At 42.4% G+C, this 110,720-nt stretch overlaps 12 protein-coding genes across 19 annotated transcripts; all 12 read right to left on the bottom strand.

The window, feature by feature from the left end:
• Positions 1-33,103: 33,103 nt before the first annotated feature.
• LOC148973690 (uncharacterized) lies at positions 33,104-35,867 on the bottom strand. 2 transcript variants are annotated; one of them, XM_089119431.1, is made up of 3 exons: positions 35,569-35,867; positions 34,609-34,734; positions 33,104-34,518 (listed from the first exon to the last, which is right to left on the bottom strand). In XM_089119431.1, the coding sequence occupies exons 1-3, from the start codon at positions 35,657-35,659 to the stop codon at positions 33,236-33,238; spliced, it is 1,500 nt and encodes a 499-aa protein (XP_088975557.1). In that variant the 5' UTR covers positions 35,660-35,867; the 3' UTR covers positions 33,104-33,235. The 2 variants fall into 2 exon arrangements, with proteins under 2 accessions (XP_088975557.1, XP_088975556.1); XM_089119430.1 differs by having other exon boundaries at positions 34,609-34,743; positions 35,569-35,865.
• Positions 35,868-38,980: 3,113 nt separating this feature from the next.
• LOC120463877 (uncharacterized) lies at positions 38,981-41,541 on the bottom strand. The gene is made up of 3 exons (XM_039653516.2): positions 41,308-41,541; positions 40,336-40,470; positions 38,981-40,245 (listed from the first exon to the last, which is right to left on the bottom strand). Exons 1-3 carry the CDS (start codon positions 41,396-41,398, stop codon positions 39,113-39,115), a joined length of 1,359 nt encoding a protein of 452 aa, XP_039509450.2. The 5' UTR covers positions 41,399-41,541; the 3' UTR covers positions 38,981-39,112.
• Positions 41,542-44,727: 3,186 nt separating this feature from the next.
• LOC120486471 (uncharacterized) lies at positions 44,728-47,518 on the bottom strand. 2 transcript variants are annotated; one of them, XM_089119427.1, is made up of 3 exons: positions 47,225-47,518; positions 46,248-46,373; positions 44,728-46,157 (listed from the first exon to the last, which is right to left on the bottom strand). In XM_089119427.1, the coding sequence occupies exons 1-3, from the start codon at positions 47,313-47,315 to the stop codon at positions 44,860-44,862; spliced, it is 1,515 nt and encodes a 504-aa protein (XP_088975553.1). In that variant the 5' UTR covers positions 47,316-47,518; the 3' UTR covers positions 44,728-44,859. The 2 variants fall into 2 exon arrangements, with proteins under 2 accessions (XP_088975553.1, XP_039538468.2); XM_039682534.2 differs by having other exon boundaries at positions 46,248-46,382; positions 47,225-47,516.
• Positions 47,519-50,645: 3,127 nt separating this feature from the next.
• On the bottom strand, positions 50,646-53,308 carry LOC148973689 (uncharacterized). Its single transcript, XM_089119428.1, has 3 exons — positions 53,039-53,308; positions 52,067-52,201; positions 50,646-51,976 (listed from the first exon to the last, which is right to left on the bottom strand). The coding sequence occupies exons 1-3, from the start codon at positions 53,127-53,129 to the stop codon at positions 50,778-50,780; spliced, it is 1,425 nt and encodes a 474-aa protein (XP_088975554.1). The 5' UTR covers positions 53,130-53,308; the 3' UTR covers positions 50,646-50,777.
• Positions 53,309-56,451: 3,143 nt separating this feature from the next.
• LOC148973688 (uncharacterized) lies at positions 56,452-59,116 on the bottom strand. Of its 2 annotated transcripts, none has more exons than XM_089119426.1 (3): positions 58,845-59,116; positions 57,873-57,998; positions 56,452-57,782 (listed from the first exon to the last, which is right to left on the bottom strand). In XM_089119426.1, the coding sequence occupies exons 1-3, from the start codon at positions 58,933-58,935 to the stop codon at positions 56,584-56,586; spliced, it is 1,416 nt and encodes a 471-aa protein (XP_088975552.1). In that variant the 5' UTR covers positions 58,936-59,116; the 3' UTR covers positions 56,452-56,583. The 2 variants fall into 2 exon arrangements, with proteins under 2 accessions (XP_088975552.1, XP_088975551.1); XM_089119425.1 differs by having other exon boundaries at positions 57,873-58,007; positions 58,845-59,114.
• A 3,141-nt stretch (positions 59,117-62,257) lies between these two features.
• Positions 62,258-64,906, bottom strand: LOC148973687 (uncharacterized). 2 transcript variants are annotated; one of them, XM_089119423.1, is made up of 3 exons: positions 64,618-64,906; positions 63,646-63,780; positions 62,258-63,555 (listed from the first exon to the last, which is right to left on the bottom strand). In XM_089119423.1, exons 1-3 carry the CDS (start codon positions 64,706-64,708, stop codon positions 62,390-62,392), a joined length of 1,392 nt encoding a protein of 463 aa, XP_088975549.1. In that variant the 5' UTR covers positions 64,709-64,906; the 3' UTR covers positions 62,258-62,389. The 2 variants fall into 2 exon arrangements, with proteins under 2 accessions (XP_088975549.1, XP_088975550.1); XM_089119424.1 differs by having other exon boundaries at positions 63,646-63,771.
• Positions 64,907-68,030: 3,124 nt separating this feature from the next.
• LOC148973686 (uncharacterized) lies at positions 68,031-70,661 on the bottom strand. Its single transcript, XM_089119422.1, has 3 exons — positions 70,400-70,661; positions 69,428-69,562; positions 68,031-69,337 (listed from the first exon to the last, which is right to left on the bottom strand). Exons 1-3 carry the CDS (start codon positions 70,488-70,490, stop codon positions 68,163-68,165), a joined length of 1,401 nt encoding a protein of 466 aa, XP_088975548.1. The 5' UTR covers positions 70,491-70,661; the 3' UTR covers positions 68,031-68,162.
• Positions 70,662-73,812: 3,151 nt separating this feature from the next.
• Positions 73,813-76,451, bottom strand: LOC148973685 (uncharacterized). The gene is made up of 3 exons (XM_089119419.1): positions 76,193-76,451; positions 75,216-75,350; positions 73,813-75,125 (listed from the first exon to the last, which is right to left on the bottom strand). The coding sequence occupies exons 1-3, from the start codon at positions 76,281-76,283 to the stop codon at positions 73,945-73,947; spliced, it is 1,407 nt and encodes a 468-aa protein (XP_088975545.1). The 5' UTR covers positions 76,284-76,451; the 3' UTR covers positions 73,813-73,944.
• Positions 76,452-79,604: 3,153 nt separating this feature from the next.
• Positions 79,605-82,241, bottom strand: LOC120463138 (uncharacterized). The gene is made up of 3 exons (XM_039652401.2): positions 82,018-82,241; positions 81,041-81,175; positions 79,605-80,950 (listed from the first exon to the last, which is right to left on the bottom strand). Exons 1-3 carry the CDS (start codon positions 82,106-82,108, stop codon positions 79,737-79,739), a joined length of 1,440 nt encoding a protein of 479 aa, XP_039508335.2. The 5' UTR covers positions 82,109-82,241; the 3' UTR covers positions 79,605-79,736.
• Positions 82,242-85,437: 3,196 nt separating this feature from the next.
• LOC120486489 (uncharacterized) lies at positions 85,438-87,962 on the bottom strand. 2 transcript variants are annotated; one of them, XM_089119421.1, is made up of 3 exons: positions 87,675-87,962; positions 86,703-86,828; positions 85,438-86,612 (listed from the first exon to the last, which is right to left on the bottom strand). In XM_089119421.1, exons 1-3 carry the CDS (start codon positions 87,763-87,765, stop codon positions 85,570-85,572), a joined length of 1,260 nt encoding a protein of 419 aa, XP_088975547.1. In that variant the 5' UTR covers positions 87,766-87,962; the 3' UTR covers positions 85,438-85,569. The 2 variants fall into 2 exon arrangements, with proteins under 2 accessions (XP_088975547.1, XP_088975546.1); XM_089119420.1 differs by having other exon boundaries at positions 86,703-86,837; positions 87,675-87,960.
• Positions 87,963-91,096: 3,134 nt separating this feature from the next.
• On the bottom strand, positions 91,097-93,619 carry LOC148973684 (uncharacterized). Its single transcript, XM_089119417.1, has 3 exons — positions 93,339-93,619; positions 92,362-92,496; positions 91,097-92,271 (listed from the first exon to the last, which is right to left on the bottom strand). Exons 1-3 carry the CDS (start codon positions 93,427-93,429, stop codon positions 91,229-91,231), a joined length of 1,269 nt encoding a protein of 422 aa, XP_088975543.1. The 5' UTR covers positions 93,430-93,619; the 3' UTR covers positions 91,097-91,228.
• A 3,151-nt stretch (positions 93,620-96,770) lies between these two features.
• On the bottom strand, positions 96,771-99,200 carry LOC148973683 (uncharacterized). 3 transcript variants are annotated; one of them, XM_089119416.1, is made up of 4 exons: positions 98,945-99,200; positions 97,982-98,116; positions 97,400-97,892; positions 96,771-97,366 (listed from the first exon to the last, which is right to left on the bottom strand). In XM_089119416.1, the coding sequence occupies exons 3-4, from the start codon at positions 97,791-97,793 to the stop codon at positions 96,903-96,905; spliced, it is 858 nt and encodes a 285-aa protein (XP_088975542.1). In that variant the 5' UTR covers positions 97,794-97,892; positions 97,982-98,116; positions 98,945-99,200; the 3' UTR covers positions 96,771-96,902. The 3 variants fall into 3 exon arrangements, with proteins under 3 accessions (XP_088975542.1, XP_088975540.1, XP_088975541.1); XM_089119414.1 differs by having other exon boundaries at positions 96,771-97,892; XM_089119415.1 differs by having other exon boundaries at positions 96,771-97,892; positions 97,982-98,107.
• Between the last annotated feature and the right edge of the window lie 11,520 nt (positions 99,201-110,720).

Here is a 110,720-nt window from a genome sequence, read left to right as displayed (position 1 = left end):
GTATATTCTTTTGTCACACAGCTTTGGAGTGACCTGAGAGTGAGTAAATAGTGAAAGAATTTTCATTATTGGGTGATTTAACCATTTAACTGAGAGCTCATACTGTTCTGATATTAACACCCACAGTTCTTATATGCTAGACATCATGGCAGGCATCATATTTGGTTCCTCCTTGTCGGCAGGAATGTAAAGGGTTAACAGACCTTACATTACAATTTAATGAACATTGCCACCACTGGCATTTCCTTTTATTATTACTGGGTGATAAAAGTGAGTAGTCCATTTTATACTTTTTCATTTTATATATAATAAAAAATTCATCCAAGGCAAAAAAAAAAAAATGATAAGAATGATCTTGAATGATAATCATGCACAATGTGCACAGCGTACAAACAACTAGTTACCATATTTCTTATTATTGTTCTTTGGGGAAAGAAAACTACAACCCAGTAAAGCTGTTCCAGATGCTATAGATAATCGTGACAGACCAAGATATTGTGTCCTTCCACAATATAACCAATAAACAATCTTATTGTGCAAGACAAAACTTCAATGAAGACAGATTTGATCAAAGCAATTCCTACAGGAACAAACACAACTTTCCTTACAGTAAGAGGTTTCAAAACATTTAACATTTATCAGATCAAATTACCTTTGTAATTTGAACTAAATGTTTTTAAGAAATCAATATGCCTGTTACATCAATTAGTCGGGTCTAACAGTCTTCTTCCTTTGATAGTCTTGCACGGTCGTGCTACACTGATAATTTACTGCCTTCTTTGTAGTGACAGTAGGGACAGCAGCATGTCGCCTACACAGAGACGGTTCAATACCGTACAAATACATATGGTGAAGACAAAGCTATTGCTCTGACAGCTATTTCCTCCACATTAGTTTAACTTCATTGGATGATGACTCACGGCTCCTGGCAAATCTATTTCTGGTTAACCATGACTTGCACACATAATACAGTGTGAGAATCATAAATGTTTTGGTTTTCAGGATCAAAAATCGTTTTGCTCCACTATTTACATTATACAGTTTATTCCAATCCAATTGGCTGTGTTCCAAGAGTTTTCACATTTGATGTTTTATTAACAAGGTTTGGGTGGAACACGTTCGAATGATCAAGAATCAAGTCAATACAACCAGCTGTCAGCAATCAGTAAGGTCCACTCAATCAGCATGGGTAAAGCCTATATACACAGTCGACTCACCCATAGTTCTCGACAGTTTTCAGCATTTGGTTTACCGTTTTTCAACGATGTCTCAAATGCAACTCTCACCGTCCGATGACAAGCTCAACCATGTTCCGGTTCCTCCGCCACCATCAGCTGGCCCCAGGACCATTTCTTCTCCGCCTGAGACTGCCACCGAGCCCCACGTTTCATCTTGCGGGCGCCGGTCAGTGCAAGCAACCCCTCAGACGCAGAGGTTTACCCTCACCTCCACCGGCGAGGCCTCACGCTTTCTAACCGGCGTCCTCCTATCGTTCGACCATACCGACAATTCAGTATTGGAAAGATAGTCTTGAGTCTGAGACAAGTGCTGATAAATTCCGAAATTCAGCCCTCGCGCAGGATGACCAAAGCACAATTATACAACTTGTACTTACCTTGCAATCATCCAATCTCTCTCCCAAGTCTACCCCAGTTTCCAAGGCTGCCAGTAGGCCGGGCAAAACTCGGAAGGCCCCGATTTCGCCTCGCCCGACTCCGACACCTTCTTGTTCAAGATCAGGTTTTCCACGCACATCAGCCCCAGATTCCTTTCTCACCTCATGCTTCAGCTTAGCTTTTCAGCACGGCACTTCCTGCCGTAGTGCCATACACAGCTGGGCCTGCCAGCCCACCCTTTGCCTCTCAGCTTTTTCCTCCTGCTGTATTTAACCCATTTCCTCATTCCATCATCTTCCTGCGACTACCGCAAACCCCTCCCCTTTTCAGTTGCCTGCAGTACAGGTAAGCGCAAGACTACCTTTGCTTGAAACACAGGCTCATAGATCTCATTCATTTCCTCCTTTCCCACCTTATGCTTCTCTCAATTTCCCTCCTCAAGCCCAGCAGGGCGACCTAAACATGAGGCTGCCTCCATCAATAGGCACCACTTTACACCTATCACAAACTTGGGTCCCGCCATATCCATCAAGTTCCATGGCATTAGCTTAGATTAAGTTAAAGGGACTATGTGAAGAGTTCAGATGCAAAAGCCTCTAAATGCCATTTGAAATTTTCTTCTTTAATGATGATTTTTATCAAACTTGTATATTTAAGTTCAGTAATTTCACTTAAATAACAATTAATAGGTAATTATCATTGCCATTTAAGTGAAATCACTGAACTTAAATATACAAGTTTGATAAAAATCATCATTAAAGAAGAAAATTTCAAATGGCATTTAGAGGCTTTTGCATCTGAACTCTTCATGTGTAACTTTTTTATGTAATTTATTATTTAAAATCAATATTTTTATTCATAAATATGTCCTCAATGGTGTACAAATACCTCTGCCAATTGGCTTTATGCCCAGCTGCACTACTTCCTGAACCTCAGCCAGCTCCTTGTTCCCTGTCAGCCATTATTGGACAAACTGATTAATTCAGGTGTGCCTGACCTCAGTAGTCACAGCAACAATCAGGCACACCTGAATTAATCAGTTTTTTCCAATAATGGCAGACAGGAAACAAGGAGCTGGCTTAAGTTCAGGAAGTAGTGCAGCTGTGCATAAAGCCAAATATCTGACTTATCCTTGTAAATGAAGAATTTATTATCTTTATATACATGGGACGGGTAAGTCCACGGATGCTTTCATGTAGTTCCGCCATCTTGAAAAACTATAATAGCAGAGAGGGACATAAAGTACTAGGCCAACGCGTTTCCACAACACTTTTTCATTCAGAGCCGGCGTGACATGACTGAAAGCAGCAGAAACGGAGGAGCAGAGCAGTGAGAGGGCTTCAAGACCCTGGCAAGTTTGAAAGGCTGCATTGGAAATCCTCGTCGCCAGAAAAGTCCAAAAATAGATTGTAAAAGGAAACGTGACCGGGATAATGTGGGGATAGCTTATTCTAGGTGGATAGAGCTAACGCAGGAGAAAGAGTTCAAAAGGGACGCTGAAATCCTGATTTCTTCTCGACAGGTAAGGCAATGTTACAGTCTTAATTACAAGGTTTTTTTAATTGTTTGGTTGTGTACTTTATTATATAGACAGATTAACATTTTATAGTTAAAAGTTGATGATGATATCTAATGCATGTAAGCTACTTTAGAAAATATAACGAATAAAGAAGGCTTAAAGGAGTAGTTCACTTTAAAAAAAAAAAACTTTTGCTGATAATTTACTCATCCCCATGTCATCCAAGATGTCCATGTCTTTCTTTCTTCAGTCGAAAAGAAATTAAGGTTTGTGATGAAAACATTCCAGGAATTTTCTCCATAGGCTATAATGCACTTTACTGGTAACCAAACGGTTCAAGGTCCAAGAGACAGTGCAAACTGTTCAAAGGACTTTAAACGATTCCAGACGATGAATAAGGGTCTTATCAAGCGAAAAACGATCGCTCATTTAAAAATAAATAAATAAATAAATAAATTAAAGGGATAGTTCACTTTGAAATTAATTTTTGATATGTTTTAGCTTACCTCAAGGGCATCCAAGATGTAGGTGTCTTTGTTTCCACAGTATTTTCAATTTTGACATTTTCCAGTCAAACTAAGGGGGTCCACCAAAAAGCATGCACAGAGAAGTCAAAATTAAACATGATTTAATGACTCATAAATGTAAGTACACATTGATGGCCTAAGACACGAAACGAGCGGTTTGTTAATGATTCGGTAAGTATTTCATTATGCACTTTATTTACTAAGACATAAACTAAAAAACAAATCATAATTACATTAAGAACTAAAACTTCATTTTTGTTATGATGACAAAGGCTGCTATAAAGAAAAATCATGAACATGGGCATACTGTGCTCTTCTGCTGACCCTTGTTAGTTTTGTTGTTTTTCCCTCACCTATAACAAGTTTGAAATGATTAAATGAACCATGTCACATGACACAAATTGGATGGATATTAAATCGACAAGATGGTTAACAAAATGAAAGTGATAGGGGAAAAACAGTGTAGGGACACTACCTTTACCTTGAGCAGAAAGTACTCAGGCATGACAATCATTTCTCTCCAGGCTGAGATAGGACTTCACAGTTCACAGCGACACTTACAAGATCACAGAAACACGCCATCATGGAAGAGTGCTCTTTGAAAACCAGCCAACTAGAAATATCAGAAGATTTCAACCTTTCCACGAATCACAGAGGAAAGCAGAGAGGTAATGTGCTCTTGTCATGAGTGGTTTATATATAAAGACACAATGTGTAATTTTCATGTTTCAGGTGAAGCCTAGCGGATTTTTGTAACACTTTGATGGCACAAAAGTCGATGCTGCTCTGAACTTTGTGTTCTCGGATGAGTGTTGCTAGCTCAGAATTGGATGTGTTTCATCAATGACATGTCACTGATCTGTCAAGATGTTCCAGGTATTGTAAAGGGCATGCTAGCTACAATTCTGAAAACGCATTGATTATTCATTTAAATTATGAGTGTAGTCTGCAAACATTCACCTCATAAGATGATACATCAGCAAGAAAATCTCTGTCCGTAGAACCTTTCATTGGAATAGCAGTAACAGTTTATACAAAAAATACTGTCATTATACTTGACCTCATCTGTCAAATCTGTATGACTTATTTAATATATAAATAAAATATATAAGAAATAAAGTCATACAGGTTTGATACAGATTTAAAAGGTTTATAATATTATATATTATAAAATATTAGTCATACAGGTTTAAAATATTATATATTTTATAATATATAATATTCAAAATTAGATATTTTGAATATTGTGCTAATTGCTTTTTGCCACACAATTATGAAAAAGACACAAAAGCACCATAAAATAAATGGAGTCCGTATGACGATATGTAATATTTCATGTCTTCTGAACCCATGTGATAGCTTTGTTTGAGAAACAGATTGTACATACAGTCCAGTTCACTACAGTTCAAAAGTTTGAGGTCAGTGAGATTTTTCACTGTTTTTCAAATGAAGTCTCTTATGCTCACCAATGCTGCATTTATTTGATTGAAAATACAGTTAAAGCAGTATTATAGTTAAATATTATTACAATTTAAAATAGTTGTATTCTATTTTAATGTATTATATAAAATATATTCCTGTGATTGCAAAGCTGAATTTTCCTGTCTTCAGTGTCACATGATCCTTCAAAAATCATATAATATGCTGATTTGTTGCTCAAGCAAGATTTCTTCTTATTATCAATTTTGAAAACAGTTGTGTTGATTTATATTTTTGTGGGAATTGTGATATTGTAGGAACTATTATAGTCTACTTGTGAAAACTGATTGACCAAAATAAGATATTCAAAAATGACATGACAGCTATCTTGTGATTCGTGATTACACTAAGTTACAGGACATTTAGTGGCAAAGAGAGGGTCGCTTATTCTTGAGACTAGACTCTCTGAACAGAGTATCCTGTTTGTGGTTGTAAACAAAGCTATTTTACAGTGAGACGAAACACGTTTGGGACTGTGTTTGGGATGCATGTACCATAAATGTGTCACCTGAGCCATAAATGTGACTAATCACTGTGGTGCCGCACTAAAATTACATAATGACAACGCTGATTGGCAGATGGCACTAGAACATACAAAGTCACAAATCCCATAGTGACTATCCTGAGCTGTGATGTCAAAGACAGCAGACAAAGGAAGATAAGAATCCATTTCATACTGTAATGCCGTAAATTATAACCAAATACAATTTTTAATGTAAATCTGCACAAATGTATTCCATCAGAAAATGCTTTTTATATAATAATCTTCAAGTCAGCGGAAAAAGATGCTTCCATTTTTCAATGTTTTTTAAAGGCCAACATGAACATACAGTAGAACAAACTGGTGTGATGGTAATTTTAAACAAAATCAGGTCAGAAAGTAGTCCGTTTCAGTTCATTTGTAGTTCGTTTCAGGAGCTTGAATAAGCTTGCTAAAGAAACTTAATGGAAAAGTTTGCACTGGCTGGTAAACTATATTGGTGGTCCGTAATATGTAAAGCATGCCTTCTTTGACGTGTCTCATTTCTTCTGTTCAGTTCTTCGCGGCCAGATTCAAGTAAAAACATAAACACGCTGGAGAGCTGTTTTATACTTGAAGTTGTAATTCTAACTGAATTTCATGTTTAATACTGTAAAGTTGCTTGCATTAAAAGGGAACTGCATTTTTATTCTTTTAGTGTTTCCTTGTATGTACTTATAATGTTAGTTTGATTTTTACATCAGAAATTGTCAATTTAGAAATAAAAAGTAATTTCTAACCTGATTTTAGTCCTCTGATTTGAACGTAATTTTTTTTCAGGGGCATGTCTGCTGTTAGACTACAGGGTAAACGCCCACTGCTATTGGCTACATCTATGAACATCTTGCATATGAAACCAGTATTACATGTGAAACTCTCTCTAAATTTGTTTTACTACATTTTTACTGTTGATTATAGCATTATATTTAGGTCTACTCCTGTCGCATAAAAGGCTGCAGCAATGAGCATGTCTTGAGTGTATGAATGCAGTGATCTCAGCCATTGATAAACTCATGTGATGTGATTGACAGTTCTAACGATTATAACAATCAATGATCACAGATTAGGAATTAGAATTAACACCAAGTTGTTGCATAACTATCGGGCCTATATTTACAGTGATAGACTGTTTGCAAAGCCTGTGCTGAAATGCGACTGGTTTCCCAAATAATCTGCAGTGCTTCAGAGGGAATGCTGCTTCCATCAGTGTGAATGGCACTGGGATGTTCACTACTGTACCAGTATTCAGGTGTTTCAAATGTATTTTTACCCCTAAACGAGGAACGAAAATTAACTTTAGTATATTGGCTTATTTTGTCATTAAGTAAAGTTATGCATATCAGGGCCTTAAAATCACCATGAAATCAAAATTGACTTGTTTTTTAGAACATTGCCGTATTTATGAATAATTTATCTATGCATATAAATGAAAAATAAATTGAAATGAAATAGTGTAATATTTAATACAAATAACTCTCTAACATCTCTTCTCTGATGATGTGTTTACTGGTGCGAATGTTATGATCTTGCAGATGAACCCAAGCGCAGACTGGAAACTTAACACATAGTTAATTAATGGACAAAAAAAAAAAAAAACTTAAAATAGTTCAAACTGAGTTACCCTGGAAACTTATGCTGGGAAACTAGCCTGGTCCGGGGCAGGCTAACTGTCAGGCTAAGTCTGAGTTCAGGCTTAACGAGCATACAATTTATACTCACCTGCTGGTATTTCGATGTCATTTTATTTTACTTAACCACTATTAATACAATTTTTTTTTAAATAAATAAGGAAATGTACTTTACTAATAAATGTAAGAAATTATAAGGTATAAATACACTAAGAAATGTTCAAAACTTGTGTATTTAATTGGTGAGTTTGTTTAATGAGTTTGGTAATAATGAAGTATATAAATAGGGAGCTGAACTCGTTTCCAAACTTAACCATGGCGTGTCCTTTCATAGATGAGGTGGTGGATGACCAGAGGTGGAAGTAACGAATTACAACTACTCAGATTACTGTAATTAAGTAGTTTTTTTGTGTACTTGTACTTTTATGAGTACATTTTTCTTGTACTTGAGTACAAATTAAGTTAAGTAATGTACTTCACTACTTTAAAAATCCCATTAATTACAAAGTACTTGTACAATTTGAATTCAACAAATATTCAAATCTTTGACCAGCATTTGGGTATCCAAAGGAAATAACTGATCGTGGGCGGGCCAATAAAAACTCTTGTATTTGGAGCGGGAAAAAAGCCCGGTTCCTGGAGAGCTATATTCGTCCTCACACGTCCTTCAGTTTGTATTTTAGTGTTATCAAAGAACTTTGTCGTAATGGACATGGACATTAGAGACACTGAATTCATTGAAAATTCCGAAGAAATACCAGATGACGAGTGCCCATGACCCCACATGGAGGAGTTGTTCTTATACAAAGGAAGGAAAGGAGACTTTTTATAGAAACTTTGTTTCTGCAGTGATATGTGATAGTTCAGTTGTTTTTGTTTTTAAAGTTGGGTAGACCTCACGATAATTTGACTAAAAACATCACTTGAAACATGAGCTTCAGCGTTAGGCGACAAGCACATATACCGTAATAAAGATTTAGCATTGTAAACTTAGATTAAAAAGTTACATTGTATGTCATTGTCAACACATTGTTATATTAATATTGAATCCGTGTTTTAAGCTTAGAATGAAGAGTTTAATAATGACTCTTTCATAAAAACAGTATCTTGCCGGCCATGACCCACTGGCATAACAGTGTAACTGCACTGATTGTCAGTCTGTCTAGATGCCACATTTGTGTGCTAAATGCTGATAACTTTTGAAACTTTTGAAATATTAGTAGGGTACTTTTGGAAATCTTTATTGTAAAAAAAAAAAGAAAAAAAAAAGATGTTTTTTAAATAAAATAACCCAATAAGCTTATTTATTTTGCATTATAATTAATTAATAATAATAATCATATTAGACCATTTTTATAACTTGGTTTCCATAAAAGTAAATAAATATTATAGGCTAAAAGTAATTAGTAATTAGTACTTGAGTAGTTTTTGAGAGGGGTACTTTGTACTTTTACTTAAGTACATTTTTAACACCAGTACTTTTGCTTGTAATCGAGTATTATTTTAGCAACTACTTGTACTTGTACTTGAGTACAAATTTTCAGTACTCTTTCCACCTCTGTGGATGACGGAGCTATAGTCTTGCGGAGGGCATTTCAAAGAGAGAGAACTTTCAGAGACAGGCCAGATCCATTAAATGACAGCTACCTGTATGAACGATATAGGTCCTCTAGAGACGGGATTGCATATATCTGTAGATTACCAAGCCCACACATATGCAAATAATTATTTTGTTTAATATGGTCTAAACCATGACTGTGTAGCCTTTAAAATGTTCCACTGGCCCCTCAACTTTCTCTTTAGTTGAACAAACACACAGAAGTCAAAGTATTTAATGTGATTTGTCTTTATTCAGAGTGCATCTGCCTGTTAGGGGTGAAAACACACAAATAAATGTTGTGAATGATCAAAAATATATTTTTTTTTCTTTTCCTTTTTAAAAAAAAAAAAAGGTAGTTCTACTTGCATTTTTCTGTAGCTGTTGAATTTCCAGCTCCAACTTCCTCATCCTCAGTTTTTTATACTGGATGTCGATATCAATTGCTTCCATTTGTTTAAGGCAGTATCGTTTATACTCTCCTTTTATGTTTTCTGGGTTATGTAGCAACATTTAAGTTATTTCATTACTCTTGTCACGTTGTTTTCATTTCTTAATACTCACTTTGTCACATGTGGTCCCAGACTGAAAGGGCTCTAGGACAGTGTCAGCATCCTGAAAACGCATTATAAACATTTTATCACACAAGTACACTTTTTTACTATTCAATACAGTATAGCATGGATGGAACCTGTGAGTACCCCCTCCTTGAACATACAGACACAGTCTCCTCATCCTCCTCAACTGATGGGCCTTCTCCCTGTGACCACTGATTAAACTCAGTTAAACTCATTAGCTTACATAACTGATTTAAAAGGTCTCATACTCACAGGCAACATGATGTCTTGTGGATCCATAAAGCATACAGAATCTTGATAGGAAAAAAAAAATATTTATTTATTTGTTTTTACCAAAATGCACCAGTACAATAGCACAAGTACCTCTACATGACATTACTGCTATGATTAGGCCTAAAATCCCTAGGAGAAGGAGGAAATCAGTTAGTCATGAAGGAATAATGATAATAAAACACACACACACACACCTTTTATATACTCACTCCTTATACTACGTGATATAATTTTAGATGATGTCCCCCTCCTCTTTTCCCTCAAGGACGGGCCTGCATTTATTAATTTCCAAAGCCAGGCAGCTCCTGTGCAGGAGTAAAGCTGACTGGTTGTGGCCTTCCCCCAGTGCCAGCAAACTCGCTTCAATAAAGAAAATAATAATAATAAAAAAACCTGAATAGTTGTAACTTCAAGCTGGCATTGATTACATATCTACATACCATTAGATTTACTTACAATTCTGAACTATATTTTTGTATTTTATTTTCACCTGCTGCCAGGTTCTTTTTCCTTCACTTAAGTTGCTGCTGCGTGAAAGCAATTAACGTTACTAACGTTCACACAAAATTTTGCAATGTATTGTGACGCATATTAAATGTTGAAGTATTTTAAATAGTTTACACCGCTACTTACGCATTGGCTTTTATGGAACAGCCCCCAGGTGAAGCTGACTATGACAAGATGATGATAACAAGGGGGCGGGGTTATGTAACGAGACAACACAAGCACATGGCCCAAACAAAAGGCCATGTGCTTGCACACAAAACATGGTTTGGTCATGATCCTGCCTCAAGACTAGAGAAAATCGAGGACACAAGGGCAGAATAATGACAGCGAAGGGAAGGCACGACACTTACAAGAGATGTCACTCACATGAAAAAGTTTTCTTTCTTGAAATTTGGTCGTGCTTAAAGGAGTAGTTCACTTTTTATAAAAAAAAAATTAAACTTTTGCTGATAGTTTACTCACTCCCATGTCATCCAAGATATCCATGTCATTCTTTGGTCTCAAATGGACGCCTTGCTCTGTTCTGTGATGCGCGTTTGTGATTCTCCTGTTCGATCAAATTGCACAAATCTTTTTTCGTGTCTTTTGGTTCATTCAACGAACGAAATGAACGAATTGACTCGGGAAAAGATTCGTTCATTTTGATGTGAGTTCAAATAGGAGATTCATGAACACTCGTCACTGAACAGAGCAAGGCGACCATTTGAGCTTATACAACTTTCTTATTTTTTTTTAAATGAGCGATCGTTGTTATGCTTGATAAGACCCTTATTCATCATCTGGAATCGTTTAAAGCCCTTTGAACAGTTTGTAGTTTGCACTGAAACTGTCTTTTGGACCTTGAACCATTTGGTTAGCAGTAAAGTGCATTATATGGAATGTTTTCATCAAAAACCTTAATTTTGACTGAAGAAAAAAGAAAGACATGGACATCTTGGATGACATGGGGGTGAGTAAATTATCAGCAAAAGTTTTTTTTTTTTTTTTTTTTAAGTGAACTACTCCTTTAACTCAAGGAGATCAGTGAAGTTGGCAATAAATTCACATAGGCAATTCGAACTTCCCGGATCAGTATTCTTGAGCTAAATATAGTTAAAAAAACAAATTACACCTATTTAATACATTCAATATCGCATTAATGCAATTATCTAAACAACCAATCACATGGCAGTTGCTTTAATGCATTTAGGTGTGTGGTCCTGGTCAAGACAATCTCCTGAACTCCAAACTGAATGTCAGAATGGGAAAGAAATGTAATTTAAGCAATTTTGAGCATGGCATGGTTGCTGGTGCCAGATGTGCTGAGTATTTCACAATCTGCACAGTTACTGGGATTTTCACACACAACCATTTCTAGGGTTTACAAAGAGTGGAGTGAAAAGGGGAAAAAAAAAAATCCAGTATGCGGCAGTCATGTGACTGATTCAAGCTGATAGAAGAGAAACTTTGACTGAAATAACCACTCGTTACAACCGAGGTATGCAGTAAAGCATTTGTGAAGCCACAACACACACAACCTTGAGGCAGATGGGCTACAACAGCTGAAGACCCCACCGGGTACCACTCATCTCCACCAAAAATAGGAAAATGAGGCTACAATTTGCAAGAGCTCACCAAAATTGGACAGTTTGAAGACTGGAAAAAATGTTGCCTGGTCTGATGAGTCTTGATTTCTGTTGAGACATTCAGATGGTAGAGTCAGAATTTGGTGTTGACAGACATGATTGAGAACATGGATCCATCATGCCTTATTACCACTGTGCAGGCTGGTGGTGGTGGCATAATGGTATGGGGGATGTTTTCTTGGCACACTTTAGGCCCCTTAGTGCCAATGAGGCATTGTTTAAATGCCACGCCCTACCTGAGCATTATTTCTGACCATATCCATCCCTTTATGGTCACCATGTACCCATCCTCTGATGGCTACTTCCAGCAGGATAATGCACCATGTCACAAAGTTCGAATCATTTTAAATTGGTTTCTTGAACATGACAATGAGTTCACTGTCCAAATGTACCCACAGTCATCAGATCTCAACCCAATAGAGCATCTTTAGGATGTGGTGGAACAGGAGCTTCGTGCCCTGGATGTGCATCCCACAAATCTCCATCAACTGCAAGATGCTATCCTATCAACACGAGCCAACATTTCTAAAGAATGGCAACCTTGTTTAATCAATTCCACGTAGAATTAAGGCAGTTCTGAAGGCGAAATGGGGTCAAACAAAGTTTTAGTATGGAGTTCCTAATAATGTTTTAGGTGAGTGTATATATGAAGAGTTCAGATGCAAAAGCCTCTAAATGCCATTTGAAATTTTCTTCTAAAATGACCATTTTTATCAAGCTTGTTAAGTTCAGTAATTTCACTTAAATGACAATTAATAGGTAATCTTTATTGCCATTTAAGTGAAATTACTAAACTTAAATATACAAGCTTGATAAAAATGGTCATTTTAGAAGAAAATTTCAAATGGCATTTAGAGGCTTTTGCATCTGAACTCTTCATATATATATATATATATATATATTTATACATATATACTGTACACTGGCACTCCCAACAATCTCCAATACGCCTTATTCATGCCAGCACCATCTTTGATTTTTAATGAAAATGAAAGCGAGGCTGTGAGGGATAGACATGCATCTCTTCAATGGGCTGTACTGTTATTTAAGATGTTTTTGGATTGTTCTGCTCATGAAACATTGGAAAAATATCTTTCCCAGAAATTTCAGTTGACAAAAAACTCAAGAAGAAAAAACTCAAGACAATGTAAGCTGTGGGAAATTGTAAGTAGCAGCTTTATTCAGCTTTTTACAGCGGATCCCATTGGAAACATGGCGAGTCTGTCCCTCACAGCCTCACTTTCAAACCTGTCATGGCGCTGCTCTGAATAAGGTCTATGGAGCAGAAATTATGACTTCCATCATAAAGCACAGACACATGTTACTGTCCTGAGACCTATCCGGAAACTGGCAATTGCACAACTACAGCTATACTTTTAGCCACTATTGCAAGCATCATAATTTCCTCAATCTTTCTCTGGTTCGATTTTACTGATGCACAATCCAAAAGTTCTGTTAAGAAATTACTGGCTGCAATCTTCCATTCTGAGCATTATAATTTTAAAGCAGTGAACATGGCTCTTAAATTTATTCAGACATCTCCCTCCCTGGTTGTTATTTATTCCAAAAAGCTACAATCCAGAAAATGCAATCCTAAATGAAGGTCTTGGGTACAATCTCTATGAGGATAAATGTATCTTCTTATTTCCCCATGAAGTACTATTACAACTCCAGACAATTGGATTTTTTAAAGGGATAGTTCACTTTGAAATTAATTTTTGATATGTTTTAGCTTACCTCAAGGGCATCCAATACAGATATTTCGGAAGTTTTACCTTACACTGTGAAGATCTAAACATATTTAGATATATCGAAATCTGTATGTTTAGATCTTCACAGTGAAAGGTAAAACTTCCGAAATATCTGTATTGGATGCCCTTGAGGTAAGCTAAAACATATCAATGAGTGACATACACGCGCAAGAGATCACTTCTGGCGCATGCGCAGACCGAAATGTGCCCGTGCCTTCAGATCACTTGACAAGGCTGTGGTTACAAGAGGTAAAAACGCTATAAATACTGTCCGTTTTCTTACACAAACCACTCGTTTCGTGTCTTACGCCATACGTGTACTTACATTTACGAGTCATTAAAATCATGTTTAATTTGGACTTCTCTGTGCATGCTCTTTTAAGAGATTGCCATAGACTTCTATTATATGACTGACAGACAACAACGGTTTGACCTAAAAATATCAAAATTGAAAATACTGTGGAAACAGACACCTACAGTACATCTTGGATGCCCTTGAGGTAAGCTAAAACAAATCAAAAATTTATTTCAAAGAGAACTATCACTTTAACGTGATCTCTTTTTGCTCTGTTTAACAGTTGTTGATTTTTAAATTGAAATTTTGGCTAAAATTGATATCTATTGGTAATTTGCAGGCTATAACTATCTACAATATCTAGGATTTTGAGCAGATAACTTAGTCATTAATCATTGGTCATGAAAAAAAAAAAAAAAATTTTTTACTGATTGTTGATCTGAATATTGAGAAGAATATCATCCCCCAAATGTCTTATGACTCCGGTCTATGGTACTTTTGGCTTGAGGCAAAAAAAATATGATTTTATGTAAAGTTCAACACCAATCTTTTTTTAATAAAATAATAACTACAACAACAAAACTTAATGAGCATAAATGGTGTAGTGTCCTGAGAATAAAATGAATATATGCAATTTCCCTTTCTATCTTTCTTTCTTATCTACTGAGTGTTGAAAATGATTTATTCTTCAATGATTTCAGATGAATCCGGTCATCTAAATGATGCAAGTCATGAGTCATAATAGCTTCTGATTTTCCTGTCTCACCCATGTTCGCTCTCTCTTTCCTGTAATTAGAGGTGCACTAGCAATGCTGTATATCTGATAAAACAGGCTGAGAGGGGATGTATTATGCTCCCGTGCTTCCATTTCACAGGTGCTCATTCACAGGGTTAACAATGAAATAAAATAATGACTGTTAGTGAAAACCCATTAGAGATTTGCCCCAGCTCAACCCTTCACCTCCAGGTACACAAAAACACAGACAGAATACGCCAGAATATTAGCCATGAGTGCATCTCGCTTGTGCTGTAACCCATCATATCTTTCTATAGTAACTAGATCAAATGTAATGTAGGAGAACAAAAATGTAAGCGGAACAAAAAACCACCCTCAAGCCATTGTCAAATTGCCTGTTAGCCCCGCTTTTGAAAATACTAAGAAATGGAATATCCAAACTTAAACAGATTAAGTTCATGAACCCTTTGCACTAAAAGCACAAGTATGGTGTAGAACTTTCCAGTAGGTGGAACTAGTGATATATATAAAATATATAATAAGAGATGGATGTTAATATTATGTTATAGTGTATTTGAGAAAATAAGTGTGTACATTTACTAACATATTCCAAATGGGGTATATTTATGTTATATTTAGTGTAATGTGTTATATCCATACGAGGCAAGTTATCCTTTCTATTTGTCTGTGTAACTTTAATTAGTTCAAGTGCGCAGGCGTTTCGCCTTTAAGTGTAATTTTCGTTTAGTTGATGTTCAGTGAGATTGATTTTTAATGAGAATGAAAGCGAGGCTGTGAGGGATAGACATGTATCTCTTCAATGGGCTGTACTGTTATTTAATGTGTTTTCGGATTGTTCTGCTCATGAAACACTGGAAAAATATCTTTCCAAGAAATTTCAGTTGACAAAAAACTCAAGACAATGTAAGCTGTGGGAAATTGTAAGTAATCTAGGAGCTGTATTCTACGGAAGCCCTGAACCGCAACCTAAAAAAAAAAAAAAAGTCAGTAAAAAAAAAAAATCTGTAAAAAAAAAAAAAAAAAAAAAATCTAGCATTTCGAGATTAAAGTCGAAATGTTTCGAGATTAAAGTCGAAATGTTTCGAGATTAAAGTCGAAATGTTTCGAGATTAAAGTCGAAATGTTTCGAGATTAAAGTCGAAATGTTTCGAGATTAAAGTCGAAACATTGTGCATTCAGTGCGCGTCCACTGGCTCAGAGCGCGCGCGTGTGCGTGTGAAGTCGAACTGCCATGGATAAACACAAAATAGTAGCTTTTTACTTTTATCTGAATTACTTATCTTACTTTATCGTTATAAAATATAATGCGCCGGAATAGACTTTAGCCTATAGGAAAACCAACACGGAAAACACTTTTCAGACTGGATGGAGAAATCCAGCTTTATGAATGAATGAATGAATGAATGAATAGGGCATTTATATAGCGCTTTCATATATGCCTACACTCAAAGTGCTTTACAATCATATCAGAGAATCTCTCCTCAACCATAAGTGGTTATTAAATCTTAGGAAATCACAGGATCCGGCCAAATGATTGGATACAGAATGATGCACTTAAAATGTATCCAGAGCGTATTTACGTTGAAGAGGGAGACCGCCCAGATAGCAAACTGACATTAAATCAACGTGGAAATATGACATCGAAACAACGTTGATCTGACATTGTTTTGCTCATCGAATTAACGTTGAACCAACGTCAGACGCGTCATTCTTTCAAAACTAACGGAAAATCAACTTGAAATCAACGCGTTGTTTCAACGTTATGAAAGCAAACCAATTTTCGATTTCATTTAGCTTTGAAGAATGCCGCGTCTGACGTTGGTTCAACGTTAATTCGATGAGCAAATCAACGTTGTTTCAATGTCATGAGAGACGTCGTTTCCACGTTGATTCAATGTCAGTTTGCTGTCTGGGCGAACAGTATGTTGTGTTCTCGACCCAGATAGTGTTGACTAGACGAGCACGAAAACACCTCAGAAACACTGCCACTAGCACGTGTGACGTGTGTAGAATTTTGTTGAAAGCCCAGATAAAAGTAAAAAGCTACTATTTTGGGTTTATCCATGGCAGTTCGACTTCACACACACACACACACACACACACACACGCGCGCGCGCGCTCTGAGCCAGTGGACGCGCACTGTTATGAATGCACAATGTTTCGACTTTAATCTCCAAACATTTCGACTTTAATCTCGAAATGCTAGATTTTTTTTTTTTTTACTGATTTTTTTTTTTTTTTTAGGTTGCGGTTCAGGGCTTCCGTATTATTCAGCTTTTTACAGCGGATGCCATTGGAAAAACTGTAAGTCTATCCCTCACAACCTCACTTTCATACCTCTCATGGCGCTGCTCTGAATAAGGTCTATAGTGACTTTGTAACGCCGATTTAAGCCATAACAGCTGACGAAGACGTCTGTGTTGTTCGCAGATGAACAATTCTTTTGAACGAGTCATTTTGCTAAAAGGTGATTTTTGATATTCGGTTCGCAAAAAGAAAAAGATTAGATAAATAAATAAAAAAAGTGAACAAAATGGCAGATGATAAGCCAGATCTGGAGAGCTTAAAACAGAAACGCTCAAATGCGCAACGAAACTTTATAACATGAATAAACCGCCTTAACGTTTGTGCTGGCCGTTTACGTGAAGTTGACTTGTCAGAAGAGTTAGTGAAATTGAAGGATGATTATGACAAACTCCTCGATGTCAGTAATAAATATGTTGATGCACAGACCCAAATAGACCCTACGGGTGATGACAGTGAGTTGCGGGATGCCCTGGCAAAGAGAGATACCAGTGAGCAGGTTCTTTGAAACTGAAAGCAAGATCATGTAAATCCTATGGTCCAAGTATGCAGCGCCGGACATAGATGCTCTTGTAACACAGTTCAAGTCTGCTCTTGATCAGTCTGAGGTGCTCGGGAAAAGTAATGTAGTGCCATGGGCGCAGCAAGGGGTCGAGAGTGGTAAGCTGGATAGGAAACTCCATGAACTCAAGGAGGCTGTGTACACTTGAAGAGACTATCGGCCACTTGGAAAGGAGAAATGGATGCTCTTTTTATCGTTAAGAGAGGACAAGTGGATATGCCGACGTGAGAGTGAGGTCATGAAGAGGAACAGTACAGAACTAAAAGATGACGTAGATGGAGGTGAGGAGGAAGAAGATGAAGATGTGGGAGGTGATGATGTGGTTGGTGGACCTGTCACAACAAATATCGACAGCCTTACAGCTGCAGATAACATTACCTTTTCTCAACCAGTAAGCCTTGCTATTGCTACTCCACCTGTTAAAGGGGGTGGGGGGGGGGTGGGGGGGGGTGGTTGATTGCGATTTCACTTTTTGGATTTTAAATAGTGTGTAATGTTGCTGTTGGTGCATGAACAGTATCTGCAAAGTTGCAGCGCTGAAAGTTTAGTGTAAGCAGAGATATCGTCTTTTAAAAATCAGGAAGTATATTCCCTACAAAAACGACTCAATTGGGACTACAGCTGGGTTTTAGACGTCACTAACCCACACATTTGCATCAACCCTCCCTCCGGAATATGCAAAAAAGGGCATGCGCATATTTCTGCGGCTGGTCGAGTGTTTTGTGTTCACCCAGCTGTCAGGTCTTCTGTGTTCGGATCCCCACGGACGCTGTCCTTCGTCAACAATGGATACAATTTATGTTTGATTATGTTCCTGAAAATGAAGATCGTAATTTAGCTCTCTGTGCTGCGCTTTACGGAAGACAGCTTCCAGAATCTCCACGAGTTCAATGCCAGATTCAACAAGAAACTGTTACTAAAACATGAAGCAGTTCCAACTTTAAAACCAGAGGCAGCAGTTGTTGGGCCACAACTTAGTAGGCTAAGACTTAATCATTTTAAATGTATTTGCATGTATAATTCCAGACGTAACCTTGTGTTTTTTTGTGTTTTTTTTTCAAATGCCAGCGCTGGCTTAGTAGCCACTAGGCTACTAGTTATGCTATTTTGTGTCTACGACAAACGTGTACAAACATTATGGACCTGAATTTTGTATAAGTACTAATGTTGTAAATCTATTTTTCATGTATATATGATTTATGACGTTATTTTCGATTTGATCAAGAACGTAAACTAATGCCGACTCTGTTTGTGTTTAACATTAGTAGCCAGTCAGTTGCTATTGTTGACAGTCAGATGCTATTGTGTAAAACAAACGTGTATAAAGTTAAAAAATGTAGCAAATTATCATTCAGAAACGTTTAGTAAGAGCCGTGTGTGGTGAGGTTCTGTTTGCCTCTCTTCATAGCGGCTTTCTCGGTCTGATTCTGGCTCACACTGATACTGCAGTTTGACATCATTATTTACATCTGGACCGGAGCTCATGACATGCACGTTTCGCCCGTAAAGGTAATGGGCGTTAACCTTCCGGACAACGTTAGCGACAGTTTAGCCAATCACAACACACCGGCTCAAACTAACCAATCGGAGCCCACTGCCTGTTTCTGAGGGAGTGGTTTCATAGACTCAGGAAGTCAACCGCTCGTTCGAGGACAGAGGAGAGCGCGGCTGACAATAAAGGTGAAGTTTATGAAAAATAAGACTTTTTAAATAAAGAAAAACCATGAATACATGTTATATTGCACCCCATAAACACAATCATGCAAAGAAAAAAAGCAGTCACCCCCCCCCCCCCATTTTAACACCCAGCATGCTTTCATCAATCCGCCCACTGACTACCAAAGAACTACATATGTTACGGGTGCTCCTTCATCCATGTTCTCTCAGAGCAAGCATCTCTACACGTGCTGCTCAAGTTGCTACTGTCACTAGTCCACCTCAGAGCAGGTAGGTAGCATCTACCACAAACAGAACCCCCCCAAGGAACGTTACAATCCAACCTGCAGTCAAGGCGGCCTGATAGTGGACTTGGTGTCAGTTTCGCCCAACCTCCGACACATGCTAGCACACCACAGCTGATGAATGATCGTACTTACTCCGCCCGTCTATCTCAGCATGGAACAAGGTAGCAGACATCCCAAGTCTCCCGGAAGATCCGGGAGTCTCCCGCATATCGATAGCGTCTCCCTGATGCCCGCAAATTAGTTAAAATCTCCCGGAATCAAGAGCGAGACATACTGCGCGCATAACATACATAGCATCGGTATAGCATCGGTGCTGCCTGTGACTCTACCTGTGGAGGGTGTCGCTGTGGAAAGTGCCCACCAGGGGGAAAGGAGATGTCCTTGGCTGATGAGAAAGAGCTGGAGATAATAAAGGCAGGTCTAACCTTCAGGGAGGGAGACTCTCACAGCAACCAGCCATACTGGGATGCGAAGTACCTCTGGAAGGAAACCCAGCCTCTTTTCCCAACAACCGAAAAGCTGTGGAAGCAACTTTCCTGAGGGCTGAGAAGTGGCTTGAGAGAGACCCCATGTGGAAAGAGGCTTACAAAAGGCAAGTCCGTGAGATGGTGGGGAGAGGAGCTGCTGTTAAGCTCACTAAAGATGTGATGGACAGCTGGAAAGGTGCAGTGTGGTGGGTGAGCCACTTAACCGCTCCAAATCCCCACTCAGTGACTACGCCGGTGTGCCTCGTCTGGAACAGCAGCAGGGAGTTTAGAGGAGTACACATAAATAGCATTTTGGTCAAAAGCCCAGACGTCCTAAATCCCATCAGAGCAGTGCTCCTCAGATTCCGAGAAGGAAAACATGCCTCCATTGGAGACGTCACAAAGATGTACAATTTGGTTTGGCTGGAGGAACAAGAGGTCCATGTGCATCAGTTTCTATGGAGAGACTCACCAGAAGTGAACATGGGAGACAAACCAGCGGGGTGCATTGCACAGGTTGCAATGTGGAAGACCGCAAAGTTACCCCAGTTCTCTGAGATGAAGGAGGAAAGAAGAGTCATCGAGGAAGACTCCTACGTCGATGACCTCCTGACGTCCCACAATGACCCACACTGTCTAGACAAGATCCAAGGGGGAGTAGAGAAAATACTGAAAGCAGGAGGCTTTTACCTCAAACCTTGGGTCCGGTCTGGTCAAAGTGGGAGGAGGGATGGGACGGAGTCCAAGCAAATGACTCTGATATTGCCCAACCAGCTAAGCGAGGAAGATAACAAAGCTCTGGGGGTTGGTTATCTCGTGCAGGAGGACAAACTCTTTGTAATGGTCTCCATCAACTTCTCCAGAAGGAAGAAGAAAATGAGGACTGAAACTGACCTCACTGAAGAAGAAGTGGAAGTATAGAGACTGAACCCACTGACTCGTTGCATCCTACTAAGCCAGATTGCTGAGTTGTATGACCCGATCAGTCTAGTTACACCTGTGAAGCAGACCTGTGAAGATCCTTGTGAGAAGAGCCTTCCATGAAGCTGGCAAGCTTACTAAAGACACCTGGGATGAACCTCTGTCTGACGAGCTCAGGGGAAAGGCAATTGAACTGTTCAAGGAGTACACTCGTTTGGGAAGCATTAAGTTTCACAGGAGCCTCACACCCTCTGACTGGAGGGGTACACCCTGGGGAATCACGTTTTCTGATGGGAGCTGTCAGTCTTATGTCTCTGTACTATACTTGTTATGGGAGACGTCAAATGGTGTGGTCACCCGGCTGGTGGAGTCGAAAGCCAAGTTAACCCCCCTCAACCAAAAAGGTGACGCTGTCAAAGCTGAGGTATGCGGAGCTGTCTTCGCTACACGTCTAAAGGGATACATATTGAAGCATGGACGGTTAGACGTGGGAAGTTGGTACCACTTCATTGACAGTCAGACGGTGCTGGGGGCTATCCAGAGAGAGAGAGCTACGGATTCCAGACATTTTTTGCGAATCGAGTCGGAGAGATTCAGAAGGCTGGACCCGTAACTGACTGGTGGTGGATCCCTGGCGAGGTCAACATCGCTGATTTAGTCACGAGGGGGTGCTCTCCTGAATTTCTTGGTGAGAACTCTGTGTGGCAGGAAGGTCCAAAGTTCCTGGCTCCTAAAATGCTTTGGTAGAGTCCAGACCATTACCCAGGGAGACGCCGGTGTGCCCCTGATCCCCTACAAGGCGTGTATTAGCACCCTTCTCACACAAGAGGCCCATAAGGTTAACCACGAAGGTGTTGCTGGAACAATCCTCCAGGTGAGGTCTAAAGCATGGGTGGTGATGGGACCAAGGATTGCCAGAAATGGACCTGTCACTGACTGGTAAGGCCATGTTAAAATGCAATATAGCTCAAAAATGTAACTGCCATATGTGACCTGCTCTTTTCTTTTCTTTTATGTGTGATGATTGTTTTTTTTTGTTTTTTTTTTTGACTGTTGTATTTTGTATTTAAATTGAATCTGGTGTGCCGTCTTGGCCAGGTCTCCCTCGGAAAAGAGACTCAGTCTCAAGGGACTTCCTGGTTAAATAAAGGTTAAATAAAAAAATTAAAAAAAATGTCATTGACTCCTGTATGCACTGTCGAAGGACCAAAGCGAGAATGTGTGTGTGTATATATATATATATATATATATATATTTTTTTTTTTTGTTGTTTTTTTGTTTTTTGGATTAGATGAGATAGCATTTTGAGCTGTCATATATGGTGATGTTACAGTGTATCCCTCACATGTTACAATGTACCCCACCTATGGGGCATGTTGTCACATTTCACTTCCATCCTTTCAGGGTAAATCAAGAAAAAAGTATACACTGTATTAATAAAACAAATCCACATATTTGTACTAGACATTTGGTAAATTAATGTGGGAAAAAAATAAACACTCTAAATAGATTTACACAAACTGAGAAAGTCAAAAAGCGTCTCATTGTGCCTCGCTCATGTGAGATTCAACACATTCTTTCTGTTGTGTGACTGTGTGGAATTTCTTTGAATTGCCATGAATTTAATTCCACTTCCTGTCATTCCAATTCAAATTCAACTTCATGGGGGGCGAAATTCCAATTCATGAATTGAATTGAGGCCAATTCTGAAATTCTGAATTTTGCACAAGCCTGGTGTGTACATTTACTGACATATTCCAAATGGGGTTTACTTATGTTATATTTAGAGTAATATGTTATATCCTTACGAGGCAGTTACCCTTTCTATTTGTCTGTGTAACTTTAATTAGTTCAAGTGCGCAGGCGTTTCGCCTTTAAGTTTCATTTTCGTTTAGTTGATGTTACGGACTGCACGCCTTGTCGGTGAGTGACTGTAATCTAGCATCGCTAGTAATTCGGAGAAAAACAACTTTATATATTATGATTGTGTAGATTTATCATTTAATTCTGGTGATTCTGTTTCACTTCAGGTTTACAACCTTACTATAATGTCACTAATCCAACAAACAGGCTAGCGTAGCTTTCAGACTAGTTTGTGGATGAGTATTGTGTGTACGTGGAAAAATAAAAGCTCAAAGTGACTCAAGTTGTATCCGCCGTATTTGTCCTAAAACCCTTTCAGTGGGGACTTTATTGAGCTATAGTAGGTAGCTTAGAAGAGAACTGGACATACTGTATGGTCTAATTTGAAGAACTTGGCAGTTTACTGGAAATTCAGAAATAATTATGGTATGATAAATAAAATTGTAATTATTTAATAATTAATAGCTTTTGTGTTTAAATATAAATAACTTTATAATTAAAACCTGAAGCTAACAGGCCCTATTTTAACGATCTAAGCACATGGTCTAAAGCGCATGGTGCAAGATATTTTTACACATCTGAACTTGACTAGGTTCTAAAAAAAAGTTCCAAATTCGGTCCGGTCAGACCCGGACATCTTTAAAACCATTTAAACATGTGTACATCAACACATTAGTTCTGTACTAAAGCAAAAGAGTTATAATTTTGAATGATATTTTATTCAGTATATTACATTTGAAATGTCTTCCAGTTGTCAAACTGCTAAACAGATAATAAAAAATAGTACAATGACACTAAGACCCCAATTACACCTGGTATTAAAATGCGATCTGTATCCAGATAAGTTATCCGGATAATAAAAAATGCATGTTAATGCAAGGTGTAAATGCGTTGTGATCGGATCGCGATCGGATCTGCCTGATCTGGAGGTAGTCTGGCTCGCATTGTGTCCGGATCTTTACTAGGTGTAAACGCAATCTGGTTGTTGAAACCACATATGTATATTTTACTCCTCCCAAAAAGGCAAAAAATAAACGAGTGAGCTTGTTATATAGGCTATATGTCATGTTATAGTCAGATATGATGGCGCTACTGCGACACGCATCACCGCTAGGGGTGTAACGATTAACTCGTTTTCTCGATGCATCGATTATAAATCCTGGCGATGCATATGCATCGATCCTGAAACATGTATTTTGAAACGTGAATCGTTTATTTACGTGAATAATCGATTTAAAAGGCTAAGAATCGAATTAATCAAGATTTTATAGCGATTCAGTGGTTTAAAATATATAAACACAACCTTAAAGTATTCCTGGTACAAGCTGCCTCACGCATTGCTGTCATACGACATCCGCATTTGATTGGTTTCAGGCGCTCACACACCCCTGATTTCTCACGCTGAAGCCCGGTCGGTCAAATGCCTGAAAGATGAGTTTATCTTTCTACCTGTTGAGCTACTCATGTCGTAATCAGCTTGTATTACCGCAAATTAGTTAAAATCTCCCGGAATCTAGAACGAGCGTGCATACGAGACAGAGGTTGTGCTCCAAACCTCGTATCGCGCGTTCACACACGGCTGCACGCACTCGGCAGAGAGGGAAAGCGAGCGAGAGACCACCTTGCGTATACGGAGAGTCCATGTAATAAATGAATGAAAGCGTTTTATTTCATAGTGCCCATGCAATGGCATGGCAGCTTTATCAATGGCTTGAGCGGTTTGCCTCAAAACTATTGCCTTCTCGACAGAGAGCTCAGCTGGAGAGCTCAAACATGGACTGCTCAAAAATCTGTAGTTAACGTTATGAAAGCATGAGAGCTATGGGACCGAGCGCGAGCAAAATCCAGTGAAAAGATGATAACGAGTGCACTGAGAGGACGCAAAATGAAACTAATGAAAACGTCTCCATTAATTTGTGCATGTAGTCATTTAATGCAATACTTTAAAAGCCTTTTTCAAAAATATTTGCAAATGCTAATTTGTAGGCCATTGAATTTTTTTTAATAATAATATATTCATTAAAATTAAAAACAAACATGAACTAACATTAACGAAGGACAAAATCCCCACTATCTGATCCCCGAAGGCCGCTGTAGGCTAATTCAAACCCAGACAAAGATGGGTGAAGCATTGAAATACTATAATGCATATAAAAAAAAATTAAGAATCGAATCGCATCGAATCGTTCTGAATTTGCACAAATCGTTCATGAATCAAAAACCTATGAATCGTGAATCAAATCGATTCGCTGTCTACCCAAAGATTCACGGCCCTAATCACCGCAGATGAGCGTCTATTCATCGAGCCAACGTGCAAACATCGCAAATAAAAGTGAATAAAACTTGACATTTCTCCTCACATTAGCATCACCCTACATTTAATTTCTGATAACCTAGTTCAAAGCTTGACCATCTCGGTCGCTTTTTGCTGACAAATTTTCAAATTGTTTGAAACTTTTGCTGCCTAACTCCCTGCAAGATAATATAGTAATCTCTTCAATAAAGCACTTTCACGGAAAAAAATAATAATAATATTACCCACACAGAAAGGAGTCTTAAACATTTATTTTGTGAAACCATGCAATTTGAATAAAGCACTGAATTGATCAGAACTCCAGTTGGCTATGCGTTACGCAAAATTGGCATGGGCAGTTTGCTGGAAACCTGTGAGGGGTTTCCAATTTACCCCTGGAGGCTTGGGCGGCAGGCTTCACTGGAGGTAAACTTCACTTGAGGCTTGAACAGTTGGGCGGAAAACTTCACTGGAGCCTTAGGCCATTCAGCAGTAAGCTTCATTGGAGGCTTGGGCGGTTCTGCAGCAAGCTTCACTGGAGGCTTGGGGGCAGGCTTCATTGGAGGCATAAACAGTTTGGCAGAAAGCTTCACTGGATTCCTGGGCAGTTCGGCAGAAATCTTCACTTCAGGCTTGGGCGGGTAGATGGCAGGCTTCCTTGGAGGCGCAAGCGGTTCAGCAGCAGGATTCACTGGTTGCTTGGAGGGATCTGAAACTAGCCTCGCTGGAGGCACGGGCAGTTTAGCGGCAGGGCTCACCGGAGGCTCGGGCAGTCCGGGCGCAGGGTTGACCAGAGGCTCGGGCAGTTCGGGCGCAGGGTTGACCGGAAAGTCAGGCAGTTCGGGCGCAGGGTTGACCGGAGGCTCGGGCAGTTCGGGCGCAGGGTTGACCGGAGGCTCGGGCAGTTCGGGCGCAGGGTTGACCGGAGGCTCGGGCAGTTCGGGCGCAGGGTTGACCGGAGGCTCGGGCAAAAAAGGGCATGCGCATATTTCTGCGGCTGGTCGAGTGTTTTGTGTTCACCCAGCTGTCAGGTCTTCTGTGTTCGGATCCCCACGGACGCTGTCCTTCGTCAACAATGGATACAATTTATGTTTGATTATGTTCCTGAAAATGAAGATCGTAATTTAGCTCTCTGTGCTGCGCTTTACGGAAGACAGCTTCCAGAATCTCCACGAGTTCAATGCCAGATTCAACAAGAAACTGTTACTAAAACATGAAGCAGTTCCAACTTTAAAACCAGAGGCAGCAGTTGTTGGGCCACAACTTAGTAGGCTAAGACTTAATCATTTTAAATGTATTTGCATGTATAATTCCAGACGTAACCTTGTGTTTTTTTGTGTTTTTTTTTCAAATGCCAGCGCTGGCTTAGTAGCCACTAGGCTACTAGTTATGCTATTTTGTGTCTACGACAAACGTGTACAAACATTATGGACCTGAATTTTGTATAAGTACTAATGTTGTAAATCTATTTTTCATGTATATATGATTTATGACGTTATTTTCGATTTGATCAAGAACGTAAACTAATGCCGACTCTGTTTGTGTTTAACATTAGTAGCCAGTCAGTTGCTATTGTTGACAGTCAGATGCTATTGTGTAAAACAAACGTGTATAAAGTTAAAAAATGTAGCAAATTATCATTCAGAAACGTTTAGTAAGAGCCGTGTGTGGTGAGGTTCTGTTTGCCTCTCTTCATAGCGGCTTTCTCGGTCTGATTCTGGCTCACACTGATACTGCAGTTTGACATCATTATTTACATCTGGACCGGAGCTCATGACATGCACGTTTCGCCCGTAAAGGTAATGGGCGTTAACCTTCCGGACAACGTTAGCGACAGTTTAGCCAATCACAACACACCGGCTCAAACTAACCAATCGGAGCCCACTGCCTGTTTCTGAGGGAGTGGTTTCATAGACTCAGGAAGTCAACCGCTCGTTCGAGGACAGAGGAGAGCGCGGCTGACAATAAAGGTGAAGTTTATGAAAAATAAGACTTTTTAAATAAAGAAAAACCATGAATACATGTTATATTGCACCCCATAAACACAATCATGCAAAGAAAAAAAGCAGTCACCCCCCCCCCCCCATTTTAACACCCAGCATGCTTTCATCAATCCGCCCACTGACTACCAAAGAACTACATATGTTACGGGTGCTCCTTCATCCATGTTCTCTCAGAGCAAGCATCTCTACACGTGCTGCTCAAGTTGCTACTGTCACTAGTCCACCTCAGAGCAGGTAGGTAGCATCTACCACAAACAGAACCCCCCCAAGGAACGTTACAATCCAACCTGCAGTCAAGGCGGCCTGATAGTGGACTTGGTGTCAGTTTCGCCCAACCTCCGACACATGCTAGCACACCACAGCTGATGAATGATCGTACTTACTCCGCCCGTCTATCTCAGCATGGAACAAGGTAGCAGACATCCCAAGTCTCCCGGAAGATCCGGGAGTCTCCCGCATATCGATAGCGTCTCCCTGATGCCCGCAAATTAGTTAAAATCTCCCGGAATCAAGAGCGAGACATACTGCGCGCATAACATACATAGCATCGGTATAGCATCGGTGCTGCCTGTGACTCTACCTGTGGAGGGTGTCGCTGTGGAAAGTGCCCACCAGGGGGAAAGGAGATGTCCTTGGCTGATGAGAAAGAGCTGGAGATAATAAAGGCAGGTCTAACCTTCAGGGAGGGAGACTCTCACAGCAACCAGCCATACTGGGATGCGAAGTACCTCTGGAAGGAAACCCAGCCTCTTTTCCCAACAACCGAAAAGCTGTGGAAGCAACTTTCCTGAGGGCTGAGAAGTGGCTTGAGAGAGACCCCATGTGGAAAGAGGCTTACAAAAGGCAAGTCCGTGAGATGGTGGGGAGAGGAGCTGCTGTTAAGCTCACTAAAGATGTGATGGACAGCTGGAAAGGTGCAGTGTGGTGGGTGAGCCACTTAACCGCTCCAAATCCCCACTCAGTGACTACGCCGGTGTGCCTCGTCTGGAACAGCAGCAGGGAGTTTAGAGGAGTACACATAAATAGCATTTTGGTCAAAAGCCCAGACGTCCTAAATCCCATCAGAGCAGTGCTCCTCAGATTCCGAGAAGGAAAACATGCCTCCATTGGAGACGTCACAAAGATGTACAATTTGGTTTGGCTGGAGGAACAAGAGGTCCATGTGCATCAGTTTCTATGGAGAGACTCACCAGAAGTGAACATGGGAGACAAACCAGCGGGGTGCATTGCACAGGTTGCAATGTGGAAGACCGCAAAGTTACCCCAGTTCTCTGAGATGAAGGAGGAAAGAAGAGTCATCGAGGAAGACTCCTACGTCGATGACCTCCTGACGTCCCACAATGACCCACACTGTCTAGACAAGATCCAAGGGGGAGTAGAGAAAATACTGAAAGCAGGAGGCTTTTACCTCAAACCTTGGGTCCGGTCTGGTCAAAGTGGGAGGAGGGATGGGACGGAGTCCAAGCAAATGACTCTGATATTGCCCAACCAGCTAAGCGAGGAAGATAACAAAGCTCTGGGGGTTGGTTATCTCGTGCAGGAGGACAAACTCTTTGTAATGGTCTCCATCAACTTCTCCAGAAGGAAGAAGAAAATGAGGACTGAAACTGACCTCACTGAAGAAGAAGTGGAAGTATAGAGACTGAACCCACTGACTCGTTGCATCCTACTAAGCCAGATTGCTGAGTTGTATGACCCGATCAGTCTAGTTACACCTGTGAAGCAGACCTGTGAAGATCCTTGTGAGAAGAGCCTTCCATGAAGCTGGCAAGCTTACTAAAGACACCTGGGATGAACCTCTGTCTGACGAGCTCAGGGGAAAGGCAATTGAACTGTTCAAGGAGTACACTCGTTTGGGAAGCATTAAGTTTCACAGGAGCCTCACACCCTCTGACTGGAGGGGTACACCCTGGGGAATCACGTTTTCTGATGGGAGCTGTCAGTCTTATGTCTCTGTACTATACTTGTTATGGGAGACGTCAAATGGTGTGGTCACCCGGCTGGTGGAGTCGAAAGCCAAGTTAACCCCCCTCAACCAAAAAGGTGACGCTGTCAAAGCTGAGGTATGCGGAGCTGTCTTCGCTACACGTCTAAAGGGATACATATTGAAGCATGGACGGTTAGACGTGGGAAGTTGGTACCACTTCATTGACAGTCAGACGGTGCTGGGGGCTATCCAGAGAGAGAGAGCTACGGATTCCAGACATTTTTTGCGAATCGAGTCGGAGAGATTCAGAAGGCTGGACCCGTAACTGACTGGTGGTGGATCCCTGGCGAGGTCAACATCGCTGATTTAGTCACGAGGGGGTGCTCTCCTGAATTTCTTGGTGAGAACTCTGTGTGGCAGGAAGGTCCAAAGTTCCTGGCTCCTAAAATGCTTTGGTAGAGTCCAGACCATTACCCAGGGAGACGCCGGTGTGCCCCTGATCCCCTACAAGGCGTGTATTAGCACCCTTCTCACACAAGAGGCCCATAAGGTTAACCACGAAGGTGTTGCTGGAACAATCCTCCAGGTGAGGTCTAAAGCATGGGTGGTGATGGGACCAAGGATTGCCAGAAATGGACCTGTCACTGACTGGTAAGGCCATGTTAAAATGCAATATAGCTCAAAAATGTAACTGCCATATGTGACCTGCTCTTTTCTTTTCTTTTATGTGTGATGATTGTTTTTTTTTGTTTTTTTTTTTGACTGTTGTATTTTGTATTTAAATTGAATCTGGTGTGCCGTCTTGGCCAGGTCTCCCTCGGAAAAGAGACTCAGTCTCAAGGGACTTCCTGGTTAAATAAAGGTTAAATAAAAAAATTAAAAAAAATGTCATTGACTCCTGTATGCACTGTCGAAGGACCAAAGCGAGAATGTGTGTGTGTATATATATATATATATATATATATATATATTTTTTTTTTGTTGTTTTTTTGTTTTTTGGATTAGATGAGATAGCATTTTGAGCTGTCATATATGGTGATGTTACAGTGTATCCCTCACATGTTACAATGTACCCCACCTATGGGGCATGTTGTCACATTTCACTTCCATCCTTTCAGGGTAAATCAAGAAAAAAGTATACACTGTATTAATAAAACAAATCCACATATTTGTACTAGACATTTGGTAAATTAATGTGGGAAAAAAATAAACACTCTAAATAGATTTACACAAACTGAGAAAGTCAAAAAGCGTCTCATTGTGCCTCGCTCATGTGAGATTCAACACATTCTTTCTGTTGTGTGACTGTGTGGAATTTCTTTGAATTGCCATGAATTTAATTCCACTTCCTGTCATTCCAATTCAAATTCAACTTCATGGGGGGCGAAATTCCAATTCATGAATTGAATTGAGGCCAATTCTGAAATTCTGAATTTTGCACAAGCCTGGTGTGTACATTTACTGACATATTCCAAATGGGGTTTACTTATGTTATATTTAGAGTAATATGTTATATCCTTACGAGGCAGTTACCCTTTCTATTTGTCTGTGTAACTTTAATTAGTTCAAGTGCGCAGGCGTTTCGCCTTTAAGTTTCATTTTCGTTTAGTTGATGTTACGGACTGCACGCCTTGTCGGTGAGTGACTGTAATCTAGCATCGCTAGTAATTCGGAGAAAAACAACTTTATATATTATGATTGTGTAGATTTATCATTTAATTCTGGTGATTCTGTTTCACTTCAGGTTTACAACCTTACTATAATGTCACTAATCCAACAAACAGGCTAGCGTAGCTTTCAGACTAGTTTGTGGATGAGTATTGTGTGTACGTGGAAAAATAAAAGCTCAAAGTGACTCAAGTTGTATCCGCCGTATTTGTCCTAAAACCCTTTCAGTGGGGACTTTATTGAGCTATAGTAGGTAGCTTAGAAGAGAACTGGACATACTGTATGGTCTAATTTGAAGAACTTGGCAGTTTACTGGAAATTCAGAAATAATTATGGTATGATAAATAAAATTGTAATTATTTAATAATTAATAGCTTTTGTGTTTAAATATAAATAACTTTATAATTAAAACCTGAAGCTAACAGGCCCTATTTTAACGATCTAAGCACATGGTCTAAAGCGCATGGTGCAAGATATTTTTACACATCTGAACTTGACTAGGTTCTAAAAAAAAGTTCCAAATTCGGTCCGGTCAGACCCGGACATCTTTAAAACCATTTAAACATGTGTACATCAACACATTAGTTCTGTACTAAAGCAAAAGAGTTATAATTTTGAATGATATTTTATTCAGTATATTACATTTGAAATGTCTTCCAGTTGTCAAACTGCTAAACAGATAATAAAAAATAGTACAATGACACTAAGACCCCAATTACACCTGGTATTAAAATGCGATCTGTATCCAGATAAGTTATCCGGATAATAAAAAATGCATGTTAATGCAAGGTGTAAATGCGTTGTGATCGGATCGCGATCGGATCTGCCTGATCTGGAGGTAGTCTGGCTCGCATTGTGTCCGGATCTTTACTAGGTGTAAACGCAATCTGGTTGTTGAAACCACATATGTATATTTTACTCCTCCCAAAAAGGCAAAAAATAAACGAGTGAGCTTGTTATATAGGCTATATGTCATGTTATAGTCAGATATGATGGCGCTACTGCGACACGCATCACCGCTAGGGGTGTAACGATTAACTCGTTTTCTCGATGCATCGATTATAAATCCTGGCGATGCATATGCATCGATCCTGAAACATGTATTTTGAAACGTGAATCGTTTATTTACGTGAATAATCGATTTAAAAGGCTAAGAATCGAATTAATCAAGATTTTATAGCGATTCAGTGGTTTAAAATATATAAACACAACCTTAAAGTATTCCTGGTACAAGCTGCCTCACGCATTGCTGTCATACGACATCCGCATTTGATTGGTTTCAGGCGCTCACACACCCCTGATTTCTCACGCTGAAGCCCGGTCGGTCAAATGCCTGAAAGATGAGTTTATCTTTCTACCTGTTGAGCTACTCATGTCGTAATCAGCTTGTATTACCGCAAATTAGTTAAAATCTCCCGGAATCTAGAACGAGCGTGCATACGAGACAGAGGTTGTGCTCCAAACCTCGTATCGCGCGTTCACACACGGCTGCACGCACTCGGCAGAGAGGGAAAGCGAGCGAGAGACCACCTTGCGTATACGGAGAGTCCATGTAATAAATGAATGAAAGCGTTTTATTTCATAGTGCCCATGCAATGGCATGGCAGCTTTATCAATGGCTTGAGCGGTTTGCCTCAAAACTATTGCCTTCTCGACAGAGAGCTCAGCTGGAGAGCTCAAACATGGACTGCTCAAAAATCTGTAGTTAACGTTATGAAAGCATGAGAGCTATGGGACCGAGCGCGAGCAAAATCCAGTGAAAAGATGATAACGAGTGCACTGAGAGGACGCAAAATGAAACTAATGAAAACGTCTCCATTAATTTGTGCATGTAGTCATTTAATGCAATACTTTAAAAGCCTTTTTCAAAAATATTTGCAAATGCTAATTTGTAGGCCATTGAATTTTTTTTAATAATAATATATTCATTAAAATTAAAAACAAACATGAACTAACATTAACGAAGGACAAAATCCCCACTATCTGATCCCCGAAGGCCGCTGTAGGCTAATTCAAACCCAGACAAAGATGGGTGAAGCATTGAAATACTATAATGCATATAAAAAAAAATTAAGAATCGAATCGCATCGAATCGTTCTGAATTTGCACAAATCGTTCATGAATCAAAAACCTATGAATCGTGAATCAAATCGATTCGCTGTCTACCCAAAGATTCACGGCCCTAATCACCGCAGATGAGCGTCTATTCATCGAGCCAACGTGCAAACATCGCAAATAAAAGTGAATAAAACTTGACATTTCTCCTCACATTAGCATCACCCTACATTTAATTTCTGATAACCTAGTTCAAAGCTTGACCATCTCGGTCGCTTTTTGCTGACAAATTTTCAAATTGTTTGAAACTTTTGCTGCCTAACTCCCTGCAAGATAATATAGTAATCTCTTCAATAAAGCACTTTCACGGAAAAAAATAATAATAATATTACCCACACAGAAAGGAGTCTTAAACATTTATTTTGTGAAACCATGCAATTTGAATAAAGCACTGAATTGATCAGAACTCCAGTTGGCTATGCGTTACGCAAAATTGGCATGGGCAGTTTGCTGGAAACCTGTGAGGGGTTTCCAATTTACCCCTGGAGGCTTGGGCGGCAGGCTTCACTGGAGGTAAACTTCACTTGAGGCTTGAACAGTTGGGCGGAAAACTTCACTGGAGCCTTAGGCCATTCAGCAGTAAGCTTCATTGGAGGCTTGGGCGGTTCTGCAGCAAGCTTCACTGGAGGCTTGGGGGCAGGCTTCATTGGAGGCATAAACAGTTTGGCAGAAAGCTTCACTGGATTCCTGGGCAGTTCGGCAGAAATCTTCACTTCAGGCTTGGGCGGGTAGATGGCAGGCTTCCTTGGAGGCGCAAGCGGTTCAGCAGCAGGATTCACTGGTTGCTTGGAGGGATCTGAAACTAGCCTCGCTGGAGGCACGGGCAGTTTAGCGGCAGGGCTCACCGGAGGCTCGGGCAGTCCGGGCGCAGGGTTGACCAGAGGCTCGGGCAGTTCGGGCGCAGGGTTGACCGGAAAGTCAGGCAGTTCGGGCGCAGGGTTGACCGGAGGCTCGGGCAGTTCGGGCGCAGGGTTGACCGGAGGCTCGGGCAGTTCGGGCGCAGGGTTGACCGGAGGCTCGGGCAGTTCGGGCGCAGGGTTGACCGGAGGCTCGGGCAGTTCGGGCGCAGGGTTGACCGGAGGCTCAGGCAGTTCGGGCGCAGGGTTCACCGGAGGCTCGGGCAGTTCGGCCGCAGGGTTGACCGGAGGCTCGGGCAGTTCGGGCGCAGGGTTGACCGGAGGCTCGGGCAGTTCGGGCGCAGGGTTGACCGGAGGCTCGGGCAGTTCGGGCGCAGGGTTGACCGGAGGCTCGGGCAGTTCGGGCGCAGGGTTGACCGGAGGCCCGGGCAGTTCGGGAGCAGGTTTCACCGGAGGCCCGGCCAGTTCGGGGGCAGGCTTGACCGGAGGCCCGGCCAGTTCGGGGGCAGGCTTGACCGGAGGCCCGGCCAGTTCGCAGGATGGCTTGACCGGAGGCCCGGCCAGTTCGCAGGCAGGCTTGACCGGAGGCCCGGCCAGTTCGCAGGCAGGCTTGACCGGAGGCCCGGCCAGTTCGCAGGCAGGCTTGACCGGAGGCCCGGCCAGTTCGCAGGCAGGCTTGACCGGAGGCCCGGCCAGTTCGCAGGCAGGCTTGACTGGAGGCCCGGCCAGTTCGCAGGCAGGCTTGACTGGAGGCCCGGCCAGTTCGCAGGCAGGCTTGACTGGAGGCCCGGCCAGTTCGACATCAGGTTTTACTGGAAGCATGGACAGTTCAGCAGCGGGCTTCATTGGAGGCTTGAATAGTTTGGCGGCAAGCATCACTGGAGGCTTGGGCACAGACTTAACTGGAGTGATAAAATTATAAAAGACAAACTGAAGAAAAAACTAGAAAGCTGACCCCAAACACTACGACAATACTAGGAGATAACACATACCTGTATTTGGAGCCATACACTGACGTCCACGTTCATTGCTGTAGCATTTCTCATTGTTCGGACAGTCACTGTCATAGGCACACAGAACGGCACACTTACCTGCACCAGATTTTTCACTTCGGCACTCTGACTTTGCTGTTATATACAGATAGGAGACAAAGAAAACCTCACTGAATACAGAAGGTGTAATCCACACAAAAAACCTGATAACATTTAAAAACCATTTTGCTTATGGAAGCTTGTTTCCACTTCCAAAAAAAAAGAAAAATTGACTAATTGACTCAATTTACCAGTTGTTCTTAAAATTATGAGATAAGGCACAACTACCCCTCTTTTTATTCTTCATGGCATAAACAAGCTTCCATAAGAGTTCAAACAGCACTGTGATCACAAGATTCAGTGCATCACGCTATCAACTGCAAATTTCAAAGCTGCATTCAGGCTCGGGGTGGGACTCAGCCAGATGCGCTAAATGCTCAGACATGTGGTTAAACACAGAAGAGTTCTGGTATGTTTTATATCTTAACAAAAATACAAAGAACTAGCAAAAACCCATGTAGTCTACTTTGTAAAATACACAGACTATCAAAATGCCAACTTCATCCAAGTCCTTAAGTCAACTTGACAATATTTTTGACACAATTTTCTACACATTGCATCATAATTAGGTTTAATCTAATCTTAAAACATTGTCCAAAATGAATGTCCCAAGTTGCTCATACAAAGTTTTAAAATAAATATTTATTTTGGATAGTTTCTCTACATAAAACATTCATCTGTCATAAATATTAAAAAGCTATAATTAGCTTACCGCTAAATCATGTCAAATCAGATTCAAACACATGCTGTAATAATCTCACTGTGAAGGCTACGTGTCAAGTGTAGGAAACGCGTCATACTTAGGAACTTGGAACAAAGCATTTCTTCGAACTTTATAATTAAGTTAAAAGATAGTCTCACCTGCGACTGCAAGTCCAGTGTCTGTTGTGCTCAAACATGCACACAAACACAATAAAACAGAAATCAACGAGCAGTAACTGTGAGTTGGCATCCTCTTGACCTGCAATCTCACAAACTCAAATTAAATAAGCGTTAGCACACACAACTACAATAAAAAATGGCGTTACTGCATCAAAACATCTGCTGAATCCCACTAAAAACGCAGTGAAATGGTTTAAAGTGCACGCATTTTTTTAAGGTCCAATGATGTCTAGTCTAGTCAACTCTAACCCAAATGAAACTCACCTGCAGCTTTCTTGACTAATCTTGAAGACCTTGATTAGCTTGTTCAGGTGTTTTTGATCAGGGTTGGAGGAGGGGGTCATTGCATTCGCATATGATAATAATTAGACGATTGTTATTTTCCATGGCAACACTATCAAAGCCTAGGATGATTCAACAGTGGTTCAGCATTCACGTGGTACAAGTCGAAGCTCTCAGAAAATCCCAAGTCCAAGTTGTAATGATTAAACTCCAAGACACACCTAAAGGGTAACCCTGGTCAGAGCCTGACTCCACCCACTGGCAATATTTGAAAAATGCTGGAAAAGTGGGCAGTGCCCAGCGGAGGGGGGCGTGCACCTGAGACGCATCTCTTTGTATGGAACTTGCCTAAGGCCCTGTCCACACTACTGCGTTTTCGTTTAAAAACGGAGAATTAAAACGAAAACGATCTCCGTCCACATTAGTGTTTTACCTGCGTATTAGAATTTATTTCCGTCCACACTAAAACGACTGAAAACATGGATCACGTGACCATTCACCAACACTGAGCATGCGCGCGCCGGTGTAAACAGTGGTTGGCGAATCAGGGAAAGATACGTCATGACTGATGACACCCAATCATAGAGCCGAGCGTGAGCCTCTGCGTCATCGTTTGTAAACTCCTCCGTTTTGTCTCGTCCACACTAAAACGCCCTCCGGAGATTCAAAACGCAAAACGCAGTTGCAGCGTTTCTAAACTTCTCCGTTTTAGGTCTTCGTTTTTCCCGTTTTAGTGTGGACGGGAGGTGCAAACGTAGCAAAAGGTCTCCGTTTTTAAACGAAAACGCAGTAGTGTGGACTGAGTCACCAACAACCGCTGTGTCACGTACCACTGCAAATATCCAATAGGAAAATTCAACTGCAGTAGCCACCGTTCAACCTGAAGAGGGCAGCACTAAGACGTTTTTACACCATATATTGTAGAAATAGAACACTTTATAAACAAATGGCAAAACTCAAATCAACGACTGGTATTAATAAAGATCCATTCTTACAGATCATTAACTAAAAAAAGTAGGTTAAGTGTTTAGTTACTCTTTAAGGACCTCAACAAGACACTTTTGGCATAAATCTGCAGAGTATAAAGAGAACGCATAAAATAATCAATAATCCAAAAACAGACAATAATTCACGAACAGACAATAATCCACATGGACATTGTGCTATGGATGTGGATCGAATACATTGCCAAATATTCACAGGATATGTATGCCATTTGCTATTATTTAATGTGAAATAGTGCTTCTCTCGTCTGTTGTCTAGAAGCAAAAGTGAAGTGAAGGGGGTGGGGGGGGGGCTGTTTTCCTCTGGCCAACGAAGGAACAGTGATTACAAAACAAATTGGATCAAAACATTAAGAGTATTTGTCCATTTCCATCTATTTGGAAGTCGAAGTATTCACACCGGTTTGGAGACGAGATGTTGAGGATCAGATCCGATGGCTGTCTTGTCGATGAGGCCAGCACTTAAGGATGAGTCGGGATGGGTCCAGGCGCAGGTCAATAGCGTAGACGCCATCCTTCTTTTGATGTACCAAGTACATCAGGATTTACGGGACGTGTTCCCGGTTCTGGCTGATCTAAACTATGTAGCCTAATTTTGAATTAAGGAAGTCTATTGTGTGTAATGTGAATGCTAGGCCAAAGTGATGTGTTTTTAGTCTAGATTTGAACTGACAGAGTGTGTCTGCTTCCCGGACAATGTTAGTAAGATTGTTCCAGAGTTTTGGTGCTAAATAGGAAAAGGATCTACCGCCAGCAGTCGATTTCAATATTCTTGGTATTATCAACTGGCAGGAGTTTTGAGATCGGTAATAGGCGTGAAGGACTATAATGCATTTAGAGCTCACTCAAGTACTGGGGATCTAAACAATTTAGTGCTTTGTAAGTAATCAGCAATATTTTAAAATGTATACGATGTTTAATAGGCAGCCAATGCAGGGTCGACAGAACCAGGCTTAAATGGTCATGTGGTTGGATATTCCAACAGGACAATGATCCAAAAATTTGCCATGGCCATCCCGTCCCCTGACCTTAAACAAACAATAAAAATAAATAAATAAATAAAATCAAGGATTGTTGAAATGTTCTCTTGTATCTTGCCTGGTGTTCTCCAACCTTATCAGACATAATAGGAGAATACTCAGGCTTGCAAAAGGTTTATTCAAAAATTACACTTGTTTTAATGTCTTGACTAACATACTAACGCACATGTAAAGTACTTGATTTTACTATAAATGTAATATTAAATAACAGTTAAAAGTGAATATTTTTTTAAACGCACTAAATTTAAATGTACTGAACACACACACTGTACTTTTAACAAACCATGCTAATAATTTTCAATTAAAATGCATTATTCTTTTACGTGCTCTGCTGTAGGTTCTATACAGGTGAAACATTCTCACTTTTCCACTTAGCATGTGATTCCAGACTGAAAAGGCTGAGCGTTACAATTTGACATTAAATGTAACCCGGGAAATACATTCAACAAAACTGAGGATTTTCGATTTTTAAAACACCGAGACAAATAGCAGTCCCAAACTTTTAGGAAATACAATTAATATGAGCCACCAGTCATTTACGAATAAATATAACAAAGTGAAAAATTGGCCATTAGAGGTTATGAAAACCACAATGTTAAAGCTCCAGTCCATAACTTATTTGGGATAAATTAAACTTCAAGTTTGAGAAAGTACGTACATAACCAGTATTAAAAACGATCTGCTTGCCTTGACTGAATTCAAAACTGCGAGCTAATAATGTTTTTAAATCCCAATCGTAGATATTTGTTATCTGCTCATATTCGATTTCACCAGTGAACACCCAAATACCTGCGTGAAAATCCTGAATTACTACAAATGAAAATTAGTGGTATTTTTTGTTTTCTTCATGACAACTTGACATTTCTCCTCACATTAGCATCACCCTACATTTAATTTCTGATAACCTAGTTCAAAGCTTGACCATCTCGGTCACTTTTTGCTGACAAATTTTCAAATTGTTTGAAACTTTTGCTGCCTAACTCCCTGCAAGATAATATAGTAATCTCTTCAATAAAGCACTTTCACGGAAAAAAATAATAATAATAATATTACCCACACAGAAAGGAGTCTTAAACATTTATTTTGTGAAACCATGCAATTTGAATAAAGCACTGAATTGATCAGAACTCCAGTTGGCTATGCGTTACGCAAAATTGGCATGGGCAGTTTGCTGGAAACCTGTGAGGGGTTTCCAATTTACCCCTGGAGGCTTGGGCGGCAGGCTTCACTGGAGGTAAACTTCACTTGAGGCTTGAACAGTTGGGCGGAAAACTTCACTGGAGGCTTGGGGGCAGGCTTCATTGGAGGCATGAACAGTTTGGCAGAAAGCTTCACTGGATTCCTGGGCAGTTCGGCAGAAATCTTCACTTCAGGCTTGGGCGGGTAGATGGCAGGCTTCCTTGGAGGCGCAAGCGGTTCAGCAGCAGGATTCACTGGTTGCTTGGAGGGATCTGAAACTAGCCTCGCTGGAGGCACGGGCAGTTTAGCGGCAGGGCTCACCAGAGGCTCGGGCAGTCCGGGCGCAGGGTTGACCAGAGGCTCGGGCAGTTCGGGCACAGGGTTGACCGGCAGTTCGGGCGCAGGGTTGACCGGAGGCTCGGGCAGTTCGGGCGCAGGGTTGACCGGAGGCTCGGGCAGTTCGGGCGCAGGGTTGACCGGAGGCTCGGGCAGTTCGGGCGCAGGGTTCACCGGAGGCTCGGGCAGTTCGGGCGCAGGGTTCACCGGAGGCTCGGGCAGTTCGGGCGCAGGGTTCACCGGAGGCTCGGGCAGTTCGGGCGCAGGGTTGACCGGAGGCTCGGGCGCAGGGTTCACCGGAGGCTCGGGCAGTTCGGGCGCAGGGTTCACCGGAGGCTCGGGCAGTTCGGGCGCAGGGTTCACTGGAGGCTCGGGCAGTTCGGGCGCAGGGTTCACCGGAGGCTCGGGCAGTTCGGGCGCAGGGTTCACCGGAGGCTCGGCCAGTTCGGGCGCAGGGTTCACCGGAGGCTCGGGCAGTTCGGGCGCAGGGTTCACCGGAGGCTCGGCCAGTTCAGGGGCAGGCTTCACTGGAGGCCCTGCCAGTTCGCAGGCAGGCTTGACTGGAGGCCCGGCCAGTTCGCAGGCAGGCTTGACTGGAGGCCCGGCCAGTTCGCAGGCAGGCTTGACTGGAGGCCCGGCCAGTTCGCAGGCAGGCTTGACTGGAGGCCCGGCCAGTTCGCAGGCAGGCTTGACTGGAGGCCCGGCCAGTTCGCAGGCAGGCTTGACTGGAAGCATGGACAGTTCAGCAGCGGGCTTCATTGGAGGCTTGAATAGTTTGGCGGCAAGCATCACTGGAGGCTTGGGCACAGACTTAACTGGAGTGATAAAATTATAAAAGACAAACTGAAGAAAAAACTAGAAAGCTGACCCCAAACACTACGACAATACTAGAAGATAACACATACCTGTATTTGGAGCCATACACTGACGTCCACGTCCATTACTGTAGCATTTCTCATTGTTCGGACAGTCACTGTCATAGGCACACAGAACGGCACACTTACCTGCACCAGATTTTTCACTTCGGCACTCTGACTTTGCTGTTATATACAGATAGGAGACAAAGAAACCTCACTGAATACAGAAGGTGTAATCCACACAAAAAAACTGACAACATTTAAAAACCATTTTGCTTATGGAAGCTTGTTTCCACTTCCAAAAAAAGAAAAGAAAAAGAAAAAAAGTTGACTAATTGACTCAATTTACCAGTTTTTCTTAGAATTATGAGATAAGGCACAACTACCCCTCTTTTTATTCTTCATGGCATAAACAAGCTTCCATAAGAGTTCAAACAGCACTGTGATCACAAGATTCAGTGCATCACGCTATCAACTGCAAATTTCAAAGCTGCATTCAGGCTCGGGGTGGGACTCAGCCAGATGTGCTAAATGCTCAGACATGTGGTTAAACACAGAAGAGTTCTGGAATGTTTTATATCTTAACAAGAATACAAAGAACAAGCAAAAACCCATGTAGTCTACTTTGTAAAATACACAGACTATCAAAATGCCAACTTCATCCAAGTCCTTAAGTCAACTTGACAATATTTTTGACACAATTTTCTACACATTGCATCATAATTAGGTTTAATCTAATCTTAAAACATTGTCCAAAATGAATGTCCCAAGTTGCTCATACAAAGTTTTAAAATAAATATTTATTTTGGATAGTTTCTCTACATAAAACATTCATCTGTCATAAATCTTACAAAGCTATAATTAGCTTACCGCTAAATCATGTCAAATCAGATTCAAACACTGTACAATGCTGTAATAATCTCACTGTGAAGGCTACGTGTCAAGTGTAGGAAACGCGTCATACTTAGGAACTTGGAACAAAGCATTTCTTCGAACTTTATAGTTAAAAGATCGTCTCACCTGCGACTGCAAGTCCAGTGTCTTTTGTGCTCAAACATGCACACAAACACAATAAAACAGAAATCAACGAGCAGTAACTGTGAGTTGGCATCCTCTTGACCTGCAATCTCACAAACTCAAATTAAATAAGCGTTAGCACACACAACTACAATAAAAAATGGCGTTACTGCATCAAAACATCTGCTGAATCCCACTAAAAACGCAGTGAAATGGTTTAAAGTGCACGCATTTTTTTAAGGTCCAATGACGTCTAGTCTAGTCAACTCTAACCCAAATGAAACTCACCTGCAGCTTTCTTGACTAATCTTGAAGACCTTGATTAGCTTGTTCAGGTGTTTTTGATCAGGGTTGGAGGAGGGCGTCATTGCATTCGCATATGATAATAATTAGACGATTGTTATTTTCCATGGCAACACTATCAAAGCCTAGGATGATGCAACAGTGGTTCAGCATTCACGTGGTACAAGTCGGAGCTCTCAGAAAATCCCAAGTCCAAGTTGTAATGATTAAACTCCAAGACACATCTAAAGGGTAACCCTGGTCAGAGCCTGACTCCACCCACTGGCAATATTTGAAAAATGCTGGAAAAGTGGGCAGTGCCCAGCGGAGGGGGGCGTGCACCTGAGACGCATCTCTTTGTATGGAACTTGCTTAAGGCCCCGTCCACACTACTGCGTTTTCGTTTAAAAACGGAGAATTAAAACGAAAACGATCTCCGTCCACACTAGCGTTTTACCTGCGTATTAGAATTTATCTCTGTCCACACTAAAACGACTGAAAAAGTGGATCACGTGACCATTCACCAACACTGGGCATGCGCGCGCCGGTGTAAACAGTGGTTGGCGAATCAGGGAAAGATACGTCATGACTGATGACACCCAATCATAGAGCCGAGCGTGAGCCTCTGCGTCATCGTTTGTAAACTCCTCCGTTTTGTCTCGTCCACACTAAAACGCCCTCCGGAGATTCAAAACGCAAAACGCAGCTGCAGCGTTTCTAAACTTCTCCGTTTTAGGTCTTCGTTTTTCCCGTTTTAGTGTGGACGGGAGGTGCAAACGTAGCAAAAGGTCTCCGTTTTTAAACGAAAACGCAGTAGTGTGGACTGAGTCACCAACAACCGCTGTATCACGTACCACCGCAAATATCCAATAGGAAAATTCAACTGCAGTAGCCACCGTTCAACCTGAAGAGGGCAGCACTAAGACGTTTTTACACCATATATTGTAGAAATAGAACACTTTATAAACAAATGGCAAAACTCAAATCAACGACTGGTATTAATAAAGATCCATTCTTACAGATCATTAACTAAAAAAAGTAGGTTAAGTGTTTAGTTACTCTTTAAGGACCTCAACAAGACACTTTTGGCATAAATCTGCAGAGTATAAAGAGAACGCATAAAATAATCAATAATCCAAAAACAGACAATAATTCACGAACAGACAATAATCCACATGGACATTGTGCTATGGATGTGGATCGAATACATTGCCAAATATTCACAGGATATGTATGCCATTTGCTATTATTTAATGTGAAATAGTGCTTCTCTCGTCTGTTGTCTAGAAGCAAAAGTGAAGTGAAGGGGGTGGGGGGGGGGCTGTTTTCCTCTGGCCAACGAAGGAACAGTGATTACAAAACAAATTGGATCAAAACATTAAGAGTATTTGTCCATTTCCATCTATTTGGAAGTCGAAGTATTCACACCGGTTTGGAGACGAGATGTTGAGGATCAGATCCGATGGCTGTCTTGTCGATGAGGCCAGCACTTAAGGATGAGTCGGGATGGGTCCAGGCGCAGGTCAATAGCGTAGACGCTATCCTTCTTTTGATGTACCAAGTACATCAGGATTTACGGGACGTGTTCCCGGTTCTGGCTGATCTAAACTATGTAGCCTAATTTTGAATTAAAGAAGTCTATTGTGTGTAATGTGAATGCTAGGCCAAAGTGATGTGTTTTTAGTCTAGATTTGAACTGACAGAGTGTGTCTGCTTCCCGGACAATGTTAGTAAGATTGTTCCAGAGTTTTGGTGCTAAATAGGAAAAGGATCTACCGCCAGCAGTCGATTTCAATATTCTTGGTATTATCAACTGGCAGGAGTTTTGAGATCAGTAATAGGCGTGAAGGACTATAATGCATTTAGAGCTCACTCAAGTACTGGGGATCTAAACAATTTAGTGCTTTGTAAGTAATCAGCAATATTTTAAAATGTATACGATGTTTAATAGGCAGCCAATGCAGGGTCGACAGAACCAGGCTTAAATGGTCATGTGGTTGGATATTCCAACAGGACAATGATCCAAAAATTTGCCATGGCCATCCCGTCCCCTGACCTTAAACAAACAATAAAAATAAATAAATAAATAAATAAATAAAATCAAGGATTGTTGAAATGTTCTCTTGTATCTTGCCTGGTGTTCTCCAACCTTAACAGACATAATAGGAGAATACTCAGGCTTGCAAAAGGTTTATTCAAAAATTACACTTGTTTTAATGTCTTGACTAACATACTAACGCACATGTAAAGTACTTGATTTTACTATAAATGTAATATTAAATAACAGTTAAAAGTGAATATTTTTTTAAACGCACTAAATTTAAATGTACTGAACACACACACTGTACTTTTAACAAACCATGCTAATAATTTTCAATTAAAATGCATTATTCCTTTACATGCTCTGCTGTAGGTTCTATACAGGTGAAACATTCTCACTTTTCCACTTAGCATGTGATTCCAGACTGAAAAGGCTGAGCGTTACAATTTGACATTAAATGTAACCCGGGAAATACATTCAACAAAACTGAGGATTTTCGATTTTTAAAACACCGAGACAAATAGCAGTCCCAAACTTTTAGGAAATACAATTAATATGAGCCACCAGTCATTTACGAATAAATATAACAAAGTGAAAAATTGGCCATTAGAGGTTATGAAAACCACAATGTTAAAGCTCCAGTCCATAACTTATTTGGGATAAATTAAACTTCAAGTTTGAGAAAGTACGTACATAACCAGTATTAAAAACGATCTGCTTGCCTTGACTGAATTCAAAACTGCGAGCTAATAATGTTTTTAAATCCCAATCGTAGATATTTGTTATCTGCTCATATTCGATTTCACCAGTGAACACCCAAATACCTGCGTGAAAATCCTGAATTACTACAAATGAAAATTAGTGGTATTTTTTGTTTTCTTCATGACAACTTGACATTTCTCCTCACATTAGCATCACCCTACATTTAATTTCTGATAACCTAGTTCAAAGCTTGACCATCTCGGTCACTTTTTGCTGACAAATTTTCAAATTGTTTGAAACTTTTGCTGCCTAACTCCCTGCAAGATAATATAGTAATCTCTTCAATAAAGCACTTTCACGGAAAAAAATAATAATAATAATATTACCCACACAGAAAGGAGTCTTAAACATTTATTTTGTGAAACCATGCAATTTGAATAAAGCACTGAATTGATCAGAACTCCAGTTGGCTATGCGTTACGCAAAATTGGCATGGGCAGTTTGCTGGAAACCTGTGAGGGGTTTCCAATTTACCCCTGGAGGCTTGGGCGGCAGGCTTCACTGGAGGTAAACTTCACTTGAGGCTTGAACAGTTGGGCGGAAAACTTCACTGGAGCCTTAGGCCATTCAGCAGTAAGCTTCATTGGAGGCTTGGGCGGTTCTGCAGCAAGCTTCACTGGAGGCTTGGGGGCAGGCTTCATTGGAGGCATGAACAGTTTGGCAGAAAGCTTCACTGGATTCCTGGGCAGTTCGGCAGAAATCTTCACTTCAGGCTTGGGCGGGTAGATGGCAGGCTTCCTTGGAGGCGCAAGCGGTTCAGCAGCAGGATTCACTGGTTGCTTGGAGGGATCTGAAACTAGCCTCGCTGGAGGCACGGGCAGTTTAGCGGCAGGGCTCACCAGAGGCTCGGGCAGTCCGGGCGCAGGGTTGACCAGAGGCTCGGGCAGTTCGGGCACAGGGTTGACCGGCAGTTCGGGCGCAGGGTTGACCGGAGGCTCGGGCAGTTCGGGCGCAGGGTTCACCGGAGGCTCGGGCAGTTCGGGCGCAGGGTTCACCGGAGGCTCGGGCAGTTCGGGCGCAGGGTTCACCGGAGGCTCGGGCAGTTCGGGCGCAGGGTTCACCGGAGGCTCGGGCAGTTCGGGCGCAGGGTTGACCGGAGGCTCGGGCGCAGGGTTCACCGGAGGCTCGGGCAGTTCGGGCGCAGGGTTCACTGGAGGCTCGGGCAGTTCGGGCGCAGGGTTCACCGGAGGCTCGGGCAGTTCGGGCGCAGGGTTCACCGGAGGCTCGGGCAGTTCGGGCGCAGGGTTCACCGGAGGCTCGGGCAGTTCGGGCGCAGGGTTCACCGGAGGCTCGGCCAGTTCAGGGGCAGGCTTTACTGGAGGCCCTGCCAGTTCGCAGGCAGGCTTGACTGGAGGCCCGGCCAGTTCGCAGGCAGGCTTGACTGGAGGCCCGGCCAGTTCGCAGGCAGGCTTGACTGGAGGCCCGGCCAGTTCGCAGGCAGGCTTGACTGGAGGCCCGGCCAGTTCGCAGGCAGGCTTGACTGGAGGCCCGGCCAGTTCGCAGGCAGGCTTGACTGGAGGCCCGGCCAGTTCGCAGGCAGGCTTGACTGGAGGCCCGGCCAGTTCGCAGGCAGGCTTGACTGGAGGCCCGGCCAGTTCGCAGGCAGGCTTGACTGGAGGCCCGGCCAGTTCGCAGGCAGGCTTGACTGGAGGCCCGGCCAGTTTGACATCAGGTTTTTCTGGAAGCATGGACAGTTCAGCAGCGGGCTTCATTGGAGGCTTGAATAGTTTGGCGGCAAGCATCACTGGAGGCTTGGGCACAGACTTAACTGGAGTGATAAAATTATAAAAGACAAACTGAAGTAAAAACTAGAAAGCTGACCCCAAACACTATGACAATACTAGAAGATAACACATACCTGTATTTGGAGCCATACACTGACGTCCACGTCCATTACTGTAGCATTTCTCATTGTTCGGACAGTCACTGTCATAGGCACACAGAACGGCACACTTACCTGCACCAGATTTTTCACTTCGGCACTCTGACTTTGCTGTTATATACAGATAGGAGACAAAGAAACCTCACTGAATACAGAAGGTGTAATCCACACAAAAAAACTGACAACATTTAAAAACCATTTTGCTTATGGAAGCTTGTTTCCACTTCCAAAAAAAGAAAAGAAAAAGAAAAAAAGTTGACTAATTGACTCAATTTACCAGTTTTTCTTAGAATTATGAGATAAGGCACAACTACCCCTCTTTTTATTCTTCATGGCATAAACAAGCTTCCATAAGAGTTCAAACAGCACTGTGATCACAAGATTCAGTGCATCACGCTATCAACTGCAAATTTCAAAGCTGCATTCAGGCTCGGGGTGGGACTCAGCCAGATGTGCTAAATGCTCAGACATGTGGTTAAACACAGAAGAGTTCTGGTATGTTTTATATCTTAACAAGAATACAAAGAACTAGCAAAAACCCATGTAGTCTACTTTGTAAAATACACAGACTATCAAAATGCCAACTTCATCCAAGTCCTTAAGTCAACTTGACAATATTTTTGACACAATTTTCTACACATTGCATCATAATTAGGTTTAATCTAATCTTAAAACATTGTCCAAAATGAATGTCCCAAGTTGCTCATACAAAGTTTTAAAATAAATATTTATTTTGGATAGTTTCTCTACATAAAACATTCATCTGTCATAAATCTTACAAAGCTATAATTAGCTTACCGCTAAATCATGTCAAATCAGATTCAAACACTGTACAATGCTGTAATAATCTCACTGTGAAGGCTACGTGTCAAGTGTAGGAAACGCGTCATACTTAGGAACTTGGAACAAAGCATTTCTTCGAACTTTATAATTAAGTTAAAAGATCGTCTCACCTGCGACTGCAAGTCCAGTGTCTGTTGTGCTCAAACATGCACACAAACACAATAAAACAGAAATCAACGAGCAGTAACTGTGAGTTGGCATCCTCTTGACCTGCAATCTCACAAACTCAAATTAAATAAGCGTTAGCACACACAACTACAATAAAAAATGGCGTTACTGCATCAAAACATCTGCTGAATCCCACTAAAAACGCAGTGAAATGGTTTAAAGTGCACGCATTTTTTTAAGGTCCAATGATGTCTAGTCTAGTCAACTCTAACCCAAATGAAACTCACCTGCAGCTTTCTTGACTAATCTTGAAGACCTTGATTAGCTTGTTCAGGTGTTTTTGATCAGGGTTGGAGGAGGGGGTCATTGCATTCGCATATGATAATAATTAGACGATTGTTATTTTCCATGGCAACACTATCAAAGCCTAGGATGATGCAACAGTGGTTCAGCATTCACGTGGTACAAGTCGGAGCTCTCAGAAAATCCCAAGTCCAAGTTGTAATGATTAAACTCCAAGACACACCTAAAGGGTAACCCTGGTCAGAGCCTGACTCCACCCACTGGCAATATTTGAAAAATGCTGGAAAAGTGGGCAGTGCCCAGCGGAGGGGGGCGTGCACCTGAGACGCATCTCTTTGTATGGAACTTGCTTAAGGCCCCGTCCACACTACTGCGTTTTCGTTTAAAAACGGAGAATTAAAACGAAAACGATCTCCGTCCACACTAGCGTTTTACCTGCGTATTAGAATTTATCTCTGTCCACACTAAAACGACTGAAAAAGTGGATCACGTGACCATTCACCAACACTGGGCATGCGCGCGCCGGTGTAAACAGTGGTTGGCGAATCAGGGAAAGATACGTCATGACTGATGACACCCAATCATAGAGCCGAGCGTGAGCCTCTGCGTCATCGTTTGTAAACTCCTCCGTTTTGTCTCGTCCACACTAAAACGCCCTCCGGAGATTCAAAACGCAAAACGCAGCTGCAGCGTTTCTAAACTTCTCCGTTTTAGGTCTTCGTTTTTCCCGTTTTAGTGTGGACGGGAGGTGCAAACATAGCAAAAGGTCTCCGTTTTTAAACGAAAACGCAGTAGTGTGGACTGAGTCACCAACAACCGCTGTGTCACGTACCACCGCAAATATCCAATAGGAAAATTCAACTGCAGTAGCCACCGTTCAACCTGAAGAGGGCAGCACTAAGACGTTTTTACACCATATATTGTAGAAATAGAACACTTTATAAACAAATGGCAAAACTCAAATCAACGACTGGTATTAATAAAGATCCATTCTTACAGATCATTAACTAAAAAAAGTAGGTTAAGTGTTTAGTTACTCTTTAAGGACCTCAACAAGACACTTTTGGCATAAATCTGCAGAGTATAAAGAGAACGCATAAAATAATCAATAATCCAAAAACAGACAATAATTCACGAACAGACAATAATCCACATGGACATTGTGCTATGGATGTGGATCGAATACATTGCCAAATATTCACAGGATATGTATGCCATTTGCTATTATTTAATGTGAAATAGTGCTTCTCTCGTCTGTTGTCTAGAAGCAAAAGTGAAGTGAAGGGGGTGGGGGGGGGGGCTGTTTTCCTCTGGCCAACGAAGGAACAGTGATTACAAAACAAATTGGATCAAAACATTAAGAGTATTTGTCCATTTCCATCTATTTGGAAGTCGAAGTATTCACACCGGTTTGGAGACGAGATGTTGAGGATCAGATCCGATGGCTGTCTTGTCGATGAGGCCAGCACTTAAGGATGAGTCGGGATGGGTCCAGGCGCAGGTCAATAGCGTAGACGCCATCCTTCTTTTGATGTACCAAGTACATCAGGATTTACGGGACGTGTTCCCGGTTCTGGCTGATCTAAACTATGTAGCCTAATTTTGAATTAAGGAAGTCTATTGTGTGTAATGTGAATGCTAGGCCAAAGTGATGTGTTTTTAGTCTAGATTTGAACTGACAGAGTGTGTCTGCTTCCCGGACAATGTTAGTAAGATTGTTCCAGAGTTTTGGTGCTAAATAGGAAAAGGATCTACCGCCAGCAGTCGATTTCAATATTCTTGGTATTATCAACTGGCAGGAGTTTTGAGATCGGTAATAGGCGTGAAGGACTATAATGCATTTAGAGCTCACTCAAGTACTGGGGATCTAAACAATTTAGTACTTTGTAAGTAATCAGCAATATTTTAAAATGTATACGATGTTTAATAGGCAGCCAATGCAGGGTCGACAGAACCAGGCTTAAATGGTCATGTGGTTGGATATTCCAACAGGACAATGATCCAAAAATTTGCCATGGCCATCCCGTCCCCTGACCTTAAACAAACAATAAAAATAAATAAATAAATAAATAAATAAAATCAAGGATTGTTGAAATGTTCTCTTGTATCTTGCCTGGTGTTCTCCAACCTTATCAGACATAATAGGAGAATACTCAGGCTTGCAAAAGGTTTATTCAAAAATTACACTTGTTTTAATGTCTTGACTAACATACTAACGCACATGTAAAGTACTTGATTTTACTATAAATGTAATATTAAATAACAGTTAAAAGTGAATATTTTTTTAAACGCACTAAATTTAAATGTACTGAACACACACACTGTACTTTTAACAAACCATGCTAATAATTTTCAATTAAAATGCATTATTCTTTTACGTGCTCTGCTGTAGGTTCTATACAGGTGAAACATTCTCACTTTTCCACTTAGCATGTGATTCCAGACTGAAAAGGCTGAGCGTTACAATTTGACATTAAATGTAACCCGGGAAATACATTCAACAAAACTGAGGATTTTCGATTTTTAAAACACCGAGACAAATAGCAGTCCCAAACTTTTAGGAAATACAATTAATATTAGCCACCAGTCATTTACGAATAAATATAACAAAATGAAAAATTGGCCATTAGAGGTTATGAAAACCACAATGTTAAAGCTCCAGTCCATAACTTATTTGGGATAAATTAAACTTCAAGTTTGAGAAAGTACGTACATAACCAGTATTAAAAACGATCTGCTTGCCTTGACTGAATTCAAAACTGCGAGCTAATAATGTTTTTAAATCCCAATCGTAGATATTTGTTATCTGCTCATATTCGATTTCACCAGTGAACACCCAAATACCTGCGTGAAAATCCTGAATTACTACAAATGAAAATTAGTGGTATTTTTTGTTTTCTTCATGACAACTTGACATTTCTCCTCACATTAGCATCACCCTACATTTAATTTCTGATAACCTAGTTCAAAGCTTGACCATCTCGGTCACTTTTTGCTGACAAATTTTCAAATTGTTTGAAACTTTTGCTGCCTAACTCCCTGCAAGATAATATAGTAATCTCTTCAATAAAGCACTTTCACGGAAAATAATAATAATAATAATATTACCCACACAGAAAGGAGTCTTAAACATTTATTTTGTGAAACCATGCAATTTGAATAAAGCACTGAATTGATCAGAACTCCAGTTGGCTATGCGTTACGCAAAATTGGCATGGGCAGTTTGCTGGAAACCTGTGAGGGGTTTCCAATTTACCCCTGGAGGCTTGGGCGGCAGGCTTCACTGGAGGTAAACTTCACTTGAGGCTTGAACAGTTGGGCGGAAAACTTCACTGGAGCCTTAGGCCATTCAGCAGTAAGCTTCATTGGAGGCTTGGGCGGTTCTGCAGCAAGCTTCACTGGAGGCTTGGGGGCAGGCTTCATTGGAGGCATGAACAGTTTGGCAGAAAGCTTCACTGGATTCCTGGGCAGTTCGGCAGAAATCTTCACTTCAGGCTTGGGCGGGTAGATGGCAGGCTTCCTTGGAGGCGCAAGCGGTTCAGCAGCAGGATTCACTGGTTGCTTGGAGGGATCTGAAACTAGCCTCGCTGGAGGCACGGGCAGTTTAGCGGCAGGGCTCACCAGAGGCTCGGGCAGTCCGGGCGCAGGGTTGACCAGAGGCTCGGGCAGTTCGGGCACAGGGTTGACCGGCAGTTCGGGCGCAGGGTTGACCGGAGGCTCGGGCAGTTCGGGCGCAGGGTTGACCGGAGGCTCGGGCAGTTCGGGCCCAGGGTTGACCGGAGGCTCGGGCAGTTCGGGCGCAGGGTTCACCGGAGGCTCGGGCAGTTCGGGCGCAGGGTTCACCGGAGGCTCGGGCAGTTCGGGCGCAGGGTTCACCGGAGGCTCGGGCAGTTCGGGCGCAGGGTTCACCGGAGGCTCGGGCAGTTCGGGCGCAGGGTTCACCGGAGGCTCGGGCGCAGGGTTCACCGGAGGCTCGGGCAGTTCGGGCGCAGGGTTCACCGGAGGCTCGGGCAGTTCGGGCGCAGGGTTCACTGGAGGCTCGGGCAGTTCGGGCGCAGGGTTCACCGGAGGCTCGGGCAGTTCGGGCGCAGGGTTCACCGGAGGCTCGGGCAGTTCGGGCGCAGGGTTCACCGGAGGCTCGGCCAGTTCAGGGGCAGGCTTCACTGGAGGCCCTGCCAGTTCGCAGGCAGGCTTGACTGGAGGCCCGGCCAGTTCGCAGGCAGGCTTGACTGGAGGCCCGGCCAGTTCGCAGGCAGGCTTGACTGGAGGCCCGGCCAGTTCGCAGGCAGGCTTGACTGGAGGCCCAGCCAGTTCGCAGGCAGGCTTGACTGGAGGCCCGGCCAGTTCGCAGGCAGGCTTGACTGGAAGCATGGACAGTTCAGCAGCGGGCTTCATTGGAGGCTTGAATAGTTTGGCGGCAAGCATCACTGGAGGCTTGGGCACAGACTTAACTGGAGTGATAAAATTATAAAAGACAAACTGAAGAAAAAACTAGAAAGCTGACCCCAAACACTACGACAATACTAGAAGATAACACATACCTGTATTTGGAGCCATACACTGACGTCCACGTCCATTGCTGTAGCATTTCTCATTGTTCGGACAGTCACTGTCATAGGCACACAGAACGGCACACTTACCTGCACCAGATTTTTCACTTCGGCACTCTGACTTTGCTGTTATATACAGATAGGAGACAAAGAAACCTCACTGAATACAGAAGGTGTAATCCACACAAAAAAACTGACAACATTTAAAAACCATTTTGCTTATGGAAGCTTGTTTCCACTTCCAAAAAAAGAAAAGAAAAAGAAAAAAAGTTGACTAATTGACTCAATTTACCAGTTTTTCTTAGAATTATGAGATAAGGCACAACTACCCCTCTTTTTATTCTTCATGGCATAAACAAGCTTCCATAAGAGTTCAAACAGCACTGTGATCACAAGATTCAGTGCATCACGCTATCAACGGCAAATTTCAAAGCTGCATTCAGGCTCGGGGTGGGACTCAGCCAGATGTGCTAAATGCTCAGACATGTGGTTAAACACAGAAGAGTTCTGGTATGTTTTATATCTTAACAAGAATACAAAGAACTAGCAAAAACCCATGTAGTCTACTTTGTAAAATACACAGACTATCAAAATGCCAACTTCATCCAAGTCCTTAAGTCAACTTGACAATATTTTTGACACAATTTTCTACACATTGCATCATAATTAGGTTTAATCTAATCTTAAAACATTGTCCAAAATGAATGTCCCAAGTTGCTCATACAAAGTTTTAAAATAAATATTTATTTTGGATAGTTTCTCTACATAAAACATTCATCTGTCATAAATCTTACAAAGCTATAATTAGCTTACCGCTAAATCATGTCAAATCAGATTCAAACACTGTACAATGCTGTAATAATCTCACTGTGAAGGCTACGTGTCAAGTGTAGGAAACGCGTCATACTTAGGAACTTGGAACAAAGCATTTCTTCGAACTTTATAGTTAAAAGATCGTCTCACCTGCGACTGCAAGTCCAGTGTCTGTTGTGCTCAAACATGCACACAAACACAATAAAACAGAAATCAACGAGCAGTAACTGTGAGTTGGCATCCTCTTGACCTGCAATCTCACAAACTCAAATTAAATAAGCGTTAGCACACACAACTACAATAAAAAATGGCGTTACTGCATCAAAACATCTGCTGAATCCCACTAAAAACGCAGTGAAATGGTTTAAAGTGCACGCATTTTTTTAAGGTGCAATGATGTCTAGTCTAGTCAACTCTAACCCAAATGAAACTCACCTGCAGCTTTCTTGACTAATCTTGAAGACCTTGATTAGCTTGTTCAGGTGTTTTTGATCAGGGTTGGAGGAGGGGGTCATTGCATTCGCATATGATAATAATTAGACGATTGTTATTTTCCATGGCAACACTATCAAAGCCTAGGATGATGCAACAGTGGTTCAGCATTCACGTGGTACAAGTCGGAGCTCTCAGAAAATCCCAAGTCCAAGTTGTAATGATTAAACTCCAAGACACACCTAAAGGGTAACCCTGGTCAGAGCCTGACTCCACCCACTGGCAATATTTGAAAAATGCTGGAAAAGTGGGCAGTGCCCAGCGGAGGGGGGCGTGCACCTGAGACGCATCTCTTTGTATGGAACTTGCTTAAGGCCCCGTCCACACTACTGCGTTTTCGTTTAAAAACGGAGAATTAAAACGAAAACGATCTCCGTCCACACTAGCGTTTTACCTGCGTATTAGAATTTATCTCTGTCCACACTAAAACGACTGAAAAAGTGGATCACTTGACCATTCACCAACACTGGGCATGCGCGCGCCGGTGTAAACAGTGGTTGGCGAATCAGGGAAAGATACGTCATGACTGATGACACCCAATCATAGAGCCGAGCGTGAGCCTCTGCGTCATCGTTTGTAAACTCCTCCGTTTTGTCTCGTCCACACTAAAACGCCCTCCGGAGATTCAAAACGCAAAACGCAGCTGCAGCGTTTCTAAACTTCTCCGTTTTAGGTCTTCGTTTTTCCCGTTTTAGTGTGGACGGGAGGTGCAAACGTAGCAAAAGGTCTCCGTTTTTAAACGAAAACGCAGTAGTGTGGACTGAGTCACCAACAACCGCTGTGTCACGTACCACCGCAAATATCCAATAGGAAAATTCAACTGCAGTAGCCACCGTTCAACCTGAAGAGGGCAGCACTAAGACGTTTTTACACCATATATTGTAGAAATAGAACACTTTATAAACAAATGGCAAAACTCAAATCAACGACTGGTATTAATAAAGATCCATTCTTACAGATCATTAACTAAAAAAAGTAGGTTAAGTGTTTAGTTACTCTTTAAGGACCTCAACAAGACACTTTTGGCATAAATCTGCAGAGTATAAAGAGAACGCATAAAATAATCAATAATCCAAAAACAGACAATAATTCACGAACAGACAATAATCCACATGGACATTGTGCTATGGATGTGGATCGAATACATTGCCAAATATTCACAGGATATGTATGCCATTTGCTATTATTTAATGTGAAATAGTGCTTCTCTCGTCTGTTGTCTAGAAGCAAAAGTGAAGTGAAGGGGGTGGGGGTGGGGGCTGTTTTCCTCTGGCCAACGAAGGAACAGTGATTACAAAACAAATTGGATCAAAACATTAAGAGTATTTGTCCATTTCCATCTATTTGGAAGTCGAAGTATTCACACCGGTTTGGAGACGAGATGTTGAGGATCAGATCCGATGGCTGTCTTGTCGATGAGGCCAGCACTTAAGGATGAGTCGGGATGGGTCCAGGCGCAGGTCAATAGCGTAGACGCCATCCTTCTTTTGATGTACCAAGTACATCAGGATTTACGGGACGTGTTCCCGGTTCTGGCTGATCTAAACTATGTAGCCTAATTTTGAATTAAGGAAGTCTATTGTGTGTAATGTGAATGCTAGGCCAAAGTGATGTGTTTTTAGTCTAGATTTGAACTGACAGAGTGTGTCTGCTTCCCGGACAATGTTAGTAAGATTGTTCCAGAGTTTTGGTGCTAAATAGGAAAAGGATCTACCGCCAGCAGTCGATTTCAATATTCTTGGTATTATCAACTGGCAGGAGTTTTGAGATCGGTAATAGGCGTGAAGGACTATAATGCATTTAGAGCTCACTCAAGTACTGGGGATCTAAACAATTTAGTGCTTTGTAAGTAATCAGCAATATTTTAAAATGTATACGATGTTTAATAGGCAGCCAATGCAGGGTCGACAGAACCAGGCTTAAATGGTCATGTGGTTGGATATTCCAACAGGACAATGATCCAAAAATTTGCCATGGCCATCCCGTCCCCTGACCTTAAACAAACAATAAAAATAAATAAATAAATAAAATCAAGGATTGTTGAAATGTTCTCTTGTATCTTGCCTGGTGTTCTCCAACCTTATCAGACATAATAGGAGAATACTCAGGCTTGCAAAAGGTTTATTCAAAAATTACACTTGTTTTAATGTCTTGACTAACATACTAACGCACATGTAAAGTACTTGATTTTACTATAAATGTAATATTAAATAACAGTTAAAAGTGAATATTTTTTTAAACGCACTAAATTTAAATGTACTGAACACACACACTGTACTTTTAACAAACCATGCTAATAATTTTCAATTAAAATGCATTATTCTTTTACGTGCTCTGCTGTAGGTTCTATACAGGCGAAACATTCTCACTTTTCCACTTAGCATGTGATTCCAGACTGAAAAGGCTGAGCGTTACAATTTGACATTAAATGTAACCCGGGAAATACATTCAACAAAACTGAGGATTTTCGATTTTTAAAACACCGAGACAAATAGCAGTCCCAAACTTTTAGGAAATACAATTAATATAAGCCACTAGTCATTTACGAATAAATATAACAAAATGAAAAATTGGCCATTAGAGGTTATGAAAACCACAATGTTAAAGCTCCAGTCCATAACTTATTTGGGATAAATTAAACTTCAAGTTTGAGAAAGTACGTACATAACCAGTATTAAAAACGATCTGCTTGCCTTGACTGAATTCAAAACTGCGAGCTAATAATGTTTTTAAATCCCAATCGTAGATATTTGTTATCTGCTCATATTCGATTTCACCAGTGAACACCCAAATACCTGCGTGAAAATCCTGAATTACTACAAATGAAAATTAGTGGTATTTTTTGTTTTCTTCATGACAACTTGACATTTCTCCTCACATTAGCATCACCCTACATTTAATTTCTGATAACCTAGTTCAAAGCTTGACCATCTCGGTCACTTTTTGCTGACAAATTTTCAAATTGTTTGAAACTTTTGCTGCCTAACTCCCTGCAAGATAATATAGTAATCTCTTCAATAAAGCACTTTCACGGAAAATAATAATAATAATAATATTACCCACACAGAAAGGAGTCTTAAACATTTATTTTGTGAAACCATGCAATTTGAATAAAGCACTGAATTGATCAGAACTCCAGTTGGCTATGCGTTACGCAAAATTGGCATGGGCAGTTTGCTGGAAACCTGTGAGGGGTTTCCAATTTACCCCTGGAGGCTTGGGCGGCAGGCTTCACTGGAGGTAAACTTCACTTGAGGCTTGAACAGTTGGGCGGAAAACTTCACTGGAGCCTTAGGCCATTCAGCAGTAAGCTTCATTGGAGGCTTGGGCGGTTCTGCAGCAAGCTTCACTGGAGGCTTGGGGGCAGGCTTCATTGGAGGCATGAACAGTTTGGCAGAAAGCTTCACTGGATTCCTGGGCAGTTCGGCAGAAATCTTCACTTCAGGCTTGGGCGGGTAGATGGCAGGCTTCCTTGGAGGCGCAAGCGGTTCAGCAGCAGGATTCACTGGTTGCTTGGAGGGATCTGAAACTAGCCTCGCTGGAGGCACGGGCAGTTTAGCGGCAGGGCTCACCAGAGGCTCGGGCAGTCCGGGCGCAGGGTTGACCAGAGGCTCGGGCAGTTCGGGCACAGGGTTGACCGGCAGTTCGGGCGCAGGGTTGACCGGAGGCTCGGGCAGTTCGGGCGCAGGGTTGACCGGAGGCTCGGGCAGTTCGGGCCCAGGGTTGACCGGAGGCTCGGGCAGTTCGGGCGCAGGGTTCACCGGAGGCTCGGGCAGTTCGGGCGCAGGGTTCACCGGAGGCTCGGGCAGTTCGGGCGCAGGGTTCACCGGAGGCTCGGGCAGTTCGGGCGCAGGGTTCACCGGAGGCTCGGGCAGTTCGGGCGCAGGGTTCACCGGAGGCTCGGGCGCAGGGTTCACCGGAGGCTCGGGCAGTTCGGGCGCAGGGTTCACCGGAGGCTCGGGCAGTTCGGGCGCAGGGTTCACTGGAGGCTCGGGCAGTTCGGGCGCAGGGTTCACCGGAGGCTCGGGCAGTTCGGGCGCAGGGTTCACCGGAGGCTCGGGCAGTTCGGGCGCAGGGTTCACCGGAGGCTCGGCCAGTTCAGGGGCAGGCTTCACTGGAGGCCCTGCCAGTTCGCAGGCAGGCTTGACTGGAGGCCCGGCCAGTTCGCAGGCAGGCTTGACTGGAGGCCCGGCCAGTTCGCAGGCAGGCTTGACTGGAGGCCCGGCCAGTTCGCAGGCAGGCTTGACTGGAGGCCCAGCCAGTTCGCAGGCAGGCTTGACTGGAGGCCCGGCCAGTTCGCAGGCAGGCTTGACTGGAAGCATGGACAGTTCAGCAGCGGGCTTCATTGGAGGCTTGAATAGTTTGGCGGCAAGCATCACTGGAGGCTTGGGCACAGACTTAACTGGAGTGATAAAATTATAAAAGACAAACTGAAGAAAAAACTAGAAAGCTGACCCCAAACACTACGACAATACTAGAAGATAACACATACCTGTATTTGGAGCCATACACTGACGTCCACGTCCATTGCTGTAGCATTTCTCATTGTTCGGACAGTCACTGTCATAGGCACACAGAACGGCACACTTACCTGCACCAGATTTTTCACTTCGGCACTCTGACTTTGCTGTTATATACAGATAGGAGACAAAGAAACCTCACTGAATACAGAAGGTGTAATCCACACAAAAAAACTGACAACATTTAAAAACCATTTTGCTTATGGAAGCTTGTTTCCACTTCCAAAAAAAGAAAAGAAAAAGAAAAAAAGTTGACTAATTGACTCAATTTACCAGTTTTTCTTAGAATTATGAGATAAGGCACAACTACCCCTCTTTTTATTCTTCATGGCATAAACAAGCTTCCATAAGAGTTCAAACAGCACTGTGATCACAAGATTCAGTGCATCACGCTATCAACGGCAAATTTCAAAGCTGCATTCAGGCTCGGGGTGGGACTCAGCCAGATGTGCTAAATGCTCAGACATGTGGTTAAACACAGAAGAGTTCTGGTATGTTTTATATCTTAACAAGAATACAAAGAACTAGCAAAAACCCATGTAGTCTACTTTGTAAAATACACAGACTATCAAAATGCCAACTTCATCCAAGTCCTTAAGTCAACTTGACAATATTTTTGACACAATTTTCTACACATTGCATCATAATTAGGTTTAATCTAATCTTAAAACATTGTCCAAAATGAATGTCCCAAGTTGCTCATACAAAGTTTTAAAATAAATATTTATTTTGGATAGTTTCTCTACATAAAACATTCATCTGTCATAAATCTTACAAAGCTATAATTAGCTTACCGCTAAATCATGTCAAATCAGATTCAAACACTGTACAATGCTGTAATAATCTCACTGTGAAGGCTACGTGTCAAGTGTAGGAAACGCGTCATACTTAGGAACTTGGAACAAAGCATTTCTTCGAACTTTATAGTTAAAAGATCGTCTCACCTGCGACTGCAAGTCCAGTGTCTGTTGTGCTCAAACATGCACACAAACACAATAAAACAGAAATCAACGAGCAGTAACTGTGAGTTGGCATCCTCTTGACCTGCAATCTCACAAACTCAAATTAAATAAGCGTTAGCACACACAACTACAATAAAAAATGGCGTTACTGCATCAAAACATCTGCTGAATCCCACTAAAAACGCAGTGAAATGGTTTAAAGTGCACGCATTTTTTTAAGGTGCAATGATGTCTAGTCTAGTCAACTCTAACCCAAATGAAACTCACCTGCAGCTTTCTTGACTAATCTTGAAGACCTTGATTAGCTTGTTCAGGTGTTTTTGATCAGGGTTGGAGGAGGGGGTCATTGCATTCGCATATGATAATAATTAGACGATTGTTATTTTCCATGGCAACACTATCAAAGCCTAGGATGATGCAACAGTGGTTCAGCATTCACGTGGTACAAGTCGGAGCTCTCAGAAAATCCCAAGTCCAAGTTGTAATGATTAAACTCCAAGACACACCTAAAGGGTAACCCTGGTCAGAGCCTGACTCCACCCACTGGCAATATTTGAAAAATGCTGGAAAAGTGGGCAGTGCCCAGCGGAGGGGGGCGTGCACCTGAGACGCATCTCTTTGTATGGAACTTGCTTAAGGCCCCGTCCACACTACTGCGTTTTCGTTTAAAAACGGAGAATTAAAACGAAAACGATCTCCGTCCACACTAGCGTTTTACCTGCGTATTAGAATTTATCTCTGTCCACACTAAAACGACTGAAAAAGTGGATCACTTGACCATTCACCAACACTGGGCATGCGCGCGCCGGTGTAAACAGTGGTTGGCGAATCAGGGAAAGATACGTCATGACTGATGACACCCAATCATAGAGCCGAGCGTGAGCCTCTGCGTCATCGTTTGTAAACTCCTCCGTTTTGTCTCGTCCACACTAAAACGCCCTCCGGAGATTCAAAACGCAAAACGCAGCTGCAGCGTTTCTAAACTTCTCCGTTTTAGGTCTTCGTTTTTCCCGTTTTAGTGTGGACGGGAGGTGCAAACGTAGCAAAAGGTCTCCGTTTTTAAACGAAAACGCAGTAGTGTGGACTGAGTCACCAACAACCGCTGTGTCACGTACCACCGCAAATATCCAATAGGAAAATTCAACTGCAGTAGCCACCGTTCAACCTGAAGAGGGCAGCACTAAGACGTTTTTACACCATATATTGTAGAAATAGAACACTTTATAAACAAATGGCAAAACTCAAATCAACGACTGGTATTAATAAAGATCCATTCTTACAGATCATTAACTAAAAAAAGTAGGTTAAGTGTTTAGTTACTCTTTAAGGACCTCAACAAGACACTTTTGGCATAAATCTGCAGAGTATAAAGAGAACGCATAAAATAATCAATAATCCAAAAACAGACAATAATTCACGAACAGACAATAATCCACATGGACATTGTGCTATGGATGTGGATCGAATACATTGCCAAATATTCACAGGATATGTATGCCATTTGCTATTATTTAATGTGAAATAGTGCTTCTCTCGTCTGTTGTCTAGAAGCAAAAGTGAAGTGAAGGGGGTGGGGGTGGGGGCTGTTTTCCTCTGGCCAACGAAGGAACAGTGATTACAAAACAAATTGGATCAAAACATTAAGAGTATTTGTCCATTTCCATCTATTTGGAAGTCGAAGTATTCACACCGGTTTGGAGACGAGATGTTGAGGATCAGATCCGATGGCTGTCTTGTCGATGAGGCCAGCACTTAAGGATGAGTCGGGATGGGTCCAGGCGCAGGTCAATAGCGTAGACGCCATCCTTCTTTTGATGTACCAAGTACATCAGGATTTACGGGACGTGTTCCCGGTTCTGGCTGATCTAAACTATGTAGCCTAATTTTGAATTAAGGAAGTCTATTGTGTGTAATGTGAATGCTAGGCCAAAGTGATGTGTTTTTAGTCTAGATTTGAACTGACAGAGTGTGTCTGCTTCCCGGACAATGTTAGTAAGATTGTTCCAGAGTTTTGGTGCTAAATAGGAAAAGGATCTACCGCCAGCAGTCGATTTCAATATTCTTGGTATTATCAACTGGCAGGAGTTTTGAGATCGGTAATAGGCGTGAAGGACTATAATGCATTTAGAGCTCACTCAAGTACTGGGGATCTAAACAATTTAGTGCTTTGTAAGTAATCAGCAATATTTTAAAATGTATACGATGTTTAATAGGCAGCCAATGCAGGGTCGACAGAACCAGGCTTAAATGGTCATGTGGTTGGATATTCCAACAGGACAATGATCCAAAAATTTGCCATGGCCATCCCGTCCCCTGACCTTAAACAAACAATAAAAATAAATAAATAAATAAAATCAAGGATTGTTGAAATGTTCTCTTGTATCTTGCCTGGTGTTCTCCAACCTTATCAGACATAATAGGAGAATACTCAGGCTTGCAAAAGGTTTATTCAAAAATTACACTTGTTTTAATGTCTTGACTAACATACTAACGCACATGTAAAGTACTTGATTTTACTATAAATGTAATATTAAATAACAGTTAAAAGTGAATATTTTTTTAAACGCACTAAATTTAAATGTACTGAACACACACACTGTACTTTTAACAAACCATGCTAATAATTTTCAATTAAAATGCATTATTCTTTTACGTGCTCTGCTGTAGGTTCTATACAGGCGAAACATTCTCACTTTTCCACTTAGCATGTGATTCCAGACTGAAAAGGCTGAGCGTTACAATTTGACATTAAATGTAACCCGGGAAATACATTCAACAAAACTGAGGATTTTCGATTTTTAAAACACCGAGACAAATAGCAGTCCCAAACTTTTAGGAAATACAATTAATATAAGCCACTAGTCATTTACGAATAAATATAACAAAATGAAAAATTGGCCATTAGAGGTTATGAAAACCACAATGTTAAAGCTCCAGTCCATAACTTATTTGGGATAAATTAAACTTCAAGTTTGAGAAAGTACGTACATAACCAGTATTAAAAACGATCTGCTTGCCTTGACTGAATTCAAAACTGCGAGCTAATAATGTTTTTAAATCCCAATCGTAGATATTTGTTATCTGCTCATATTCGATTTCACCAGTGAACACCCAAATACCTGCGTGAAAATCCTGAATTACTACAAATGAAAATTAGTGGTATTTTTTGTTTTCTTCATGACAACTTGACATTTCTCCTCACATTAGCATCACCCTACATTTAATTTCTGATAACCTAGTTCAAAGCTTGACCATCTCGGTCACTTTTTGCTGACAAATTTTCAAATTGTTTGAAACTTTTGCTGCCTAACTCCCTGCAAGATAATATAGTAATCTCTTCAATAAAGCACTTTCACGGAAAATAATAATAATAATAATATTACCCACACAGAAAGGAGTCTTAAACATTTATTTTGTGAAACCATGCAATTTGAATAAAGCACTGAATTGATCAGAACTCCAGTTGGCTATGCGTTACGCAAAATTGGCATGGGCAGTTTGCTGGAAACCTGTGAGGGGTTTCCAATTTACCCCTGGAGGCTTGGGCGGCAGGCTTCACTGGAGGTAAACTTCACTTGAGGCTTGAACAGTTGGGCGGAAAACTTCACTGGAGCCTTAGGCCATTCAGCAGTAAGCTTCATTGGAGGCTTGGGCGGTTCTGCAGCAAGCTTCACTGGAGGCTTGGGGGCAGGCTTCATTGGAGGCATGAACAGTTTGGCAGAAAGCTTCACTGGATTCCTGGGCAGTTCGGCAGAAATCTTCACTTCAGGCTTGGGCGGGTAGATGGCAGGCTTCCTTGGAGGCGCAAGCGGTTCAGCAGCAGGATTCACTGGTTGCTTGGAGGGATCTGAAACTAGCCTCGCTGGAGGCACGGGCAGTTTAGCGGCAGGGCTCACCAGAGGCTCGGGCAGTCCGGGCGCAGGGTTGACCAGAGGCTCGGGCAGTTCGGGCACAGGGTTGACCGGCAGTTCGGGCGCAGGGTTGACCGGAGGCTCGGGCAGTTCGGGCGCAGGGTTGACCGGAGGCTCGGGCAGTTCGGGCCCAGGGTTGACCGGAGGCTCGGGCAGTTCGGGCGCAGGGTTCACCGGAGGCTCGGGCAGTTCGGGCGCAGGGTTCACCGGAGGCTCGGGCAGTTCGGGCGCAGGGTTCACCGGAGGCTCGGGCAGTTCGGGCGCAGGGTTCACCGGAGGCTCGGGCAGTTCGGGCGCAGGGTTCACCGGAGGCTCGGGCGCAGGGTTCACCGGAGGCTCGGGCAGTTCGGGCGCAGGGTTCACCGGAGGCTCGGGCAGTTCGGGCGCAGGGTTCACCGGAGGCTCGGGCAGTTCGGGCGCAGGGTTCACCGGAGGCTCGGGCAGTTCGGGCGCAGGGTTCACCGGAGGCTCGGGCAGTTCGGGCGCAGGGTTCACCGGAGGCTCGGCCAGTTCAGGGGCAGGCTTCACTGGAGGCCCTGCCAGTTCGCAGGCAGGCTTGACTGGAGGCCCGGCCAGTTCGCAGGCAGGCTTGACTGGAGGCCCGGCCAGTTCGCAGGCAGGCTTGACTGGAGGCCCAGCCAGTTCGCAGGCAGGCTTGACTGGAGGCCCGGCCAGTTCGCAGGCAGGCTTGACTGGAAGCATGGACAGTTCAGCAGCGGGCTTCATTGGAGGCTTGAATAGTTTGGCGGCAAGCATCACTGGAGGCTTGGGCACAGACTTAACTGGAGTGATAAAATTATAAAAGACAAACTGAAGAAAAAACTAGAAAGCTGACCCCAAACACTACGACAATACTAGAAGATAACACATACCTGTATTTGGAGCCATACACTGACGTCCACGTCCATTGCTGTAGCATTTCTCATTGTTCGGACAGTCACTGTTATAGGCACACAGAACGGCACACTTACCTGCACCAGATTTTTCACTTCGGCACTCTGACTTTGCTGTTATATACAGATAGGAGACAAAGAAACCTCACTGAATACAGAAGGTGTAATCCACACAAAAAAACTGACAACATTTAAAAACCATTTTGCTTATGGAAGCTTGTTTCCACTTCCAAAAAAAGAAAAGAAAAAGAAAAAAAGTTGACTAATTGACTCAATTTACCAGTTTTTCTTAGAATTATGAGATAAGGCACAACTACCCCTCTTTTTATTCTTCATGGCATAAACAAGCTTCCATAAGAGTTCAAACAGCACTGTGATCACAAGATTCAGTGCATCACGCTATCAACTGCAAATTTCAAAGCTGCATTCAGGCTCGGGGTGGGACTCAGCCAGATGTGCTAAATGCTCAGACATGTGGTTAAACACAGAAGAGTTCTGGTATGTTTTATATCTTAACAAGAATACAAAGAACTAGCAAAAACCCATGTAGTCTACTTTGTAAAATACACAGACTATCAAAATGCCAACTTCATCCAAGTCCTTAAGTCAACTTGACAATATTTTTGACACAATTTTCTACACATTGCATCATAATTAGGTTTAATCTAATCTTAAAACATTGTCCAAAATGAATGTCCCAAGTTGCTCATACAAAGTTTTAAAATAAATATTTATTTTGGATAGTTTCTCTACATAAAACATTCATCTGTCATAAATCTTACAAAGCTATAATTAGCTTACCGCTAAATCATGTCAAATCAGATTCAAACACTGTACAATGCTGTAATAATCTCACTGTGAAGGCTACGTGTCAAGTGTAGGAAACGCGTCATACTTAGGAACTTGGAACAAAGCATTTCTTCGAACTTTATAGTTAAAAGATCGTCTCACCTGCGACTGCAAGTCCAGTGTCTGTTGTGCTCAAACATGCACACAAACACAATAAAACAGAAATCAACGAGCAGTAACTGTGAGTTGGCATCCTCTTGACCTGCAATCTCACAAACTCAAATTAAATAAGCGTTAGCACACACAACTACAATAAAAAATGGCGTTACTGCATCAAAACATCTGCTGAATCCCACTAAAAACGCAGTGAAATGGTTTAAAGTGCACGCATTTTTTTAAGGTCCAATGATGTCTAGTCTAGTCAACTCTAACCCAAATGAAACTCACCTGCAGCTTTCTTGACTAATCTTGAAGACCTTGATTAGCTTGTTCAGGTGTTTTTGATCAGGGTTGGAGGAGGGGGTCATTGCATTCGCATATGATAATAATTAGACGATTGTTATTTTCCATGGCAACACTATCAAAGCCTAGGATGATGCAACAGTGGTTCAGCATTCACGTGGTACAAGTCGGAGCTCTCAGAAAATCCCAAGTCCAAGTTGTAATGATTAAACTCCAAGACACACCTAAAGGGTAACCCTGGTCAGAGCCTGACTCCACCCACTGGCAATATTTGAAAAATGCTGGAAAAGTGGGCAGTGCCCAGCGGAGGGGGGCGTGCACCTGAGACGCATCTCTTTGTATGGAACTTGCTTAAGGCCCCGTCCACACTACTGCGTTTTCGTTTAAAAACGGAGAATTAAAACGAAAACGATCTCCGTCCACACTAGCGTTTTACCTGCGTATTAGAATTTATCTCTGTCCACACTAAAACGACTGAAAAAGTGGATCACTTGACCATTCACCAACACTGGGCATGCGCGCGCCGGTGTAAACAGTGGTTGGCGAATCAGGGAAAGATACGTCATGACTGATGACACCCAATCATAGAGCCGAGCGTGAGCCTCTGCGTCATCGTTTGTAAACTCCTCCGTTTTGTCTCGTCCACACTAAAACGCCCTCCGGAGATTCAAAACGCAAAACGCAGCTGCAGCGTTTCTAAACTTCTCCGTTTTAGGTCTTCGTTTTTCCCGTTTTAGTGTGGACGGGAGGTGCAAACGTAGCAAAAGGTCTCCGTTTTTAAACGAAAACGCAGTAGTGTGGACTGAGTCACCAACAACCGCTGTGTCACGTACCACCGCAAATATCCAATAGGAAAATTCAACTGCAGTAGCCACCGTTCAACCTGAAGAGGGCAGCACTAAGACGTTTTTACACCATATATTGTAGAAATAGAACACTTTATAAACAAATGGCAAAACTCAAATCAACGACTGGTATTAATAAAGATCCATTCTTACAGATCATTAACTAAAAAAAGTAGGTTAAGTGTTTAGTTACTCTTTAAGGACCTCAACAAGACACTTTTGGCATAAATCTGCAGAGTATAAAGAGAACGCATAAAATAATCAATAATCCAAAAACAGACAATAATTCACGAACAGACAATAATCCACATGGACATTGTGCTATGGATGTGGATCGAATACATTGCCAAATATTCACAGGATATGTATGCCATTTGCTATTATTTAATGTGAAATAGTGCTTCTCTCGTCTGTTGTCTAGAAGCAAAAGTGAAGTGAAGGGGGTGGGGGGGGGGGCTGTTTTCCTCTGGCCAACGAAGGAACAGTGATTACAAAACAAATTGGATCAAAACATTAAGAGTATTTGTCCATTTCCATCTATTTGGAAGTCGAAGTATTCACACCGGTTTGGAGACGAGATGTTGAGGATCAGATCCGATGGCTGTCTTGTCGATGAGGCCAGCACTTAAGGATGAGTCGGGATGGGTCCAGGCGCAGGTCAATAGCGTAGACGCCATCCTTCTTTTGATGTACCAAGTACATCAGGATTTACGGGACGTGTTCCCGGTTCTGGCTGATCTAAACTATGTAGCCTAATTTTGAATTAAGGAAGTCTATTGTGTGTAATGTGAATGCTAGGCCAAAGTGATGTGTTTTTAGTCTAGATTTGAACTGACAGAGTGTGTCTGCTTCCCGGACAATGTTAGTAAGATTGTTCCAGAGTTTTGGTGCTAAATAGGAAAAGGATCTACCGCCAGCAGTCGATTTCAATATTCTTGGTATTATCAACTGGCAGGAGTTTTGAGATCGGTAATAGGCGTGAAGGACTATAATGCATTTAGAGCTCACTCAAGTACTGGGGATCTAAACAATTTAGTACTTTGTAAGTAATCAGCAATATTTTAAAATGTATACGATGTTTAATAGGCAGCCAATGCAGGGTCGACAGAACCAGGCTTAAATGGTCATGTGGTTGGATATTCCAACAGGACAATGATCCAAAAATTTGCCATGGCCATCCCGTCCCCTGACCTTAAACAAACAATAAAAATAAATAAATAAATAAAATCAAGGATTGTTGAAATGTTCTCTTGTATCTTGCCTGGTGTTCTCCAACCTTATCAGACATAATAGGAGAATACTCAGGCTTGCAAAAGGTTTATTCAAAAATTACACTTGTTTTAATGTCTTGACTAACATACTAACGCACATGTAAAGTACTTGATTTTACTATAAATGTAATATTAAATAACAGTTAAAAGTGAATATTTTTTTAAACGCACTAAATTTAAATGTACTGAACACACACACTGTACTTTTAACAAACCATGCTAATAATTTTCAATTAAAATGCATTATTCTTTTACGTGCTCTGCTGTAGGTTCTATACAGGTGAAACATTCTCACTTTTCCACTTAGCATGTGATTCCAGACTGAAAAGGCTGAGCGTTACAATTTGACATTAAATGTAACCCGGGAAATACATTCAACAAAACTGAGGATTTTCGATTTTTAAAACACCGAGACAAATAGCAGTCCCAAACTTTTAGGAAATACAATTAATATAAGCCACCAGTCATTTACGAATAAATATAACAAAATGAAAAATTGGCCATTAGAGGTTATGAAAACCACAATGTTAAAGCTCCAGTCCATAACTTATTTGGGATAAATTAAACTTCAAGTTTGAGAAAGTACGTACATAACCAGTATTAAAAACGATCTGCTTGCCTTGACTGAATTCAAAACTGCGAGCTAATAATGTTTTTAAATCCCAATCGTAGATATTTGTTATCTGCTCATATTCGATTTCACCAGTGAACACCCAAATACCTGCGTGAAAATCCTGAATTACTACAAATGAAAATTAGTGGTATTTTTTGTTTTCTTCATGACAACTTGACATTTCTCCTCACATTAGCATCACCCTACATTTAATTTCTGATAACCTAGTTCAAAGCTTGACCATCTCGGTCACTTTTTGCTGACAAATTTTCAAATTGTTTGAAACTTTTGCTGCCTAACTCCCTGCAAGATAATATAGTAATCTCTTCAATAAAGCACTTTCACGGAAAATAATAATAATAATAATATTACCCACACAGAAAGGAGTCTTAAATATTTATTTTGTGAAACCATGCAATTTGAATAAAGCACTGAATTGATCAGAACTCCAGTTGGCTATGCGTTACGCAAAATTGGCATGGGCAGTTTGCTGGAAACCTGTGAGGGGTTTCCAATTTACCCCTGGAGGCTTGGGCGGCAGGCTTCACTGGAGGTAAACTTCACTTGAGGCTTGAACAGTTGGGCGGAAAACTTCACTGGAGCCTTAGGCCATTCAGCAGTAAGCTTCATTGGAGGCTTGGGCGGTTCTGCAGCAAGCTTCACTGGAGGCTTGGGGGCAGGCTTCATTGGAGGCATGAACAGTTTGGCAGAAAGCTTCACTGGATTCCTGGGCAGTTCGGCAGAAATCTTCACTTCAGGCTTGGGCGGGTAGATGGCAGGCTTCCTTGGAGGCGCAAGCGGTTCAGCAGCAGGATTCACTGGTTGCTTGGAGGGATCTGAAACTAGCCTCGCTGGAGGCACGGGCAGTTTAGCGGCAGGGCTCACCAGAGGCTCGGGCAGTCCGGGCGCAGGGTTGACCAGAGGCTCGGGCAGTTCGGGCACAGGGTTGACCGGCAGTTCGGGCGCAGGGTTGACCGGAGGCTCGGGCAGTTCGGGCGCAGGGTTGACCGGAGGCTCGGGCAGTTCGGGCCCAGGGTTGACCGGAGGCTCGGGCAGTTCGGGCGCAGGGTTCACCGGAGGCTCGGGCAGTTCGGGCGCAGGGTTCACCGGAGGCTCGGGCAGTTCGGGCGCAGGGTTCACCGGAGGCTCGGGCAGTTCGGGCGCAGGGTTCACCGGAGGCTCGGGCAGTTCGGGCGCAGGGTTCACCGGAGGCTCGGGCAGTTCGGGCGCAGGGTTCACCGGAGGCTCGGGCAGTTCGGGCGCAGGGTTCACTGGAGGCTCGGGCAGTTCGGGCGCAGGGTTCACCGGAGGCTCGGGCAGTTCGGGCGCAGGGTTCACCGGAGGCTCGGGCAGTTCGGGCGCAGGGTTCACCGGAGGCTCGGCCAGTTCAGGGGCAGGCTTCACTGGAGGCCCTGCCAGTTCGCAGGCAGGCTTGACTGGAGGCCCGGCCAGTTCGCAGGCAGGCTTGACTGGAGGCCCGGCCAGTTCGCAGGCAGGCTTGACTGGAGGCCCGGCCAGTTCGCAGGCAGGCTTGACTGGAGGCCCGGCCAGTTCGCAGGCAGGCTTGACTGGAGGCCCGGCCAGTTCGCAGGCAGGCTTGACTGGAAGCATGGACAGTTCAGCAGCGGGCTTCATTGGAGGCTTGAATAGTTTGGCGGCAAGCATCACTGGAGGCTTGGGCACAGACTTAACTGGAGTGATAAAATTATAAAAGACAAACTGAAGAAAAAACTAGAAAGCTGACCCCAAACACTACGACAATACTAGAAGATAACACATACCTGTATTTGGAGCCATACACTGACGTCCACGTCCATTGCTGTAGCATTTCTCATTGTTCGGACAGTCACTGTCATAGGCACACAGAACGGCACACTTACCTGCACCAGATTTTTCACTTCGGCACTCTGACTTTGCTGTTATATACAGATAGGAGACAAAGAAACCTCACTGAATACAGAAGGTGTAATCCACACAAAAAAACTGACAACATTTAAAAACCATTTTGCTTATGGAAGCTTGTTTCCACTTCCAAAAAAAGAAAAGAAAAAGAAAAAAAGTTGACTAATTGACTCAATTTACCAGTTTTTCTTAGAATTATGAGATAAGGCACAACTACCCCTCTTTTTATTCTTCATGGCATAAACAAGCTTCCATAAGAGTTCAAACAGCACTGTGATCACAAGATTCAGTGCATCACGCTATCAACGGCAAATTTCAAAGCTGCATTCAGGCTCGGGGTGGGACTCAGCCAGATGTGCTAAATGCTCAGACATGTGGTTAAACACAGAAGAGTTCTGGTATGTTTTATATCTTAACAAGAATACAAAGAACTAGCAAAAACCCATGTAGTCTACTTTGTAAAATACACAGACTATCAAAATGCCAACTTCATCCAAGTCCTTAAGTCAACTTGACAATATTTTTGACACAATTTTCTACACATTGCATCATAATTAGGTTTAATCTAATCTTAAAACATTGTCCAAAATGAATGTCCCAAGTTGCTCATACAAAGTTTTAAAATAAATATTTATTTTGGATAGTTTCTCTACATAAAACATTCATCTGTCATAAATCTTACAAAGCTATAATTAGCTTACCGCTAAATCATGTCAAATCAGATTCAAACACTGTACAATGCTGTAATAATCTCACTGTGAAGGCTACGTGTCAAGTGTAGGAAACGCGTCATACTTAGGAACTTGGAACAAAGCATTTCTTCGAACTTTATAGTTAAAAGATCGTCTCACCTGCGACTGCAAGTCCAGTGTCTGTTGTGCTCAAACATGCACACAAACACAATAAAACAGAAATCAACGAGCAGTAACTGTGAGTTGGCATCCTCTTGACCTGCAATCTCACAAACTCAAATTAAATAAGCGTTAGCACACACAACTACAATAAAAAATGGCGTTACTGCATCAAAACATCTGCTGAATCCCACTAAAAACGCAGTGAAATGGTTTAAAGTGCACGCATTTTTTTAAGGTGCAATGATGTCTAGTCTAGTCAACTCTAACCCAAATGAAACTCACCTGCAGCTTTCTTGACTAATCTTGAAGACCTTGATTAGCTTGTTCAGGTGTTTTTGATCAGGGTTGGAGGAGGGGGTCATTGCATTCGCATATGATAATAATTAGACGATTGTTATTTTCCATGGCAACACTATCAAAGCCTAGGATGATGCAACAGTGGTTCAGCATTCACGTGGTACAAGTCGGAGCTCTCAGAAAATCCCAAGTCCAAGTTGTAATGATTAAACTCCAAGACACACCTAAAGGGTAACCCTGGTCAGAGCCTGACTCCACCCACTGGCAATATTTGAAAAATGCTGGAAAAGTGGGCAGTGCCCAGCGGAGGGGGGCGTGCACCTGAGACGCATCTCTTTGTATGGAACTTGCTTAAGGCCCCGTCCACACTACTGCGTTTTCGTTTAAAAACGGAGAATTAAAACGAAAACGATCTCCGTCCACACTAGCGTTTTACCTGCGTATTAGAATTTATCTCTGTCCACACTAAAACGACTGAAAAAGTGGATCACTTGACCATTCACCAACACTGGGCATGCGCGCGCCGGTGTAAACAGTGGTTGGCGAATCAGGGAAAGATACGTCATGACTGATGACACCCAATCATAGAGCCGAGCGTGAGCCTCTGCGTCATCGTTTGTAAACTCCTCCGTTTTGTCTCGTCCACACTAAAACGCCCTCCGGAGATTCAAAACGCAAAACGCAGCTGCAGCGTTTCTAAACTTCTCCGTTTTAGGTCTTCGTTTTTCCCGTTTTAGTGTGGACGGGAGGTGCAAACGTAGCAAAAGGTCTCCGTTTTTAAACGAAAACGCAGTAGTGTGGACTGAGTCACCAACAACCGCTGTGTCACGTACCACCGCAAATATCCAATAGGAAAATTCAACTGCAGTAGCCACCGTTCAACCTGAAGAGGGCAGCACTAAGACGTTTTTACACCATATATTGTAGAAATAGAACACTTTATAAACAAATGGCAAAACTCAAATCAACGACTGGTATTAATAAAGATCCATTCTTACAGATCATTAACTAAAAAAAGTAGGTTAAGTGTTTAGTTACTCTTTAAGGACCTCAACAAGACACTTTTGGCATAAATCTGCAGAGTATAAAGAGAACGCATAAAATAATCAATAATCCAAAAACAGACAATAATTCACGAACAGACAATAATCCACATGGACATTGTGCTATGGATGTGGATCGAATACATTGCCAAATATTCACAGGATATGTATGCCATTTGCTATTATTTAATGTGAAATAGTGCTTCTCTCGTCTGTTGTCTAGAAGCAAAAGTGAAGTGAAGGGGGTGGGGGTGGGGGCTGTTTTCCTCTGGCCAACGAAGGAACAGTGATTACAAAACAAATTGGATCAAAACATTAAGAGTATTTGTCCATTTCCATCTATTTGGAAGTCGAAGTATTCACACCGGTTTGGAGACGAGATGTTGAGGATCAGATCCGATGGCTGTCTTGTCGATGAGGCCAGCACTTAAGGATGAGTCGGGATGGGTCCAGGCGCAGGTCAATAGCGTAGACGCCATCCTTCTTTTGATGTACCAAGTACATCAGGATTTACGGGACGTGTTCCCGGTTCTGGCTGATCTAAACTATGTAGCCTAATTTTGAATTAAGGAAGTCTATTGTGTGTAATGTGAATGCTAGGCCAAAGTGATGTGTTTTTAGTCTAGATTTGAACTGACAGAGTGTGTCTGCTTCCCGGACAATGTTAGTAAGATTGTTCCAGAGTTTTGGTGCTAAATAGGAAAAGGATCTACCGCCAGCAGTCGATTTCAATATTCTTGGTATTATCAACTGGCAGGAGTTTTGAGATCGGTAATAGGCGTGAAGGACTATAATGCATTTAGAGCTCACTCAAGTACTGGGGATCTAAACAATTTAGTGCTTTGTAAGTAATCAGCAATATTTTAAAATGTATACGATGTTTAATAGGCAGCCAATGCAGGGTCGACAGAACCAGGCTTAAATGGTCATGTGGTTGGATATTCCAACAGGACAATGATCCAAAAATTTGCCATGGCCATCCCGTCCCCTGACCTTAAACAAACAATAAAAATAAATAAATAAATAAAATCAAGGATTGTTGAAATGTTCTCTTGTATCTTGCCTGGTGTTCTCCAACCTTATCAGACATAATAGGAGAATACTCAGGCTTGCAAAAGGTTTATTCAAAAATTACACTTGTTTTAATGTCTTGACTAACATACTAACGCACATGTAAAGTACTTGATTTTACTATAAATGTAATATTAAATAACAGTTAAAAGTGAATATTTTTTTAAACGCACTAAATTTAAATGTACTGAACACACACACTGTACTTTTAACAAACCATGCTAATAATTTTCAATTAAAATGCATTATTCTTTTACGTGCTCTGCTGTAGGTTCTATACAGGCGAAACATTCTCACTTTTCCACTTAGCATGTGATTCCAGACTGAAAAGGCTGAGCGTTACAATTTGACATTAAATGTAACCCGGGAAATACATTCAACAAAACTGAGGATTTTCGATTTTTAAAACACCGAGACAAATAGCAGTCCCAAACTTTTAGGAAATACAATTAATATAAGCCACTAGTCATTTACGAATAAATATAACAAAATGAAAAATTGGCCATTAGAGGTTATGAAAACCACAATGTTAAAGCTCCAGTCCATAACTTATTTGGGATAAATTAAACTTCAAGTTTGAGAAAGTACGTACATAACCAGTATTAAAAACGATCTGCTTGCCTTGACTGAATTCAAAACTGCGAGCTAATAATGTTTTTAAATCCCAATCGTAGATATTTGTTATCTGCTCATATTCGATTTCACCAGTGAACACCCAAATACCTGCGTGAAAATCCTGAATTACTACAAATGAAAATTAGTGGTATTTTTTGTTTTCTTCATGACAACTTGACATTTCTCCTCACATTAGCATCACCCTACATTTAATTTCTGATAACCTAGTTCAAAGCTTGACCATCTCGGTCACTTTTTGCTGACAAATTTTCAAATTGTTTGAAACTTTTGCTGCCTAACTCCCTGCAAGATAATATAGTAATCTCGTCAATAAAGCACTTTCACGGAAAAAAATAATAATAATAATATTACCCACACAGAAAGGAGTCTTAAACATTTATTTTGTGAAACCATGCAATTTGAATAAAGCACTGAATTGATCAGAACTCCAGTTGGCTATGCGTTACGCAAAATTGGCATGGGCAGTTTGCTGGAAACCTGTGAGGGGTTTCCAATTTACCCCTGGAGGCTTGGGCGGCAGGCTTCACTGGAGGTAAACTTCACTTGAGGCTTGAACAGTTGGGCGGAAAACTTCACTGGAGCCTTAGGCCATTCAGCAGTAAGCTTCATTGGAGGCTTGGGCGGTTCTGCAGCAAGCTTCACTGGAGGCTTGGGGGCAGGCTTCATTGGAGGCATGAACAGTTTGGCAGAAAGCTTCACTGGATTCCTGGGCAGTTCGGCAGAAATCTTCACTTCAGGCTTGGGCGGGTAGATGGCAGGCTTCCTTGGAGGCGCAAGCGGTTCAGCAGCAGGATTCACTGGTTGCTTGGAGGGATCTGAAACTAGCCTCGCTGGAGGCACGGGCAGTTTAGCGGCAGGGCTCACCAGAGGCTCGGGCAGTCCGGGCGCAGGGTTGACCAGAGGCTCGGGCAGTTCGGGCACAGGGTTGACCGGCAGTTCGGGCGCAGGGTTGACCGGAGGCTCGGGCAGTTCGGGCGCAGGGTTGACCGGAGGCTCGGGCAGTTCGGGCCCAGGGTTGACCGGAGGCTCGGGCAGTTCGGGCGCAGGGTTGACCGGAGGCTCGGGCAGTTCGGGCGCAGGGTTCACCGGAGGCTCGGGCAGTTCGGGCGCAGGGTTCACCGGAGGCTCGGGCAGTTCGGGCGCAGGGTTCACCGGAGGCTCGGGCGCAGGGTTCACCGGAGGCTCGGGCGCAGGGTTCACCGGAGGCTCGGGCGCAGGGTTCACCGGAGGCTCGGGCAGTTCGGGCGCAGGGTTCACCGGAGGCTCGGGCAGTTCGGGCGCAGGGTTCACTGGAGGCTCGGGCAGTTCGGGCGCAGGGTTCACCGGAGGCTTGGGCAGTTCGGGCGCAGGGTTCACCGGAGGCTCGGGCAGATCGGGCGCAGGGTTCACCGGAGGCTCGGCCAGTTCAGGGGCAGGCTTCACTGGAGGCCCTGCCAGTTCGCAGGCAGGCTTGACTGGAGGCCCGGCCAGTTCGCAGGCAGGCTTGACTGGAGGCCCGGCCAGTTCGCAGGCAGGCTTGACTGGAGGCCCGGCCAGTTCGCAGGCAGGCTTGACTGGAGGCCCGGCCAGTTCGCAGGCAGGCTTGACTGGAAGCATGGACAGTTCAGCAGCGGGCTTCATTGGAGGCTTGAATAGTTTGGCGGCAAGCATCACTGGAGGCTTGGGCACAGACTTAACTGGAGTGATAAAATTATAAAAGACAAACTGAAGAAAAAACTAGAAAGCTGACCCCAAACACTACGACAATACTAGAAGATAACACATACCTGTATTTGGAGCCATACACTGACGTCCACGTCCATTGCTGTAGCATTTCTCATTGTTCGGACAGTCACTGTCATAGGCACACAGAACGGCACACTTACCTGCACCAGATTTTTCACTTCGGCACTCTGACTTTGCTGTTATATACAGATAGGAGACAAAGAAACCTCACTGAATACAGAAGGTGTAATCCACACAAAAAAACTGACAACATTTAAAAACCATTTTGCTTATGGAAGCTTGTTTCCACTTCCAAAAAAAGAAAAGAAAAAGAAAAAAAGTTGACTAATTGACTCAATTTACCAGTTTTTCTTAGAATTATGAGATAAGGCACAACTACCCCTCTTTTTATTCTTCATGGCATAAACAAGCTTCCATAAGAGTTCAAACAGCACTGTGATCACAAGATTCAGTGCATCACGCTATCAACTGCAAATTTCAAAGCTGCATTCAGGCTCGGGGTGGGACTCAGCCAGATGTGCTAAATGCTCAGACATGTGGTTAAACACAGAAGAGTTCTGGTATGTTTTATATCTTAACAAGAATACAAAGAACTAGCAAAAACCCATGTAGTCTACTTTGTAAAATACACAGACTATCAAAATGCCAACTTCATCCAAGTCCTTAAGTCAACTTGACAATATTTTTGACACAATTTTCTACACATTGCATCATAATTAGGTTTAATCTAATCTTAAAACATTGTCCAAAATGAATGTCCCAAGTTGCTCATACAAAGTTTTAAAATAAATATTTATTTTGGATAGTTTCTCTACATAAAACATTCATCTGTCATAAATCTTACAAAGCTATAATTAGCTTACCGCTAAATCATGTCAAATCAGATTCAAACACTGTACAATGCTGTAATAATCTCACTGTGAAGGCTACGTGTCAAGTGTAGGAAACGCGTCATACTTAGGAACTTGGAACAAAGCATTTCTTCGAACTTTATAATTAAGTTAAAAGATCGTCTCACCTGCGACTGCAAGTCCAGTGTCTGTTGTGCTCAAACATGCACACAAACACAATAAAACAGAAATCAACGAGCAGTAACTGTGAGTTGGCATCCTCTTGACCTGCAATCTCACAAAGTCAAATTAAATAAGCGTTAGCACACACAACTACAATAAAAAATGGCGTTACTGCATCAAAACATCTGCTGAATCCCACTAAAAACGCAGTGAAATGGTTTAAAGTGCACACATTTTTTTAAGGTCCAATGATGTCTAGTCTAGTCAACTCTAACCCAAATGAAACTCACCTGCAGCTTTCTTGACTAATCTTGAAGACCTTGATTAGCTTGTTCAGGTGTTTTTGATCAGGGTTGGAGGAGGGGGTCATTGCATTCGCATATGATAATAATTAGACGATTGTTATTTTCCATGGCAACACTATCAAAGCCTAGGATGATGCAACAGTGGTTCAGCATTCACGTGGTACAAGTCGGAGCTCTCAGAAAATCCCAAGTCCAAGTTGTAATGATTAAACTCCAAGACACACCTAAAGGGTAACCCTGGTCAGAGCCTGACTCCACCCACTGGCAATATTTGAAAAATGCTGGAAAAGTGGGCAGTGCCCAGCGGAGGGGGGCGTGCACCTGAGACGCATCTCTTTGTATGGAACTTGCTTAAGGCCCCGTCCACACTACTGCGTTTTCGTTTAAAAACGAGAATTAAAACGAAAACGATCTCCGTCCACACTAGCGTTTTACCTGCGTATTAGAATTTATCTCTGTCCACACTAAAACGACTGAAAAAGTGGATCACGTGACCATTCACCAACACTGGGCATGCGCGCGCCGGTGTAAACAGTGGTTGGCGAATCAGGGAAAGATACGTCATGACTGATGACACCCAATCATAGAGCCGAGCGTGAGCCTCTGCGTCATCGTTTGTAAACTCCTCCGTTTTGTCTCGTCCACACTAAAACGCCCTCCGGAGATTCAAAACGCAAAACGCAGCTGCAGCGTTTCTAAACTTCTCCGTTTTAGGTCTTCGTTTTTCCCGTTTTAGTGTGGACGGGAGGTGCAAACGTAGCAAAAGGTCTCCGTTTTTAAACGAAAACGCAGTAGTGTGGACTGAGTCACCAACAACCGCTGTGTCACGTACCACCGCAAATATCCAATAGGAAAATTCAACTGCAGTAGCCACCGTTCAACCTGAAGAGGGCAGCACTAAGACGTTTTTACACCATATATTGTAGAAATAGAACACTTTATAAACAAATGGCAAAACTCAAATCAACGACTGGTATTAATAAAGATCCATTCTTACAGATCATTAACTAAAAAAAGTAGGTTAAGTGTTTAGTTACTCTTTAAGGACCTCAACAAGACACTTTTGGCATAAATCTGCAGACTATAAAGAGAACGCATAAAATAATCAATAATCCAAAAACAGACAATAATTCACGAACAGACAATAATCCACATGGACATTGTGCTATGGATGTGGATCGAATACATTGCCAAATATTCACAGGATATGTATGCCATTTGCTATTATTTAATGTGAAATAGTGCTTCTCTCGTCTGTTGTCTAGAAGCAAAAGTGAAGTGAAGGGGGTGGGGGTGGGGGCTGTTTTCCTCTGGCCAACGAAGGAACAGTGATTACAAAACAAATTGGATCAAAACATTAAGAGTATTTGTCCATTTCCATCTATTTGGAAGTCGAAGTATTCACACCGGTTTGGAGACGAGATGTTGAGGATCAGATCCGATGGCTGTCTTGTCGATGAGGCCAGCACTTAAGGATGAGTCGGGATGGGTCCAGGCGCAGGTCAATAGCGTAGACGCCATCCTTCTTTTGATGTACCAAGTACATCAGGATTTACGGGACGTGTTCCCGGTTCTGGCTGATCTAAACTATGTAGCCTAATTTTGAATTAAGGAAGTCTATTGTGTGTAATGTGAATGCTAGGCCAAAGTGATGTGTTTTTAGTCTAGATTTGAACTGACAGAGTGTGTCTGCTTCCCGGACAATGTTAGTAAGATTGTTCCAGAGTTTTGGTGCTAAATAGGAAAAGGATCTACCGCCAGCAGTCGATTTCAATATTCTTGGTATTATCAACTGGCAGGAGTTTTGAGATCGGTAATAGGCGTGAAGGACTATAATGCATTTAGAGCTCACTCAAGTACTGGGGATCTAAACAATTTAGTGCTTTGTAAGTAATCAGCAATATTTTAAAATGTATACGATGTTTAATAGGCAGCCAATGCAGGGTCGACAGAACCAGGCTTAAATGGTCATGTGGTTGGATATTCCAACAGGACAATGATCCAAAAATTTGCCATGGCCATCCCGTCCCCTGACCTTAAACAAACAATAAAAATAAATAAATAAATAAAATCAAGGATTGTTGAAATGTTCTCTTGTATCTTGCCTGGTGTTCTCCAACCTTATCAGACATAATAGGAGAATACTCAGGCTTGCAAAAGGTTTATTCAAAAATTACACTTGTTTTAATGTCTTGACTAACATACTAACGCACATGTAAAGTACTTGATTTTACTATAAATGTAATATTAAATAACAGTTAAAAGTGAATATTTTTTTAAACGCATTAAATTTAAATGTACTGAACACACACACTGTACTTTTAACAAACCATGCTAATAATTTTCAATTAAAATGCATTATTCTTTTACGTGCTCTGCTGTAGGTTCTATACAGGTGAAACATTCTCACTTTTCCACTTAGCATGTGATTCCAGACTGAAAAGGCTGAGCGTTACAATTTGACATTAAATGTAACCCGGGAAATACATTCAACAAAACTGAGGATTTTCGATTTTTAAAACACCGAGACAAATAGCAGTCCCAAACTTTTAGGAAATACAATTAATATAAGCCACTAGTCATTTACGAATAAATATAACAAAATGAAAAATTGGCCATTAGAGGTTATGAAAACCACAATGTTAAAGCTCCAGTCCATAACTTATTTGGGATAAATTAAACTTCAAGTTTGAGAAAGTACGTACATAACCAGTATTAAAAACGATCTGCTTGCCTTGACTGAATTCAAAACTGCGAGCTAATAATGTTTTTAAATCCCAATCGTAGATATTTGTTATCTGCTCATATTCGATTTCACCAGTGAACACCCAAATACCTGCGTGAAAATCCTGAATTACTACAAATGAAAATTAGTGGTATTTTTTGTTTTCTTCATGACAACTTGACATTTCTCCTCACATTAGCATCACCCTACATTTAATTTCTGATAACCTAGTTCAAAGCTTGACCATCTCGGTCACTTTTTGCTGACAAATTTTCAAATTGTTTGAAACTTTTGCTGCCTAACTCCCTGCAAGATAATATAGTAATCTCGTCAATAAAGCACTTTCACGGAAAAAAATAATAATAATAATATTACCCACACAGAAAGGAGTCTTAAACATTTATTTTGTGAAACCATGCAATTTGAATAAAGCACTGAATTGATCAGAACTCCAGTTGGCTATGCGTTACGCAAAATTGGCATGGGCAGTTTGCTGGAAACCTGTGAGGGGTTTCCAATTTACCCCTGGAGGCTTGGGCGGCAGGCTTCACTGGAGGTAAACTTCACTTGAGGCTTGAACAGTTGGGCGGAAAACTTCACTGGAGCCTTAGGCCATTCAGCAGTAAGCTTCATTGGAGGCTTGGGCGGTTCTGCAGCAAGCTTCACTGGAGGCTTGGGGGCAGGCTTCATTGGAGGCATGAACAGTTTGGCAGAAAGCTTCACTGGATTCCTGGGCAGTTCGGCAGAAATCTTCACTTCAGGCTTGGGCGGGTAGATGGCAGGCTTCCTTGGAGGCGCAAGCGGTTCAGCAGCAGGATTCACTGGTTGCTTGGAGGGATCTGAAACTAGCCTCGCTGGAGGCACGGGCAGTTTAGCGGCAGGGCTCACCAGAAGCTCGGGCAGTCCGGGCGCAGGGTTGACCAGAGGCTCGGGCAGTTCGGGCACAGGGTTGACCGGCAGTTCGGGCGCAGGGTTGACCGGAGGCTCGGGCAGTTCGGGCGCAGGGTTGACCGGAGGCTCGGGCAGTTCGGGCCCAGGGTTGACCGGAGGCTCGGGCAGTTCGGGCGCAGGGTTCACCGGAGGCTCGGGCAGTTCGGGCGCAGGGTTCACCGGAGGCTCGGGCAGTTCGGGCGCAGGGTTCACCGGAGGCTCGGGCAGTTCGGGCGCAGGGTTCACCGGAGGCTCGGGCAGTTCGGGCGCAGGGTTCACCGGAGGCTCGGGCGCAGGGTTCACCGGAGGCTCGGGCGCAGGGTTCACCGGAGGCTCGGGCGCAGGGTTCACCGGAGGCTCGGGCAGTTCGGGCGCAGGGTTCACAGGAGGCTCGGGCAGTTCGGGCGCAGGGTTCACCGGAGGCTCGGGCAGTTCGGGCGCAGGGTTCACCGGAGGCTCGGGCAGTTCGGGCGCAGGGTTCACCGGAGGCTCGGGCAGTTCGGGCGCAGGGTTCACCGGAGGCTCGGCCAGTTCAGGGGCAGGCTTCACTGGAGGCCCTGCCAGTTCGCAGGCAGGCTTGACTGGAGGCCCGGCCAGTTCGCAGGCAGGCTTGACTGGAGGCCCGGCCAGTTCGCAGGCAGGCTTGACTGGAGGCCCGGCCAGTTCGCAGGCAGGCTTGACTGGAGGCCCGGCCAGTTCGCAGGCAGGCTTGACTGGAAGCATGGACAGTTCAGCAGCGGGCTTCATTGGAGGCTTGAATAGTTTGGCGGCAAGCATCACTGGAGGCTTGGGCACAGACTTAACTGGAGTGATAAAATTATAAAAGACAAACTGAAGAAAAAACTAGAAAGCTGACCCCAAACACTACGACAATACTAGAAGATAACACATACCTGTATTTGGAGCCATACACTGACGTCCACGTCCATTGCTGTAGCATTTCTCATTGTTCGGACAGTCACTGTCATAGGCACACAGAACGGCACACTTACCTGCACCAGATTTTTCACTTCGGCACTCTGACTTTGCTGTTATATACAGATAGGAGACAAAGAAACCTCACTGAATACAGAAGGTGTAATCCACACAAAAAAACTGACAACATTTAAAAACCATTTTGCTTATGGAAGCTTGTTTCCACTTCCAAAAAAAGAAAAGAAAAAGAAAAAAAGTTGACTAATTGACTCAATTTACCAGTTTTTCTTAGAATTATGAGATAAGGCACAACTACCCCTCTTTTTATTCTTCATGGCATAAACAAGCTTCCATAAGAGTTCAAACAGCACTGTGATCACAAGATTCAGTGCATCACGCTATCAACTGCAAATTTCAAAGCTGCATTCAGGCTCGGGGTGGGACTCAGCCAGATGTGCTAAATGCTCAGACATGTGGTTAAACACAGAAGAGTTCTGGTATGTTTTATATCTTAACAAGAATACAAAGAACTAGCAAAAACCCATGTAGTCTACTTTGTAAAATACACAGACTATCAAAATGCCAACTTCATCCAAGTCCTTAAGTCAACTTGACAATATTTTTGACACAATTTTCTACACATTGCATCATAATTAGGTTTAATCTAATCTTAAAACATTGTCCAAAATGAATGTCCCAAGTTGCTCATACAAAGTTTTAAAATAAATATTTATTTTGGATAGTTTCTCTACATAAAACATTCATCTGTCATAAATCTTACAAAGCTATAATTAGCTTACCGCTAAATCATGTCAAATCAGATTCAAACACTGTACAATGCTGTAATAATCTCACTGTGAAGGCTACGTGTCAAGTGTAGGAAACGCGTCATACTTAGGAACTTGGAACAAAGCATTTCTTCGAACTTTATAATTAAGTTAAAAGATCGTCTCACCTGCGACTGCAAGTCCAGTGTCTGTTGTGCTCAAACATGCACACAAACACAATAAAACAGAAATCAACGAGCAGTAACTGTGAGTTGGCATCCTCTTGACCTGCAATCTCACAAAGTCAAATTAAATAAGCGTTAGCACACACAACTACAATAAAAAATGGCGTTACTGCATCAAAACATCTGCTGAATCCCACTAAAAACGCAGTGAAATGGTTTAAAGTGCACACATTTTTTTAAGGTCCAATGATGTCTAGTCTAGTCAACTCTAACCCAAATGAAACTCACCTGCAGCTTTCTTGACTAATCTTGAAGACCTTGATTAGCTTGTTCAGGTGTTTTTGATCAGGGTTGGAGGAGGGGGTCATTGCATTCGCATATGATAATAATTAGACGATTGTTATTTTCCATGGCAACACTATCAAAGCCTAGGATGATGCAACAGTGGTTCAGCATTCACGTGGTACAAGTCGGAGCTCTCAGAAAATCCCAAGTCCAAGTTGTAATGATTAAACTCCAAGACACACCTAAAGGGTAACCCTGGTCAGAGCCTGACTCCACCCACTGGCAATATTTGAAAAATGCTGGAAAAGTGGGCAGTGCCCAGCGGAGGGGGGCGTGCACCTGAGACGCATCTCTTTGTATGGAACTTGCTTAAGGCCCCGTCCACACTACTGCGTTTTCGTTTAAAAACGAGAATTAAAACGAAAACGATCTCCGTCCACACTAGCGTTTTACCTGCGTATTAGAATTTATCTCTGTCCACACTAAAACGACTGAAAAAGTGGATCACGTGACCATTCACCAACACTGGGCATGCGCGCGCCGGTGTAAACAGTGGTTGGCGAATCAGGGAAAGATACGTCATGACTGATGACACCCAATCATAGAGCCGAGCGTGAGCCTCTGCGTCATCGTTTGTAAACTCCTCCGTTTTGTCTCGTCCACACTAAAACGCCCTCCGGAGATTCAAAACGCAAAACGCAGCTGCAGCGTTTCTAAACTTCTCCGTTTTAGGTCTTCGTTTTTCCCGTTTTAGTGTGGACGGGAGGTGCAAACGTAGCAAAAGGTCTCCGTTTTTAAACGAAAACGCAGTAGTGTGGACTGAGTCACCAACAACCGCTGTGTCACGTACCACCGCAAATATCCAATAGGAAAATTCAACTGCAGTAGCCACCGTTCAACCTGAAGAGGGCAGCACTAAGACGTTTTTACACCATATATTGTAGAAATAGAACACTTTATAAACAAATGGCAAAACTCAAATCAACGACTGGTATTAATAAAGATCCATTCTTACAGATCATTAACTAAAAAAAGTAGGTTAAGTGTTTAGTTACTCTTTAAGGACCTCAACAAGACACTTTTGGCATAAATCTGCAGACTATAAAGAGAACGCATAAAATAATCAATAATCCAAAAACAGACAATAATTCACGAACAGACAATAATCCACATGGACATTGTGCTATGGATGTGGATCGAATACATTGCCAAATATTCACAGGATATGTATGCCATTTGCTATTATTTAATGTGAAATAGTGCTTCTCTCGTCTGTTGTCTAGAAGCAAAAGTGAAGTGAAGGGGGTGGGGGTGGGGGCTGTTTTCCTCTGGCCAACGAAGGAACAGTGATTACAAAACAAATTGGATCAAAACATTAAGAGTATTTGTCCATTTCCATCTATTTGGAAGTCGAAGTATTCACACCGGTTTGGAGACGAGATGTTGAGGATCAGATCCGATGGCTGTCTTGTCGATGAGGCCAGCACTTAAGGATGAGTCGGGATGGGTCCAGGCGCAGGTCAATAGCGTAGACGCCATCCTTCTTTTGATGTACCAAGTACATCAGGATTTACGGGACGTGTTCCCGGTTCTGGCTGATCTAAACTATGTAGCCTAATTTTGAATTAAGGAAGTCTATTGTGTGTAATGTGAATGCTAGGCCAAAGTGATGTGTTTTTAGTCTAGATTTGAACTGACAGAGTGTGTCTGCTTCCCGGACAATGTTAGTAAGATTGTTCCAGAGTTTTGGTGCTAAATAGGAAAAGGATCTACCGCCAGCAGTCGATTTCAATATTCTTGGTATTATCAACTGGCAGGAGTTTTGAGATCGGTAATAGGCGTGAAGGACTATAATGCATTTAGAGCTCACTCAAGTACTGGGGATCTAAACAATTTAGTGCTTTGTAAGTAATCAGCAATATTTTAAAATGTATACGATGTTTAATAGGCAGCCAATGCAGGGTCGACAGAACCAGGCTTAAATGGTCATGTGGTTGGATATTCCAACAGGACAATGATCCAAAAATTTGCCATGGCCATCCCGTCCCCTGACCTTAAACAAACAATAAAAATAAATAAATAAATAAATAAATAAAATCAAGGATTGTTGAAATGTTCTCTTGTATCTTGCCTGGTGTTCTCCAACCTTATCAGACATAATAGGAGAATACTCAGGCTTGCAAAAGGTTTATTCAAAAATTACACTTGTTTTAATGTCTTGACTAACATACTAACGCACATGTAAAGTACTTGATTTTACTATAAATGTAATATTAAATAACAGTTAAAAGTAAATATTTTTTTAAACGCACTAAATTTAAATGTACTGAACACACACACTGTACTTTTAACAAACCATGCTAATAATTTTCAATTAAAATGCATTATTCTTTTACGTGCTCTGCTGTAGGTTCTATACAGGTGAAACATTCTCACTTTTCCACTTAGCATGTGATTCCAGACTGAAAAGGCTGAGCGTTACAATTTGACATTAAATGTAACCCGGGAAATACATTCAACAAAACTGAGGATTTTCGATTTTTAAAACACCGAGACAAATAGCAGTCCCAAACTTTTAGGAAATACAATTAATATGAGCCACCAGTCATTTACAAATAAATATAACAAAGTGAAAAATTGGCCATTAGAGGTTATGAAAACCACAATGTTAAAGCTCCAGTCCATAACTTATTTGGGATAAATTAAACTTCAAGTTTGAGAAAGTACGTACATAACCAGTATTAAAAACGATCTGCTTGCCTTGACTGAATTCAAAACTGCGAGCTAATAATGTTTTTAAATCCCAATCGTAGATATTTGTTATCTGCTCATATTCGATTTCACCAGTGAACACCCAAATACCTGCGTGAAAATCCTGAATTACTACAAATGAAAATTAGTGGTATTTTTTGTTTTCTTCATGACAACTTGACATTTCTCCTCACATTAGCATCACCCTACATTTAATTTCCGATAACCTAGTTCAAAGCTTGACCATCTCGGTCACTTTTTGCTGACAAATTTTCAAATTGTTTGAAACTTTTGCTGCCTAACTCCCTGCAAGATAATATAGTAATCTCTTCAATAAAGCACTTTCACGGAAAAAAATAATAATAATAATATTTCCCACACAGAAAGGAGTCTTAAACATTTATTTTGTGAAACCATGCAATTTGAATAAAGCACTGAATTGATCAGAACTCCAGTTGGCTATGCGTTACGCAAAATTGGCATGGGCAGTTTGCTGGAAACCTGTGAGGGGTTTCCAATTTACCCCTGGAGGCTTGGGCGGCAGGCTTCACTGGAGGTAAACTTCACTTGAGGCTTGAACAGTTGGGCGGAAAACTTCACTGGAGCCTTAGGCCATTCAGCAGTAAGCTTCATTGGAGGCTTGGGCGGTTCTGCAGCAAGCTTCACTGGAAGCTTGGGGGCAGGCTTCATTGGAGGCATGAACAGTTTGGCAGAAAGCTTCACTGGATTCCTGGGCAGTTCGGCAGAAATCTTCACTTCAGGCTTGGGCGGGTAGATGGCAGGCTTCCTTGGAGGCGCAAGCGGTTCAGCAGCAGGATTCACTGGTTGCTTGGAGGGATCTGAAACTAGCCTCGCTGGAGGCACGGGCAGTTTAGCGGCAGGGCTCACCAGAGGCTCGGGCAGTCCGGGCGCAGGGTTGACCAGAGGCTCGGGCAGTTCGGGCACAGGGTTGACCGGCAGTTCGGGCGCAGGGTTGACCGGAGGCTCGGGCAGTTCGGGCGCAGGGTTGACCGGAGGCTCGGGCAGTTCGGGCGCAGGGTTGACCGGAGGCTCGGGCAGTTCGGGCGCAGGGTTGACCGGAGGCTCGGGCAGTTCGGGCGCAGGGTTCACCGGAGGCTCGGGCAGTTCGGGCGCAGGGTTCACAGGAGGCTCGGGCAGTTCGGGCGCAGGGTTCACCGGAGGCTCGGGCAGTTCGGGCGCAGGGTTCACCGGAGGCTCGGGCAGTTCGGGCGCAGGGTTCACCGGAGGCTCGGGCAGTTCGGGCGCAGGGTTCACCGGAGGCTCGGCCAGTTCAGGGGCAGGCTTCACTGGAGGCCCTGCCAGTTCGCAGGCAGGCTTGACTGGAGGCCCGGCCAGTTCGCAGGCAGGCTTGACTGGAGGCCCGGCCAGTTCGCAGGCAGGCTTGACTGGAGGCCCGGCCAGTTCGCAGGCAGGCTTGACTGGAGGCCCGGCCAGTTCGCAGGCAGGCTTGACTGGAAGCATGGACAGTTCAGCAGCGGGCTTCATTGGAGGCTTGAATAGTTTGGCGGCAAGCATCACTGGAGGCTTGGGCACAGACTTAACTGGAGTGATAAAATTATAAAAGACAAACTGAAGAAAAAACTAGAAAGCTGACCCCAAACACTACGACAATACTAGAAGATAACACATACCTGTATTTGGAGCCATACACTGACGTCCACGTCCATTGCTGTAGCATTTCTCATTGTTCGGACAGTCACTGTCATAGGCACACAGAACGGCACACTTACCTGCACCAGATTTTTCACTTCGGCACTCTGACTTTGCTGTTATATACAGATAGGAGACAAAGAAACCTCACTGAATACAGAAGGTGTAATCCACACAAAAAAACTGACAACATTTAAAAACCATTTTGCTTATGGAAGCTTGTTTCCACTTCCAAAAAAAGAAAAGAAAAAGAAAAAAAGTTGACTAATTGACTCAATTTACCAGTTTTTCTTAGAATTATGAGATAAGGCACAACTACCCCTCTTTTTATTCTTCATGGCATAAACAAGCTTCCATAAGAGTTCAAACAGCACTGTGATCACAAGATTCAGTGCATCACGCTATCAACTGCAAATTTCAAAGCTGCATTCAGGCTCGGGGTGGGACTCAGCCAGATGTGCTAAATGCTCAGACATGTGGTTAAACACAGAAGAGTTCTGGTATGTTTTATATCTTAACAAGAATACAAAGAACTAGCAAAAACCCATGTAGTCTACTTTGTAAAATACACAGACTATCAAAATGCCAACTTCATCCAAGTCCTTAAGTCAACTTGACAATATTTTTGACACAATTTTCTACACATTGCATCATAATTAGGTTTAATCTAATCTTAAAACATTGTCCAAAATGAATGTCCCAAGTTGCTCATACAAAGTTTTAAAATAAATATTTATTTTGGATAGTTTCTCTACATAAAACATTCATCTGTCATAAATCTTACAAAGCTATAATTAGCTTACCGCTAAATCATGTCAAATCAGATTCAAACACTGTACAATGCTGTAATAATCTCACTGTGAAGGCTACGTGTCAAGTGTAGGAAACGCGTCATACTTAGGAACTTGGAACAAAGCATTTCTTCGAACTTTATAGTTAAAAGATCGTCTCACCTGCGACTGCAAGTCCAGTGTCTGTTGTGCTCAAACATGCACACAAACACAATAAAACAGAAATCAACGAGCAGTAACTGTGAGTTGGCATCCTCTTGACCTGCAATCTCACAAACTCAAATTAAATAAGCGTTAGCACACACAACTACAATAAAAAATGGCGTTACTGCATCAAAACATCTGCTGAATCCCACTAAAAACGCAGTGAAATGGTTTAAAGTGCACGCATTTTTTTAAGGTCCAATGATGTCTAGTCTAGTCAACTCTAACCCAAATGAAACTCACCTGCAGCTTTCTTGACTAATCTTGAAGACCTTGATTAGCTTGTTCAGGTGTTTTTGATCAGGGTTGGAGGAGGGGGTCATTGCATTCGCATATGATAATAATTAGACGATTGTTATTTTCCATGGCAACACTATCAAAGCCTAGGATGATGCAACAGTGGTTCAGCATTCACGTGGTACAAGTCGGAGCTCTCAGAAAATCCCAAGTCCAAGTTGTAATGATTAAACTCCAAGACACACCTAAAGGGTAACCCTGGTCAGAGCCTGACTCCACCCACTGGCAATATTTGAAAAATGCTGGAAAAGTGGGCAGTGCCCAGCGGAGGGGGGCGTGCACCTGAGACGCATCTCTTTGTATGGAACTTGCTTAAGGCCCCGTCCACACTACTGCGTTTTCGTTTAAAAACGGAGAATTAAAACGAAAACGATCTCCGTCCACACTAGCGTTTTACCTGCGTATTAGAATTTATCTCTGTCCACACTAAAACGACTGAAAAAGTGGATCACGTGACCATTCACCAACACTGGGCATGCGCGCGCCGGTGTAAACAGTGGTTGGCGAATCAGGGAAAGATACGTCATGACTGATGACACCCAATCATAGAGCCGAGCGTGAGCCTCTGCGTCATCGTTTGTAAACTCCTCCGTTTTGTCTCGTCCACACTAAAACGCCCTCCGGAGATTCAAAACGCAAAACGCAGCTGCAGCGTTTCTAAACTTCTCCGTTTTAGGTCTTCGTTTTTCCCGTTTTAGTGTGGACGGGAGGTGCAAACGTAGCAAAAGGTCTCCGTTTTTAAACGAAAACGCAGTAGTGTGGACTGAGTCACCAACAACCGCTGTGTCACGTACCACCGCAAATATCCAATAGGAAAATTCAACTGCAGTAGCCACCATTCAACCTGAAGAGGGCAGCACTAAGACGTTTTTACACCATATATTGTAGAAATAGAACACTTTATAAACAAATGGCAAAACTCAAATCAACGACTGGTATTAATAAAGATCCATTCTTACAGATCATTAACTAAAAAAAGTAGGTTAAGTGTTTAGTTACTCTTTAAGGACCTCAACAAGACACTTTTGGCATAAATCTGCAGAGTATAAAGAGAACGCATAAAATAATCAATAATCCAAAAACAGACAATAATTCACGAACAGACAATAATCCACATGGACATTGTGCTATGGATGTGGATCGAATACATTGCCAAATATTCACAGGATATGTATGCCATTTGCTATTATTTAATGTGAAATAGTGCTTCTCTCGTCTGTTGTCTAGAAGCAAAAGTGAAGTGAAGGGGGTGGGGGGGGGGGGCTGTTTTCCTCTGGCCAACGAAGGAACAGTGATTACAAAACAAATTGGATCAAAACATTAAGAGTATTTGTCCATTTCCATCTATTTGGAAGTCGAAGTATTCACACCGGTTTGGAGACGAGATGTTGAGGATCAGATCCGATGGCTGTCTTGTCGATGAGGCCAGCACTTAAGGATGAGTCGGGATGGGTCCAGGCGCAGGTCAATAGCGTAGACGCCATCCTTCTTTTGATGTACCAAGTACATCAGGATTTACGGGACGTGTTCCCGGTTCTGGCTGATCTAAACTATGTAGCCTAATTTTGAATTAAAGAAGTCTATTGTGTGTAATGTGAATGCTAGGCCAAAGTGATGTGTTTTTAGTCTAGATTTGAACTGACAGAGTGTGTCTGCTTCCCGGACAATGTTAGTAAGATTGTTCCAGAGTTTTGGTGCTAAATAGGAAAAGGATCTACCGCCAGCAGTCGATTTCAATATTCTTGGTATTATCAACTGGCAGGAGTTTTGAGATCAGTAATAGGCGTGAAGGACTATAATGCATTTAGAGCTCACTCAAGTACTGGGGATCTAAACAATTTAGTGCTTTGTAAGTAATCAGCAATATTTTAAAATGTATACGATGTTTAATAGGCAGCCAATGCAGGGTCGACAGAACCAGGCTTAAATGGTCATGTGGTTGGATATTCCAACAGGACAATGATCCAAAAATTTGCCATGGCCATCCCGTCCCCTGACCTTAAACAAACAATAAAAATAAATAAATAAATAAATAAATAAAATCAAGGATTGTTGAAATGTTCTCTTGTATCTTGCCTGGTGTTCTCCAACCTTATCAGACATAATAGGAGAATACTCAGGCTTGCAAAAGGTTTATTCAAAAATTACACTTGTTTTAATGTCTTGACTAACATACTAACGCACATGTAAAGTACTTGATTTTACTATAAATGTAATATTAAATAACAGTTAAAAGTAAATATTTTTTTAAACGCACTAAATTTAAATGTACTGAACACACACACTGTACTTTTAACAAACCATGCTAATAATTTTCAATTAAAATGCATTATTCTTTTACGTGCTCTGCTGTAGGTTCTATACAGGTGAAACATTCTCACTTTTCCACTTAGCATGTGATTCCAGACTGAAAAGGCTGAGCGTTACAATTTGACATTAAATGTAACCCGGGAAATACATTCAACAAAACTGAGGATTTTCGATTTTTAAAACACCGAGACAAATAGCAGTCCCAAACTTTTAGGAAATACAATTAATATGAGCCACCAGTCATTTACAAATAAATATAACAAAGTGAAAAATTGGCCATTAGAGGTTATGAAAACCACAATGTTAAAGCTCCAGTCCATAACTTATTTGGGATAAATTAAACTTCAAGTTTGAGAAAGTACGTACATAACCAGTATTAAAAACGATCTGCTTGCCTTGACTGAATTCAAAACTGCGAGCTAATAATGTTTTTAAATCCCAATCGTAGATATTTGTTATCTGCTCATATTCGATTTCACCAGTGAACACCCAAATACCTGCGTGAAAATCCTGAATTACTACAAATGAAAATTAGTGGTATTTTTTGTTTTCTTCATGACAACTTGACATTTCTCCTCACATTAGCATCACCCTACATTTAATTTCCGATAACCTAGTTCAAAGCTTGACCATCTCGGTCACTTTTTGCTGACAAATTTTCAAATTGTTTGAAACTTTTGCTGCCTAACTCCCTGCAAGATAATATAGTAATCTCTTCAATAAAGCACTTTCACGGAAAAAAATAATAATAATAATATTTCCCACACAGAAAGGAGTCTTAAACATTTATTTTGTGAAACCATGCAATTTGAATAAAGCACTGAATTGATCAGAACTCCAGTTGGCTATGCGTTACGCAAAATTGGCATGGGCAGTTTGCTGGAAACCTGTGAGGGGTTTCCAATTTACCCCTGGAGGCTTGGGCGGCAGGCTTCACTGGAGGTAAACTTCACTTGAGGCTTGAACAGTTGGGCGGAAAACTTCACTGGAGCCTTAGGCCATTCAGCAGTAAGCTTCATTGGAGGCTTGGGCGGTTCTGCAGCAAGCTTCACTGGAAGCTTGGGGGCAGGCTTCATTGGAGGCATGAACAGTTTGGCAGAAAGCTTCACTGGATTCCTGGGCAGTTCGGCAGAAATCTTCACTTCAGGCTTGGGCGGGTAGATGGCAGGCTTCCTTGGAGGCGCAAGCGGTTCAGCAGCAGGATTCACTGGTTGCTTGGAGGGATCTGAAACTAGCCTCGCTGGAGGCACGGGCAGTTTAGCGGCAGGGCTCACCAGAGGCTCGGGCAGTCCGGGCGCAGGGTTGACCAGAGGCTCGGGCAGTTCGGGCACAGGGTTGACCGGCAGTTCGGGCGCAGGGTTGACCGGAGGCTCGGGCAGTTCGGGCGCAGGGTTGACCGGAGGCTCGGGCAGTTCGGGCGCAGGGTTGACCGGAGGCTCGGGCAGTTCGGGCGCAGGGTTGACCGGAGGCTCGGGCAGTTCGGGCGCAGGGTTCACCGGAGGCTCGGGCAGTTCGGGCGCAGGGTTCACAGGAGGCTCGGGCAGTTCGGGCGCAGGGTTCACCGGAGGCTCGGGCAGTTCGGGCGCAGGGTTCACCGGAGGCTCGGGCAGTTCGGGCGCAGGGTTCACCGGAGGCTCGGGCAGTTCGGGCGCAGGGTTCACCGGAGGCTCGGCCAGTTCAGGGGCAGGCTTCACTGGAGGCCCTGCCAGTTCGCAGGCAGGCTTGACTGGAGGCCCGGCCAGTTCGCAGGCAGGCTTGACTGGAGGCCCGGCCAGTTCGCAGGCAGGCTTGACTGGAGGCCCGGCCAGTTCGCAGGCAGGCTTGACTGGAGGCCCGGCCAGTTCGCAGGCAGGCTTGACTGGAAGCATGGACAGTTCAGCAGCGGGCTTCATTGGAGGCTTGAATAGTTTGGCGGCAAGCATCACTGGAGGCTTGGGCACAGACTTAACTGGAGTGATAAAATTATAAAAGACAAACTGAAGAAAAAACTAGAAAGCTGACCCCAAACACTACGACAATACTAGAAGATAACACATACCTGTATTTGGAGCCATACACTGACGTCCACGTCCATTGCTGTAGCATTTCTCATTGTTCGGACAGTCACTGTCATAGGCACACAGAACGGCACACTTACCTGCACCAGATTTTTCACTTCGGCACTCTGACTTTGCTGTTATATACAGATAGGAGACAAAGAAACCTCACTGAATACAGAAGGTGTAATCCACACAAAAAAACTGACAACATTTAAAAACCATTTTGCTTATGGAAGCTTGTTTCCACTTCCAAAAAAAGAAAAGAAAAAGAAAAAAAGTTGACTAATTGACTCAATTTACCAGTTTTTCTTAGAATTATGAGATAAGGCACAACTACCCCTCTTTTTATTCTTCATGGCATAAACAAGCTTCCATAAGAGTTCAAACAGCACTGTGATCACAAGATTCAGTGCATCACGCTATCAACTGCAAATTTCAAAGCTGCATTCAGGCTCGGGGTGGGACTCAGCCAGATGTGCTAAATGCTCAGACATGTGGTTAAACACAGAAGAGTTCTGGTATGTTTTATATCTTAACAAGAATACAAAGAACTAGCAAAAACCCATGTAGTCTACTTTGTAAAATACACAGACTATCAAAATGCCAACTTCATCCAAGTCCTTAAGTCAACTTGACAATATTTTTGACACAATTTTCTACACATTGCATCATAATTAGGTTTAATCTAATCTTAAAACATTGTCCAAAATGAATGTCCCAAGTTGCTCATACAAAGTTTTAAAATAAATATTTATTTTGGATAGTTTCTCTACATAAAACATTCATCTGTCATAAATCTTACAAAGCTATAATTAGCTTACCGCTAAATCATGTCAAATCAGATTCAAACACTGTACAATGCTGTAATAATCTCACTGTGAAGGCTACGTGTCAAGTGTAGGAAACGCGTCATACTCAGGAACTTGGAACAAAGCATTTCTTCGAACTTTATAATTAAGTTAAAAGATCGTCTCACCTGCGACTGCAAGTCCAGTGTCTAATGTGCTCAAACATGCACACAAACACAATAAAACAGAAATCAACGAGCAGTAACTGTGAGTTGGCATCCTCTTGACCTGCAATCTCACAAACTCAAATTAAATAAGCGTTAGCGCACACACAACTACAATAAAAAATGGCGTTACTGCATCAAAACATCTGCTGAATCCCACTAAAAACGCAGTGAAATGGTTTAAAGTGCACGCATTTTTTTAAGGTCCAATGATGTCTAGTCTAGTCAACTCTAACCCAAATGAAACTCACCTGCAGCTTTCTTGACTAATCTTGAAGACCTTGATTAGCTTGTTCAGGTGTTTTTGATCAGGGTTGGAGGAGGGGGTCATTGCATTCGCATATGATAATAATTAGACGATTGTTATTTTCCATGGCAACACTATCAAAGCCTAGGATGATGCAACAGTGGTTCAGCATTCACGTGGTACAAGTCGGAGCTCTCAGAAAATCCCAAGTCCAAGTTGTAATGATTAAACTCCAAGACACACCTAAAGGGTAACCCTGGTCAGAGCCTGACTCCACCCACTGGCAATATTTGAAAAATGCTGGAAAAGTGGGCAGTGCCCAGCGGAGGGGGGCGTGCACCTGAGACGCATCTCTTTGTATGGAACTTGCTTAAGGCCCCGTCCACACTACTGCGTTTTCGTTTAAAAACGGAGAATTAAAACGAAAACGATCTCCGTCCACACTAGCGTTTTACCTGCGTATTAGAATTTATCTCTGTCCACACTAAAACGACTGAAAAAGTGGATCACGTGACCATTCACCAACACTGGGCATGCGCGCGCCGGTGTAAACAGTGGTTGGCGAATCAGGGAAAGATACGTCATGACTGATGACACCCAATCATAGAGCCGAGCGTGAGCCTCTGCGTCATCGTTTGTAAACTCCTCCGTTTTGTCTCGTCCACACTAAAACGCCCTCCGGAGATTCAAAACGCAAAACGCAGCTGCAGCGTTTCTAAACTTCTCCGTTTTAGGTCTTCGTTTTTCCCGTTTTAGTGTGGACGGGAGGTGCAAACGTAGCAAAAGGTCTCCGCTTTTAAACGAAAACGCAGTAGTGTGGACTGAGTCACCAACAACCGCTGTGTCACGTACCACCGCAAATATCCAATAGGAAAATTCAACTGCAGTAGCCACCGTTCAACCTGAAGAGGGCAGCACTAAGACGTTTTTACACCATATATTGTAGAAATAGAACACTTTATAAACAAATGGCAAAACTCAAATCAACGACTGGTATTAATAAAGATCCATTCTTACAGATCATTAACTAAAAAAAGTAGGTTAAGTGTTTAGTTACTCTTTAAGGACCTCAACAAGACACTTTTGGCATAAATCTGCAGAGTATAAAGAGAACGCATAAAATAATCAATAATCCAAAAACAGACAATAATTCACGAACAGACAATAATCCACATGGACATTGTGCTATGGATGTGGATCGAATACATTGCCAAATATTCACAGGATATGTATGCCATTTGCTATTATTTAATGTGAAATAGTGCTTCTCTCGTCTGTTGTCTAGAAGCAAAAGTGAAGTGAAGGGGGTGGGGGGGGGGGGCTGTTTTCCTCTGGCCAACGAAGGAACAGTGATTACAAAACAAATTGGATCAAAACATTAAGAGTATTTGTCCATTTCCATCTATTTGGAAGTCGAAGTATTCACACCGGTTTGGAGACGAGATGTTGAGGATCAGATCCGATGGCTGTCTCGTCGATGAGGCCAGCACTTAAGGATGAGTCGGGATGGGTCCAGGCGCAGGTCAATAGCGTAGACGCCATCCTTTTTTTGATGTACCAAGTACATCAGGATTTACGGGACGTGTTCCCGGTTCTGGCTGATCTAAACTATGTAGCCTAATTTTGAATTAAGGAAGTCTATTGTGTGTAATGTGAATGCTAGGCCAAAGTGATGTGTTTTTAGTCTAGATTTGAACTGACAGAGTGTGTCTGCTTCCCGGACAATGTTAGTAAGATTGTTCCAGAGTTTTGGTGCTAAATAGGAAAAGGATCTACCGCCAGCAGTCGATTTCAATATTCTTGGTATTATCAACTGGCAGGAGTTTTGAGATCGGTAATAGGCGTGAAGGACTATAATGCATTTAGAGCTCACTTAAGTACTGGGGATCTAAACAATTTAGTGCTTTGTAAGTAATCAGCAATATTTTAAAATGTATACGATGTTTAATAGGCAGCCAATGCAGGGTCGACAGAACCAGGCTTAAATGGTCATGTGGTTGGATATTCCAACAGGACAATGATCCAAAAATTTGCCATGGCCATCCCGTCCCCTGACCTTAAACAAACAATAAAAATAAATAAATAAATAAATAAAATCAAGGATTGTTGAAATGTTCTCTTGTATCTTGCCTGGTGTTCTCCAACCTTATCAGACATAATAGGAGAATACTCAGGCTTGCAAAAGGTTTATTCAAAAATTACACTTGTTTTAATGTCTTGACTAACATACTAACGCACATGTAAAGTACTTGATTTTACTACAAATGTAATATTAAATAACAGTTAAAAGTGAATATTTTTTTAAACGCACTAAATTTAAATGTACTGAACACACACACTGTACTTTTAACAAACCATGCTAATAATTTTCAATTAAAATGCATTATTCTTTTACGTGCTCTGCTGTAGGTTCTATACAGGTGAAACATTCTCACTTTTCCACTTAGCATGTGATTCCAGACTGAAAAGGCTGAGCGTTACAATTTGACATTAAATGTAACCCGGGAAATACATTCAACAAAACTGAGGATTTTCGATTTTTAAAACACCGAGACAAATAGCAGTCCCAAACTTTTAGGAAATACAATTAATATGAGCCACCAGTCATTTACGAATAAATATAACAAAGTGAAAAATTGGCCATTAGAGGTTATGAAAACCACAATGTTAAAGCTCCAGTCCATAACTTATTTGGGTTAAATTAAACTTCAAGTTTGAGAAAGTACGTACATAACCAGTATTAAAAACGATCTGCTTGCCTTGACTGAATTCAAAACTGTGAGCTAATAATGTTTTTAAATCCCAATCGTAGATATTCAGATAGATATTTGTTATCTGCTCATATTCGATTTCACCAGTGAACACCCAAATACCTGCGTGAAAATCCTGAATTACTACAAATGAAAATTAGTGGTATTTTTTGTTTTCTTCATGACAACTTGACATTTCTCCTCACATTAGCATCACCCTACATTTAATTTCTGATAACCTAGTTCAAAGCTTGACCATCTCGGTCACTTTTTGCTGACAAATTTTCAAATTGTTTGAAACTTTTGCTGCCTAACTCCCTGCAAGATAATATAGTAATCTCTTCAATAAAGCACTTTCACGGAAAAAAATATTAATAATAATATTACCCACACAGAAAGGAGTCTTAAACATTTATTTTGTGAAACCATGCAATTTGAATAAAGCACTGAATTGATCAGAACTCCAGTTGGCTATGCGTTACGCAAAATTGGCATGGGCAGTTTGCTGGAAACCTGTGAGGGGTTTCCAATTTACCCCTGGAGGCTTGGGCGGCAGGCTTCACTGGAGGTAAACTTCACTTGAGGCTTGAACAGTTGGGCGGAAAACTTCACTGGAGCCTTAGGCCATTCAGCAGTAAGCTTCATTGGAGGCTTGGGCGGTTCTGCAGCAAGCTTCACTGGAGGCTTGGGGGCAGGCTTCATTGGAGGCATGAACAGTTTGGCAGAAAGCTTCACTGGATTCCTGGGCAGTTCGGCAGAAATCTTCACTTCAGGCTTGGGCGGGTAGATGGCAGGCTTCCTTGGAGGCGCAAGCGGTTCAGCAGCAGGATTCACTGGTTGCTTGGAGGGATCTGAAACTAGCCTCGCTGGAGGCACGGGCAGTTTAGCGGCAGGGCTCACCAGAGGCTCGGGTAGTCCGGGCGCAGGGTTGACCAGAGGCTCGGGCAGTTCGGGCACAGGGTTGACCGGCAGTTCGGGCGCAGGGTTGACCGGAGGCTCGGGCAGTTCGGGCGCAGGGTTAACCGGAGGCTCGGGCAGTTCGGGCCCAGGGTTGACCGGAGGCTCGGGCAGTTCGGGCGCAGGGTTCACCGGAGGCTCGGGCAGTTCGGGCGCAGGGTTCACCGGAGGCTCGGGCAGTTCGGGCGCAGGGTTCACCGGAGGCTCGGGCAGTTCGGGCGCAGGGTTCACCGGAGGCTCGGGCAGTTCGGGCGCAGGGTTCACCGGAGGCTCGGGCAGTTCGGGCACAGGGTTGACCGGAGGCTCGGGCGCAGGGTTCACCGGAGGCTCGGGCAGTTCGGGCGCAGGGTTCACCGGAGGCTCGGGCAGTTCGGGCGCAGGGTTCACCGGAGGCTCGGGCAGTTCGGGCGCAGGGTTCACCGGAGGCTCAGGCAGGCTTGACTGGAGGCCCGGCCAGTTTGACATCAGGTTTTACTGGAAGCATGGACAGTTCAGCAGCGGGCTTCATTGGAGGCTTGAATAGTTTGGCGGCAAGCATCACTGGAGGCTTGGGCACAGACTTAACTGGAGTGATAAAATTATAAAAGACAAACTGAAAAAAAAACTAGAAAGCCGACCCAAACACTACGACAATACTAGAAGATAACACATACCTGTATTTGGAGCCATACACTGACGTCCACGTCCATTGCTGTAGCATTTCTCATTGTTCGGACAGTCACTGTCATAGGCACACAGAACGGCACACTTACCTGCACCAGATTTTTCACTTCGGCACTCTGACTTTGCTGTTATATACAGATAGGAGACAAAGAAACCTCACTGAATACAGAAGGTGTAATCCACACAAAAAAACTGACAACATTTAAAAACCATTTTGCTTATGGAAGCTTGTTTCCACTTCCAAAAAAATAAAAAAATAAATAAAAAAAAGTTGACTAATTGACTCAATTTACCAGTTTTTCTTAGAATTATGAGATAAGGCACAACTACCCCTCTTTTTATTCTTCATGGCATAAACAAGCTTCCATAAGAGTTCAAACAGCACTGTGATCACAAGATTCAGTGCATCATGCTATCAACTGCAAATTTCAAAGCTGCATTCAGGCTCGGGGTGGGACTCAGCCAGATGCGCTAAATGCTCAGACATGTGGTTAAACACAGAAGAGTTCTGGTATGTTTTATATCTTAACAAAAATACAAAGAACTAGCAAAAACCCATGTAGTCTACTTTGTAAAATACACAGACTATCAAAATGCCAACTTCATTAAGTCAACTCACAATATTTTTGACACAATTTTCTACACATTGCATCATAATTAGGTTTAATCTAATCTTAAAACATTGTCCAAAATGAATGTCCCAAGTTGCTCATACAAAGTTTTAAAATAAATATTTATTTTGGATAGTTTCTCTACATAAAACATTCATCTGTCATAAATCTTACAAAGCTATAATTAGCTTACCGCTAAATCATGTCAAATCAGATTCAAACACATGCTGTAATAATCTCACTGTGAAGGCTACGTGTCAAGTGTAGGAAACGCGTCATACTCAGGAACCTGGAACAAAGCATTTCTTCGAACTTTGTAATTAAATTAAAAGATCGTCTCACCTGCGACTGCAAGTCCAGTGTCTGTTGTGCTCAAACATGCACACAAACACAATAAAACAGAAATCAACGAGCAGTAACTGTGAGTTGGCATCCTCTTGACCTGCAATCTCACAAACTCAAATTAAATAAGCGTTAGCACACACAACTACAATAAAAAATGGCGTTACTGCATCAAAACATCTGCTGAATCCCACTAAAAACGCAGTGAAATGGTTTAAAGTGCACGCATTTTTTTAAGGTCCAATGATGTCTAGTCAACTCTAACCCAAATGAAACTCACCTGCAGCTTTCTTGACTAATCTTGAAGACCTTGATTAGCTTGTTCAGGTGTTTTTGATCAGGGTTGGAGGAGGGGGTCATTGCATTCGCATATGATAATAATTAGACGATTGTTATTTTCCATGGCAACACTATCAAAGCCTAGGATGATGCAACAGTGGTTCAGCATTCACGTGGTACAAGTCGGAGCTCTCAGAAAATCCCAAGTCCAAGTTGTAATGATTAAACTCCAAGACACACCTAAAGGGTAACCCTGGTCAGAGCCTGACTCCACCCACTGGCAATATTTGAAAAATGCTGGAAAAGTGGGCAGTGCCCAGCGGAGGGGGGCGTGCACCTGAGACGCATCTCTTTGTATGGAACTTGCCTAAGGCCCCGTCCACACTACTGCGTTTTCGTTTAAAAACGGAGAATTAAAACGAAAACGATCTCCGTCCACACTAGCGTTTTACCTGCGTATTAGAATTTATCTCCGTCCACACTGAAACGACTGAAAAAGTGGATCACGTGACCATTCACCAACACTGGGCATGCGCGCGCCGGTGTTAACAGTGGTTGGCGAATCAGGGAAAGATACGTCATGACTGATGACACCCAATCATAGAGCCGAGCGCGAGCCTCTGCGTCATCGTTTGTAAACTCCTCCGTTTTGTCTCGTCCACACTAAAACGCCCTCCGGAGATTCAAAACGCAAAACGCAGCTGCAGCGTTTCTAAACTTCTCCGTTTTAGGTCTTCGTTTTTCCCGTTTTAGTGTGGACGGGGAGTGCAAACGTAGCAAAAGGTCTCCGTTTTTAAACGAAAACGCAGTAGTGTGGACGGGGCCTAAGTCACCAACAACCGCTGTGTCACGTACCACCGCAAATATCCAATAGGAAAATTCAACTGCAGTAGCCACCGTTCAACCTGAAGAGGGCAGCACTAAGACGTTTTTACACCATATATTGTAGAAATAGAACACTTTATAAACAAACGGCAAAACTCAAATCAACGACTGGTATTAATAAAGATCCATTCTTACAGATCATTAACTAAAAAAAGTAGGTTAAGTGTTTAGTTACTCTTTAAGGACCTCAACAAGACACTTTTGGCATAAATCTGCAGAGTATCCACAAGTTTCCTACGCCCCATGAGGCCTTGCGTCAAAAGTGGGCGCGACTTCCGGTTGGAAGTAAATAAAGCGCGATTTAACATGCTTGACACTCGTTCATTCAACAGTTGACAGTCATTCAAGTTATAGCGATCCAAACTAGCTAACGATGTGGGAACACAACCTCAACGAAATTAAAAAGGGTGAAATAACAGTACCTTTACCCTCCGCAGTAGTTGATTGTTAGTATTATAATAACATTTTTAATAATCAATACTCATCAAGGCATGGTGACAGACAGTTGTGCGAGCTGACAAACAATTAAAATAAAAAATACACACTTAGTCATTGTGCTTTGGAGTTTATTCAAAATTATAAATGAATGTGCTGCTTGAATACATTAACTGGGACATCTGGTATTCTGTCAACACAGGCTTTTATCCTGAGTTTAGCTGTAACAGTAGCGAACAGCCAATCACATGCTGAGAGAGTTTATAGAATATTAAGAATTTAAACAAATGTACACAGGAAGATTCGTCATCTTTTGGGAGGTGATGGAAACTACACTCGTTGGCAGGATCAGAGACGGGCTCTGGCAGGATCACTCTGATTTCGTTTTCAGCTTATGTTCAAAACCATCACGTTTAAGCCACTGAACTAGTTTAATCCGGTTATACATACAACTGCGAACAGCACATGTTGTCCCTGAGCTCCGTAACACCATCTCTCATAAAGATTTGCGTCTTTAAATAGTAAAATAATTCTCCGAAAAACAGCTAGCCTCTTCGCTAACCAACACATAAAATACCATTGGAATGCTATTTCCGCCGCCTCACCGGAAGTTTCACCCACTTTATTTTTTACAGGAGCGCCCCTCGGAAACTTGTGGATAAAGAGAACGCATAAAATAATCAATAATCCAAAAACAGACAATAATTCATGAACAGACAATAATCCACATGGACATTGTGCTATGGATGTGAATAGAATACATTGCCAAATATTCACTGCATATGTATGCCATTTGCTATTATTTAATGTGAAATAGTGCTTCTCTTGTCTGTTGTCTAGAAGCAGAAGTGAAGTGAAGGGGGGGGGGATGTTTTCCTCTGGCCAACGAAGGAACAGTGATTACAAAACAAATTGGATCAAAACATTAAGAGTATTTGTCCATTTCCATCTATTTGGAAGTCGAAGTATTCACACCGGTTTGGAGACGAGATGTTGAGGATCAGATCCGATGGCTGTCTTGTCGATGAGGCCAGCACTTAAGGATGAGTCGGGATGGGTCCAGGCGCAGGTCAATAGCGTAGACGCCATCCTTCTTTTGATGTACCAAGTACATCAGGATTTACGGGACGTGTTCCCGGTTCCGGCTGATCTAAACTATGCAGCCTAATTTTGAATTAAGGAAGTCTATCGTGTGTTATGTGAATGCTAGGCCAAAGTGATGTGTTTTTAGTCTAGATTTGAACTGACAGAGTGTGTCTGCTTCCCGGACAATGTTAGTAAGATTGTTCCAGAGTTTTGGTGCTAAATAGGAAAAGGATCTACCTCCAGCAGTCGATTTCGATACTCTCGAGTTCGATTTCGAGTTTAGAGATCGCAATAGGCGTGAAGGACTATAATGTGTTAAGAGCTTGCTCAAGTACTGGGGATCTAAACAATTTAGTGCTTTGTAAGTAATCAGCAATATTTTAAAATGTATACGATGTTTAAAGTGGGGGTTGACTGCTTTTTTTCTTTGCATGATTGTGTTTATGGGGTGCAATTTAACATGTATTTGTGGTTTTTCTTTTTTTAAAAGTCTTACTTTTCATAAATTTCACCTTTATTGTCAGCCGCGTTCTCGTCTGTCCTCGAACGAGCGGTTGACTTCCTGATTCTATGAAACCACTCCCTCAGAAAAGGGCAGTGGGCTCAGATTGGTTAGTTTGGGCCGGTGTGTTGTGAATGGCTAAACTGTCGCTCCCTTTGTCCGGATAGTTATGTCTGTGGCAAGGGGGGCGTGGTTCAGCGGAGTCTGTAGTGGGACTGTGGGAGCGGAGACGAAGCCAAGCGATGAAGTGGGTCAAGTTTGAAAGCTGTATTCAGCAGGAAGAGTTTTCACTGTAACCGTGTTCGGCGAAGTTGTGTTCAGTGGGAAAAGTTTTATCACCTATTATTTATTTTTGCCTTTGACATTCTGAGTTAACTTTATTTGAGCGCGACCTCGCGCTGTGAAAAGAGTTGTGTATATAAAAGTGCACGAGTCCCAGTATTCGCCGACCCTGTGTCTCATTTCATCACCCACACATAACGAACCTGTTCTTCCACCACAAAGTGATGATAAAGAATCTGTCACAGGCCGGTGGGTCCAAGCCAAACTGCACCCACTCCTCAAACCCAGAACCACCTCGAGAAACGCGTACCAGAGACCAGACAGACAAGAAGAATTTCTTAAAGTAACAATCTTTATTGAATAAAAGCAGGAATTAAAAGTCTTAATGTGGACTTCGTATCTCTCTTCAGGGAGGAGGAGACCAAGGGGTTCACTGCCCCGATCCGGGTCACTGGCAGCCACAGAGGAGGAGGGAGTCGAACGCCGGTCCGCCGGTCTGCAGGTAAGTAATGTGGTCAGTAGATCCTGTCAGGCGTAATACAGGCGGGCAGCTATCCTGGCGGACCGGGACCTCGGACCAGGAGGGGACAGGTGGGTAGCAGGTAATTTTTCCCAAGCGTCAGCTATTCAGTAGGTGGTCGGCACAGGGGCGATGGGGTTCAGGAGGGGGACTCGCTGCCAGCCAGGTAGGTAGCTGGGTACGCATGTCTCCTCCGTGTAGAGTGCTCTCCCGTAGCGTCGCTGGACCACAGGTGCGAGGTCCTCTGTGTGTCTTTCCTCCCTCAATGGCTCCAGCCAGAAGCAAAGGTATCCTCTAATCCAAGACAGAGACAATTTCACAGGTTCATTTTTATTACGGTGAAGCAAGGACTTACGGCTGGAACGGTGGCTCTGAACAGGCAGCGCCGAGGCTGGGGTGTGTCTCTCCTCTGAACAGGCAGCACACACGAAGGCAGTGGCAGAAGAATCTTCTATTCAAATAGACAGAGTATTTAATATGAATGCAACCATGTTCCCTTCGTATAATGGAGAATCAGGCTTACGGCTGGACTGGGTTGCTCCAAGCAGGCAGCACTGAGGCTGGGGTGTGTCTCTCCTTCAGACAGGCAGCACACAAGAAGGCAGTGGCAGAAGAATCTTCTATTTAAATAGACAGAGCATTTGATGCAAGTTCAAACATGTTCCTTTCGTATGTGGAGAATCGGGCTTACGGCTGGACTGGGTTGCTCCAAGCAGGCAGCACACAAGAAGGCGGTGGCAAGGGAACCTTCCATTTAAATAGACAGAACAAAGCCCCTTTCAGACAGCGAGTTGATCCCAGGAAATTGCCGGGAAATTGCCAGAACGCCTTCTGTGTGAACGCAAACACGACCTGGGATTGATTCTGGGATTGATCCCGGGTTGGGGACCTAGTAACATTAGCCGCGTTTCCACTGCCGGGCTAGGGCTGGGCCAGAGCTAACAGCGAGCCGAGCCGAGCTAGTGGCCTCGGGCCTCAAGCACCGGGCTTGCGTTTCCACTGCCGGGCCAGTAGCCCCACAGCGCTGCCCCAGACCCCACCCCTAACACGACTTTCTGGATCAAACGTCATAAAACCCAACCCATTTCAGCGGGTATTATGAATTAATTATTTTTTTTAATTAGGAAGATAGCATGTGTATTAACTCACATGCCGTAGTGGCTGCAATAGTGTCACGAGACCAGTACAGGCGATTCTCCATTTCAAGCAGCGATTTTTTGCGCGATATAACAGGCTGCGGAACCGCCGCAGCCTGTTAACAAACAACAAACGCCGCAACCTCGAGATACAGAGTTAATTTTTTAACACCTTTAATAACTGATTGGACCCCATTTGAAACGAAATTAATTTATAGAAATAAAACGCAGCAAGTACGGAGCAGTTAAAGCCGCATTTCCATCACCCTTCAAACTGAAATTGCCAATTGAAAATAAGCAAAACGTCCATTTCACAAAAACTCCGTGTCTGCAAATAATAATAATAATAATAACCATCATCATCATTATTGTAACATTTTATTAGGCTGCATATGTAGAAGACGCCTTTATCCAAAAAAGGAACAGAGCACAAATAAACACAATATTTTTGACGCATATCAGCGCATATCTAGTGTGTGTGGAGCACGTACTGATGGCTGCGAGACGCCCATGTGAACACTTGCAGTTTCATTGCATTTCTTTCAGTGGAAACAACTTAAAATACTCTTTCATTTCTGGTCATACAGAAAATAATAATACATTATTCGCAAATACATTTATTTGCGTAAACTCACAATAACATTAAAACGTTGTGCTTTAACAATTAATCAAGGCGCGTCATGATCTCCGTGAACTGAAGCGCGAGACCTGAAACAGCCACCGCATTCGAATTTGTTCGTTTTAAATTGGACATTTAAAGCTTTAGTCTTGTAGATTAAAGCTTTAAATGTCCAATTTAAAACGAACAAATTCGAATCAAAAGCCAATATCTTTCTGACTATGTAATTATGTAGCTAATTAATTTCTCTCTAAATGTGCATCCGGAGATGGAGATGTTTTTAGCCGAAAATCATTTAGAAAACAATAGTTTATTAATAAACAATTAATGCCTCGTTATTTTATATTATTTTATTATCAGACACATTTATTATAGCCTATAAATCACCTATAATCCCCTTTCTGTAGGCTGTGGTTACGGCTCTTCTCATTCAGCACTGCAGGGAAAATATAATTTCCAGGTTCTAATTTGGCCTCAGAAAACCAGTAAAATATATATATTTTTCATATTAATTTGTCAAATATTTTAAATGTTTAGAGGGCAAAAAATCAAACAAATATCTGAAAATTCGTCGATATGTAGCCTATATATAGCCTATATATTTTTGCGCAGCATTTGGCATAGGCTTACAGTTCAAATTAAAATGTTATGCAATTTTAAACGGTTAATCGGTTAAACATAGACACCCCTATGTGCATCTTGCTTCAGATCATAACGTTCCATAACACCGATAAACTCCGCCTTTTACCTTGAGCACGCCTCTAGCCCGAGCTGGCCCCCTCTGGCCCAAGGTATTCGACGAGCCAGAAATCCTGGCCGTTGGCCCTGAGGAAGCCCCGATCAAGCCCCGGAAGTGACAGTGGAAACGCGACTGGCCCTAGCACGCACTAGCACGGCCCGGCCCTGGCCCGGCAGTGGAAACGCGGCTATTGCCGTAATCAGTCCAGGAACGCGCGCTGTGTGAACAAAAGCCAGGACCAATGCCGTAAAGGGTGTGTCATATAGTGATGACGCTCGTGCCATCGCGCGACTCTGTTGCTCTTAGAAGAAAGTTTGTGTTCGTCATCAACAAAGAAAGGACGAACAAATACCTGCAAACTGGAGCAAAGCAGAGACCAGGAGCTCCTCACTATCCGATTCTGTACTGAAGCTGAGATCGTTCACCAGCTTTTTGGAACGGTATGCGCGTGTCCATGTTTTCGACGCGTCCCTTATACGTCTGATCCTGACGTCATGTGTCTTCCCGGGATTTTTACGGGTTGTGTGTGAACGCACTCACAGATCCCGGCAAATCACTTGCAGTGTGAATGAACCGAAATCAAACAATCCCGGGAAAAATGCTGGGTCACATTTTCCGTGTATTTTCTGGAATCTCTGTGTGAAAGGGGCTCAAGTTAAACAGGGCAATCACACTCCTCTTCAGTACATAGCTGCCAACTCTCACGCATTGGCCGTGAGACACCCGCATTTGATTGGTTTCACACGCTCACACGCCACACCCCCGATTTCTCACGCTGAAGTGTCAATCCTCCCGTTTTTCCGGGTTTCTCACGTATTTTAGCTCTTTTACTGTCTTCCCATGTTAGTATTTCCCGTAAAATATCTCGTATTTGTACACTCTGATTGTGTGAGACGTACAAGCTCGGACAGATTCGGCTCGAAGTGAGGTCTTGCGCACCCAACGCGTCATTTTTACCGCGCTTGTGCAGACGCGTCGAGTATAAACAAGGCTTTACTCCATGTCAGCGCGCGCAGAGATCTCAAGGTGCAGAGACCTCTCCCAATCATCTCCAGCAGAAACAGCCTCCCCGTTTCCCTCGTAAGCTGATCTTAGTATTTAAACATTCTCTATGGTATTTTTTTTTAATGACACAGTGCTCTTTCTCACACATATGTGGGCTAGTTCTAAATTCTTTAGACTTTTTGATTAGTGCTTTATTTTTAAAGTTTGTGAGTAAGAATCGTGAGGAAAAAAACACCTTATTTTGGTGATGGTTCCCGGGAAATCTCCCTTTGATGTTGACAGCTGTGGGTCGGTCAACTGCCTGAAAGATGAGTTTATCTATTGATCTATCTGCCACTCGTGATCCACTAGTTATACCGCAAATTAGTTACAAATCTCACGTGATCTATAGCGAATGAATATAGATCATCTATAGCACATGAATATATATCCCCCCCCCCGTCAACAGATCTCACGCCAAGCAAAACTCAGAAGTTGGCAGGTATGTCAGTATCAACAGGAGCTTGCGGCCGGAGTGGAACATACACAATCAACACTGAGGGCTTCATTCAGCAAACACTGGGTGAGAATGTGAACTGGAGAATACTGGCGGTTAAATAAACATAAACATCCACACATTGCAACTTCACGTCAAGTACAATACTGTGTGACACTTCAATTCAGGCACAGCATATCCATCCTCAAACCTCAGTGCAATAAGGCCAGCACTCACCCAATGATCAATCCTTCCACTGTTACGCTGAATCAACACTCAGAAGATGAAGAGATGCAGATGACTTCTCACAGCATGGAAAACAGCATCTTCAATACTTTTTCACAGTCAGAAGAAGATATCAGGATTTCAATGATGACTCAATTCACACTCTTAAGTGACAATTACTGTATATTTGCGGTCAATGCACTTCACAATTCCTTATTCAATGCAGTGCAAGACATGCATTCACACAGATCTGGTGTTTCATTACTTATCTTCCTCTCTAGAATGATGGCATTCTCCAGTCTTGACTCAATCTCCACAATTCACTCACTTCACATTCATTGCACTTTTCCAGCTTGTATTCTCACAATCACCGTTGCACCCTTTTCCAGCCCGATCCTCACAGCCCGCTCCAAAGATCCCAGCAAATTCAAGCCACTGCCAAAGGAATAGATTTCTCCCGGGGGAGTACCACACTCGAATGCCTTTTAGGCTGCATTTACACTGCAGGTCTTGATGCCCAAATCTGATTTTCTGACTATATCCGATTTTTTTGACGACCTGCTTACATCATCTTTTAAATGTGACCCATATCCGATTTTTGAGAAAAAAAAAGAGGAGAGGCTCTGGCCATGAGCACTTAAAACGGTTCTTCATATCTCGTTAAATGTCTTCAAAAACGTATTTATTTCTGTAACAACCCTGCATTTTTGCCTGCACTCTTCACCCCAAACACTCAAAAGGCATTGCTCCACTGTGTGTATCTTTTCTTCCATCGCGCGGCTCGCGCCTATAATCGCACAGTTTTTAATGACGCGTGACTCGCATTTACTGGGGAATATCCGATTCGTCTGCTTACATGGCACACGCAAATGCACGTATCTGATTCATATCCGATTTATTACCACAAATGAATGAGGCCTGAATCCGATCGGAGAAAATCAGAAATCCATGCGTTTTTTTCCTGCTTACACGTTCACCGGTCATATCCAATCTGTGCCACATGAGAGGAAAAAATTGGATTTGGGTCACTTGAACCATGCAGTATAAACAAGGTACCAGATAGCAAACTGACATTGAATCAACGTGGAAACGACGTCTCTCATGACATTGAAACAACGTTGATTTTGCTCATCGAATTAACGTTGAACCAACGTCAGACGCGGCATTCTTCAAAGCTAAATGAAAATCAAAAATTGGTTTGCTTTCATAACGTTGAAACAACGCGTTGATTTCAAGTTGATTTTCCGTTAGTTTTGAAAGAATGACGCGTCTGACGTTGGTTCAACGTTAATTCGATGAGCAAAACAATGTCAGATCAACGTTGTTTCGATGTCATATTTCCACGTTGATTCGATGTCGGTTTGCTATCTGGGGTCTTACTTTCCCTTTTAACTGCTTCTTTAGGCCATGTTTCCCAATCACAAATCCCCACACCAAACACCCGCACCTGTTACCGCTTAGCTAATCAGCTGCCGCTGTCATGGCAACTGACAGCAAGCGAACCAGCACGGTGTGTCAGTGAAATCGTCCCGGGGGGAAACACACTCGCAGTGGAAATTGGTTCCGCTGGATTTGTCACCTTGTGACATACTATATACATGATAAATACCTTTATAAAATGAGTAGGCCTACATGTACAACTTCAGGTCCAAAATGTGTGTACTCGTTTTTCGTTGACACAAAATAGCATTAACTAAGTCGATATAAAGCCATCGCTGGCATTTGACAAAACCAAAACATTACATCTGAAATTATTCATGCAAATACATTTAAAATGATTAAGTCTAAGTTAAGTCTACTTACAGGTTGTGGCCCAAGAGCTGCTGCCTCTGGTTTTAGATTTGAAACTGCTTAACGTTTTAGTAACAGTTTCTTGTTGAATCCAGTGTTGAATTTGTGGAGATTCTGGAAGCTGTCTTCCACAAATGCGCAGCACAGAGAGCTGAATTACGATCGTCATTTTCAGGAACATAATCAAATAAATTGTATCCATTGTTGATGAAGTACAGCGTGGGAAGCTCGAACACAGAAGACCTGACAGCTGTGTGAACACAACACAATCGACGTGCCACAGAAGTATGCGCATGCCCTTTTTTGCATTTTCCGGAGGGAGGGTTGATGCAAATCTATGGGTTAGTGATGTCCAAAACCCAGCTGTAGTCCCAATCAAGTCATTTTTGTAGAGATGGGTCTGTCTGTGGACTGCGAGAGAGGGGCGTAACAGGAAGTGGGCGTAACTTGAAGTTGTCCAAATCACACAGAACCACAGGATTTGTTGAACTCAAAACGAGATGTTGTCGCTTGTCAGCAAGATGCCAGCTCGTATAGAGACAACAGTAAGAATATGTTCCCAAGATGTGTAAGCGCAAGATAACTGTAAATTGCACAAGGGTGGAGTAAGCGTTTGGAACATCGAGCTCTTCAATCTCTCTCGCTGAGTGTCACACTCACACAGATGCCAGGTCATTCTACAGAAACATCCACTTTTGGTATGGAAAGATGTCTAACATTTAAACTTAGACAACATTATTTGATTACCCTTTGACTTTATGAATATAAATTACAGCTTAATGGTTTTTTTTTAAATATTTTTGTGCATTTATTTACTATTAATATTGTGCAGTATTAAAGTTTTTTTATGATTTTTTTTTTTCAGAGTTCAACAGAGTTTGCCTGTTTGTGTAACTACTGACGACCACGGCATATGTGCGCAATTTGTGTGTAGATTAAATGTTGCTGTGGGAACACTGATAACCTCGTTTGCAATCAATGTTTAATGTTGTCGTATTGATAGTATTCGAGGTAAAACTTAAGGAAATGTTTGGATTTGGAGCGTTTCACTTTCATATGAGTTACTTCCTGGTTTGCGATGCCGGATGGGAAATTTTGTCGTCTTGCGTTGATAATGAGTTACTCTGTCGCTCCTCCATTCCCCACTGAACGTAGGAAAACATGGTTTCTGGTGTGGCCTTCAATGGAAAGTTGGTGAGCTTGCATGTCTCACACTCACCATACATGCAGTCTTTTCTTTGTGAGTCACACACGATTTCTTTCACTAGCTCTTCGAGGTTGCAGTGTGAGACAAGCTTGTATTGGTGGAGCTTATTCACTATGAAGGTAAGATTCTCGTGTGTCTTACACAGACATGTCTCCCTATCTGCCAGACTTGGACTGACCACCCAAAAAGGTCGCAGGTGACAAAACAAAGAATACGAAATTTTTGTCTCGTGGTATTCGGCCAAGAATTTCCTGTAAGCATTCCGCATCATGTCAAGGAGGAATCGTTTTTGCTTTTTCAATTTACTTTTTGTTTTAGTCTGCTTTTTTCCAGTTGTCAATCTGCTCACATCATCACGTTCAAAATATTGTCTCACGCAGGTTTTAATTGTCTCTCCAATTCCCAAGGCTTTCTCTGCTTGTTTGCTACTGATGTTACACCCGGGATAATAATAATAATAATAATAAAATTTTATTTGTAAAAAAGCACTTTACATTTTAAAAGAAAAACCTCAAAGTGCTACAGGTCTGACCATAAGAACAAAATCTAGACATATTTAAAAATCATAAGATCTGCTAAAAAGTAATGTC

The sequence above is a fragment of the Pimephales promelas genome, chromosome 14 (assembly GCF_988280905.1).
Source record: "Pimephales promelas chromosome 14, fPimPro1.hap1.1, whole genome shotgun sequence".
In the NCBI taxonomy this organism is placed as follows: Eukaryota; Metazoa; Chordata; class Actinopteri; order Cypriniformes; family Leuciscidae; genus Pimephales; species Pimephales promelas.
Note: the sequence above shows the minus strand (reverse complement) of the source record. Positions and strands in the feature narration are given on the sequence as shown.

Coding starts and splice junctions, on each gene's coding strand:
- LOC148973690 (XM_089119430.1), bottom strand. CDS start 35,659: ATGCCAACTCACAGTTACTGCTCGTTGATTTCTGTTTTATTGTGTTTG. Junction 34,744..35,568: donor CACTGGACTTGCAGTCGCAG/GTGAGACTATCT, acceptor TGTATATAACAG/CAAAGTCAGAGTGCCGAAGT. Junction 34,519..34,608: donor GTGTATGGCTCCAAATACAG/GTATGTGTTATC, acceptor TTATCACTCCAG/TTAAGTCTGTGCCCAAGCCT.
- LOC120463877 (XM_039653516.2), bottom strand. CDS start 41,398: ATGCCAACTCACAGTTACTGCTCGTTGATTTCTGTTTTATTGTGTTTG. Junction 40,471..41,307: donor CACTGGACTTGCAGTCGCAG/GTGAGACGATCT, acceptor TGTATATAACAG/CAAAGTCAGAGTGCCGAAGT. Junction 40,246..40,335: donor GTGTATGGCTCCAAATACAG/GTATGTGTTATC, acceptor TTATCACTCCAG/TTAAGTCTGTGCCCAAGCCT.
- LOC120486471 (XM_039682534.2), bottom strand. CDS start 47,315: ATGCCAACTCACAGTTACTGCTCGTTGATTTCTGTTTTATTGTGTTTG. Junction 46,383..47,224: donor CACTGGACTTGCAGTCGCAG/GTGAGACGATCT, acceptor TGTATATAACAG/CAAAGTCAGAGTGCCGAAGT. Junction 46,158..46,247: donor GTGTATGGCTCCAAATACAG/GTATGTGTTATC, acceptor TTATCACTCCAG/TTAAGTCTGTGCCCAAGCCT.
- LOC148973689 (XM_089119428.1), bottom strand. CDS start 53,129: ATGCCAACTCACAGTTACTGCTCGTTGATTTCTGTTTTATTGTGTTTG. Junction 52,202..53,038: donor CACTGGACTTGCAGTCGCAG/GTGAGACGATCT, acceptor TGTATATAACAG/CAAAGTCAGAGTGCCGAAGT. Junction 51,977..52,066: donor GTGTATGGCTCCAAATACAG/GTATGTGTTATC, acceptor TTATCACTCCAG/TTAAGTCTGTGCCCAAGCCT.
- LOC148973688 (XM_089119425.1), bottom strand. CDS start 58,935: ATGCCAACTCACAGTTACTGCTCGTTGATTTCTGTTTTATTGTGTTTG. Junction 58,008..58,844: donor CACTGGACTTGCAGTCGCAG/GTGAGACGATCT, acceptor TGTATATAACAG/CAAAGTCAGAGTGCCGAAGT. Junction 57,783..57,872: donor GTGTATGGCTCCAAATACAG/GTATGTGTTATC, acceptor TTATCACTCCAG/TTAAGTCTGTGCCCAAGCCT.
- LOC148973687 (XM_089119423.1), bottom strand. CDS start 64,708: ATGCCAACTCACAGTTACTGCTCGTTGATTTCTGTTTTATTGTGTTTG. Junction 63,781..64,617: donor CACTGGACTTGCAGTCGCAG/GTGAGACGATCT, acceptor TGTATATAACAG/CAAAGTCAGAGTGCCGAAGT. Junction 63,556..63,645: donor GTGTATGGCTCCAAATACAG/GTATGTGTTATC, acceptor TTATCACTCCAG/TTAAGTCTGTGCCCAAGCCT.
- LOC148973686 (XM_089119422.1), bottom strand. CDS start 70,490: ATGCCAACTCACAGTTACTGCTCGTTGATTTCTGTTTTATTGTGTTTG. Junction 69,563..70,399: donor CACTGGACTTGCAGTCGCAG/GTGAGACGATCT, acceptor TGTATATAACAG/CAAAGTCAGAGTGCCGAAGT. Junction 69,338..69,427: donor GTGTATGGCTCCAAATACAG/GTATGTGTTATC, acceptor TTATCACTCCAG/TTAAGTCTGTGCCCAAGCCT.
- LOC148973685 (XM_089119419.1), bottom strand. CDS start 76,283: ATGCCAACTCACAGTTACTGCTCGTTGATTTCTGTTTTATTGTGTTTG. Junction 75,351..76,192: donor CACTGGACTTGCAGTCGCAG/GTGAGACGATCT, acceptor TGTATATAACAG/CAAAGTCAGAGTGCCGAAGT. Junction 75,126..75,215: donor GTGTATGGCTCCAAATACAG/GTATGTGTTATC, acceptor TTATCACTCCAG/TTAAGTCTGTGCCCAAGCCT.
- LOC120463138 (XM_039652401.2), bottom strand. CDS start 82,108: ATGCCAACTCACAGTTACTGCTCGTTGATTTCTGTTTTATTGTGTTTG. Junction 81,176..82,017: donor CACTGGACTTGCAGTCGCAG/GTGAGACGATCT, acceptor TGTATATAACAG/CAAAGTCAGAGTGCCGAAGT. Junction 80,951..81,040: donor GTGTATGGCTCCAAATACAG/GTATGTGTTATC, acceptor TTATCACTCCAG/TTAAGTCTGTGCCCAAGCCT.
- LOC120486489 (XM_089119420.1), bottom strand. CDS start 87,765: ATGCCAACTCACAGTTACTGCTCGTTGATTTCTGTTTTATTGTGTTTG. Junction 86,838..87,674: donor CACTGGACTTGCAGTCGCAG/GTGAGACGATCT, acceptor TGTATATAACAG/CAAAGTCAGAGTGCCGAAGT. Junction 86,613..86,702: donor GTGTATGGCTCCAAATACAG/GTATGTGTTATC, acceptor TTATCACTCCAG/TTAAGTCTGTGCCCAAGCCT.
- LOC148973684 (XM_089119417.1), bottom strand. CDS start 93,429: ATGCCAACTCACAGTTACTGCTCGTTGATTTCTGTTTTATTGTGTTTG. Junction 92,497..93,338: donor CACTGGACTTGCAGTCGCAG/GTGAGACGATCT, acceptor TGTATATAACAG/CAAAGTCAGAGTGCCGAAGT. Junction 92,272..92,361: donor GTGTATGGCTCCAAATACAG/GTATGTGTTATC, acceptor TTATCACTCCAG/TTAAGTCTGTGCCCAAGCCT.
- LOC148973683 (XM_089119414.1), bottom strand. CDS start 97,793: ATGTCAAACTGGCCGGGCCTCCAGTCAAGCCTGCCTGAGCCTCCGGTG.